The following is a 144,179-nucleotide window of genomic DNA, read 5'->3' as shown; positions in this document are numbered from 1 at the left end:
ACTCTCACCAATGGACAGGTTTGCCAGAGAGAAACAGAGGAACTAACAAATGTTATGACTTATATGGATTTAACAGATATCTACAGAACATTTTACCCCCCCCCCCACAAAACCCTTCTTCTCAGCACCTCATGAAACCTTCTTTAAATTTGATCACATATTCAGTCACAAAGCAAATCTTAACAGATCAAAAAACCCCTGTAATAACCTGTTATATATTATCAAATGATCATGGGCTAAAGTTAGAGTTCAACAAACACAAACTACATGTGAAAGCCTACAAACTCATGGAAACTGAACAGCTCTCAGCTGAACCACCTCTGGGTAAAGGAATAAATAAAGAAATTGATGACTTCCTAAAATTCAATGAAAATGAATCTACAACATACCGTAAATTATGGGACACAATGAAACCAGTGCTAAGAGAAAAGTTCACAGCACTAAGTGCCTACTTAAAAAATTTGAAGAAATCTCACAGAAGTGACTTAACAGCACACCTGAAAGCTGTACAACAGAAAGAAGCAAACTCACCAGGAGGAGTAGAAAGCAGGAAATAATCAAACTCAGGGATAAAATAAAAAATTGAAACAAAGAACAATACTAAGAATCAATGAAACAAAGAGTTGGTTCTTTGAGAAAATCTTCAAGATAGACAAAACATTAGCAAAAATAACAAAAGGCAGAAAGAATATATCAAAATTAATAAAATCAGAAATGAAAAGGGGACATAATAATAGACACAGAGGAAATACAGAGAATCATTAGGCTCTACTTCAAAAACTTGGACTCCACAGAATTGGAAATCTTAAAAGAAATGAATAATTTTCTGGATAGGTACCCCATATCAAAATTAAATCAAGATGAGACAAATAACTTAAATAAACCTATAACCCCTAGGGGAATAGAAGTCTTTAAAATTCTCCCAACCCAAAATGGCCATAGTTAGAAGGTTTCAGCACAGAATTCTACCAGAATTTCAAATAAGAGATAATACCAATACTTCTCAAATTCTTCCATGCAATAGAAACAGAAGGAATATTGCCAAATTCTTTTTATGAGGCTATAGTCACTCCGATGCTCAAACTACATAGAGAAGCAACAAAGAAAGAGAGTTACAGACTAATCTCCACCATGAACATTGATGCAAAAACACTCAATAAAATGTTGGCAAACTGAATCCAAGAACACATCAAAAAATCACCTGCCATGATCAAGTAGGCTTCATCCCAGAGATCCAAGTATGGTTCAACATTTGAAAATCTGTCAATGTAATACAACATATAAACTAACTGAAAGAAAAAAAAAACATAATCATTTCATTAGATGCTAAAAAATCCTTTGATGAAATCCAACACTCCTTCATGATAAAGGTCTTGGAGAGATCATGAATACAAGGCACATACCTAAACATAGTAAAGGCTATATGCAGCAAGCTGGCAGACTACATCAAACTAAATGGAGAGAAACTGAAAGTGATCAGGAACAAGACAATGTTGTTCACTCTCTCCATATCTATTCAATATAGTACTCAACATTCTATCTAGAGCAATATGACAACAAGAGGAGATCAAGGGGATATTAAATAGAAAAGAAGTCAAACTTTTGCTATTTGCCAATAATATGATAGTATATGTAGGTGACCCCCAAAATTCTAGCAGGGAACTCCTAGAGCTGATAAAGACCTTCAACAATGTGGCAGGATACAAGATTTACTCAAAAAATCAATAGTCCAGGCTGGCATCCATGGTCTCTTAGTGTTTGCATTATATCTGTCCAGGTCCTTCTGGCTTTCAAAGTCTCCATTTAGAAATCGGGTGTTATTCTGATGGGTTTGCCTTTATAAGTCACTTGGCTTTTTTCCTTTGCTGACCTTAATATTCTTTCTTTATTCTGTACATTTAGTTGTTTAATTATGTGGTGAGGGGACTTTTTTGGGAGGTCTAGTCTGTTTGGTGTTCTATAGGCTTCTTGTATCTTCACAGGCATTTCGTTCTTTAAGGTGGGAAAGTTTTCTTCTATGATTTTGTTAAATATATTTTCTGTGCCTTTGAGATGGTATTCTTCTCCTTCCTCTATCCCTATTATTCATAGGTTTGGTCTTTTCATGCTGTCCCAAATTTCTTGTACATTTTGGGTCATGACTTTGTTGGTTTTAGTGTTTTCTTTGACTGATGAATCTATTTCTTCTAATGTATCTTCAACACCAGAGATCCTCTCTTTCATCTCTTGCATTCTGTTGGTTATACTTGCATCTGAAGTTCCTGTTCGTTTACTCAGATGTTCTATTTCCAGCATTCCTTCTGCTAGTGTCTTCTTCATTTTTTCTATTCCCCCCTTCAGGTTTTGGACTGTTTCCCTTGCTTTTTCATGATTTTCTTTCAGGGACTTATTGTTTTCTTCTGCTTTAATTGTCCTTTCCTCTAGTTTTTTTATAGCATTCTTCCCATTTTTTGTTTGTCTGTTCTTCCACTTTATTTTTGATTTCTTCTATATAAGGCTCTAGCCTCTTCATGATATTACTTATAAGGTTGTTTTCTTCTTCTTCTTCTTCTTCTTCTTCTTCTTCTTCTTCTTCTTCTTCTTCTTCTTCTTCTTCTTCTTCTTCTCCTCCTCCTCTTCCTCCTCCTCCTTCTCCTCCTCCTCCTCCTCCTCCACTTCCTCCTCCTCCTCTTCCTCCTCCTCCTCTTCCTCCTCCTCCTCCTCTTCCTCCTCCTCCTCCTTCTTCTTCCATTCTGTGATGTTCAGGTCTAGCTGTTGGAGAAAGGCTAGGTTCTGGTGATGCTGTATTGCTCTTTATTTTGTTTTATGTACTTCTGCCTTGATGTCTGCCTGTCTCCTTGTGTGTTTGTTCTTGGTCTTATCAGTGTACTTGGTCCAGACAGAGCTGACAGATTTAGGGAGCCTCTCTCTGGTCCAGATGGAAGCTCTGGCCTTGATGGGAGCTCTGGTCCAGATGAGAGTGCTGGCCGGATAGGAGCTGGGGGGCTGGACTCTGAGTCTCAGGAAGTCCCTGAATCCACCAGGTTTAAATGAATCCTCAGGGGAGTCTTAGCCCTGGAGGAGATGGGAATGGGGGTGGGAGGGGGAAGGAGAGGGGAACCCATGGCTGATATGTAAAATTAAAACACAAATATAGTGTTGGGGATTTAGCTCAGTGGTAGAGTGCTCGCCTAGCAAGTGCAAGGCCCTGGGTCCCATCCCCAGCTCAAAAACCCCACAAATATAATAATAATAATAATAATAATAATAATAATAATAATAATAATAATAAAAGTCAATAGTCCTCCTATATACAAATGATAAACAGACTGAAAAAGAAATCAGGAAAATATCACCCTTTACAACAGCTACAAATAGCATAAAATACCTTGGGGTAAACTCAACAAAACAAGTGAAATACCTGTTGGACAAGAACTTTAAGTCTTTAAAGAAATTGAATTAGATGTCAGAAAATGGAAAGATCTCCCATGCTTTTGGATAGGTAGGCTCAACATAGTAAAAATGGCAATGTTACCAAAAGCAATCTACAGATACAATGCAATCCCTATCAAAATCCCAACACAACTCTTTTTTTTTTCACAAATAAGACTTTTATTTGTCACTATTAAAAATCTGGATCTCAAGCAGATTCTTGGATTGGTGGTTCATATACATCAGCTCTTTCAACTTTAGTACCTGTCTCATCACCAGTTGCATTTCCAGAACTACCACCTTCACCATGGAGCTCCATGAGTTTTCCCAATTCAAACTTGGGTTTCTTCAGCATTTTTACATTTCTAATGAAGATATCATGAAGAGGATAAATGGACTGGCAAACCTTTTTTATGTCTTTCCCAATGCTGTCTGGAATCAGTTTATTAACCACTTCCTTCAAGTAATTTGCCTTCACTTCTTGGGTCATGATTTCCATCATCTTCCTCTGGATTTGGTGGACCTGTTGGTGCTATGCATAAGAGGTCTTTGTATCTGGTTGTTGCACTTTTTTTTTTTAATTTAGTGAAACCAACGCAGAACAGACAGAGCAAATAACCATCAGTTGTCTTGACATCCACATGAGCTTCAATCATGGTCTACCACTTTTTGACCATGAAACACATTTTGTCCCTGGATCCATGCCATGGAAGTTAGTCAGATAGTTTTTGCCCTGAACATCCTCAGGAATTAGCTTGAATTTTCTAAATGCAACTTAGTCGTTCTGTAGATCAGCAAGGCTCACTTCAAACACATGACCCTTAAGGTCATCAGATGTAATTTTGGTTCCTTGAGTCCTTGTGACTAGTGTCTTTCCAATGTTTCTAATATTGAACATAGCCACAGCTTTCACATCATACCGATCTTTCTTTGAAAATGAATCAACCACTTTCTTCTTGGCTCCCTTCTTGCCCCCTTTTGTCAGGCACTTGTTCTTGATGACCACCATGGTGCTGTGGGGAGAGCCAAAAGGACCAACACAATTCTTTACAGACTTTGAAAGAACGGTAATCAACTTCATATGGAACAACACAAAACCCAAGATATCCAAAACTATCCCTTATAATAAGGAAACCATCCTTGACTTCAAGCTCTACTCTAGACCTATAGTAATAAAACAGCTTAATATTGGCATAAAAACTGAAGTATGAACACCTGATTTTAACAAAGAAGCCAAAATTGTACTATGGTAAAAAGGAGGTATCTTCAACAAATGGGGCAGGCATAACTAGATGGTGTCATGTAGAAGATTGCAAATAGATCCTTGTCTATTGCCCTGCACTAAACTCAAGTCCAAGTGAATCAAAGACCTCAACATAAATGCAGTTACATTGAACCTGATAGAAGAGAAAGTGGGAAGTAGCTTTGAATGGATTGGCAGAGGAAACCACTTTCTAAATATAACACCAGTAGCACAGACACTGAGAACAAAAATTAATAAATGGGACCTCCTGAAAATGAGAAGCTTCTGTAAGGCAAAGGACACTGTCAATAAGACAAAATGGCAGCCTACCAGATGGGAGAAGATTTTCACCACTCCCATATGTGACAGAGAGCTGGTCTCCAAAATATATAAAGAACTCAAGAAACTAGACATCAACATACCAAATAATTCAATTAAAAATGTGATATAGGGCTAAACAGAGTATTCTCAATAGAAGAATGGCAAAAAGTGGCAAAAAAGACACTTATAGGATTACTCAACATCCTTTCCATAAGGTAAATGCAGATCCAAACAACTCTGAGAAACCATCCTACAACTGTCAGAAGGGCTGTGATAAAAAACATTGATGAGAGCCTATGTTGTAGAGGATGTGGAGTAACGGGAACACTTCTCCACTGCTGGTGGGGATGCAAACTTATACAACCACTTTGGAAATCAGTATGGCAGTTTTTCAGAAAACTTGGTATCAATCTACTTCTTGACCCACCAATACCACTCTTGGGAAAATACTCAAAGGATGCACATTCATACCACAAGGACATTTGCTCAGCTATGTTCATAGCAGCATTATTTGTAATAGCCAGAACCTGGAAACAACTAGATGCTCCACAACCAAAGAATGAATAAATAAAATGTGGTACATATACACAATGGAATATTACTCAGCTGTAAAAAAAAGACATCATGAAATTTTGGGCAAATGGATGGAAATAGAAAATATCGTCCTGAGTGAGGTAACCCAGACCCTAAAAGACAAACATGGTAAGTACTCATTTAGAAGTAGATACTAGATATAAAGCAAAGGATAACCATACTACAATCCACAATCCCAGAGAATCTAGGTAACCAGGAAGACCCTAAGAGAGACATTCACATATCTCCCTAGGAAGGGGAAATAGATAAGTTCTCCTGAGTTAATTGGTATTGTGTGGGTAAGGGGAGTAGATATAGGGAGCTGGCAAGAGAATATGAGTGATGGTTGAGTGGGAGGAGGGACAGATAGGGAGAGCAGGTGAAAGAGATATCTTGATAGAGTGAGCCAGTATGGGCTTTGAGAGAAACCTGGTGCTAGGGAAATTCCTAGGAACCTATAAGGATGACCCCAGCTAAGACTCCAAGCAGTAGTAGAGAGGGTCCTTGAACTGGCCTTCCCCTATAATCAGATTGATGACTACCCTAATTGTCATTATAGAACCTTCATCCAGTAACTGATGGAAGCAGATGCAGCTAAGCATTGGGTGGAGCTCCTGGAATCCAGTGGAAGAGAGGGAGGAGGGATTATATGAGCAAAGGGGTCAAGATCATTATGAGGAAACTCACAGAGACAGCTGACTGACCTGAGTTAGGTGGAACTCTTTGACTCTGGACTGACTGCTGAGGAACCTGCATGGAACCAAACTAGGCCTTATGAATGTGGACGACAGTTGTGTGGCTTGGGCAGTATGTGGGCCCACTGGCAGTGGGACCAGCATTTATCTCTAGTGAATAACTGGTTTTTAGAGCCCATTCCCTATGGAGGGATACATTTATCAGCCTCAATACAAGGGGAAGGGGCTTGGTCCTGCCTCAACTTGGTATACCAGACTGTGATGATTCCCCATGGCAGGCCTTACCCTCTCTGAGGAGTAGATGGGGGTGTGGGATGGGCAAGATGGGGGTGAGTACACAGAGGGGAAGGAGGGGGAACTGTGGTTGGTATATAAAATGAAAAAACTTTTAAATAAAAATAAAATGATAGCCCATGTTGACAAACATAAAATTATAACCCATATATGACTGTTCAAATCTTGAAACAAGATTGAAGATTTCAATTTAATTTTAGATACAAATAAGCTACATTTTAAGAATGTCTTAGAGTTACTATTACTGTGAAGAGACATCATTATCACGGCAACTCTTATAAAGTAGACATTTAATTGTGGTGGCTCACTTACAGTTCAGATGTTCAGTCGATTATGGTGGTGAGCAAGGCAGCAAACAGGCAGAGGTAGTCCTGGAGCTGAGACTGCTACACCTTACAGGCATCAGGAAATCAACTGACTCATTGGGCAGTATCCTGAGTATATGAAACCCAGCTCTACAGTGATGTATTTCCTCCAGAAGGAGTGGCTCAGATTAAAGGTGTGCCCTCTATCCTCAATGTCTGATTTAAAGGCATGCGTCATCCATATTCCTCCAAGACCAGTCTTTCTCCAACACGGCCATACTTCCTAACAGTACCACTCCCTATGATGTTATAGGGGCCAAATACATTTAAACTACTACATTGCACTCCCTTGTTGGAGCCTGCCGACAATCAGCTGGGTATCTGGGTGAGGGTGTGCAGATTGAAGAGACAATGAAAAAGACAGAAAAGAATCCAGAGGACTGCCAATCAATGATGGACAGTCCTCAGGTTATTTCACAGCCAGCTTATATACAGTTTTGAAGAACAGAGGTAGAATAATGCCAGCACAGATATTCAACCACTGTCATTCCTGCCTTGTGTCAAGGAGCAGGCACTTTCTTTTTCTATCTCAGTGTACCTCCCGTTGGCATCAGCAGGCTGTGTCTAGCTAGATGGTGTGTTCCTTCCTGTGGGCTAATTAAGACTTTCTCACAGTTCTTCAAGGAGACTCTGTAGGCTAATGAGAACTTTCTCACAGCCTTGGAGCAAACAAGCCTGAACTCTAATGACTCAGAATAGACTACAGATTCAAACTGGGAAACTGAGTCAGTTGTGGGCTCCCACACTCCCTGACCCCCATAGACCTTTAACATTGACATAATGTAAAATGCATTTAGTCCAATTTCAAAAGTCCCCATAAAAGTCCCCCAAAGTCCCTATAACAGTTTCAACAATGTTTCAAAGTCCAAAGTCTCTTCTGAGATTCATGTAATCTCTTAATTATAATCCCTTGTAAAGTCAAATAAAAAAAGCACATAACATATTTCCAACATGTAATGTCATAGCATACATAACATTCCAAAACATAGGGAAGGGAACATAGCAGAGAAATACTGGACCACAGCAAGACCAAAAACCAACTGGGCAAACTCCAAACTCTGCATCTCTATGTCTGATGTCAAAATGCTTTCCACATCTCCAATTACATTCATCTTTGTTGACTGTAACACACTTCTTTCTCTTGGGCTGGTTCCACTCCCCATTATCACCCATCCTTGGTAGGTATTCCATGATTCTGGCATCTCTAACATCTTGGGTAGTTACAAAATTCCAATGGCTGTATATCTGGGATCCACTCACAATCTTCTGCACTTCACCAAAGGGCTTGCTTGGGTTACCCTGTTGACTCTGCCCTCTGTAGTATATAAGGTCCATCTACTAGGCTCTAGCTGACTCCACTCCACTACTATTGCTATTTTTGGGAGTCATCCCATGGTACTGGAATCTCCAAAACACTGGGGACTTCTGCTGCAACTGGGCTGTACTTTCACCAATAGCCTCTCATAGGCTCTCCCTATGGTGCCAATCCTCAGCTGCTCTCTGTGCCTTGAAGACCAATGCAACCTGGATGACACTTACACATTACCAAGTCCAGCTGCCAGCATGAGGTACAACCACGGCTCTCTTTGGAACAAAGCTTCTCTGTGCTCTCAGGAAACACCTCCCAAATTTTTCACCTCTGTGATGCTGGTCTCTTTTTTAATGCTAATTGCTTAGCTCCAGCCAAACAGCATCAACTATCACAGCAAAGCAAAATTTTGCTTTAGTAGTCTTGGTCTCTTGTTAATCACAGCCAATTATTCAGTCCCAGCTAGCTAACCAGAACCACAGAATCTTAACTGCTTAATTAATTCTATCCTTAAGTCTAAAGCCAGAACCATGTGGCCAAAGCTGCCAATTTCTGCTGCCTGCTGGGGCTGGAACATGGCTGCATTGTTTAATTACATCTTCATGGGCTTTCTGTCTTTCACTACTTAAGTTTGGCTGTCTTGAAACTTTCTCTGTAGACTAGGTTGGCCTTGAATTCACAGAAATCTGCCTGCTTCTGCCTCCAGAGTGATAGGATTCAAGGCATGAGCCATCATTGCCTGAAGTCATCACTCCATTTATTCCATTGATTAATCCATTTATCTCCTTGAACAGAGGATTTAGCTCCATTCACTTTCTGGTGCCCATTTTCTCCTCAAATATTTTTCTTTTCTCAGCTTGTGCCTTTCATTATATATCTTCATTATATATTTTTGGAGTTACTACTAATATCTAAATGACAGAGTCTATACTATGCTGTTTTGAGATCTCTTTGAACTGAAGTAATCCAAAACTCTTTACTTTAGCCTCAGGTAGACTCTATAGACAAGGGCAAAAGGCAGCTACTTCCTTCACCAAAATATCAAAAAGTGATGTTGAGGCAACAGGAAATCAACTGACACACTGCATGATATCCTGAATATATGACACATTTCCTCCAGAAGGTGTGGCCAGATTAAAGGTTTGCTATCCAGCCTCAGGGTCTGGATTAAAGGTGTGTGTCATCCATCCTCCTTCAACAGGACCACTTCCTCCAAAAAGGTCCCCTAATAGTGCAACTCCCTATGGTCTTATGGGGGCCAAATACATCCAAACTACTAGGATTTTTTAAAAAAGAGGATTTTTTAAAAGCATAGAACATGTTTGTTCCCTCATATGATGAAGTAAGATCCTCTTTGGCCTTATCAACATGATTTAGTCTTAAGGGTAAAGATGCAGCCCAGGCTTTCTGCATTGGAAAACAAGATAGAGACTTCCATAGACATACACCTTTTCCCTTGCTGCTGGGGCATACAAGGAGAAAGGTGACCTAGATGCTACAGGGCACCAGCATGTGAGAAGCCAAGAACTTGGCTTAATTGAATGTGTCAGGCAGATCCATGGGCCACAAAGCCATGAGGAAGCTTCCTAGGATCAGGGCTTAGCTGATTGGATTAAGTGGTATACATGTAATATGCGTTATATTGTAATAAGCAAAAACCTGTTTCATTTTACCAGAGACATATGCTGGAGCATTGTCAGTTTTAATTTGTACAGGTATACCCATGATGGCCATAATTTCTAGCAAATGTGTGATTATAGAATCAGGCTTTTTGGAACTCAGAGCAGTTGCCCATTGAAATCTTGAGTAGGTATCTATGGTGTGGTGTACATATTCCTATCTTCCAAATTCTACAAAATAGAACACATCCATCTGCCAGATTTCATTCCTCTGAGTGTCCATTGGGTTACATTCTGCTGGTAGTGGAGTTTTATTGTAAAAAGAACACATAGGACATTTCCTTATAATTCCCTTGGCTTGTTGCCAGATTATGGAAAAACTTTTAAAAAACCCTATAGACATGATTTTTTTAAAATGAAATTCTCAATCTCCAGTATATTTCCTATCAATATTTTATTGATCTTGTCATTTCCTGTGCAAGAGGGCCTGGCCGACCCATATGCAATTGGATGTGAGTTATATAAGAGTTGATGCCTATTCCTGATTATTTCCTGTAACTGAATAAATAACTAAATTAATTATTTATCAAGAATAAATTCTGCAGTATCAATACATAATACCACTCTTTCAGCATACTGAGAGTCAGTAACTATGTTGAGAGGTTCCATAAAATCCATTAATACCCTCAGAACAGCACATAATTCCAAATTTTGGACAGAATTATAAGGACTTTGAATCACTTTACTTAAATTTTCTGATTTTTAACCAGCCTTTCCTTGTTTGTATCTGTATAAAATGTAGAGGCTCCAGATATTGGTGTTTCCCATACAATGTGAGGCTGAATCCTATTAGCTCTCTTTATAAGATTAGTTCTACTAATATTTTGGGATATTTGTTGTTAATCTCTCCCATAAAATTACTGCAAGCTCTTTGCCAAAGTTCACTTTCTGCCCATAATTTGTCAATTTCCTCATTAGTTAAAGATACTACAATTTCTGCTGTGTCTATTCCTGCTAGTTGACAAAGTCACAATTTTCCTTTTACAATCAACTTAGAGAGCTTTTCCCCATAATTTTTTAAATTTTTTACTCTGTTTACTGGGTAGAAATATCCATTCCCACATAATATCTTCCCTCTGAATTAAAATTCCTGGAGAAGAATGCTTAGCATGTAAAATAACTAAACTGCAATCAAACTTTGGATCCACATGATCAACATGTGCATCCTGTATTTTCTTTTCCACCAAAGCCAATTGTTTCTCAGCTTCAACTGAAAATTCACTTGGACTATTTAAGTCCTTGTCATCTTCTAAGGCTTTGAACAAGTTATACAGATCATAATGTCTTACCCCAATAGCAGTCCATAGATAGGAAATGTTTTTGAATAATCTTTGAAAGCCATTAAGATTCTGTAACCAATCTCTCCTAATTTGCAGCTTTTGGAGTCTAATTTTTTGTAGACCTATTTTATATCCTAAATTAGTAATAGAATCTCCTCTTTGCATCTTTCCAGGAGCAAGTTGTAACCACCAACAAGGCAATTATTTTTTTACTTTTTTTAACATTCATTCTAAAGTATCCACATTTTAATCAGTTAGTAAATTATAGTCCATGTAATGATAAAGTATAGATTTAGGAAACTGTTTACGTATTACTTCCAATGGCTGTCATGCAAAATGTTGGCACAGGGTTAGGATATTTAACATTTCCTATGGGATAACATTCCCTTGATAGCTCTTGATGGCTGGGAATAATTATAAGTAGGTATTGTGAAGGCAAAATTTTCCCTGTCTTTTTCTTTTAAGGGTATTGAGAGGAAACAGTCTTTTAAATCAATGCCTATAAGAAGCCATCATTTAGGTAATAGAGTAGGCAAAGGAATTCCAGATTGTAGAGAGCCCGTTGGCTGAATTAACTTGTTAATTGATCTTAGATCTGAACTACTCTCCACTTACCAGATTATTTTTAATAACAAATACAGGAGAATTCAAATGGCCGGTTGATACTTCAATATGCTTAACATTTAACTGCTCTTATACCAGCTGTTATAAGGCCAGTAGTTTCTGTGTTGATAAAAGCCATTGCTGAACCCATACAGGCTTCTCTGTTAACCATTTTATAGTCAGAGCTGTTGGTGTTTTTGAAAGATCAGTAGTTATTGTACCCTGTTTCTGTACACTCTGGATGGTTGGTGACTGTTCTTTGTAACACCTTTTTAATAATTTTTTTCAGAAACATATGTTAGTTTATGGTATGTTTCTGAGATTGGAGGGATTTTAATCTTGGTATTCCATTTTAAAAAAATAAACCATGGCCTCATAAATTTATAGCTATAATTAGCCACATATGGCTTTAATTTACCTCTCTGTTCTTCTGGCCCTATACATTCAACGCATCTCACACTCTGGTTCACTTGAGATAATGTTACAATCCCTAAAAGCTGAACATTTAACTCTTGAATAAGCCAATTTGAATGTTAAGATTCAGGTGCAATTATTGTGACATCTGCACCTGTGTCTACAAGACCTTCCAAGAGAATGTTGTTTATTCATAATTTAAATTTTGGTCTTTGTTCATTTATTGAAGTTTGCCAAATTTTTGCTTTATGTTTTCTCCTGAATATTAGTTCTCTCTGATATAGCTGTTTTATCACCCCAACACCAAACAGTATTTTTTAACAGTAGGCATTTCTAAAAATTGCTCTGGGAAGAGTTTCTTCTATGATGGCAGGAAGGACTGAATTGAATTTACCAAGAGGGCCTGTGAGAGGCCAATGATATAGATGCAGGCAGATCTGTTAATTCCAAACCAGCTTTTTCTATGTCATGGGTTTCAGGATATCTCTGAATGTACAGTGACCCTATCTCAAAAGAAAATTAAAAAAAAAAGACAATATTGTGTAGACACAATACTCATAAATAAATAGCTGAGCTAGAGGCACTCCATTAAATGATTGTAAAATGCAGTAGAAAGAAAAGGCAGTCAAAATAGCCCATCTTGACTATGAAAGCAGACTCAGATCTCTGGTTCAGATTAAAGTATGAACACCTAGCCCCATCAATTAGACTCAAGGGATTCCTTATGTAGGTGTGAAGAACAAACCAGAGAGAGCATATTTTCAGGGAAAATCTGGGAAATACAGAAAGTCACATGTCTAAGACTGATACATTTGATGTATTTCTCACCCTATATAATACCATCTCAAATTGTATAAAATATCTAAAAGAAAAGCATCAAGCTATGCAACACATTCAAGCACTTTGTGTAGGTGTAGTTTATTATATCCATAATTATCAGGAGAAGCAAGAATGGACATATAGAAAGACAGAAAAAAAACCAATATGTAGAGTCACAGAAAGATGTCACAGAGAGAACAGATGCTGGATAAGAAAGGCCTTTGTAAACTGTTCACCTAACAAACAATGAATATACAAAATACACCATGCTGTTATAGGACCTGTTTATCAGACCAAAAGCACAGTCATGGACAACATCAATACATCCAATGGTCAAAATGTTTTTAGAATAATTGCCTGAATTTATTATTTTCCATGGAAAGGCATTTCATAACCAGCATGAGCAATCATCTCTCCTGAGTTATAAAATATTAATATTAAAGAGATTAGGTCACACATACTGATGATGGTGTAGAGGAGAAGGAATCTCTTATATATCTCCTTGTGCTATAGATATTAAAACCTTCACCCCACACTATGCATGTTCACAAGAGTGAGACTGAAGGAAGAAGCAGCTAGTCCACTTCTATGGATTCAAAGGAAGTTATGTGGACATAATAGACTCTGTTCCTGATCAGCAGAATATATACAACTGCCCTTTAAACACAACAGTCTGGATGGACTAGTGATTTCTACTGTGAAGACTGGAGATGGAAACTTATGTTGGAGAGTTGTGACTCAAGCCCAGTTTGAGTGAATAATACTATCTAGAGACCTGTGTTATACTTCATAAACTTTATTACATATAATGAATAACAAATAGAGATGAGGATCTGAAATCTCCAAACACAAAGCTAGGATGTGGATGTTGACAAATCAACCAAACAGACTTGAGCATTATATTTAAATTCTGCTCAGAAAATATAATATGCCATAAATATATACAACTATAAAATAAATGAAGATTTTTTTAAAAAAAGAAGATATTTATTAAGTGTCATTATTTGATCATTGAACATTCTATAATCTGATGGATTATCACCCAGCATCTCAAAAATAAAAATATCAGACTCAGAGGTTAAGAGCACTGACTGCCTTTCCAGAGGTCCTAAGTTCAGTTCCAAGCACCCACATGGTAGCTCAAAACCATCTGTAATGAGATCTGGCACTCTCTTCTATATACATAATAAATAAATAAATCTTAAAAAAATAAGACTCCTGAGTTCTTCAAATTTTGATAAATATTCTTTGAATATGCACAATTTTTTTGGGGATTTTGTCAACATGGAAACCTTAAAATTTAGTGCAAATAGATTAGAAAGTGGCAAATAGGCTTTAGAAAAATCAGTCTATAATCTAATTATTTATGGGATTTTACCTACAAAGGAAATATAGATCCATATAAGCACCAAATCTAGAGATCAACTAATAGGAAAAGACAGTCAACTGAAAATATCCTCTGTGTTTTTAAATGTTTCTTCCATGAGGGCATTTCATTGGCAATCTGAGAAGGTATTTTATAGTAACAGAGTAACAGTCTGCTTAAGCATGAAGCAAAATAATGTGCTCCTATGAATTAATTTACATTAATCAGAAAGTAAATGCATCTACTTTTTATTTCATGTTTATTGAATTGTAATTTGTCATTTCTGAAGAATGACAACAGGAAAAGAATGTCATTATTATGAGCTATAATGCCAGCCCCACTTCTCATGCTCTTTTGTTCATTGTAATTATGATGATTATACTTTTGCACATAGAACCAGAATGTGGGAAAAATGGACTGGTCACTTTCAGAACAGCCATATTTCCAAATGATTATGTTCTCCCTAACAGTAATATAAAGTATCTAATTTTAATCAGAAGCATGAATTAAGTTTCTATACTTTGATGTATACCCTATCTTTTACAAACACAGATATTTTGAAAATGTGTCTCATAAGGCAAATATATTTATGATACACAGAAAAATTTCTATCTCAGAATTCTATTTCCTTATATCATGACATGTTAAATCACGTGACAAGGAATTACCCTCTGTTCATATCTGACATGCAGGACACTTAAATCTATTTTACTGCAAGTGTGTTCTTTGTAGGAAGACTGCTACTGCTATACTGTCTGGATGGACACAGTGGTACCTGAGCTGATGAAGGTGGACAACAAAGGAAAAGAGGAATTAAGGGGAGCCTTATCTCTTATAGTGGTTCACATGAAATATTTCAACTAGTTGTGAAATTTTGGATTCCTCTGATTATGTTTTCTATTTCCATGCCAGACAAAATGTGAAAAGATACACTCACTGTCCAATGATGATTCACATCTGAATTATTTCCCTTCTTCACTGTCTTGACCTGATGTCTCACCACCATACCAAGGTGCTAGCAAAGTGTTGTAGTGTCACATTCACCAGAATCAACCCCACAATTTCCTCAATTTTCCATCAGTTGATCACAGGCTGGACCTTCATTACATAATTTTATTTCCTCATGTTCAGTTCTGAGTTGAATACATGCCTCATTTCTCCAACTTAGAACTTTCTTTCATAGATTCTCTACACTGATAGACCTACATAACAATACCAAATATTCCTTACTTCCTTTAAAAAGAAGTACACATGGTTATTTCTCTATAAATTCCCCAAGTTGACTGAAACATAGTAAACAGACTGTCTAGATCTATGCCTATAGAACTGAGAGTGTCTAAGGGAGAGCCCTCAGTGGACTCTCATAGAATATGTCCATATAAATACATACATGAAATTAAGCAAAGGTATAAAAGGAAAAACATGGAACTAATAGTAAATGGTAAAATATTTCTGTGAATCAAAACGTAGGGGAAATCTATTTTCAATACTCTGAGAAATATTAAAGATAGAAAATATCAGATAAGAGGATAAAACTTTTAATTCTGACATCCCTGCACCCAAATCTGAGGACAATGACACAGGCAAATCCTATGCTCATTAACCTGATGAGGGATTCCAAAGTAACTTCTTTCCAAGGCATTATCTCCTCTAACAGAAGCACATTTGAAATTCCACAATTCCCTAAAATGTTTTCCCAAGCTTCTGCCAGCCACCCTACTACTGCAGACCTAGAACTGCTAAGAGTCTGAGGATTTACCAGAAGCACAAGATACATCCACAAATTGCCATTGTCAAATGTGCAATATAAACTACTAAAACCAAATCTCTTCCTTCCCACTTGAGAGGACAAAAGGAATAAATGAGAAAACAAAATTAAAGAGATGGTCTAGGAAGAACAGATAAGGAGCCCCAGATGGGAATTATATGCAATAATGATGTTCAAGCAACACATATCCTAGGACACAGGAATCTTAAAAAATAATGAGTCAATGCAATACACTCACAATACCAGATGTTCTCCATCCAAAGGTACTGTTTTCCAATTTATTTTTCTTCTTTCTGGGATATAAAAACAAGCAGGGAAAATGCACCAATGACCATTGACACATTTCTGTGTAATCGATATTTTTTTCTGGAGGCAGGAAGAGGTTACAGTTGTACAGATGAGAGTTGGCATCTCCAGTAACCAGGAGAAAAAAAATCCAAGATACCAGCATATTAATAGATGAATCTACCAAGATGTAAGTCTTGGGGTTTGGACACAAAGTGTGTAGCCTGTATATACACAGCTCATGTGCTTGTGTGCATGTATGCTTGTAATATTGTTGACTGAATTTGTCACTTGGATCATCCTGAGATATTTCCAAGGATCATTTCCACTACCACTTTAGAGTTCTGTGGTTCTTTTTCCTTCACACCATGCACCAAAATGGAAGATGTCAATACAGGGAAATGCAAGAGTGGTGGGTCTCTTTACATGGGCAAATTGTCAATAGCAATAGTTTCTCTTAACAATTACTTTACTTCTGACAGGGCCATAAGAACCTCACTCCCACTGTCATCATAAATGCTCCAATCCCATGTTATTAGTGAATATCTACAATGAATCCTTTCTAAACAGAAAAGGTGATAAGTAGACATTATAGAAGATATTTTCCATATTTCTCACAAAAATAATGTTTTCTATATCAATTTTAAGTTTTATTTGTCCCATGATAAGAATTTATTTTAAGATTACTTTTGAGTGTCATTTTATTTTAATTGTATATGTATGTGTTCATGTACAAGTGTATATGCTAACATGAATGCAGGTACCTCTAAAGGCCAGAGGATCATGATCCTTAGAGCTGAAATCTGAGGTGGCTCTGTGCTGGTTAGATATGTGCAGCTCATCAGGTTGTCTGCAACAGCAGCGTGAACACTTATGCTCAAATATCTCCCTTTGAGCATTTAACAGACAAGAATTTATTTCTCTTTGTTCATATAACCCCTTAAATTTTAACAAAACAGCTGCCTAAACAAGATCCTGACAATGACAATACTGTCTGATAGCCCAAATGGTAAGTGGTAAATCTCTCAAGACTCAACCCGTAGCAGAATGCATACAGGAAAGTAAGGACTTCTGGGAAAAGGAGAACCATTATTTGTTGGGGACAAGTCCACAATTTATTATCTCTCACCTAGTAGTCAGGAATAAAACACATACATTCCTACAACATTATTAACTGGCACATGAAGGCCATGACCTTCAAAGAGCAAAATAAGTGGAATTCTTTGAATCATGTCTTCTCAATAGCTTATGAACTCTCACACTGATATCTGGGAATTTCTGTCTGGAAGTCTGTTGTTTGCTGATGAAATCAAATTGGATTAAGACTATTTTGACTGATACAGACATGAGTAGAATTCCATAATACAAACGGTAACTGAAAATGTGGCTGAGACACTTAGGAAAGTGCTGCAACTCCAGAGTTAGGATTGCAAAGATGGCTGTCATGGTAGTATGTGTGTATGTGTACTTATTAATTACTACCAAATGCAAACTACAGCAAATCCCTATTCTCCTTTATCTTTACAGTTTCTACATAATCCTCTGCAATATTGCCTGTAGTAGCACAGGCTTATAGGGTTGAGGAAATTGATAAAACCAGTTGCCAAGGCACTCACATAAAGTACTTCTTTATGAGTCAACCTGGAGTCTGCCTGAGGGATTAACAACAGGTGTCATCAGAGTTCCTGGTTGCTGTCAGAGTTCCTGATTGTGCCTAGTCACTGAGGGATGACAACACAAAGCCACCAGATTGGGACATAGCTTGGGTGGTGTGTGGACGGTATACAAGGCCTTTACCATTATTGAGTACATGAGTCTTCTGTTTGCCTTCAACTGACTCTCAGTGTTTGTGTTGTTGAAACCATATCTTCTCTCTCCCTCCCCTGAGGGAGCTGTTAGGATCAAGTAATAATTGCCCAAACCTGAGGTCTGCAATATATTTAGTGTACGTATCCTTTTAGCCTGGTTTCCAAAATTTTGCATTTTGTTTTTGTTTTTATGGTGTCTATCTATTTCTAAATAATGTTTCCTTTATGAGGACTACATTTGTCTATGGGCATAAGGGTAAATATTTAGAATATAGTTACTGAATATGCTCCTCTAATAAACTGGTGGTTATATATCCTTCTTGAAATCTAAGACTTCACTACCCCTGATAACTTGTTGGTTTCTAAGCAGCAGACACGGTGGTACTCTACTTTAGGAGGTCTTAAGTTAATTAGATAGATATTGTTTCCTGCCAAATTATGCTTGCCACTAAAGGGCCATTTGTGTTATCATGCCATCATGGTTGTTTTTATGGTTGGTAAGAATCACTTAGAATGGATTACATATCTACCATAAAGGCCATATGCTTATTGCTGGGTTTTCCCCTGCTTATACTGTCTGCCCACAAAAAGACTTATTGGAGAATGTCACATTATGATAGAGATTTTATGAACCAGTATAAATATAAAATTTAAATTTATATTTTTCTTCCAAATGTAACATGCATATATCTGAGGAATTATGGATTTAAACATAATTACTTCATTTTTATGCAATTAGAAAATTCCCTCTCTTCAATTCCTAGATCTCATCTGAAGTACTGTCTTCTTGTTGAATTTTCTGCTTTTATCAATGCATAAGAAAGAAAGTGGGGATTTTCATTGTACTTTTAAAATGTTTTCAATGTTAGCTTGCTGCAAGAGATGTATTATGTAATAAATTTTGGACTGAGTACTTTGATGAATTCTAGGCATATGCCTGTGCTCCCATGAAAGGGATGATGTTATGAAATTATTGACCAAGGATTTTATCTTGTGATGCTGGAATTAAAGGTGTTTTCTGTTCTTGCTGCTGGAGACTTTGTGGCAGGAATGTCAGAATTAGACATTGGATAGTCTCTCTGCTTTATGACTGCACTCATCTGATATTTTTTGTATGTTTGACACCTACCATTTATTGCTCAAACAAGTTTTCTATGTTCACATATTTGCTTCATGTTTCCAACATGTATTTGCTCATCATTATGTATATGTTTTTCTGCCAACATTGGTTGAGATGGTAACCTTAAGGAATGTTTCTGAGCTTTATCAAGGCTGAAAGATTCACACAAGTTTTCTTAACTTTCTTTAGACCTGCTAAGGAAACTAGTCATATATGCTAGGTTTTTTTTCCAGAGAAGAAGACTGAACTCAGGCCTTTGTGCTTGCTAGGCAAGCGCTCTACCACTGAGCTAAATCCCCAACCTCCGTATGCTAGTTTTTTAAAGCAGTCAAGTGTTTTGTATCTGAAGCACACATTCATATAGCTGAGGGACCCACAGAATAAGGACATGAAATTAAATATATATATTTATAATTTATGTCAAATATATGTATGTTAAGAATATGCTTAAGTTGTATATACATATGTATCTCCCTCTCAATTCTAAACTCAGGGGAGTAGAGACACATGTATTCAGGTATGGGGTTGGAGACAATGCATGGAAAATGCTTGTAATAAACATAGCAATGAGAATGGATTTCTATCAAAGCAACAGTACTATGTCTTTGCTGATAATTCATTGTGAAGTAAGTCATCAATTTAGATGCAGCAGATGAGGAAAAATGTTCAAATGTGAAAAATCATATCACATTAATGCTTTCTTAAGGTATTTAGCTTTAAATAATATGACAAATATAATAACAGAAATATGAAATTGCCATATGTATGAAATGGTTTTTTATTTCAAGACAGATTTCAAAGTTTTCTCTAATGTCTAGCTTACTATTGCACCTTGTAAGCTAGGAAAAATTATTCCATATATTATATTGCTTCATGTTCCTCTTTTCCTTGGCAATCTAGTCATAGTTGGTCAAGCACCAGAGTGTATCAGCTTGTGCCCCTCTCCACATTATAACAGTTTATTACCATTCTCCACTTTCCAGATTTCCTTTTCATAACAAATACAGGAGAATTACAAGGGCTGGTTGATTCTTCAATATGCTGAGCATGGTCTAAAGCTTGTACTTTCTCTGTTTTCTTAGGCCATTGATGAACGTATAAAGGCTTCCCTGTTAACCATTTTAAAGGTAGAGCTGTTGGTGACTTTGAAGGATCAGTAGTTGTTGTGCCCTGTTCTTATACAATCTGGATGCTTGGTGACTGTTCTTTATAATACCTTCTAATATTTTTCTCAGAAACATATGTTACTTTATGGTTTGTTTCTGAGGTTGGAGGAATGTTAATCTGGGTATTTAATTGTTTTAATAAATCACGGCCACACAACTTTACAGCTGTATTAGCTACATATGTAATATGGCTTTAATTTTCCTTTCTGTCCTTCTGGCCCTATCCATTCAACTCATTTTGCACACTGTTTCACTTGAGATAATGTTCCAGTCTCTAACAGCTGAACATTTACCTCCTGAAGAAGCTAAATTGGATGCCAAGATTCTGGTGCCGTTACTGGGATGTCTGCACCTATGTCTGTCTACAAGACCCTCAATGAGAACATCATTTATTTGTATTTTTAATTTTGGTTTTTGTTCTTGTATAGAAGTTTGCCAAAATATTCGCTTTATATTTTCTCCTGAATATTTTGTTCTCTCTGCTATAGCTGTTGTATTACACCGAGCAGAACGGTTTTTTCCCATAGGCATTTGGCTATTTAATTGCTCTGGGAAGGTTTTTTTCTATGATGGCAGGGAAAGACTGAACTGAATTTGCCATAGGGGCCTCAAGGAATTTCCCAATGGCAAAGGCTAAGGATTGTCTTGTTTGTCCCTTATTGATCTATATTCGCTAGTCCAATGTTTTCCTTTACCATACCTTCTGCATAATCTAGAAAGGAGGAGCATTCTGTTGCCATTGTTCCTTGAAGAAACATTGTTTCTAGGAACATTCTGTTTATAGGCCCTTTTTAGGTGACCTTTTTTTAAAATCACAATTAAAGCATCTGAGATTATTTTTCCTAAAACCTCTGGAAATCACCTCTCCTATCCAAGTATCATTGTGGTCATGAGATTCAATATTAATTGTATCTTAGATCTATTCCTCCAAGAGTGTTGATCTTGCCTTTAATGGCCTACTTACCCTTTTGCATGCTGCATTAGCATTTTCAAAAGCCAGAGATTCAATTATTAACTGTCTAGCCTCTGAATTTCTTATCATTCTATTTCCTGCTGAAGACAGCCTTTGTAAGAAACCAATGAGGTTCCTTTTGGGCACTGCATAACCTTTTAAATAACTCTATTTTCTTTCTTACTTCTTCAATTCTGTCCCAAGCATTCAAGGCTGCCATTTGGCATAAAATTAGGGTTGGCCATCATATAAAGATTGTCTTTGTATATCACCATATTTTCCTTCTTCAAGAAGTTGATATTGGGAAATTTCCATACCTCTAGTCCTACATTGTTGTTCTATCATCTTAGCCTCCTCTTTCTACCAGGTTCTCCATTGTAACTGTGTACCAACCTTTAGGACAGCTGTAACCAAATCTTTCCAGTCCTGAGGGATAATTCTATTATAAGTTGACCACAAGTTTAACATCTGCTTTACAAATGAAGAATGCATATCTTATGAGACTATAGCTTCTTTAAATCTTCTCAAATCTAAGATTTCCACTGGAGCCCAGTTAGCTCATACACAGGCTTGAGCATTTGGCAGTTTCTGTAAGGTTACCACATAGAGTAAAGTTCATTGTTTGAAAATATAGGCTGATTCCCAGTAACTGTACAATTCAGTGCTGAGATAGGTTCACCTTTAAATTAAATGGAGAGAAACTTAAAATGATTCTACTAAAATCAGGAACAAGAGAAGGCTGTCCAGTCTCCCCATACTTATTCAGTATAGTACTTGAAGTTCTAGCTAGAGCAATAAGACAAGAAAAGGATATTAAGGGGATAGAATTTGGAAAGGAATAAGTCAAACTTCCATTACTTGCAGATGATATGATAATATGCATAAATGACCCCAAAAATTCTACCGGGCAACTCCTACAGCTGATAAACTCATTCAGTAAGGTGGAAGGATACAAGATTAACTAAAAAAAAATCAGTAGCCCTCTTATATACAAGTGAAAAAGGGGCTGAGAAAGAAATCAGAGAACCATCACCCTTTAAAATAGCCAGAAATAATATAAAATACCTTGGAGTACCTCTAACTAAGCAAGTGAAAGACCTATACAATAAGAACTTTAAGGCTCTGAAGAAAGAAATTGAAGAAGATATGAGAAAATGGAAAGATCTCACATGGTCATGGATAAATAGAATCAACATATTAAAAATGGCAATCTTACCAAAAGCAATCTACAGATTCAGTATCAAAATCCCATCAAATCCTATCAAAATCCCATCACAATTCTTCACAGACTTGGAAAGAACAATACTTAACTTTATATGGAAAAACAAAAAACCTAGGATAGCTAAAAGAATCCTGTATAAGAAAGCAACATCTGGGAGCATCACAATCCCTGATCTCAAGCTCTACTATAGAGCTACAGTAATAAAAACAACTTGGTACTGGCATAAAAACTGACAATGGAATCAAATTGAAGACCCTGACATTAATCCGCACGCCTATGAACCTATGATTTTTGACAAAGAAGCCAAAACTGTACCATGAAAAAAAGAAAGCATCTTCAACAAATGGTGCTCGCATAACTGGGATGTCAACATGCAGAAGATTGCAAGTAGATCCATATCTGTCACCAAGCACAAAACTCAAGTCCAAGTGGATCAAAGACCTCAACATAAATCCCGTTAAACTGAACTTGATAGAAGAGAAAACAGGAAATAGTCTGGAACAAATTGGCACAGGAGACCACTTCCTTAATATAACATCAGCAGCATCAACACTGAGAGTGGCGATTAATAAATGGGACATCCTGAAGCTGAAAAGCTTCTGTAGAGCAAAGGACATGGTCAATAAGACCAAACGACAGCCTACAGATTGGGAAAAGATCTTCACCAACCCCACATCTGACAGAGGGCTGATCTCCAAAATATATAAAGAACTCAAAAAGCTACACATCAAAATACTGAACTATCCAATTAAAAAATGGGCTAGAGAGCTTAAGAGAATTCTCAACAGAAAAATCTCAAATGGCTGAAAGGCATTTAAGGAATTGCTCAACATTCTTAATTATCAGGGAAATGCAAATCAACACAACTCTGAGATACCATTTTATACCTGTCAGAATGGCTAAGATCAAAAACACTGAAGACAGTTTATGTTGGAGAGGATTTGGAGCAAGGAGAACACTTATCCACTGTTAGTGGGAATGCAAACATGTACAATCACTCTGGAAATCAGCATGGCAGTTTTTCAGAAAATTGGGAGTAAGTCTTCCTCAAGACCCAGTTATACCATTCTTGGGTATATACCCAAGAAATGCTCAATCTTACCACAAGGACACATGCTCAACTATGTTCATATCAGCAGTATTCATAATAGCAAGAACCTAGATGCCCTTCAACTGAAGAATGGATGAAGAAAATATGACACATATACACAATGGAGTACTACTCAGCAGTAAAAATACAATGATATCATGAAATTTGCAGGCAAATTCATGGAACTAGAAAATATCCTCTTGAGTGAGGGAACCCAGACTCAGAAGGACAAACATAGTATGTACTCACTCGTAAGAGTAGATGTAACAGTCTTATTAAATAAGAAACACAGAGACAAATGCAAGGTTAAAACCCCAAAAGGTCAGAGAAGTACCTAAGAGCTGAGACATTCTTTACCCTTCTTACCCTTCCTGGTGCTGCCAGCCTTCCCCTCAGAAAGAGGCCTACTTCCTGTGTGTCTGTCTTTTTATTGACTTTCTGTTCTGCCTTCTTATTGGTTGTAAACCCAACCACAAGACCTCCTTGTCACTGCCTGTCTATATAGACCTCTAGTTCTCTATGGTTGGTATTGAGATTTAGGTTGTGTGTCTCCATGCTGGCTATATCCTTGAAAACACAGAGATCAGAGATCTGCCTGACATGTGATCAGGATTAAAGTTGTGCACCACTATCATCCGGCTTCTGCTATGTCTTGCTATTAGCTCTGACCCCCTGGTAACTTTATTTATTAACATACAAATAAAATCACATTTTAGTACAAATAAAATATCACCATACATAAGTGGATACTAAATGTGAGGGAAAGGATGGACAGACTGCAACCCACAACTCCAGAGAGGCTAGCTAATAGGGAAAGACCCTAGGAGGATGACCCCTGAAGGAGAAGTGGATGAGGTCTACATGAGTGGACTGGGTGTTGGGGGGTGGCAGAGGGTGAGGAATGGGGCATGATAACGTACGGAAATGCATGGGTCAAGCTGGAACAGGGACAGAGTGGGAGGGGAGGGAGGAAGATACCATGATAGATGAGGACATCATGGGAAAAGGAAGAGGCAGGGTGCTGGGGAGGCTCTCAGAAATCCACAAGGTTTACCCTACCTTGGTCTGCTGGCAGTGGTCCAGAGGGTGCCTGGACCAGTCTACTCTGGTGACGAGCCTAGCAAATAATCTAATTGTCATCATAGAGCTTTTTTCCAGTGACTGATGGAGGCAGATGCATAGATCCATGGGCAGGCAAAAGGCTGAGCTCCAGGAATCCAATTGATGAGAGAGAGAGAGGAGAGATAGTGCAGGAGAGGGACATTGAGATCATGATGGGAGGACATGTGTGGAAGCCCATGAACTATGGACCGGTGGCTGTGGAGCCCCCATGGGACTGGACTAGGCCCTATGGATATGGAAGATGGTTGTTTGGCTTGAATTGTATCAGGGGCACCCAGGCGTGGGGATCAGGATCTCTTCCTGGTCTATGGGCAGGCTTCTGGAACCTGGTGCCTGTGGTGTTACACCCTGCACAGCCTTGGTGCAGTGGGAAAGGGCTTGGACCTGCCTAGGCTCAGTGTACTGGGCTCTGCTGACTCCCCATGGGAGACCTCGATTTGTGGGATGTGGGGATGTGGGGTAGCTTGGGAAATGAGGGCTGGGGGTGGGAGGAGGGGAGATCTGTGGATAGTATGTGGAGTGAGTAGAAAATTTCTTAATAAAGAAAAATGAAAAAAAATATTATAGTAATAAAAACAATGAAATCAGGGAAACATCACATTTTACACTATCCACAAATAGCATAAAATACCTTGGGGTAAACACTAACCAAACAAGTGAAGACCTGTTGGATAAGAACTTTAAGTCTTTAAAGAAAGAAATTGAATAAGGTATCAGAAAATGGAAAGATTCCCCCATGCTCTTGGATAGGTAGGCTCAAAATAGTAAATATGGAAATCTTACCAAAAGCAATCTACAGATACAATGCAATCCCTATCAAAATCCCAACACAATTCTTCACAGACTTTGAAAGAACAGTAATCAATTTCATATGGAACAACACAAAACCCAATATATCCAAAACTATACCTTAAAATAATGGAACCTCTGGAGATAACACCATCCTTTACTTCAAGCTCTACTCTAGAGCCATAGTCATAAAAACAGCTTAGCATTGGCATAAAAACTGACATGTAGATCAATGGAATTGAATTCAAGACTCTGACATTAATCCACACACCTACGGACACCTGATTTTTGACAAAGAATCCAAAATTGTACAATGGTAAAAAGGAGGCATCTTCAACAAATTGGGAATGCATAACCAGATGATGGCACGTAGAAGATTGCAAATAGATCCTTGTATATTGCCCTGCACAAAACTCAAGTCCAAGACCTCAACATAAATGCAATTACATTGAATCTGATAGAAGAGAAAGTTGAAAGTCACCTTGAATGCATTGGCAAAGGAGACCACTTCCTAAATATAACACCAATAGCCCAGACACCGAGAGCAACAATTAATAAATGGGACCTCCCGAAAATGAGAAGTTTCTGTAAGTCAAAGGACACTGTCAATAAGACGAAGTGGCAGCCAACAGGATGGGAGATTTTCACCACTCCCATATGTGACAGAGGTTTGATCTCCAAAATATATGAACTCAAGAAACTAGACATCAAAATACCAAATAGTCCAATTAAAAAATGGGGCACAAATCTAAACAGAGAATTCTTTTTTTCTTTTATTATTATCATTATATTTGTGTTTTAATTTTACACATCAGCCATGGGTTCCCCTGTCCTCCCCCATCCCACCCCCTCCATCTCCCCCCTCCCCTCCCCTCTATTCCCATCTCCTCCAGGGCCAAGACTCCCCTGGGGATTCATTTAAACCTGGTGGATTCAGTACAGGCAGGTCCAGTCCTCTCCTTCCAGGATGAGCAAAGTGTCCCTGTGTAAGCCCAAGGTTCCAAACAGCCAGGTCATGCACTAAGGACAGGTCCCAGTCCCACAGCCTGGATGCCTCCCAAACAGTTCAAGCTATTTAATTGTCTCACTTATCCACAGGGCCTGATCCAGCTGGGTGCTCCACAGCCTTTGGTTCATAATTCATCTGCTTCCATTTGTTTGGCCATTTGTCCCTGTGCTTTTTCCAATCTTGGGCTAAACAATTCATGCTCTTACAGTCCCTCCTCTTTCTCAACAATTGGACACCTGGAGCTCCACCTGAGGCCTGGCTGAGGATCTCTGCATCCACTTCCATCAGTTATTGGATGAGAGTTCCAAGACGACTGTTAGGGTGTTTAGTCATCTGATCGCCAGACTAGGTTGGATCAGGCTTTCTCTCGACCATTGCCAGCAGTCTACAGACGATATATCATTGTGGATTTCTGGGGCCCTCTCAAGCATTCTTTCAATTCCTGTTCTCATGTGGTCTTCATTTATCATGATCTGTTATTCCTTGTTCTTCCTTTCTGTTATTGATCCAGCTGGGATCTCCTGCTCCCCTAAGCTTTGTTTCCCTCAAACTTTGCCCTTCATTACTCCCACTGTCATCCAGGTTGTTCATGTAGATCTCATCCATTTCTCTGTCATTGGGTGATCCCTGTGTCTTTCTTAGGGTCCCTTTGAGCAAAGGACATGGTCAACAAGACAAAGCAACAGCCTACAGAATTGGAAAAGGTCTTCACCAACCCCACATCTGACAGAGGGCTGATATCCAGAATATATAAAGAACTCAAGAACTTAGACATCAAAATGCCCAACAGTCCAATTAAGAAATGGGCTATAGAACTAAACAGAGAATTCTCAACAGAGAAATTTCAAATGGCTGAAAGACATTTAAGGAATTGCTCAACATCCCTAATTATCCGGGAAATGCAAATCAAAATGACTCTGAGATACCACCTTTCACCTGTCATAGTGGCTAAGATCAAAAGCACAGAAGACAGCTTATGCTGGAGAGGATGTGGAGCAAGGGGAACTCTCCTCCACTGCTGGTGGGAATGCAAGTTTGTACAGCCACTTTGGAAATCAATATGGCGCTTCTTTAGAAAATTGGGAATCCATCTCCCCCAAGACCCAGCTGTAGCACTCTTGGGCATATACCCAAGGAATGCTCAAACATACCACAAGGGCATTTGCTCAGCTATGTTCATATCAGCATTGTTTGTAATAGCCTGAACCTGGAAACAACCTAGATGCCCTTCAACTGAAAAATGGATAAAGAAAATATGGTACATATACACAATGGAGTACTACTCAGCAGAGAAAAACGATGACATCCTGAGGTTTGCAGGCAAATGGATGGATCTAGAAAAAAATCATCCTGAGTGAGGTAACCCAGACTCAGAAGGACAAACATGGTATGTACTCACTCATAGGAGGATACTAGATGTAAAACAAAGATGACTAGACTGCTACACAACTCCAGGGAGGCTACCTAGAAAATGGGACCCTAGGAAAGAATTTTTAAATTACTGAAAAACACTTAAAGGATCGCTCAACACCCTTTTCCCCAGGGAAATGCAAATCAAAATAACTTTGAGATACCATCTTACACCTGTCTGGATGGTTACGATAAAAATCAATGATGATAGTCTATGTTGGAGAGGATGTGTAATAACAGTAACACTCCTCCACTGCTGGTGGGAGTGCAAACTTGTAAACCACTTTGGAAATCAGTATGGCAGTGTCTCAGAAAAATGGGAAACAATTTTCTTCATGATCCAGCATTATGACTCTTGGACATATACTCAAAGGATGCACATTACTACCACAAAGACATTTGCTCAACTATCTTCATAGCTACATTATTTGTAACAGCCAGAACCTGGATTATGGGTAAACTCACAGAGACAGCTGACCAGAGCTAGTTACAGCTCCATAACTCTGGATTGACACCTGGGGAGCCTACATGGGACTGAACCTGGCCTTCTGAATGTGGATGACAGTTGTTTGGCTTGAGCAGTGTGTTGGGCCACAGGTAATGGGACCAGGAGTTATCCCTAGTGCATAACTGGCATTTTGGAGCTCATTCTCTATGGAGGGATACCTTGCTCAGCCTAATTCAGGGGGGGAGCTTGGTCCTGCCTCAACTTTCTTTTCTTTTCTTTTTAAGATTTATTTATTATTATACATAGAGTGTTCTGTCTGCATGTGTCCTTGAAGCCTGGAAGAGGGCACCAGATCTTATTACAGGTGGTTGTGAGCCACCATGTGGTTGCTGGGATTTGAACTCAGGACCTCTGGAAGAGTAGCCTGTGCTCTTAGCAACTGAGCCCTCTCCCCAGCCCCTGCCTCAACTTGATATGCCAGACTTTGTTGACTCCCCATCAGAGGCCTTACTCTCTGAGGAGAGAATGAGGGTTGGTGTGAAGGAAAGTTAGGGGTGAACAGGAGGAGGGGAGGGAGAGGAACTGTGGTTGGTATGTAAAATGTAAAAAAATTTTAAAAAAGTAAAAAAATAGCCCATGTCAACAGAAGTCAGATTATAATCTACATGTGACTGTTCAAATCTTGAAACAGGATTCAAAATTTCACTTTAATTTCAGAAACAAATGACACACATTTTAAGAGTGTCTTAATGTTACTATTGCTGTGAAGAGACACCATTACCATGGCAACTCTTATAAAGGAATCAGTTAATTGTCATGGCTCACTTACAGTTCAGAGGTTAAGTCCATCATGGTGTCAGCAAACTGTCAGCGGTAGTGCTGGAGACATCTTACAGGAAACAGGAAACCAGCTGATTCCATGGGCAGTATTCTGAGTAAATGAAACCTTAAAGCCCAGTTGCACAGTGACATACTTCCTTCAATATGTGTGGCTCAGATTGAAGTTGTACCCTCTATCCTCAATGTCTTAATTAAAGGCATGCATCATCCAACCCATTCCAACAGGACCACACTTCTTCCAACTAGGCCATACCTCCTAATAGTTCCACTCCCTATAATCTTATGGGGACCAAATACATTCAAACTAACACATTCAACTCCCTGACCCCCATAAACCTTTAGCAATATCATAATGCAAAATGCAGTTAGTCTAATTTCAACAGTCCCAGTAGACTTTCACAGTCTCAACAATTTTTAAAAGCCCAAAGTCTCTTCAGTGATTCATGTAATCTCTTAACTATAGTCCACTGTAAAGTCAAATCAAAAAGTAGATTACATATTTCCCATGTATAGTGGCCTAGGATATACATTAGCATTCCAAAATATGAGGAAGGGAACATAGTAAGGGAATACCTGGCCACAGCAAGACCAAAAATCATCTGAGCAAACCCCAAACTCTGCATCTCTATGTCTGATGTCAAAACACTTTCCACATCTCCAGTTCCATTCAGCTTTGTTGACTGCAACATGCTTTTTTCTCTTGGGCTGGTTCCATTCCCTGTTAGCATCTATCTTTTGCAGCTATTCCATGATTCTGGCATCTATAACATCTTCAGTAATTACAAAATTCCACTAAAATTAGGAACAAGACAGGGCTGTCCGCTCTCCTCATATCTGTTCAATATAGTACTTGAAGTTCTAGCTAGAGTAATAAAACAATAAATGGAGATCAAGGGGATACAAATTGGAAAAATAAAAGTCAAAGTTTCATTATTTGCAGATAATGTGATAGTATACATAAGTGACCCCAAAAATTCTATGAGAAAACTCCTACAGCTGACAACCACCTTCAGTAATAAAAAATCAATAAAAAGAATTAATAAAAAATCCGTATCTCTCCTATATACAAATGATAAATGGGCCAAGAAAAAAATCTGGGAAACAACACCCTTTACAATAGCCACAAATAATATAAAATACCTTGGGGTAACTCTAACTAAGCAAGTTAAACACCTGTATGACAAGAACTTTAAGTCCTTGAAGAAAGAAATTGAAGGAGATACCAGAAAATGGAAAGATCTCCCATATTAATTGATAGGTAGAACCAACATAATAAAAATGGCAATCTTACCAAAAGCAACCTATAGATTCAATGCAATCCCCATCAAAATCCCCACACAGTTTTTAAAAGACCTGGAAAGAACAATATTCAACTTAATATTGAAAAATAAAAACCCATGATAGCACAAGAATCCTGTAAAATAAAGGAAATTCCAGAGGCATCAGCATTCCTGACCTCAAGTTATACTATAGAAATATAGTAAAACAGCTTGGTATTGGAATAAAAATCCACATGTGGACCAATGGAATAAAATTGAAGTCCCTGGTATTAATCAACACACTTATGGTTTTGGCATATCTGAATGTCAAAATGTAGAAGATTGCAAATAGATCCATATCTATCACCATGCACCAGACTTAATTCCAAGCAGATCAAAAACCTCAACATAAATCCATTTACACTGTACCTGATAGAAGAGAAAGTAGGAAATAGCCTTGGATGCATTGGTTCAGGAGACCATTTCCTAAATATTGCACCATTTGCACAGACATTAAGAGCAACATTTAATAAATGGGATCTCCTGAAACTGAGAAGCTTCTGTAATTCAAAGGACACAGTAAATAAGACAAAATGACAGCCTAATGATTGGAAATGATCTTCATTAACCCCATAGCTGACAGAGGGCTGACTTTCAAAATATAAAGAATTCAGTAAACTAGGCATCAAAATATCAAACAATGCAATTAAAAATGGGCTACAGAACTAAACAGAGAATTCTCAACAAAATAATCTCAAATGGCCAAAAGACATTTAAGGAATTTCTGAACATCCTTAGTCATCAGGGAATTGCATATCAAAATGACTCCAAGATACCATCTTACACCTGACAGAATGGCTAAGATTAAAAAACACTGATGACAGCTTATATTGGAAAGGATATGGAGCAAGGGGGACACTCTTCCACTCTTGTTGGGAGTGCAAACTTGTACAGCTACATTGGAAACCATTATGTTGTTTTCTTAGAGAATTGGGCATCAATCTCCCTCCAGACCCAGTGGTACCACTCTTGGACATCTACCCAAAGAATGCTCAATCAAACCATAAGAACACTTGCTCAGCTATGTTCAACAGCATTATTCACAAATAACCAGGACCTGGAAACAACCTAGATGTCACTGACCAAAGAATGGGTAAAGAAAATGTGCTACATATATATAACAAAGTACTCTTCAGCAGTAAAAAAATGACATAATGAAATTTGTAGGCAAATGGATGGAACTTGAAAATATCATCCTGAGTGAGGTAACCCAGACTCAGAAAGACAAACAGTACATACCCACTCATATGTGGATTCTAGATGTAAATCAAAGAAGAACCAGACTACAGCCCACAGTTCCAGAGAAGCTAGCTAATAAAGAGGACCCTGAGAGGGACACAAGAATTGCTCTTGAAAGGGAAAATAGATGAGATCTCATAAATGAGGGCTGGGGGGACAATAGAGGGAAGAGGATGCAGGATGAACACATAAGGGAAAGGGATAATTGAGCTGGAACAGGGACAAAGTGGGAGAGCAATGAAAGAGATATCTTGGTAAAGGGAGACATTATGGGGATAGGGAGAAACCTGGTGCTAGGGAAGTTCCCAGGAATCCATGAGGATGACCCCAGCTTTGACTACTAGCAATAGTGGAGAGGGTACCTGAGTTTGCATACCCTGGTAATCAGATTGGTGAATATCCCAACTACCATCATAAAGCCTTCATCCAGTAACTGATGGATGCAAATGCAGAGATCCACAGCCACGCACTAGGCTGAGCTCCAGGAGTCCAGGTGAAGAGAGAGAAGAGGGATTCTATGAGCAAGGGGCATCAAGATCATGATGGGAAATCTACAGAGACAACTGAACCAAGCTAGTGAGAACTCACAAACTTTAAACCAACATCTGTGGAGCTGCCATGGGACTGGACTAGGCCCTCTCCATAAATGAGATGGTTGTATAGCTTAAGCTGTTTAAGGGACCCCTGGCATTGGGATCAGGATCTACCCCTGATTTTGGAGCCCTTTACCTATGGTGGGACACCTTGCTAAGCTTGATATGGGGGGAGGAGCTTGAACCTGCCTCAACTGAATGTACCAAGGTTTGTTGACCTCCCATGGGAGGCCTTTTCTTTTTGGAGGTGGGGCTGGAGGATGGGATGGGGGGCTTTTAGGTGGAAGAAAGAGGAGGAATGAAAGGTGGATCTGTGATTGGTATGTAAAATGAATAAACACTTCCTTAATAAGAAAGTGAATAAAGAGAAAGAGTGAGAGAGTAGAAAGGAAGGAAGGAAGGAAACAATGAATGAACGCCTAATGAAATGAAAATGTTATAGGATAGCATAATACAAAAATCTAAGGTAATACTTGAGATTTGTTGTTTTGGAGGGATGTCATCATTATTACTCATGGTGCAAGATAAAGTAGTACCACATAAATTTGATTCAATTTATATTTTATGGCAAGGAACATTACTTTGATGGCTCACACAATGCACTAATAAAAGTATTATTACTCCCCCTATCAAAAATGAGAAAACTGCACTGAGCTGTGATCATGAAAGCATGATTCTAGCACAAGGATTTTCTATTATGAGCTCTGTGGCTCACAGAATTACAAACTCCATTTCAGTAACTACACCTATAATATAGAGACCATAATTAATCTAATGACCTTTTACATTTGTTTGTGGATGGCAGTTAGATAAAATGTAAAGTCTATATGAAATGAAAGGTGCCTCAGAGATAAAAAAATTTTGTTTTTATTCTGTTTATTTTGTTTTATTAAAAAGTGGAGTTAATAGACTCAAAATGAACAACATCAATGTGGTTCTGAGTTCAGCTCCTGGAGTTACATGAGAGTGTTTCTTGATTGTGTAATTTTCTACTTAGGCAACCTTTGGGGAGCTGATGCTGTTACACCTCAGTTTCCATATATGGGAAGATAAGGATAGTGCTTATTTCATAGAATCATTAGGTATTTGGTGGAGGCAAAAAAATGAGTCCTTAGTGCATGCTGGTCTCATTTCCTTCTTCTCTAGATAGAACCAAGTTACAGGCACTACTGACTGATGAGCCTCAAGTAGCAAAATAATGTCCAAATTTAATTATGTTGCTATCAACAAATCTTTATTGAAAAACATCACTTTGACAGCAGTGTGGTAGACATTTCTGGAGACAGAGAAAAATAACATGATGTATGCATTTTGGGCACTTACAGTGCTCTGAGAGAATAAAACAGTTAACTAACCATAATAACAGACAGGGTGTAACATATGGGAGTTCCAGAGAGAAAATTCCTACCATAAACCAGCCCCAAACCAATAATTTCTTCTCTTTATTTAAGCTAGTCTCAGCCAGCTTAGCCTGAAGACTTCCATAATTTACAGTTGCAGAAAATAATATGTATGTATATTTAGAATTGGTATGTATAATGAAAATTCATACTTATGTTCTGGGTCCTGAATTCCAATATAAAATTAAGAGACAACTTTATTTTGTTCTCAGTTGCATTAATATCATTGTTTGCTGGATGTACATGAATTTTACCAGAGTATAGAGAGATATTTTCTGTCTCTTTGAAGTCTCATTTTACAATCACTACCCACATTAAAGACAAGTGCCTTTGTTTGGGAGTCAATATTTAAGTATTATACCAACAAAGGAAAAAGCCTATTAAAGAAATTCAACTTGAAACTTTATTTCCCTAGGTGACTGTTCATCAAAAATCTGCTAAATTCATATTCCCAGGCACCATACTGAGAAGCTTTTCTGCATCTGCTCCCTGCATGAAATCAGCAAGTATTTACTGTGGTTCATTGAAGCTCAGTTTATACACTCAGCCATTCAGTTGTTCAATCAAATATGGTTTTGTTTATACCACAAAACTTCTTTTTTGTGTGCCTTTTGTAGACTATTAAGTAGAGAGCTGTTACTTTAAACAAAATTTAAGTGTGCACTACACACTTGCTGTTGCCTTTTAAGTAGTCTCACTCCTAGTTTCTCTCATGTTCAAATCCATCTTAGAAAAAGATTCAAAGTGCTTGCCAGTAAGCAAAGTGTTTCCATTATATGTTCACTCAGCTACAAACAGAATATGCAGCCTCAAATAAATGAAGAATATCATTATTCATAACTGAAAAATAGTAGAAATTTCTCTCTGGTTATACCATATATGACATTCTGCCTTTATCATTTTTCATGGCTTTATATCCCTTGGTGTGGGGCGTTTACCCACCAATCCCACAGCTCCCCAGAGTTTTCTCGACTGTGAGCAGCAGGAAATATTAGATAGAAGGATTTATAGTGCGGGGATAAACAGAAAATAAAGGATAGCCTGGAGAGGGCCTGGAACCTATTCCAATGGGCCCTAACTGTCTCTGCCCCAGGGTAATTATAGAAACGCCAAGGGGTGGAGCAAAACACCTCCTCCCCCTGCACAGCCAAGTGCAGGCCATTTCAGACACCTGCCCTCAAGCCTGTGGCCCTAATCATCCTCTGTGTGGACCTGCTGGGTAAATCCACAAGGAGCCTGAAAATGGGCTCCCACACCTTGGGTATCCATGAATCTTCATAGTGCAGGAATTCTGCCCTATATATCTTTATATCTTTTAATGTGAAAGTATACTGAAGCTTAGATCAGCAATGCTCATTGGTACTTTTTTGTATATTGAAACAAATATCAAACTTCACAATATGAATGCCAAACATCTAAATCCCAACTAACTCTTTGTATTCTCTTATATTTACTTTGCTTAAATAGGTGCCATACCTGAAAAAGGAACTAAGAGAGTATGGTTTGATATCCATTCTACACTCCAGTTCTGTAATGTGTGTGTGTGTGTAATGTGTGTGTGTGTGTGTGTGTGTGTGTGTGTGTGTGTGTGTGTGTATGGTAAGAGACAAAACAAAATATATAACATTACTAATTCAAGGTCTTAGAATTATTTCTCCCAGAGTACAGATGTATAAATGTTGATTCTTGATTCTTTCATACTATCTGTGGCTATTACAATACACATGAGAAGCAGATGAGTGTGTTTTGTAATCAGGTGGATGGAACAAGAAAAAACATCTTCAGTGAAGAAAGATAAATATGGTGTGTGTTCACTTATATGTGAATATTAGCAGTTACTAAATGGTAATCAAACTACATTTATTTGACCCACAGAGGATAGGTATAGACGAAGTGATTGGGGGGATACATGAATCTCCCTGGGAATGTGAAATAGAACAGATTTTATGTGTGGACTGGGGCTAGTTGGGTGAGAAAAAGGGATCAAGTGTGGAGGTGAGGATTGGGGGTTAAAAGAGGAAATGATTGTGGTTAGAAAGAACTAGAATTGAGGGGCATGTGAAGGTGGTATGGAAATCTAGTGCAGTGGAAGAGTCCTAAAATATATGAAGGTGATCCAATGAAGTCTCAAAATAATGATGGAGTCAGAGTCACAACTGGGCAATTATTGTCAACAAGTGAAGCTTTCAATACCAGAATGGGGTACATCCAATTCAGTTGTTGGCAAAAGGGGTCCCATGGGAATCCTCAAACAACCCAGACTGTTGCTAAGACAACTATTTTCTCTCCACAATTTGACAGCCAGGCCCCCTTGCTGAAGACAACACCCACCCAACTCATTAAACATGGAGATGTCAAGCTTGTACCTGTGGTTCTAGTGTCTTTGTTACTGGAAGCCACAGTGAAGAGAAATATAAACACCAATACAGCCACAAAACCTTTCAACTGTAATCTGTTCTGCTTGCAAAATATGCCAGGGCAATTGTGACTCAAAGCCTGTGGGAGCAGCCAAGCAAAGTCTAATTTGACTTAAGGCCTACTCTGCAGGTTGGAACTCATACCAACACTGCTTGCCTGACTAAGAATCAGAGAGTAGATATCACAGACACCTAGGGTAAACCAAACACTATGGCTCTTAAAATAATAATAAGTAACCTCAAAATGACTTCAAATGATCTTTAGCTATATTCATCGATTAGTGTCTTATTAAGGCATCATCAGAGAAGCTTCCTTCTGCAGAAGATGGGAAAAGATGCAGAGACTCACAGCCAAATATTATACAGAGAGAGACAGATAGAGACAGACAGAGACAGAGAGTCAGAGAGAACTTGGAACACACAACTCTAAATGGGTGTCTATTTCAAATCTCTTTCCTCAAATCTCATGGAGCCCCATGGAAGAAGAGGCACAATGAGTGTAAGAGCCAGAGGTCAGGTAGGACACCAGAACTACATGGCCCTCTTAGTCAACTAAGCAAAGTTCATATGAACTCACAAAGAATGGAGCAGCAAGCACAGGGCCTACACAGGATATGAACCAGGTCCTCTAAGTATATATTACAACTTTCACTTTAGTATTTTATGGGACTCTTGAGTGTGTGTTAATGAGTGAATCTCTGACTCATTTTCTACTTTTTAATAAAAGAGGGAAAATGGATCCAAGTATTTGACTTTGAAAGAGATTTAGCAATAAATCTTTAAACAGAATCAATGGACACCAAATAAATGAGTCCATGAAGATCATAACAACAGAAGCATCATTAAATATGAAGAGAATGAAATAATTCCTTGACAGATGTGAACTTTCAAAGCTAGTGATGATTACTTAGACAGCATCAATAGGTTGAGTCTAGGTAGAGAAAAAGCTGAGAGGAAGATCCTAGCAGAAGGACAAAGGGATATGGAAAAAAGAGGAGGAAGGAAGAAAGGAAGGAAGGAAGGAAAGAAGGAAGGAAGAAGGAAGACTAGAAGTAGGCAAGAAAGGAAGGAAGTAAGGAAGGAAAGAAGGAAGGAAAGAGTGTGACAGAGGGTAGATTTGTTTTGCTTTGGAACTGAGGATTACTTTGAAGTTCTGAATGTCCTGCCAATACATTTAGAATAGTGATTTTCGGCAGGTGGGTCATGAACCCTCTGGGGGGGTGTCACAGAACCTTTTTACAGGGTTCACCTAAGATCATCAGAAATATCAAGCAATTATATTATGATTCATAACAGTAGTAAAATTATAGTTAAGAGGCAGCAATGAAAATAATTTTATGACTGGGAGTCTATTAAAACATGAGCAACTGTATTAAATATCATAGCATTAGGGAGGTTGAGAACCACTAATTTAGAGTTACCATACAAAATTCATGTGATATTTGGGATCAAAGAAAGATTTTTTAAAAAATATTTTCATTTTATAATTAATTTAATTTTACATGTCAGTTAGGGATTCCCCTGTCCTCCCTCCTCCCACCCCATAGCCTTTCCTCCAATCCACTCCATTCCCACCTCCTCCAAGGCAAGTTCTCCCCTGGGGTGTCAGCCCAGCCTGGTAGATGCAGTTGAGGCAGGTGCAGTCCCTTCCTCCCTACACCAAGGCTGAGCAAAGTGTCTCAGCATAGGCCCTAGGTTCCAAAAAGCCAGCTCATGCACCAAGGACAGGTCCCAGTTCCATTGCCTTTGGGCCTCTTAAACAGTTCAAGCTAATCAACAGTCTCACTTATCCAGAGGGCCTGGTTCAGTTCCATGGGGGCTCCTCAGCTATTGGTTCACAGTTCATGTGTTTCCACTAGTTTGTCTATTTGTCCCCGTGCTTTTTCCAATCATGGTCTCAATATCTCTTGCTCATATAATCCCTCCTCTCTCTCGCTGATTGGACTCCTGGAGCTCCACCTGGGGCTTGGCCGTGGATGTCTGCATCTGCTTCCATAAGTCACTGGATGAGAGTTCTGTCACGACAGTTAGGGTGATTGGCCATCCAATCACCAGAGTTTGTCAGCTCAGGCACCCTCTTGACCATTGCCAGCCATCTATAGTGGAGGTATCCTTGTGGATTTCTTGGGACCTCTCTAGCACTCTGCTTCTTCCTGTTCCCATGCAGTCTTCATTTATCATGGTATCTCTTTCCTTATTCTCCCTCTCTGTCCCTGATCCAGCTGGGACCTCACGCTCCCCTAAGCTCTCTTTCCCCTGACCCTTGCCCTCCATTACTCACAGTTTGCTCATGTAGATCTCATCCATTTTTCTATCATTGGGCATATCTGTCTTTCTTAGGGTCCTCTTTACTAGGTAGCCTCTCTGGAGTTGTGAGTTGCAGTCTGGTTATCCTTATGCACCTAGTATCTACTTATGAGTGAGTACATACCATATTTGTCTTTCTGAGTCTGGGTTACCTCACTCAGGATGATATTTTATAGTTCCACCCATTTGCCTGCAAACCTCCTGATGTCATTGTCTTTCTCTGCTGAGTAGCACCACATTTTATTTATCCATTCTTCAGTTGAGTGACATTTAGGTTGTTTTCAGGTTCTGGCTATTACAAAAAAATGCTGCTATGAACACAGATTTTTATGAGTTTTAGGCATGTAGGCTGGCAAGTGAATTTAATGCTTAGACTCTGAATAGTTTTCAAAAGTAGAGAATCATGTGTGATACAAATTAAGCTTAATGTTAAAGTACAAAGTTTGTATACTAAGACCAACAACTTAATCCCAGGACTGTAATGCATAGACAGTGTCTAGAAACAGATCTCACTTTAATATACATGGCCCCTGCATGTAAAGAGATAGGTAAACATTTTTATACACCATCATAAAAACATCAAATGCTCCCTCAATTTATATCAAACCATCCCTTATCTAAATAATGTAAAAGGCACATAGAATGTCACTCTTGGCAGATGGAGTTGAAATTGGAAGGCGGGCAAAGCAAACACTAGATAACAGCAGCCAGGGCAGAAGGACAAATGGTGACCCTGCATTGTCAGTTTGATAATTCTGAGTGATACTGCAAACTCAACTCTCTCTGTGCATAAGGCATTTTACAGAAAGACTGAACTGATATAAAAATATATATTGAATGTGGAAAATACAATTCCATGCTTAAATGCCACTATGAAAAAAAGGGACAGCTGCCTGAATGTCAGAATATATCCTTGAGGAAAGACACAATGTGATCTGCATCACTTTATCACTACTGTGCCTTGCCTACCAGATGAATTTATTCTTTAAAACTAGAAATCTAAATAGCCCTTGCATGAATCTGTTACTAATTTTGTCACAGAAATATCAAAAGTTAAACTCATCCTGAAAGTCATATATGAGGAAATGGGCTGTGGCTGGGATGAATTTAACCAAATTGTTTTTGAATTTTGGTCTGCTTTACAGAAGGAATGTGGAAGAGAGATGTCTAGGAGGCCATGAAGCTTCAGAATGTGGCAAGTGGAGTTTACAGGGACCTTTTTGTGGGGTTCTGAAGGACCATAAAGTGGAGGGAATACTTTTGAGTGGAGTTACAATTCATGTATGGTCCTAGAGGTACAAGGATTCTATTGGTTAATAAAATGATACCACACATTTTATATAATTTGAACCACTGTCACTGGATTAGCCCATGTGAGGCCAACCTCAAAGTGAAAGGATTGTTTATTTAGCAGGAGAAATTAGAAGACAGATCACATTTAGCCAGGTTATACTTTTTACTGACTGCTCTGTTTCAGGACTACAGTGACAATGAGGAAAACTTGAACAGAAAGATTTGAAAATGTGAAACTTTGTGAAGAATATTGTGTTATAAAGCTTAAAGTTGCAGTTATACTGTGTGCAATGCTATATTAAGGATCATAAATTAACAGTATCAGATAGACACTGCATGGTCAGCACTGGCAGACCTTAGTCCTCTAAGGAAAGATATCACTGGTCAAAGTTAATGATATATAAATTCAGAAATTAAAATGAAGACAAAAAGCCTCAGAAGGTTAACCATATGGTCTGCTGCATAGACAGTTAAGGCTCCAAATTTAACAAATTTCAAAGCAAAATCTTAAAGTCTTATATTTGTGAAGACAATGATATCTCAAACTATTTAGTTCAAAAGATGTATTAAACCTGTCTTTTATTTTTGGAGAGTGGACATGCACTAGTTCAGTCTCAAAAATTGATTACTTACTTCCACGATGTGGTTCCTAGGAATCAAGCTCAGAATGGCAATTTGGTGGGAAGAAGCTGTACCTACAGAGCTATGTTTAGAACACCATAGCATAATCTTATATGTGACTGTTAGAATGGTAGAGAACTATCACAGTTCAGTTTAATTCAAGAATCATTAAACTCAATCATAAAACTTAGACTAAGTTTTAAGTAAATTTTTGTTTCTACTGTGGCTTTTGTCCCTGATGTGATGAAGTGAGTTCCTATCTGCCCCAAACAAAATAATGTAGCACTTAGGGGCAAATATTAGGCATAGAATGCCTGCACTGGAAGCCAAGATAGAGAAAACTTCCATAGACACCATGACATTCCCTGTGGTGCTGTGGTAGGCTGTGAGGAAAGTGACCCACACACTGCAGAAAATGAGCATTCTGGAAGACAGGAACTTGGCTTCATTAAATGTGTCAGGTAGGTTCCTGCACAAGAAAGCCATGAGGTAGCTACCAAAGGCCATGACTCCCAGGTATGCCAGACTGCAGTAAAAGGCAATAGCTGAGCCCTTGTTGCATAGAATAATGATGTATCTATATTCAGAATGAACATCCATGTCAATAAATGGATGATATGTTCCAAGCCATATTCCAGAGAGAAGGACTTTCAGCAGGGTGCAAACTGGAATGATGAAATTAGGGGCTTGAAATATCAGAAGCCATCTTGTCTTTCTCCATGGAGCAGTAATCTGGAAGGCCATAACTACAATGATGGTTTTGGCCAACACAGTGGAGAGAACCACAGTAAAGAGAAGTCCAAATAAGTTCTGCTGCAAGATACAGGTTTCTGTGTTGGGAAGGGCAACGAAGAGCAAGGGACAGAGGAAACAGAGCATGAGAGTGATAAGCAAAATATAACTGTGAGATCTATTATTGACCTTGACAATTGGAGTGTCTCTGTGGTTTACAAAGATCCCAATAACAATACCTGTGAGCACAGAGAATCCCAGTGACGTGACTGTGAGTCCCTTCCCCAAGGGATCATCATAAGACAGAAAGGTCACAGTTTTCTGGTTGTGGTATCTCTTCTCTTCATTTGCATAATGAATTTCTGGACACTTTATACACTGATCCATATCTGGTAGAAATGCAGGTGATTGTGAATGCATGGTCAAGTTTTCTCTTTATGAAAACATATTTCACAGTACCATCTCATTGCATTGTTGCCACAACCATATTTCTTGTTATTTTAGTCAAAAATAAATGAGTACTCTGAGGTGAATAATCCCACAAGTTAGAATTTCTTTCTGCTTCTGTAAAAATTTCAGGAGTAAAAGCAACTTGTAGAATAAAGGGAATTCTTCATATTCTGCTCAAAGTAGGATAAGTAGTCAAGAACTGGGGCTGAGACCATGGTGCTGTGATGTATCTTGACCAGTATATACTGTCTTCCTCAACTTGGTTTGATATATAGCTCAGAATCACCTTCTCAGATGTGGCACCACACACAGTGGGGTGCCCATGCACAGCATTCACTAATGGAGAACGTGTCCAAGCACCTTGGCTACAGGCCAGTCATTAGAGGCATTTCTTAGCTGTGCTTCTTCCCTCTTGTTCCAAGCTTTCCCCAAGCTGACAAAAAGAACGCCCAGGACACCACATTTCTCCAGCCTAATCCTTCTAGCTGCATATTAAACTATTTTAATGTCTTCCTCTGTTTTGACTTGTGTTTTCTTCATATTTTGTAATATTGTTAAAACTTACAAATTTAATCACGAGAATACAAAATTGCACTGCCAAAATGAATTCAGCCTTAAACTACTTCTAAAAAAATTTCTTAATTTCCATAAATCATGGAATTCAATTGTAAGAATAGTCTTGTCCAATGATGTTGGTCACAAACATAAGACACATACTATATCTATTCATACATTCCTCTAGAATATTTTTCACTTTCACATAGTACTTGATTGGATATCATTAAATACATGTTCAAAGCTTTTCTTAACTTTCTCCCCTCCCTGCTTTTGTATTTTGTAGCAAGAAGGTCTCACATATGCCAGTGTTAATTTGTAGATGTCAGCAAAAAATATTCAGGACTTGATTCTCTCCCCTACTTCTGAGTTCTGCCATCAAATGTGGGTTGGTGTTCTGGGCTTTAAGCCTCTTTACATATTGAGACAATGCCATTGCTATTAAATTACTAAAGTTTTGAAAAACCATTTTCAGTAAAATATCTATTTAGTAGTCCAATTTAGACTTTATATGTTTTTCCTAATCAGTGCTGTCATGTTTTCCTCCCATGATGGGCTTTACCCTGAAACTGTGATGTTAAAAACAAAAACAACATTCTTTTCTCATGTTGATTTTGTCAACTACATTTTACAAACAGACAGGTAAGTAAAAAATGGACACTTTGCTGTTCTATTTGTCTAGACTTAAAAGCAAAAACTACCAGAGGATTGACTGTGACACTCTAAGCTCGTGTCTTATTTATGGTTATTATTGTTGTGATGAAACAACATTCAAAGGGAAATTGTGGACAGAAAGTCTTATTTCATCTTTCACTTCTACCCTACCTTTTATCATCAGTGGAAGTAAGGTAAGGAGTTAAAAACAAATAGATAGGAATTAAAATGGGAACAATATAGGATTTCTGTTTACTGGTTTTCTAATCATGGCTTTCTTAGCTTTGTTTCTTGAACAACTAAGGACCACCTGCATCTACTCTCATTTTAATGGCTCCTCACACATCAATAATTTATCAGGATAATGCCTGAGATATTTTCCATTAGGCCAGTATTTTGGAAATATTTCTTCAACTGAGATTCCTCTTCCCAGGTAACTCTAATTTATGTCAAGTTGAGAATAATTAATTAAGACCCTGAAAGTCAAAATAAACATCCTGTCAGCTATTTTCTGACTATTATGTAGCAAAACTACTAATTGATATCTTGATTTTCAATGTCAAAATAAATTGGTAATTAGAAACATACTGGAAAATACATTCATCAGAATAAGCAATCATTACATTTTTTTACATTGAGATTTATGGGTATATTGATGTGTCCCAATTTAGGATGCAAGGGTCATCGGACTTAGAAATATTGTTTTGTTATTAACATACATTAGAAGTTTTTAAATAAGATCGACACCCACCTCTGAAAATACTGTCGGCCATTGAATCATATATTCAGATATGGATAATTGTTGCCCCTGTGGAGCTCTTGGAGAAAATGTACCCACTTTCACCTGTAGTGAAAGACCTGTTGGGAAATTCCAAACGTTGTTAATACCATACTCTGCATCTGCCTTCCTTTTCCCATCCAGAACCACAGGTCTCCTGCAGGACTTTTCATTTGAATGTTCTTCAGAAAAGGCTGAATCTAAAAGAGATGTGAAATCCTGTCATGAAATTGATGTCAGAGAGTTATAAGAGAACAACACATATGACGTTTCTTCCTGACTGTAATGAATAATATTAATGATGTTTTAGAGAAAGTATCTACAACATTTAACAAAGGTAAGCCCGGGAGGTATTAACTATCATTGAGTTACTAAATGTCATTTTTCTAGAGGATGTATTAACCCAAGCATTATCAAATGATGAAGGATTATATAGTAAACAATTCTCAACTTCTATACAAAGTAGCTACGTCATCCCATTTTCTGAATTTCTCTGATCTTCGTTGGGGAACGTGAAGTTGCTTGAGTTTGTTGGACAATCAGGAATGCTTAAGAGAACATAACAATTATTGATATACAGGAATAATTGACATTAGTTTTGTTCTTTGTTTTGTGAGAAATGCAAAAGAAAGTCTACATTTTCACATTCAGTTATTAATAGGAGGAGAAATTGATGTTGTTTCTACCAAAGGGGGTATTATTCTCTTAAATGAAACTTCAACTTGGAAAGTGTTACCTCCACTCATCATGTACACTGACATGGGCTTGCGTGGATATCTCATCACTGAAATATACAATACCAACTCTTGCTTAATTAAAGAAAAACAGGAATCTACAATTACAACTAGATTGAGAGCACTTGCAGCATCTGGTGTCATGTTCCTGCTGTTACATTTCAATGAAAGGCTCATTACTTGCCAGGGGAACAACACAGTCCTATCTTCATTTGAACTTGTACTTGATTGAGGGTCATCTCATGGAGACTGTGGGCCACTGCATGCACAGCATTGTATACATGTAACTTTCTTCACTCATGGCCATGTCAGTATTGTTCCCTGGCAACAATTCCAAAGAGGCATTGGGCAGGCAGTTTTGAAAGATTTGACAATTAGAGTGCAAAAGTGAGCAACTGAAATACAAGATATGAAGATAAACATGTTCTGGGTACTTTCTAGGGGTGACTTCCCGCATAAATTTTCTAAAACCTCAAATCTCTCCATGATGGTGTGAAAAAATGAGACTCCCATGGAATGAATCTAACATGGTATATGCATAAAACCTATCTCCACCCCATTTTGAGTACATGACCCAAACTTTCCTAGAGATGAACTTTCCCCATGTATTTACTATTACAGTTAATAAAGAAGTTCTGTAACTATAAATTACAATCATATTTGCTGATGATTCCAGAATATGCACCAGAGTATGCCCAGGAGTTGAATATAATGATTCCCCTAGAACTGGTACTGTTTTCACAAAAGCTAAGCAGACTCCATTCTTGTCCAGCTCCCTTCTAAAGTCTGATACAATCTGAGCATTTCTCTGGTCACTTGTGATGAGCAGTCCCACCCAGTTCCAGCTGAAATGAAGCATCAAAAAAGCAATACCGTGTGACAGAGATGAGTCCTTGGTAGCCATCTGATACAGAGATGGAAACTGGCTTCCTTCAGTCAGAATAGAATCAAAAGGTCCAATGGTAAGCTGAAAGGAATGTGGTATTTTAGCAGTAGAATGAGCATTGCCGTGAAGAACAATCTTAGTCTTGAATAACAGGTTGAAGTGACAGGGATGAAAATCTGCACAACAGACTTGACAGACAGATACCACTCCCTGTAAGTTTTCAGGAAATTACTGAAGTCTCAAGGTTTCAAGCACCCTCTCCACTGTTCATCCTCTTTCTTGCATTTCAAAGTAAAAAATAGGAGTGTGTCTTCATCTGTCTCTGTAGTTGTCTTTTTAGAGTGAGTAATTAAAATCTTTCACTTTTATTTTGCATGCAGTTATAATGTGTGAAAAGAGACCTGCCTGCCCATCACACATGTCACTCTCACTCACCTGAGGAAATTTGTAAAGATGCAGCAATGTCCCCATGAGTTCAGATGTTTTCCATGATGTTCCTGTAAGTAAAGCAGCTGATTTGCTCTATTTTCTACAGAAGTAATTAGGGCTGAGGATGCTCGAATCTGTGAGTCAATAAAACACACTCTCTAGAACCTTCCTTTCAGCATATCCAATGTTGTAAATCTCAATTCCCAGAGAGGTGTTTGGTAAAAGATGGGAATTACTGTTGATTTCCTCAACAGCAAATAACATGGCCAAAACAAGCTGGTAGTTTTGCTCTATCAGCCTGCAAAGAAGTGTTATAGCAATTAGGCCGAAACTCAAAACAATCCGATCTAAAAATTTAAATGCAATGTCTTCTACAATTCCAATGCTTGCATTTTGTTTGTACACACAATTCAACATCTACTAATGAGTGGTTTTGATTAAGATTGTATGATACGACATTCCCAAAACCTGTGAAATGCAATTGTTTCCCTATTAAGCCACCAGGTTCCTGAGACAATTTGGTATGTATGTACTCCCTCATTGAATTCAATCTATCTGTGGCAATAGTTGCCTCTTTTATAGTTATATATTTATCATTGATTGCATGTGTATACACTGTGCATTAGTATTTCTGTCTCTGTTGTGTTTGTATATACATCACTTGTGGGGAAATCTTTGTATGACAACACTTCTGACTGCATTTGTTGTTTAGCCCACTTGAGATTATGTGTCTTAATTTTCACCACTACATATGTCAGAGAAACTTTTGGGAATTTGCTTGTCTCATTTCCCCATATCCCTAAAAGAGCACTTTTAATGTAACTGTGCACTACCATGCCCATTATGATGTGGGTTCTATGGAACTTAACTCATGTTGCTCACTTCTTTTGTAAACCACTTTATGCTCTGGCACCCCCTTATTTTTTTTTTAACAATAATTACTTGTAGTGAAGAAGATGACATATTTTGAAAGGTTAAAAGTATACATACAATAGGAAAACAAACTTTCAACATGTAATGTTCATAAACCAAGGTTTATTATTGTTAATTTTTCAGATAGTTCTGTAGTTGGGGACCCAAAATGCTTATTCATATCAAGACACTTTCAGTTGCTCCATAATATACAATATTATGATTTTTCATATTGGAAATGTCCAATTGGCAGAGATTAATTAATTTAAGTTTATGTGAAACGGTTACAGACATTACATTTCTCAATACAGAATGGTGCATGAGGAACCTCCTATTTAGTTCCTAAGCCTTTTAGAAGTAGGGCAGAGCTTTTTAAGATGGAACAATTCCTAACTGCATCCATTAATATTTTTCCTTATTCCCACATGTAAGGGTAGCTCTCATCACTAACAAAAGAATGTACTCAGTGCAACAGAAGATAGCTGAAGAAAAACATGAGTTGTCAAAGCAGAATGAGCAATCCTCAGGGGTGCTCAGGAGAACTGATAAATCTACCACAAATATCTTGCAACTAAACTTAGGGAATATTGTGGAATATGGGCAGAAAGATTATGAGAGTCAGATGACCTGGAGATATTTGACATTATTTGTCCTAGAAATAATAGAGAAGGCATGCACATGATACCCCAACAATATGGCTGCCTATAAAAGCATTTAACTATGACAACTGTAGACATGCTATCTCAGGAGAAGTATTCTCATGGATAGCCACCCATAGAGATAGGACCACAGGCTACTAATTAGTGCTGAAACAAAGATGAAATAATAATTTTTATGGATGAGTACCTAATCAATTATCCAACCCCAAGTACTAATGCCCCAAATCATATACATGCAAGCAACATTAATGGACTCAACAGATAGTAGTTACAGAGTTGTACATATATATGTAACAGTAATAACTATATAAAAGGAGCCCATAAATTTGGGATTAATGTGGGTATATGAGAAAGTATAAAAGGATAGAACAATGGAAACTTTTGCTGAGGAATACAAAGAACCAAATGATTACTTACATGATGACTATAATATAATATTATAAAGACACAAATTATAACAAATTTTAGATTATGTAGAAAATTATTCCACAATCATATTATGTCTTGAATAACTTAATCACCATATCCCTGAAGTTATGGAATCACATGTACACTGAAGTATAAGCTCAGTAGATAAAACAATGGCATGCTGTTGGTCCATATCTAGACATCACTCTCTCCCCAATGCATGAAAATTTTTTCAATGACAAGTAAACTGAATTAGGAGAAACAACTCATCTTCAAATTAAAAATTCACACAAACATAGACTTACAGCTATGTTACTCCTGTCAAAAGAGGCAACACACTGGTTTGGAGTCCATCCTGACAATGACTTGCTTATCCTGTCATTTCCTTCCCTCTTCTCACTGTTTCTGACAGTGTTTGTATGCTGTAGGATATAGATGCCTAAAGAATCTGTCTCAGGAGTGGTCACATAAGAACAATGTGAGTATAACAATTTACTTTAACACCATGGTTGTTATATTCCTTGGCTTCCAATTCGGTGGCATATGTAGTTATTTCCAAGTATAGGAAAGATGAAAATGAAAAAAGAGCACAATTTTTTAACTCAAGAATTGTTCTAATTAAAAGTAGAAAGTTCTGGGAGTTATAAGAGAAAGCATAGTGTCCCAGAAGCAAACAAGGAAATAAATTCCTAGAGTCAGCTCTTTTCCTCCTTAGGGCAATGATTCATTTAAGTTATGGCATCCTCAAAATCATCATCTAGCTGAAGAGGACTTGAAGGGATCATCTCCATTTATTTACCACACATGAGTTATGAATATAGGCATGTGACTCAGAACCAACTGTACTCATTGCTTGTGGACAAAACTCATGCCTTGAGCATGCTTGGAAAGTATTCTGCTGTCTATAAGATATGTCCTTATCCATTCATTTTCATTACAGTACACACAACACAATCAGTTAAATGGAGACAGTTGCTATAGAGAAGGAATTAACCTAGAAATAGCTATAGTAGCTACATAGATAGATCACAGATTCTCATAAATACAAAAATAAAAATTATATCAGAATCTTTATCTTACTACTATTAAGTACAAGACAAAGGCAATTCAAAAGAAGCTTAAGAAACCTTAGCCCATCCATACTGTCCAATATGATTTACAAATTCATTGGTGACCAAATGAAAATGGTTTGTTTATGGTAGTTTAAATTATATTTATGGTAGTTTAAGGACACAGAAAACCATTAATCTTTGCATCATGATGAAATGCCAGCTTTTTGAGCAGGGCAGTATGTGTTTTCCCTTTTACATATGGTGGAATATACATAGTGTTCCAAATAAGCTGAAATTTGAAAAATGTAGGCAAGAAGTCAATAAACGTGCTAAGTGCTTTGCTTACAGAAATAGAAAACCAACAACTGAATTCTTATGACAAAACTGAGTAGGATCAGCAATGATGTTATGGATTCAGGCAGATCTGTGAATTCCAAACCAGCTTTCTATGTCATGGGTTTCAAGATATCTCTGAATGTACAGTGACCCTTTCTCAAAAGAAAATTGAAAAAAATGACAATATTGTGTAGACACAATATTCATAAATGAATAGCTGAGTTAGAGGCATTAGATGACTGTAAGATGCAGTAGAAAGAAAAGGCAGTCAAAATAGCCCATCTTGACTATGAAAGCAGACTCAGATCTCTGGTTCAGATTAAAGTATGAACACCTAGCCCCATCAATTAGATTCAAGGGATTCCTTATGTGGGTGTGAAGAACAAACCAGAGAGAGCATATTTTCAGGGAAAATCTGGGGAAAGTCACATGTCTAAGACTGATACATTTGATGTATTTCTCACCCTATATAATACCATCTCAAATTGTATAAAATATCTAAAAGAAAAGCATCAAGCTATGCAACACATTCAAGCACTTTGTGTAGGTGTAGTTTATTATATCCATAATTATCAGGAGAAGCAAGAATGGACATATAGAAAGACAGAAAAAAACAATATGTAGAGTCACAGAAAGATGTCACAGAGAGAACAGATGCTGGATAAGAAAGGCCTTTGTAAACTGTTCACCTAACAAACAATGAATACACAAAATACACCATGCTGTTATAGGACCTGGTTATCATAACCCCCCTGCCCCAAGTAAGGCAATTAAAGCAGAGATTGTCATCTGAAAGGATAATGCCACAGTTTCCTTGTGCAGGTGTGAGAAACATCATGATCAAATGTAACATGGTCAAGAAGTGATGAATTTCATTCAAGTTTACACTTAATGACTGAGGGAAACCAAATCAAGAACTCAAGGCAGTAACTGAAGTAGAGAGCATGGAGTAACGAGAGTTTCTCCTTTGGCTGGTCAACTTGTTTTCTTATTCAACCCAGGCCCTCCTGACACATCTTGGCAATGCCCACAGTGGGCAATCCTTCAGTTGTGGTTTCTTCTCCTCAGTTCACTACAGTTTGTGTGAAGTTTTTAGAAACCAAAAGCACAGTCATGGACTACATCAATACCTTCAATGGTCAAAATGTTTTTAAAATAATTGCCTGACTTTATTATTTTTCATGCTAAGACATTTTTTAACAAGTGTGCGCAATCATCTCTTATGAGTTACAATGTTACTGTTAAAGGGATTAGATCACGGGGTCCTCCCTAGGCCTATCCTCACAGTACAGCCAGACTCTGTGATCCACAAGCAGACTACAGTGACCTTCTTGTGTGAGGGGACCAGAGTTGCCAAGGAGTACATACTCTATAAAAGAGGAATACCAGTATCTATGGACCACAGAGATTCCATAGAATCCTAAGGACAAGGCTGAATTCTCAATCTCAAAAATAGACCCCAATCATGCAGAACGATATCAATGTCTCTATCAAACTCATGATGGATGGTCAGAGCTCAGTGACTCCCTGGAGCTGGTGGTGACAGGAGCCTACAGTAAACCCAGCCTGTCAGCCCAGCCCAGCCCTGTGGTGACTGAAGGAGGGAATGTCAACCTCCAGTGTGTCTCAAAGCAACAATACTATAGGTTCATTCTGACTGGGAAGGGAACACGGTGTATCTCTCAAATGCTGCATTCAAAGTATAACTACTCCATTCAGCAGTACCAGGTCCTGTACTGGTGGACATTCTGATGCTATAGCAATTACTGGAGAAGCCCATTGGTATGGTCAGAACCTAGTGACCCTCTGGAGCTCCTGTTCTCAGGTCTAAGAAGCTCTCCTTGCTGACTCACCAAGGCCATATCCTGGACCCTGGGAAGAGCCTCACCCTGCAGTGTTGCTGTGACATCAACTATGACAGATTTGCTCTCTACAAGGTAGGGGGAGCTGACCTCACCCAGCATGGTGTCCAGTGGACCCCTGCTGGTTTCTCTTTGCCCAACTTCACACTGGGCCCTGTGAGCAGAACTACTGGAGGTCAGCACAGATGCTATGGTTCAAGCAACCTCTCCTCCAAGTGGTCATCCTCCAGTGACCCTCTGGATATCCTCATCACAGGACAGCTTCCCTTCAGTCCTTCCCTCTCAGTGAAGCCTAACTCCACAGTACACTCTGGAGACAATGTGACCATGCTGTGTCAGTCAACATTCAAAGTGGACACCTTCATTCTGTCCAAGGAGGGAGCAGACCACAAACCCCAGAGACTAAAATCAACGTTCCAAGTTAGGGAGTTCCAGGCAGAATTCTCCATGAGTGCTGTGACCTCTGACCTCTCAGGCACCTACAGGTGCTATGGTTCTCAAGACTCATCTCCCTATCTGCTGGCACAAACCAGTGCCCCTGTGGAGCTCACTGCTCAGGACCCATTAAAGGCTCAAGTCCACCACCCTCAAGCCCTATGCCAACAGCTGCCTCAGAGAACCAGGATCACACAGTGGAGAATCTCATCAGGATGGGGATGGCTGTCATGATCATCATAGTCATTGGGATTCTGGTCTTTGAGGGTTGGGGCAGCCAGAGGCAGACTCACCCCACCATGTCGCTAGGTTGTAATCAGAAGAGAAAGAAGTAAATCTTTCAAGGTTTTGGAGTCTGAGAAATAAATCTGATGATTAAAAAAAAGAGATTAGATCACACATACTGGTGATGGTTTAGAGGAGAAGGAACACAGCAGTCTGGATGGACTAGTGATTTCTACATGGGAGGGACTGTGATGACTGGAGTGGAAAACTCATGTTAGAGAGTTGTGACTCAAACTCAATTTGAGTGAATAATAATATCTAAAGACCTGCATTATACATCATAAACTTTATTACATATAATGAATAACAAATAGAGGTGAGGACCTGAAATTTCCAAACACAAAGCTATGATGTGGATGATGTGGATGTTGACAAATCAACCAAACGACTTGAGCATTATATTTAAATTCTGCATAGAAAATATAATATGCCATTAATGTATACAACTATTAAATAAATGAAGTTTTTTTTTTAAAAAGGAGACATTTATTAAGTGTCATTATTTGATCATTGGACATTCTATAATATGATGGATTATCACCCAGCATCTGAAAAATAAAAATATCAAATTCCTGAGTTCTTTAAAATTTGATAAATATTTTTTGAATATGCACAATTTTTTGAGGACTTTGTCAACATGGAAACTTTAAAATTTAATGCAAATAGATTAGAAAGTGGCAAATAGGCTTTAGAAAAATCAGTCTATTATCTGATTATTTTTGGGATTTTATCTACAAATGAAATATAGATCCATATAAGCACCAAATCTAGAGATCGACTAATAGGAAAAGACAGTCAACTGAAAATGTCCTCTGTGTTTCTAACTTTTGACTTAATTTTTTTTTCAGAGTTGAGGACCGAACCCAGGGCCTTGCACTTGCTAGGCAAGCGCTCTACCACTGAGCTAACTCCTCAACCCCCTCTATGTTTCTAAATGTTTCCTCATGAGGGCATTTCATTGACAGTCTGAGAAGGTATAGTATAGTAACAGAGTAACAGTCTGCATAAGCATGAAGCAAAATAATGTGCTCCTATGAATTAATTTACATTAATCAGAAAGTAAATGCTTCTACTTTATATTTCATGTCTCTTGAATTGTAATTTGTCATTTCTGAAGAATGACATTAGGAAAATAAAATTCAATTGCAAGCTGCTAAATACAAATGTCATTATTGTGAGCTATAATGCCAGCCCCACTGCTTATGATCTTTTGTTCCTTATAATTATGATGATTATAATTTTGCACATAGAACCAGAATGTGGGTAAAACAGACTAATGACCGTCAGAACAGCCGTATTTCCCAATGATTATGTTCTCCCAAACAGTGATATAAAAGATTTAATCAGAAGCAGGAATGAAGTTTTGTATATGTTGATGTATATCCTATCTTGTACAAACACAGATATTTTGAAAATGTGTTACATAAGGCAAATACATTTGCCATACACAGAAAATAAAACATTTCTATCTCAGAATTCTATTTCCTTATATCATGACATGTTGAGACACCTGACAAGTCATTATCATCCTGTTCATATTTGACATGCTGGACACTTCAATCTATTTTGCTGCGTGTGTGTTCTTTGTTGGAAGACTGCTGCTGCTATACCATCTGGAGGGACACAGGGCATAGTGCACAGTGATACCTGAGCTGGTGAAGCTGGACAGCAAAAGAAAAGAGGAATTAAAGGGAGCCTTATCTCTTATTGAGGTCCACATGAAATATTTCAACTAGTTGTGAAATTATGTGTTCTTTTGATCATGTTTTCTATTTCAACACCAGACAAAATGTGAAAAGATACACTAAGTCCAATGATGATTCACATCTGAATTATTTCCCTTCTTCACTGTATTGACCTGATGTCTCACCACCATACCAAGGTACTAGCAAAGTATTGTAGTGTCACATTCACCAGAATCTACTCCACAATTTCCTCAATTTTTCATCAGTTGATCACAGGCTGGTCCTTGATTACATATTTTTATTTCCTCATGTTCAGTTCCAAGTTGAATATATGCCTCATTTCTCCAGTTTAGAACTTTCTTTCATAGATTCCCTACACTGATAGACCTACATACATAGTACCAAATATTCCTTACTTCCTTTAAAAAGAAATACACATGGTTATTTCTCTGTAAATTCACCAAGTTGACTAAAACATACTAAACAGATTGTCTAGTTCTATGCCTACAGAATTGAGAGTGTCTAAGGAAGAGCCCTCAGTGGACATGATCTCCTAGAATATGTCCATATGAATACACACATAAAATTAAGCAAAGGTATAATGGAAAAATAAGGAACTAATTAGTAAATGGTAGAAAATTTTCTGAGAACCAAAAACATGGGGGAAATCTATTTTCAATACTCTGATAAATATTAAAGATAGGAAATATTAGGTAAGAGGATAAAACTTTTAATTCTGACATCCCTGCACCCAAATCAGAGGACAATGACACAGCCAAATCCTATGCTCATTGAATTTGAGGAGGGATTCCAAAGTCCCTGCTTTCAAAGGCATTATCTCCTCTAATAGAAGCACATTTGAAATTCCACAATTCCCTAAAGTGTTGTCCAATCTGCTGCCAAACACCTTGTACTGCAGAGCTAGAACTGAATGTGCTGAGAGTCTGAGGATTTATCAGAAGCACAAGATACATCCACAAATTGCCATTGTCAAATGTGGAGCTTAAACCACTGAAAGCAAATCTCTGTCTTCCCACTTGAGAGGACAAAAGGAGTAAATGAGAAAACAAATTAAAGAGAGGATCTAGAAAAGATAGATAAGGAGTCTCAGATGGGAATTATATGCAATAATAATGTTCAAGCAACTCATATCATTGGACACATGATTCTTAAAAAATAATGAGTCAAAACAATACACTCACAATACCAGATATCCTTTGTAATATGACAGTATCAGGGAAATTCCACCACTTCTCCAAAGAACATAATAGCTGCTGAGAATCTCTATATTACTACCATGAAAGTCTGTTGTTTGTTGATGAAATCAAATTGGATTAAGACTATTTTGACTGATACAGACATGAACAGAATTCCATAATACAAACGGTAACTGAAAATGTGGCTGAGACACTTAGGAAAGTGCTGCAGCTCCAGAGTTAGGATTGCAAAGATGGCAGTCATGGTAGTATGTGTGTATGTGTACATATTAATTACTACCAAATGCAAACTACAGCAAATCCCTATTCTCCTTTATCTTTACAGTTTCTACATAATCCTCTGCAATATTGCCTGTAGTAGCACAGGCTTATAAGGTTGAAGAAATTGATAAAACCAGTTGCCAAGGCACTCACATAAAGAACTTCTTTATGAGTCAACCTGGAGTCTGCCTGAGGGATTAACAACAGGTGTCATCAGAGTTCCTGGTTGCTGTCAGAGTTCCTGATTGTGCCCAGTCACTGAGGGATGACAACACAAAGCCACCAGATTGGGACATAGCTTGGGTGGTGTGTGGACGGTATACAAGGCCTTTACCATTATTGAGTACATGAGTCTTCTGTTTGCCTTCAACTGACTCTCAGTGTTTGTGTTGTTGAAACCATATCTTCTCTCTCCCTCCCCTGAGGGAGCTGTTAGGATCAAGTAATAATTGCCCAAACCTGAGGTCTGCAATATATTTAGTGTATGTATCCTTTTAGCCTGGTTTCCAAAATTTTGCATTTTGATTTGTTTTGTTATTGTTTTATGGTCTTTATCTATTTCTAAATAATGTTTCCTTTCTGAGGACTACATTTGTCTATGGGCATAAGGGTAAATATTTAGAACACAGTTACTGAATATGCTGCTTTCATAAACTGGTGGCTGTATATCCATCTCCAAGATCTAAGACTTCACTTTCTCTAGTAATTTGTTCATTTCTAGTACCAGATATGGTGGTACACTTCTTTATGTGGTCTTAAGTTAATTAGATAGCTATTGTTTCCTGCCAAATTATGCTTGCCACTACTGCACCATTTGTGTTATCATGCCATCATGGTTGTTTTTATGGTTGGTAGGAACCACCTAGTTAGAATGGATTACATACATACCATAAAGGCCATTTGCTTATTGCTGGGTTTTCCCCTGCTTATACTGTCTACTCACTGAAAGACTTAATGGAGAATGCCACATTATGACAGACACTTTTTGGAAAAATAAAATTTATGTTTTTCTTTCAAATGTAATATGCATATATGCCGAGGAATTAAGGATTTAAACATAATTACTTCCTCTTCATGCACTTAGGAATTTCCCTCTCTTAGATTCCTAGATCTTATCTGATGTATTGTCTTCTTATTTAATTTTCTTCTTTTATCAAAGGGTAAGAAAGAAGTTGAGGATCATTTTACTTTCCAAATGTTTTCAATGTTAGCTTGTTGCAAGAGATGTATTATGTAATAAATTTTGGACTGAGTATTTTGATGAATTCTAGGCATATACTTATGCTCCCACAAAAGGGATAATGCTATTGAAATTATTGACCAAGGATTTTTCTCTTGTGATGCTGGAATTAAAAGTGTTTTCTGTTCTTGCTGCTGGAAACTTTGTGGCAGGAATGTCAGAATTAGACATTGGATAGGCTCTCTGCTTGATGACTGCACTCACCTGTCATTTTCTGTATGTTTGATTCCTGCCATTTATTGCTCAAAAAAGTTTTCTATGTTCACATACTTGCTTCATGTTTCCAACATGTATTTGCTCATCATTATGTATATGTTCATCTGACAACATTGGTTGAGATGGTGACCTTAAGGAATGTTTCTGAGCTTTATCAAGGTTGCAAGATTCACACAAGTTTGCTTGAGTTTCTTAGAACCTGCTAAAGAAACTAGTCATATACCCTTGCTTTTTAAAACAGTCAAGTGTATTGTATCTGAAGCAGGCATTCATATAGCTGAGGAATGCTGTGGGATATTCTGTATGCTATGAATGTGTTGCTCTGATTGATTGATAAATAAAATGCAGATTGGCCAGTAGCCAGGCAGGAAGTATAGTATAGGTGGGATAAGGAGAGAGGAGAATGCTCGCAAGTGGAAGGCTGAGTCAGGAGATGCTGCCTGCTGCTGCCATGAGAAGCAAGATGTGAAGGCAGAACTGGGAAATGGTATCAAGCCACATGGCTAAACATAAATAAGAATTATGGGTTAATTTAAGTGTAAGAGTTAGTCAATAATAAGCTTGAGCTAATGGTCATACAGTTTATAAATAATATAAGCCTCTGTGTGTTTACTTAGGTCCAAGTGGCTGTGGGACTGGTGGTTGAGAGAGATTTGTCCTGATAACCTGAAGGTTGGGAAACAGAAAAACTTCAGCTACAAATGGTGCCAGAATGATAGGCAATAATTTCCACCTAAAACCTGAGAAAGAAGATTCTCAAACAGAGCTAAAAACAGCTTCCTAGTTGTCTGTCTCACATTAGCTGCAGCCTGCATGCTTGAGATACTCTATGGTGGGTTCTTTGCATGAGTGCTTGACCTGCAGTATGGCATGAATGAGGCATCTGCAAGCCGCACATTACACTGCACATTACACTTCATGGATTTAGCCTTTTCTAGTACAGAAAAAAAGGTTTCCAGGCAATTTTGATAAAGGCATAGACCCACTGCCTCCCAGAGTCCGGCAGTGAGCATCATTCCTCGGAAGCTGGCAGTAATATAGTTCTGTCTTGTTGGAAAGCTGAGGTGGGCAGAGCCACATTTGCCATTCTTGACCTAGTAATGCTTCAGTTTAAAGCAATAATTACACAGTAAGACAGATTCAGATGGAATTCTTTTAAATGTGTATAAAAATGTAAGTATGCTTGAAAGAGAAAAATGTAATATATACAGTTATATAAAGAAAAGCTTTAAAAAATAAAGTCTTTTAAAAAAAGTAAAAGTAATATAAAAAAATAAGTCACATAAAGATGGATACCACACAGAGAATCTCGATTGCGTTGTCTTTGATATTTTTAACTGCAGAGAGACATTTGATTGTGAAGGCAGATGAGTTAAACCAATATTTATATTTTATATTTCAAAATTTGGATCTAAGGATATGTTGCTTTGGAAAGGTGGTTCTTCTTTTGTTTCCACAGACAGGAAGAGGCTATGGATTTGTTCCAGATTAAGATAAATCAGGTTTGACCAGCCAAGACCCTCTAAAAGGTCTCCAATGACACCATTGCCCAGATGATCCAACATCCAGAATGGTTTCAAGGCAACTGGCTCAGACAATATAGCCTCATGGACTATTCCATAATACATAATTTTGTGTCCCTATAAGAATACAGTACCCTCATCCAGCATGTAAGTGGTATGAGAGGCTATGCCCAAACTCCCAGATATACCAAGATGGTTTTGGAGAAGGAATTGGCTCACTCCTTTTCTAAACCCAAACATATTGCTAAAAGAAAAGGTTGAGAGATTTTTCTGTTCCATATCAGAACAGCCCTCTGGTGTGGGGCAGAGAAAACCAATATTTTTATTTAAAATGGGTTGATTAGAAATGCAACCACTTTCTAAAGAAGAAAAGGGAATAGTGTAGAGATAATAGGATGAAAGGGTAGATTAATGAACCTACTTTTAAAGAGTAACATCTTTTTTAGAAATGTTTTACATTGCTATGGATTTTAGTTTATTGATACAAGTTTACACTTAATTTTGTTATACTGTATATATATATATTTCTACTCTCATTTAAAGTATTATGTTCATGTAACTTATTTAGATTGTAATGGATAATTAAGAAATACAGATTAATAATTAGTCTTCTATGATAATCAAATTTACAGTTATGTTAGTTTAGTTTTCTAGGTATATATAGATATATTTCGGACAGATAGGTAATCTTCAAACTCTTCAAAGACCCACAGAATATGGCCTTTGAAATGTCTGAAAAATTTTGACTTTCTGGACAGTGAGACATATCTGCTCATGGCAGCACTGGTTTACTTCAGAGAGGAGGACGGGTATCAAAGACACTGTATATGGAGCTTATCTTCTTCTTGGCAAAAATAGCCATTTGGGCAAGAAATTGTTCTTGCCTGTACTGCTTGATCAACTGGACATGTAGGACTCATAGGAGGGTGACCACTGAAGTTTTCTTGGCAAAATAGTCCTTCAGGTTTCTGCTTCACAGAGGAAATTGCCAGACATTCTACAGGATACAGAGAAAAGTGACTGAGAGACTCTAGTACTAAGGGCTGAAGACAAATGCCCCAACTATACAGAGGAACTTTGGATGACTGTCCAGGCTGCCAGCTGTCTGTGTCTACTCTTGCAAGACTCCCAAAAGTTGCTTGTGTCCATCTCTCTTTTCTCAGGTAATATTGTATCATTCTGGGAGTCTTTGATTTAGTTGAAGACTAGATAGTTATAATTTTCCTTCATAATAAAAAAGACAAATTAGATATAAAACTTTGACTGACAAATATTGGATAGATAGAATATTTTCTTTAATTCTGCCAAAAACAAATAGACTAGATATTATAACAGTAATTCTTACCTGAATACTGTTTTGTTATATGTAATTTTGCTATGTTAAAATTAAAACCTTCTGATCCACCCTGGAACTCCCATCTGGAACTCCCATCTGGTCACACCCAAAAGGCCTGCACCTAGGACCAAGCCCTGGGCACCAGCCATTTGGAGGAAGACCTGCCCAACTTGGGCCCAGGTTCTGGCAATAGGGCAGGACCCCCCATTCCCACCAGGAAGGTTCCCCCTCTGCAACACCCTCCGGTGAACCCTACAACCTCCATGCCCTGCCCCCACATGTTCTGCTGGAGACCCCAGCCACTTCCAGAGACTTAGACCAAGCTACAGCTTCCATCCTGCCCCGGAACATCCATTTGGACCAGAGGTGAGTGCCTGGGGTTATAGTCAGAGAGCCCCTGCCTCTAGATCCTAGCCCTCGGGACCAGCCATCCTGAGAAGACCTGCCTAACTTAGCCCCAGTTTCCAGCCACTTGGCAGGTCCTGCGGAAAGGCTTCCTTTTACCAAGACTATAGGCAGACCCTACAGTCTCCACACCCTGTACCCACACCCATCTGCCCTAGACCCCAGCTGAGACTCAAAGACCAGTCCCCAGCTCCCATCCACATGGAACTCCCATATGGACCAGAGCTTCCAGCCTGCCCCAGAACTCCCATCTGGATGAGAGGAGCTCCCAACTGGACAAGATGTGGAGACCCAGGGACTTCCAGAGACTCAAAGACCAGCTCCCAGCTCCCACCCAGCCAGCACTCCCAACTGGACCAGAGCTCCTATCCAGGCCAGAGCTTCCATCTGGGCCAGAGAGAGGCTCCCTAAATCTGTCAGCTCTGTCTAAACCAAGTGCACTGATAAGACCAAGAACAAATCTAAGAGGAGATGGGCAGACGTCAAGGCAGAAGTACATACAACAAAATAAAGAGCAATACAGCATCACCAGAAACTAGCCCTCTTCTAACAGCTAGACCTGAAAATCTCAGAATGGAAGAAGCAGAAGAAAACAACCTTATAAGTAACATGATGAAGAGGCTAGAGCCTTATATAGAAGAAATCAAAAATAAAGTGAGGAACAGACAAACAAAAAATGGGAAGAATGCTATAAAAAAGTAGAGGAAAGGACAAATAAAGCAGAAGAAAACAATAAGTCACTAAAAGAAAATCAGGAAAAATCAATGAAACAGATGAGGGAAACAGTCCAAGACCTGAAGAGGGAAAGAGAAAAATAATGAAGAAGACACTAGCAGAAGGAATGCTGGAAATAGAAAATCTGAGTAAACAAACAGGAACTTCAGATGCAAGTATAACCAACAGAATGCAAGAGATGGAAGAGAGGATCTCTGGTGTTGAAGGTACATTAGAAGAAATAGATTCCTCAGTCAAAGAAAACACTAAAGCCAACAAAGACATGACCCAAAATATCCAAGAAACTTGGGACACCATGAAAAGACCAAACATATGAATAATAGGGATAGAGGAAGGAGAAGAATACCAACTCAAAGGCACAGGAAATATATTTAACAAGATCATAGAAGAAAACTTCTCCAACATAAAGAAGGAAATGCCTATGAAGATACAAGAAGCCTATAGAACACCAAACAGACTAGACCCCCCCAAAAAGTTCCCTCGCCACATAATAATTAAACAACTAAATGTACAGAATAAAGAAAGAATATTAAGGGCAACAAAGGAAAAAGGCCAAGTGACTTATAAAGGCAAACCCATCAGAATAACACCCGATTTCTCAATGGAGAATTTGAAAGCCAGAAGGACCTGAACATATATTATGCAGACACTAAGAGACCATGGATGCCAGCCTAGACTAATATACCCAGCAAAACTTACAATCATCACAGATGGAGTGAACAAGACCTTCGAAGACAAAGCCAGATTTACACAATATTTATCCACAAACCCAGCCCTACAGAAAGCACTAGAAGGTAATTTCCAACCTAAGGAAGGCAGATACACACATGAAAACACAGGCAATAGATAACACCACAGCAGTAAACCCAAAGAAGAGAAGTACACACACACTACCACCAAAAAATAAAAATAATAACAGGAATGAACAATCACTGGTCATTAATGTCCCTTAATATCAATGGACTTAATTCACCTATAAAAAGACACAGACTAACAGGATACAAAAACAGGACCCATCTTTCTGCTGCATACAAGAAACACACCTCAAATTAAAAGATGGACACCTCCTAAGAATAAAAGGCTGGGAAAAGACTTTCCAATCAAATGGCCTTAAGAAGAAAGTTGGTGTAGCCATCCTAATGTCCAGAAAAATAGACTTCAAACTAAAATCAATCAAAGAGATGATGGAAGACATTACATACTCATTGCAGGAAAGGTCCACCAAGATGAAGTTTGAATTTTGAACATTTATGCCCCAAACACAAGAGCACTCACATATGTAAAGAAACATTACTAAAGCTTAAATCACATATAAAACCCCACACATTAATAGTGGGAGACTTCAACACCCGACTTTCATCCCTGGACAGATCTGCCAAATTGAATCTTAATAGAGAAATAATGGACTTAACTGATGCTATGGCTCAAATGGTCTTAATCGATATCTACAAAACATTCCACCTGAACAAAAACGAATATACATTCTTCTCAGCACCCCATGGAACCTTCTCCAAAATCGACCACATACTTGGCCACACAGCAAATCTCAACAGATACAAAATAATTGGAATAACCTCCTGTGTTCTATCAGACCACCATGGCTTAAAGATAGATTTCCAAAACAAAAGTACAGAAAACCTACAATCTCATGGAAACTGAACAATGCTCAACTGAATCACAAAAGGGTTAAGGAAGAAATAAAGAAAGAAATTAAAGACTTCCTAGAGATCAATGAAAATGAATACACCACTTATCCAAACTTATGGGACACTGTGAAAGCAATGATAAGAGGGAAATTCATAGCACTAAATGCCCACATAAAGAAGTTGGAGAAATGTCACACTGGTGACTGAACAGCACACAAGAAAGCTCTAGAACAAGAAGGAGAAAAGTCTCCCAGGAGGAACAGATGCCAGGAAATTATCAAATTGAGAGCCAAATTCAATAAAATAGAAATAAAGAGAACAATACAAAAAATTAATGAAACAAAGAATTGGTTCCTTGAGAAAATCAACAAAATAGACAAACCCTTATCTAAACTAACCAAAAGACACAGAGAGAGAGCATCCAAATTAAAAAAAAACCAGAAATGAAAAGGGGGATATAACAACGGACAATGAGGAAATCCAGATAATCATCAGGTCATACTTCAAAACCCTCTAATTCACAAAACTGGAAGATCTAAAAGAAATGGATAATTTTCTGGATAGGTACCACATACCTAAGTTAAATCATGACCAGATAAATCATTTATATAGTCCCATAACCCCTAAGGAAATAGAATCAGTCATTAAAAGTCTCCCAACCAAAAAACCAAGACCAGATAGTTTCAGTGCAAATTCTTCTTCAAGGAAGACTTAATACCAATACTCTTTAAATTGTTCCACACAATAGAAGCAGAAGGCATATTACCAAACTCCTTCTATGAGGCTACAATTACCCTGGTTCCTAAACCAAACAAAGATGCAACAAAGAAAGAGAACTACTGACCGATCTCCCTCATGAACATTGATGTAAAAATACTCAATTAAATACTGGTAAGCAGACTCCAAGAACACACCAAAACAATTATTCACCATGATCAAGTAGGCTTCATCCCAAGAATGCAAGGGTGGTGCAACATTCGAAAATCCATCAATGTAATACACCATATAAACAAATTCAAAGAAGAAAACCACATGATCATCTAACTAGATGCAGAAAATGAATTTGACAAAATTCAACACCCCTTCATGATAAAGGTCTTGGAGTGATCAGGAATACAGGAAACATACCTAAACATAATAAAGGCAATTTACAGCAAGCCAACAGCCAACATCAAATTAAATGGAGAGAAACTCAGACAGTACCACTAAAATCTGGAACAAGGCAAGGCTGTCCCCTCTCCCTATACTTATTCAATATAGTACTTGAAGTTCTAGCCAGAGCTATAAGAGAACATAAGGAGATTAAGGGGATATAAATTGGAAAGGAAGAAGTCAAGCTCTCCCTATTTCCAGATGACATGATAGTATACATGAGTGACCCCAAAAATTCAACCAAGGAACTGATAGAAGTCATAAACATCTTCAGCAACATGGCAGGATACAAGATAAACTTAAAAAAAACAGTAGCCCTTCTATATACAATAGACAAACAGGCTGAGAAGGAAATCATTGATACATCACCCCCTACAATAACCACAAATGATATAAAATACCTTGGGATTACTCTAACTCAGCATTTGAAGAACCTAAATGACAAGAACTTCAAATCCCTGAAAAAAGAAATTGAAGATGTCAGAAAATGGAAAGATCTCCCATGCTCATGGATAGGGAGGATTAACATATTAAAAATATGATCTTATAAAAAAGCAATCTACAGATTCAACGCAATCCCCATCAAAATACCAACACAGTTCTTCACAGACCTGGAAAGAATAATACTCAACTTCATATCAAAAAACAAAAGACCGAGGATAGCCAAAACAATCCATTACAATAAAACAACCTCTGGAGGCATCACAATCCCCAACCTCAAGCTACAGTAATAAAACAGCTAGGTACTGGCATAAAAACCAACATGTGGACCATTGGAATCAAATTGAAGACCCTGACATTAACCCGCACACCTATGAACATATAATTTTTGACAAAGAAGCCAAAACTGTACAATGGAAAAAAGAAAGCATCTTCAACAAATGGTGCTGGTATAACTGGATGTCAATGTGTAGAAGGCTGCAAATAGATCCATATCTGTCACCATGCACAAAACTTAAGTCCAAGTGGATCAAAGACCTCAACATAAATTCAGTTATTCTGAACCTGATAGAAGAGAAAGTAGGAAGTAGTCTTGAATACATTGGCACCGGAGATCACTTTCTAAATATAACACCAGTAGCACAGACACTGAGAGAAACAATCAATCAATGGGGCCTGTTGAAACTGAGAAGCTTTTGCAGAACAAAGGACATGGTCAACAAGACAAAGTGACAGCCTACAGAATGGGAAAAGGTCTTCACCAACCCCACATCTGGCAGAGGGCTGATATCCAGAATATATAAAGAACTCTTGAAATTAGACATCAAAATGCCCAACAGTCCAATTAAGAAATGGGCTATAGAATTAAGCAGAGAATTCTCAATAGAGGAAGCTCCAATGGCTGAAAGACATTTAAGGAATTGCTCAACATCCCTAATTATCTGGGAAATGCAAATCAAAGCGACTCTGAGATACCACCGTATACCCTTCAGAATGGTGAAGATCAAAAACAATGAAGACAGCTTATGCAGCAAGGGGAACTCTCCTCCACTGCTGGTGGGAATGCAAGCTTGTACAGCCACTTTGGAAATCAATATGGCGCTTCCTTAAAAAATTGGGAATCCATCTACCCCAACACCCAGCTGTAGCATATACCCAAGGAATGCTCAATCATACCACAAGGACATTTGCTCAGCTATGTTCATATCAGCATTGTTTGTAATAGCCAGAAACTGGAAACAACCTAGATGCCCTTCAACTGAAGAATGGATAAAGAGAATATGGGACATATACACAATGGAGTACTACTCAGCAGAGAAAAACAATGACATCATGAGGCTTGTAGGCAAATGGATGGATCCAGAAAAAATCATCCCAAGTATGGTAACCCAGACTTAGAAAGATAAACATGGTATATACTCACTCATAATAGGATACTAGATGTAAAACAAAGATGACTAGACTGCTACACAACTCCAGGGAGGCTACCTAGAAAATGGGATCCTAGGAAAGATGCAGGGATCGCCCAATGACAGAGAAATGGATGAGATCTACATGAACTGGATGACAGTGGGAGTAATGAAAGGCAGGTTTTGAGGGAAAGATAGTTTAGGGGAGCAGGAGATCCCAGCTGGATCAAGAACAGAAAGGGTCAACAAGGAATAACAGACCATGATAAATGACCACATGAGAACAGGAAGAAGCAAAGTGCTAGAGAGGTCCCCAGAAATCCACAATGATTCATCCACTGTAGACTACTGGCAATGATTGAGAGAAAGCCTGGTGATCAGATGGCCAAACACCCTAACAGTGGTGCTGAAACTCTCATCCAATAACTGATGGAAGTGGATTCAGAGATCCTTGGCCAGGCCCCAGGTGGAGCTCCAGGAGTCCAATTGTCAACAAAGAGGAGGGACTGTAAGAGTGTGAATTGTTGAGCCCAAGATTGGAAAAGCACAGGCACAAATAGCCAAACTAATGGAAGCACATGAATTATGAACCTAAAGCTGTGGAGCCCCCAACTGGGTCAGGCCCTCTGGATAAGTGAGCCAATTGAATAGCTTGAACTGTTTGAGAGGCACCCAGCCAGTGGGACCTAGACCTGTCCTTAGTACATGAGCTGGATGTTTGGACCCTTGGGCTTACATATGGACACTTTGCTCAGCCTGGAAGGAGGGGACTGGACCTGCCTGTACTGAATCCACCAGGTTGATTTGAATCCCCAGGGGAGTCTTGGAACCTGGAGGAGATGGGAATGGAGGCACAGGGGTGGAAGGGGGGAGGACAGGTGAACCCATGGCTGATATGTAAAATTAAAACACAAATATAATAAATTCAAAAAAAAGAAAAAAATGAAAACATCTGGAAAAAAAGTTGTACTTATGCCCCAAAAGAAATTAAAACCTTCCTTTTAAAAAAAAAGTAAAGTGGAAGTGCTGTGAGATGTTCTGGATGCTACGAATGTGTTGCTTTAATTGACTGATAAATAAAACGCTGATTGGCCAGTAGCCAGGCAGGAAGTATAGTATAGGTTGCATAAGGAGAGAGGAGAATGCTGGCAAGTGAAAAGCTGATTCAGGAGATGCTGCCAGCCACCTCCATGAGAAGCAAGATGTGAAGGCAGAACTGGGAAAATGTACCAAGAAATATGGTTAAAGATAAGTAAGAATTATGGGTTAATTTAAGTGTAAGAGCTAGTCAGTAATAAGCTTGAGCTAATGGTCATACACTTTATAAATAATATAAGCCTCTGTGTGTTTACTTCGGTCCAAGCATCTGTGGGACTGGTGGTTGAGAGAGATTTGTCCTGATCACTGGCAGGCTGGGACACAGAAAATCTTCAGCTACAGAAGGACCCATAGAATAAGGACATGGAATTAAATATATATTTATGTCAAATATATATGTATGTTAAGTATATGCTTAAGTTGTTTATACATATATATCTCCCTCTCAATTCTAAGCACAAGGGAATAGAGACATATGTACTCAGGTATAAGGTTGGAGACAATGCATGGAAAATGCTATTAATAAACACAGCAATGAGAATGGATTGTTGTCAAATTGACAGTTCTATGTCTTTGCCGATAATTCATTGTGAAGTAAGTTACCAATTCAAACACAAATGAATGAGGAAAAAAATGTTCAAATGTGAAAAGTCATATCACATTAATGCTATCTTAAGGTATTTAGCTTTAAATAGAGATGACAAATACAATAATAGAAATACAAAATTGCCATTTGTACAAAATGATTATTGGGAGAGGTGATTGCACTTAGGCATCATTTTTTATTTCAAGACAGATTACAAAGTTTTCTCTTAGGGTCTATCTTACTATTATACCTTGTAAGCTAGAAAATCATATTCTACATTTTTTTTGTTTTGTTTTTTGAGATGAAGTTTCTGTGTGCAGTTTTGGCGCCTGTCCTGGTTCTTGTTCTCTAGACTAAGCTGGCCTTGAACTCACAGAGATCCACCTGCCTCTGCCTCCCAAGTGCTAGGATTAAAGGCGTTCGCCACAGCTGCCTGGCTGTACATATTATATATTGCTTCATGTTCCTCTTTTCCTTGGCAATCTAGTCATAGTTGATCAAGCACCAATGTGCATCAGCATGTGCCCCTCTTCAGATTATGACACTCTGTACCTAGAAAGAACACACTTGCATTACATGAAGTTTAAGTGTCTGGCTTGTCCATTGCCTTCAAGAGAAGGGAGGTATTCAAGGAACATTTAACATTTTATGAAGTAGAAAATGAAACCAATTAAGTTTATGGTTAGGAAAACATATTTTATCTATGCAACACATATTTCAAACTATACTTTAAAAGAGAATAGAGTCTATGAATTCATATTATTCAAGGTTAAAAGCTGCTTGTATGCTTTTTTTTGAGACAAGGTTTCTCTGTGTAGCTTTGTGCCTTTCCTGGAACTTGCTTTGGAGCCTAGGCTGGCCTCGAACTCACAAAGATTCACCTCAGTCTGCCTCCCGAGTGCTGAAATTAAAGGCATGCACCACCACCGCCCGGTGGTTTGTATGCTTTTGATGAACTCTTTTACATAGCTGTGATTGTCTATACTTGCATTTTTGTAGAAAATTTTTCTTTCTTTCTCCAGCTAAATTTCTTCAGATTGTAATTGTAGCTATAAAAGTATATTTATATTAACTACCCTAAATATCAAAGGTCTTTGCTGAGGTGCATGATTATATTTCATCACACTAATTCCTCTGTGAATCACTTTTCTAAGTGGATTTTAATTTCTGTAATAGTTAGGGAGATGGTACACCAATATTTGGTAAGTACAGAATATCATAAATATATCTCTGTTAAAAAGTTGTTGTGTAGTTAACTTTTTCAAAAATCAAATGAAATATCACTTTGCGAGGACAGCTAGACCCTCCATGATTTAAGTAAATTAAGTTACAGAAGTACAATGGCTTTGTTCATGATTTGGCACATGTTAATGTTTTTTATGTATGGTGGATTATATCCCACAATAACAATACTGAATGCCATTTCCTTGTTGTGTGTGGGGTATTTTTCTTTCCACTTTGTAGAAACAATGACTGAATGAATATGTCAGAATTGTTTTTCATCCATTGTATGTATATTTTCTGATAGCAATATGATAATAACTCATGTATTGGTTGTAAATAGTCTGTTGTAACTTTTATAAACAGTGCTTTTTTCTATTCAGTTGTGCATATCTTACTTTTAATTAGTTTTTTCACAATAAATGACATAAAAGTTTTCTCACAGTTTTTTGAAAACATGATATTATGTGATGTATATTTGTGTAACTTAAATGCTTTTGACATTTCTTGTTGAAGGTGCAATATAACATGAATTTTGGCTTGTTCAAATCTGTGAAGTTTTACTTATTCTTCCTTTTTACCATGTGTCATCAATCTAAAATTATAGAAAAAGCAGTGTTATTAGTACTTAAGCACCCTCCTTTAGCAATAATTAGGTCTTACACTAATTTGACTTTTTTCTGAAAACAGAACATTGCCATATGTGGTAAAACAGGCACAGCTACAATCCCAGCACTTGGGAGGCAGGAACTGTCAGAAATGTCTCAGTTCAAGGCCAGCCTGGTCTACAAAGACAGTTTCACTCTACAGAAATATATGTGTAGTCAGACTAAATTTAATTTTAGGAATATCTAGACTAGATATTCTTAAGTTACAACATTCTTACTAAGTAGAGCTAACAAATTAACATATTGTCCAGTTACCTTTTGCCAAAATACAAATGAAATATCACTTTTGGAGGATAGCTAGACTCTCCATGAGTTCACTATAGTTTTTTATGTCCTGGTTCTCAGGAGAGGGAAATGCAGATTGTAAGCCCATGTGCTCAGAGTGGTGAAGGGGACCAAAGTCCAGTGTTCCTGTTCCTTGTTGTGTGTGTTATGTATTTAGAGGACAAATGAGTCTTAATTTACACAACCTTTACTATAGATGTGGAAGATCTTGTCAGTGTCTGACAAGAGAATTACTAGAATTGTCCCTTTTGTGTATTTTGTATCAAAATTTCAAAGGGTGGTTGTCTTGTCAAAGTTTTGAGCACTATAAGTTACTAGTTGGTAGGAAACAAATAAATTATTTTTTACCTCCCCCAAATCAACCATCCCTTCCTCCTGTGTTCTCAATCCCCAGTGACACTGATTGAGCATCCCTTGGGTATGTGCCCCAAAGTGGTATATCTGGGTCTTGAGGTAGATTGATTCCTACATGTCTGAGAAATCACAACCAACAGTGAAGGAGTGTTCCTCTTGCTCCACATCCTCTCCTACATAAGCTATCATCAGTGTTTTGTTATCTTAGCCATTCTGACAGGTATTTCAGAGTCATTTTGATTTGCATTTCCCTGATGACTAAGGATGTTGAGTGATTTCTTAAATATCTTATGGCCATTTGAGAATTCTCTGTTTAGCTCTGTAGCACATTTTAAAATTGGATTATTTGCTGTTTTGGTGTCTAGTTTCTTTATATATTTTAGAGTTCAGTCTTCTGTCAGATGTGGGGTTGGTGAAGATCTTTTCCCATTCTGTAGGCTGTGGTTTTGACTTTTTATTTTTTAAAATCATACTTTTGTCTTACAAAAGCTTCTCAATTTCAGTAGGTACCATTTATTAATTGTTCTTAATGTCTCTGCTACTGGTGTTATATTTATTAAGTGGTTTCCTGTGCCAATGTGTTCAAGGCTAAATTCCTACTTTTTCTTCTATCAGGTTCAGTGTAACTGGATTTATATTGAGGTCTTTGATTCACTTGGTCTTGAGGTTTGTGCATGGATATAGATATGAATCTATTTACAATATTCTAGATGTTCATATCCAGTTATGCCAGCACCATTTGTTGAGGATGACTTCTTTTTTCCATTGTACAGTTTTGGCTTCTTTGTCAAAAATCAGGTTATCATAGTTGTGTGGATTAATTTCAGGGTCTTCAATTCAATTTTATTGGTTTACTTTTCAGTTTTGATGCTAATAAAAAGCTGTAGTTGTTACAGTAACTCTATAGTAGAGCTTGAAGTCAAGAATGGTGATGTTTCCACAAGTTGCTTTATAACAATATAAAGGATTATTTTAGCTACCTACATTTTTTGTATTTCCATTTGAAGTTGAGTATTGTTCTTTTGAGGTCTGTGAAGAATTGTGTTGGGATTTTGATGGAGATTGCATTGAATCTGTAGATTGCTTTAGTAAGATTGCCATTTTTATTATGTTAGTTTCACCCCTCCATGAGTATTAGAGATCTTTCTGTTTCTGATATCTTTTTAAGCTTCTTTCTCCAAGGACCTAAAGCTTTTTAATTCAAGTCTTTTACTTGTTTGTTAAGAATTACACCAAGATATTTTATGTTTTATGTGGCTATTGTAAAGAGTGATGTTTCTCTAATTTATTTCTCAGTTCCTTTATCATTGGTATATAGGAGGGCTACTTTTTCTTTTTTTAACTTGGTCTTGTATCCTGCTACATTACTGAAGGTGTCTAGTTATAGGAGTTCCCTGATAGAATTTTTGGGGTTACTTATGCATACAATCATATCTTTGCAAATAGTGAAATTTTGATTTCTTCCTTTCCAGTTTGTAGCCCTTTGGATCTCCTTTTGTTGAATTATTGCTCTAGTTAGAACTTTTAGTACTGTATTGAATTGAGTAGACAGCCTTGCTTATTCCTGATTTTAGTGGAATTGCTTTGAGTTTCTCTCTATTTAATTTGATGTTGGCTGTTGTCTTGCAGTAAAATTGCCTTTATTATGTTTGGTATGTTCTTTTTTTTTATTTTGGTTTTTGGAGACAGGGTTTCTCTGTATAGCTTTGCACCTTTCCTGGAACTCGCTTTGGAGACCATGCTGGCCTCGAATTCACAGAGATCCACCTGCCTCTGCCTCCCAAGTACTGGGATTAAAGGCATACTACACCACCACTAACAGCTAGGTATGTTCTTGATTTCTCCAAGACCTTTATCATGAAAGGTTGTTGAATTTTTTTCAAGGGCTTTTTCATCATCTAATGAGATGACCATGTAGATTTTCTTTTCAGTTTGTTTATATGGTGGATTACATTGACATTTTTATATGTTGAACCATCCTTACATTTCTGGGATGAAGCTTCTTCGTTATGATGAATGATTTTTTTGATGTGTTTTTTGGATTCAGTTTGCCAGTATTTTATTGAGTATTTTTACATCAATGTTCATGAGGAAGATTGGTTTGTAATTTTCTTTCTTTGTTGCATCTTGTATAATTTGGTTATCAGAGTAACTGTAAACTTATAGAAAGAGATTTGCAATTGTTCCTTCTGTTTCTATTGTGAGGAACAATTTTAGGTGTATTGATATTAGCTCTACTTTGAAATTCTAATAGATTTCTGTACTGAAACATCTTGCCATGGGCTTTTTTGGGGTGGGGTGGGTTGGAAGTCTTTTGATGACTGCTCCTATTTCTGTAGGGTTTATTGGTCTATTTAAATTGTTTTTCTGGTCTTGACTTAATTTGGGAGTATGGTACCTATCCAGAAAATTGTCCATTTCTTTTAGATTTTCCAATTTTGTGGAGTATATATTTTGAAATATGACCTGATGATTCTTTTGATTTCCTCATTGTTTGTTATTATGTCTCCCATTTTGATTCTGATTTTGTTAGTTGTGTAGTCCCTCTCTGCCTTTTGATTAGTTTGTATTAGGGTTTGTCTATCTTGTTGATTTTCTAAAAGAACCAATTCTTATTTCCATGGATTTTTTTGTACTGTTATCTTTGTTTCTTTTTTTATTGATTTCAGTTCCTAATTTGATTATTCCCTGGTGTCTACTCCTCCTGACTGAGTTTGCTTCTTTTTGTTCTAGAGATTTTAGGTGTGCTGTTGCTAGTGTGAGATTTCTCTAACTTCCATATCTAGGCATTTAGAGCTATAAAACTTTTCTCTTAGTACTGCTTTCATAGTGTCCCATAAGTTTGAGTATATTGTAAATTCATTTTCATTGAATTCTAGCAAGTCTATAATTTATTTCTTCATTTTTTTCTTGACTCATTGGTGATTCAGTTGAGCATTATTAAGTTTCCAGGAGTTTGTAGGCTTCCTGTAATTAGTGTTGTGTGATTCTAACTTTAAGCTGTGGTGCTCTGAGAAAATAGAGGAGGTTATTCCTATGTTTTGTATCTGTTGTGATTTGCTTTGTGACTGAGTATATGGTCAATTTTACAGAATGTTCCATGGGTTGCTGAGAAAAAGTATATTTTTTTGGTATTTGGTTGGAATGTTCTGTAAATGTCTATTAAGTTCATTTGACTCATAATATCTGTTAGATCCCATATTTCTCTGTTAAGTTTTTGTCTGGAAGACCTGTCCATTAGTGAGAGTGGGGTGTGAACGTCTCCCACTATTGTGGGGGTTGATGTGCAACCCAAGGTTTAGTAATGTTTAATTTACATACGTGAGTGCCCTTGTATTTGGGGCATAAATGTTTAGAATTGAGATTTCATCTTGATGGATTTTTCCTGTGATGAATATGTAATGTCCTTCCCAATCTATATTGATTGATTTTAGTTTGAAGTCTATTTTGTTGCATATTCGGATATCTATACCAGCTTGCTTCTTAAGTCCAATTGATTGGAAAGTCTTTTCCCAACCTTTTACTCTGAGGTAGTGTCTGTCTTTGAAGTTGAGATGTGTTTTCTGTATGCAGCAGAAGGATGGATCCCTTTTTCATATCCATTCTGTTAGCCTGTATCTTTTTATAGATAAATTGAGTCCATTGATAGTAAGGGATATTAATGACCAGTCATTGTTAGTTCCTGTTATTTTTTGTTGGTGTTTGTGTGTTTCCCTTTTTTTGACATTTGATGCTATGGGATTTTCTATTGCTTGTGTTTTCATGGGTGTATCTGACTTCCTTAGGTTGGCATTTTCTTTCTAAAGGGATGGATTTGTGGATAGGTTTTGTTTAAATCTGATTTTGTTTTGGAATATCTTGAGTACTCCATCGATGATGATTGAAAGTTTTTCTGGGCATAATAGTCTATGCTGGAATCTGTGGTCTCTTAGTATCTGTATAACTAACATCTGCCCAGAGCCTTCTGGCTTTCAGAATCTCCATTGAGAAGTTGGGTGTCATTTTGGTGGGTCTGACTTTATAATTCACTTGGGCTTTTTCCTTTGCAGCCTTTAATATCCTTTCTTTATTCTGTATTTTTAGTGATTTATTATGTGATAAGGGGATTTTTTTGGTGGTCTATTCTATTTGGTGTTCTGTATGTTTCCTCATATGTTCATAGACATTTCCTTCTTTATGTTGGGAAGATTTTCTTTCATGATTTTGTTGAATATATCTTCTGCACCTTTGAGCTGATATTCTTCTCCTTCTTCTATCCCTATTATTCTTAGGTTTGGCCTTTTCATGGTTTCCCAGTTTTCCTGGAAATTTTGTGTTATGACTTTTTTGGCTTTATTGTTTTCTGTGACTGACAAATCCATTTACTGTTTTTATATGGTCCATGTCAGAGATTTTTGTATTCCATCTCCTATATTCTATTGGTTATGTTTGTATCTGAAATTCCTGTTCATTTACTCAGTTGTTCCATTTTTAGCATTCCTCAGTTTGTGTCTTCTTCATTGCTTCAGTTTCAATTTTCAGGTCTTGAACTGTTTCCTTTACTTGTTTGATTGCTCTTTTGGGATTTCTTTAAGGGATTTATTGATTTCTTCAAATTCTCTTTTGTTTTTTTCCTCAATTTCTTTAAGGGAATTTTTCATTTCCTCTTTTAAGGCCTTAATGTTCTTAAAGTTATTTTTATGGTCATTTTCTTCTGTTTCTCCTAAATTGTGATGTTCAAGTCTTGCTGTTGTAGAGTTGCTATGTTCTGGTACTGCCATATTACCTTTTATGTTGTTGTATGTATTCTTGCACTGGCGTCTTTCTCCAATCATTGCAAGAGGTGTCTGTGTCTGAGGGAACTGCTCTTGGTCAAATCTGTGCTGGCTGTGTCTGTGTCTCAGGGTGGCACTCTTGGTCCAGTTAGCACTCTTGTTCCAATTAGAGCTCTTGGTCCATTCATACCTGGAAGATTCTGTGTCTCAGGAAGATACTGTGGTCGCAAGGGCTTGGTTGGTTTTGGGGGATGTAGTGAATTTTATAGATTGCCGAGTCTTTTGAGGGGTGTTTGTGGGAAGGTCTACCTGCAGGAGTCTTCCCTACTGGCCTGCATCTGGGGCAGCAATGTTTGTGGGTGGGAGGGCCAGTGTTATAGCCCAGGGGCCTATGTCCTAGAGAGTAGTCTCTCTGGCTGGGAGAATGGTCACTCACCTCTTTATCCAATCAGAGCTGGCTTATTCTGTCCCTAAATAGCTTTCAAGGATTAAAACTTCACATTGCATAGTTAAAAGAGCTGCATAGATATGAGCTGCATAGTCACAATACCTTAAACAAAAATGAAATATATGTATGGTAAAACAAAATAACATTAAATTTGTATCGATACATACAAAATATTTAAACAAAAGTAGAAACATAAATCCAATGTAACAAAATAGCTTTAAACTTGTATCACTATGCAAAAATCCATACCAATGTAAAATTTTTTTACATCAATAGTTGCTTTTGGGACTAAAGTAAATTCAATAATCAACCCTTATTTCCTATTAGTCCTATATCCACCATTTTTCTTTTCAGAAAGAGACTCTGAAATCTATACTGCTTTGAATAGTATTTTCTGGACCATGACCAGTAAGAAATTGCAACCAGACCCCTGAACAACAACAAACATCTATAATCCACTGAATAACAACAAAAAACATCCACCACACTGATTGGGAATATAGTAAACATGCTTTTTAGACTGTTTCCTATTGACATGGGGCACTTGCATCCTTAGGAGACCCTGAGAAAACAGAGATAATAATCATGACCTGGGGAATTGAGCTCTTGTCTATTCTTGGTGTGACAGGAGAATGCAAGACTATCTGAAGTCCTGTTTGAAGTAGACTAATAGGCTCAATCATTTTACTAACTGTCTCAAAATTGTCCTGAGCAGGTTGTAGCACAAATGTGATCTTTAGATGGAGTTTGTTAGCTCATTTTTTATCCCAACAGTAGTCCATAGATAGGAAATGTCTCCAAATAATCCTTGAAAGTCATTAAGAGTCTAATACATCTCTCTTAATTTGCACCTCTGGGGTTCTAATTTTTCATAGACCTATTTTTACATCCTATGTAATTAATAGAATCTCCTTTATGTATCTGTTTGGGATCCATTTGAGGTCCCCAACATGGCAAATTTTTCTTTACTTCTTGAAACATTCTTTTTAAAGTATCTCCATTTGAATCTGCAAGTAAAACAACATCTATGTAGTGATAAATTATAGATTTAGGAAATTGTTTATGTATTACTTCCAATAGCTGTCATGTAAAATATTGGCACAGGGTTGTGCTATTTAACCTTCCCTGTGTGAGAACCCTCCATTGATATCTCTTAATCAGCTGAAAGTTATTATAAGTAGGAACCATGAAGGCAAATAATTCTGTCTTTTTCTTTTAAGGGTATTGAGAAAAAACAGTCTTTTAAATAAGTAACTATAAGAGGCCATCCTTTAGGTGACAAGAGTAGGCAAAGGAAATCTAGATTGTAGAAATCCCAATTGGCTGAATTACCCTGCTAATTACTCTTAGGTCTGTTACCATTCTTCACTTTCCAGATTTCCTTTTCATAACAAATACAGGAGAATTCCAAGGACTGGTTGATTCTTCAATATAGTTAGCATTTCACTGCTCTTATACTAGATGTTCTAAAGTTTGTACTTTCTCTGTTTTTAAAGGCCATTGCTGAATCGATAAAGGCTTCCCTGTTAACCATTTTAAAGATAGAACTGTTGGTGTCTTTAAAAGATCAGCAGTTGTTGTGCCCTGTTCTTTTACAATCTGGATGGTTGGTGACTGTTCTTTATAAATACCTTCTAATATTTTTCCAGAAACATATATTACTTTATGGGTTGTTTCTGAGGTTGTAGGAATGTTAATATGGGTATTCCATTACTTTAATAAACATGGCCCCATAAATTTGTAGCTGTATTAGCCACATATCTAATGTGGCTTTAATTTTCCTTTCTGTCCTTCTGTCCCTATCCATTCAACCATTTTGCACACTGTTTCACTTGAGATAATGTTCCAATCCCTAACAGCTGAACATTTACCTCCTGAAGAAGCCAATTTGGATGCCAAGATTCTGGTGCCATTATTGTGATGTCTGCATCTGTGTCTACAAGACCCTCAATGAGAACACCATTTATTCATTTTTTAAAATTTTGGTCTTTATTCATGTATAGATGTTTGCCAAAAAATTTGCTTTATGGTTTCTCCTGATTTTTTTGTTCTCTCTGCTATAGCTGTTCTATAATCCTGAGCACTTTGTTTTTTCCCATAGGCATTTGACTATTTAATTGCTTTTGGAAGGGTTTTTTCTATGATGGCAGGGAATGACTGAATTGAATTTGCCATGGGGGCCTGCAAGTAGCCCCTTAAGGAGTTTCCCCATGGCAAGTGCTAAGAATTAACTTGTTTATCCCTTATTGATTTATATTTGTTAGTCCAGTGTTTGCCTTTACCATACCTTCTGCATAATCCAGAAGGGAGGGGCATTCTGTTGCCATTGTTTGTTGAAGAAACATTGGTTCTTGGAACACCCTGCTTATAGTCCCTTTTAAGTCACCTTGTTTATTGCAATTAAAGCATCTGACATTACTTTTGTTCAAGCCTCCGAAAATCACCTATTCTATCCAAGTATCATTGTGGTCATGAGATTCAATCTTAATTGTATTTTGGATCCATTCCTCCAAGAGTGTTGATCTTGCCTTTAATGACCCAATTACTCTTTTTCATGCTGCATTAGCATTTTCAAAAGCCAGATATTTAATTATTAACCATCTAGCCTATGATTTTGGTATCATTCTATTTCTCACTGAAGACAGCCTCTGTACGAAACCCTTGAATGTTTCTTTTGGGCACTGTATAACCTTTTAAATAACTTTATTTTCTTTCTTACTTCTTCAATCCTGTTCCAAGAATTCAGGACTGTCCTTTGGCATAAAATTGGGGTTGGTCATTATATAAAGATTGTCTTTGTATATCACCATAATTGCATTCTTCAAGAAGTTGATATTGGGAAATTTCCATAGCTCTAGTCTTACATTCTTGTTCTATCATCTTAGCCTCCTTTTCTACCAGGTTCTCCATTGTAACTGTGTACTAACCTTTAGGACAGCTGTAACCAAATCTTCCCATTCCTGAGGGATAATTCTATTACAAGTTGACCACAAGTTTAACATCTGCTTTACAAATGAAGAATGCATATCATATGAGCCTATAGCTTTTTAAAATCTTCTCAAATCTAAGATTTCCACTGGATTCCAGTTAGCTCATACACAGGCTTGAGCAGTTTCTGTAAGGTTACAACATAGAGTAAGGTTCATTGTTTTGAAAATATAGGCTGATATTCTGTAACTGTATAAACAATGCTGATATAGGTTCACCTTTAAATTCTTCTGTCTGGGTCTGAATATCTCTATGATCTGTTTTAACAAGTTTTTCTAAAACTTTTATCTTGGCACTCAAATGACCCAACCTTTTTAATGATAAAACATAAATGACCAAACAAATAATATTTGTAATTGACAGTATGTAAATACCATCAATATCAATTATTCTCTCATTTAATTGTCCCATTTGCAGACTGACTAATGTGTTATCAAACAGACACCAAATTCCTTCCATTATAAATGTCTCCCATTTTTTTAATGTGGGAAAAGTTTCTCTTTTAACTAATTTCTCCCTTTAAGAAAACTTAGTGGGACTGCAATTGCTCCCAGAGACAGAGCCTACTAGTGCCGATTGGACTAAGAGGCAAGTCTTTGTCCTCATAGCTGAACACCTTAGCCTCTAGGCTTTGGGGACAGGGGTACACCCGTGTACTCCCACACCATCACCCATCACAATACCAGTTTCAGAACAGTAGGTGGATCTCCTGCAGACAGGTCAGACTACTATTGTCCCCCACTAGATGCTGTAACCTGAAGACCTCACCTCCTCCAAATCCCACCCATCCTGTGAGACTGCAACTGCTCCCTGAGACAGAGCCCAACAGCACCAATTGGACTAATGTGAGACTTTTTCCTCATAGCCAAAGAACCACAGCCTGTAGGCTTTGGACCAAGGGGCATAATCCTACACCCCTACAGCACCACTCATTGCAGTCCCAGTTTCAGGCCAGTAGGCAGGTCTCCTGCAGTCAGGTTGGACTACCAGAATTCCCCTCCAGACCCTGTAACCTTCAGGCCCACCTCCTCCAAACCCCACCCACACTCAGAGACAGCAACTGCTTCCTGAGACAGAGCCCACCAGTGCCTTTTAGATTAAGAGCTACTCCCTGAGACAAAGAGTCCATCAGGACCGACTGGACCAAGAGCCCTGACTGGAACAAGAGCTCTCCCATTGGACCAAGAGCATTAATTGAACCAAGAGATGCTCTCTCAGACACAGACACCACTTGCACCAAGTGAAGAAAGAGGTGAGTAGACATCAGTGTAAAAACACAGTCAACAATATAAAGACCAATATGGCTCCATCAGAACCTAGTGGTTCTACATCAGCAAGACCTGATCTTCCCAACACAGAAGAATAAAAAGAAATCAACCTTGTAAGTGACTTTAAGAAGATGATAGAGGCCTTTAAAGAGGAAATGAAAATTTCTCTTAAAGACATTGAGGAAAAGAAAAAATGGGAAGAAACCAATAAATCCATTAAAGAAAGCCAAGAAAACCAAGAAAAAGTGATCAAACAGGTGAAGAAAACAGTTCAAGACTTGAAAACTGAAATAGAGGCAATAAAGAAGAAAACTTCCCCAAACTAAAGAAGGAAATGCCTATAAAGATACAAGAAGCTTACAGAAAACCAAGTAGACTTCATCCAAAAAAGTCTCCTTGTCTCATAATAATCAAACTACTAAACATACAGAATAAGGAAAAAATATTAAGAGCTGCAAAAGAAAAAGGCCAAGAAACATATAAAGGCAGACCCATAAAAATAACACCTGACTTCTTAGTTGAGACGCTAAAAGCCAGACATTATGCAGACACTAAGAGACTATGGATACCAATCCAGACTATTACACCCAGCAAAATCCTCAATCACCATAGATGGAGTAAACAAAATATTCCATGATAAAACCAGTTTAAAATACTATCTATCCTTATTTGCAGTCCTACAGAAAGCACTAGAAGGACAAATTCAACTTAAGAAGTTGGATACACCTGTAAAAACACAGGCAATAGATAATCCCACAATACAAATACCAAAGAAGGGAAACGCACAACACTACCACCAAAAAATAACAGGAATTAAAAATCACTGGTCGTTAATATCCATTAATGTCATGGTCTCATTTCACCTATAAAAAGACACAGGCTAACAGAATAGATACCAAAAACAGGATCCATCCTTCTGCTGCTTACAGGAAACACACCTCAACTTCAAAGACAGATACTACCTCAGAGTAAAAGCCTAGGAAAAGACTTTCCAATAAAATGGGCTTAAGAAGCAAGATGGTGTAGCTATTCTAATATCTAATAACATAGACTTCAAACTAAAATCAATTGAAAGAGATCAGGAAGAACATTACATATTTGTCATAGGGAAAATCCACCAAGATGAAGTGTCAATTCTGAAAATTTATGCCCTAAATACAAGGGCATCCACATATGCAAAAGAAACATTACTAAAACTTAAATCACACATCAAACTCCCTACACCAGTTGTTAGAGACTTCAACAACCCATTCTCATAAATGGACAGGACTGCCAGACAGAAACTTAACAGAGAAGTAAGGGAACTAACAGGCAATATGACTCAAATGGACTAAATAGATATCTAAAAAACATTCCACCCTAACAAAAGAGAAAATAACTTTTTCTCAGCAACCCATAGAACATTCTCTAAAATCAACCACATGCTTGGTCACAAAGCAAATCTCAAATGATATTAAAAAAATTTGGAATAACCCTCTGTATCTTATCAGTCCACCATGGCTTACAGATAGGTTTCAACAACAAATGTTACAGAAAGCCTATAATCTCATAGAAATTGATTAATGTTCAGGGGCCATGCTAATCTTCTCTGTATTGTTCCAATTTTAGTATATGTGCTGCCAAAGCAAGCTGAATCACCAATGGGTCAAGGAAGAAATAAAGAAAGATATTAAAGATTTCCTAAAATTCAATGAAAACAAATGTGCAACATACCCAAACTTATGGTGCACTATGAAAGCAGTGCTAAGAGAAAAATTCATATCACTAAATGCCCACATAAAGAAGATGGAGAAATCTCACACTAGCAACTTAACAGCACACCTGAAAACTCTAGAACAAAAAGAAGCAAATCTTCTGGAGAAGATGCCAGAAAATAATAAGATTGAGGGCTGAAATCAATAAAATAGAAACAAAGAGAACAATACAAAGAATCAACGAAACAAATAGTTGGTTCTTTGAGAAAATCAACAAGATAGATGAGCCCTTATCCAAATTAACCAAAAGACAGAGGGGGTGGAGAGAGAGAGAGAGAGAGAGAGAGAGAATGGTTCTGGAGGCTGGCAGCATCTCTCTGCCCCAGCCTTCCTGTTTCCACAATTATCTTCTCTCCTTATCCTGCCTGTACTTCCTGCCTGGCTACTGGCCAATCAGTGTTTTATTTATTAACCATTCAGAGCAACACATTTGAACATACAGAGCATCCCATGGCACTTTCCCTTTTCTTTTTTGCAAAAAGGAAGGTTTTAACTTTCACATAGTAAAATTACAGATAACAAAACAATTTCAAGCAAGAATTACAGTTACAATATTTTGTCTATTTATAATATCTAGTTTATTTGTATTTGGCAAAATTAAAGAGGGTATCCTATCTATCTTATACTTGTGAGCCTAAGATTTCATGTCTAAGTTATCTCTTATCATAACTAAGGAAATTATAACTATCTAGTCTTCAACTACATTAAAGACCTCAGAAGGATATACTATTACCTGAGAAATGGGAGGGCAACTTTCAGGAGTCTTGCAAGACTAGACAGAGACAGCCTGCAGCCTGGACAGTTTCCTAATGTCCCTTTGTAAAGTTGTGGCATCTGTCTTCAGCCCACAGGATTGTAGTCTCTCAGTCACTTTTCTCTGTGTCCTGTAGAATGTCTGGCAGTTTCCTGTGTGAAGCAGGAACCTGAAGGACCATTTTGCCAAGCAAAGTTCAGTGGTCACCTTCCTATGGGTCCTGTATGTCCAGTCGATCAAGCAGTCCAGACAAGGACAATTTACTGCCCAAATGGTAAATGAAGTAAATTGGTGCTGCCAGGAGCAGACATGTCTCACTGTCCAGAAAGTCTAAATTTTTAAAAACATTTTAAATGGCATGTTCTGTAGATCTTTGAAGTGTTTGAAGATTATCTACCTAATTGAACTATATCTATGTATATCTAGAAAACCACATGACTATAAGTTTGACTATCATAGAAGACTAATTGTTCCACTATAATTTAAATGAATTGTATAAACATAGTAATTTAGACAAGAGTAAAAATGTACATACAGTATAACAAAATTAACTTTAAATTTGTATCAATAAACTAAAATCCATAGCAATGTAAAACATTTTTAAACAAGTTGCTCTGTAAAGTAGGTTCAATAATCTACACTTTCATCCTATCGTATCCATATCATATCCCCTTTTCTTCTTTAGAAGGAGATTGCATTTTTAATAAACCTGTTTTAAATAAAAATATTGGTTTTTCTCTGTCCTACATCGGGGGTCTTCTGATATGGGACAAAAGAATTCTTAACCTTTTTTTTTAGCAATATGTTTGGGTTTAGAGAAGGAGTGAGCCAATTCCATCTCCAAAGCCAGTTTGGTATATTTGAGAATTAGGGCACAGCTTCTCTTACTACTTCCTGCTGGAGGGGGACACTGTATCTTATGGGGACACAAAGAAAATTTTAGGATTATGGAGTAGTCCATGAGAGTGTATGTCTGAGACAGTTGCCTTGAAACCATTCAGGGGGTCTTGGGTGGTCAAAACTGATGTATGTATCTTAACCTGGAACAACTCCATAGCCTCTGGATTTCTTTGGAAACAAAAGGAGAGCCTCCTTTCCAAAGCAATATATCCTTAGATCCAAATTTTGAAGTCAAGGTACCTTTAAAATATACATATTGGCTTAACTCAACAGCTTTTACAATCAAATGACTTTCTGCAGTTAACAATATCAAAGACAACATAATCCAGATTCTCTGTGTGATATCCATCTTTACATAGCTCAGTTTTAAAAATTTTTTTAAATAATTTAATTTAATTTTACATATCAGCCATGGGCTCCCCTGTCCTCCTGACTCCCACCCCCCCCACCACTGCCTTTCCCAGCCCACCCTCCATTCTCATCTCCTCCAGGGCAAAAGCTCTCCTGGGGATCCAGCTCAACTTGGTAGATTCAGTCCAGGCAGGTCCAGTCCCCTTCTCCCATGCTGAGCAAAGTGTCCCTGCATAAGCACTCTTTATTCCCCCCAACTCACCCTCTTCCACTCCTCAGAAAGGGTAAGTCCTTCCATTGGGGACTGCAAAGCCTGGAACATTCAGTTGAGGCAAGACCAAACCCATCCCTGCTGCATCAATGGTAAACAAGGTGTCCACTTACAGGTAATGGGATCCAGAGAGCCAGCTATGTACCAGAGAGAGATCCTGATGCCACTACCAGGGAACCCTCAAGCAGACCAAGTTACAAAACTGTCCCCCATATGCAGATGGTCTAATCTGGTGCCATGCAGGCTCCATAGCTGTCAGTCTAAAGTTTGTGAGTTCCTATGGGCTTGGTTCAGCTGTCTCTGTAGATTTACCCATCATGATTTTGACCCCCTTTCTTATATAAGCCCTCTTCCCTCTCTTCAACTGGAGTCCTGGAGCTCAGCCTGGTGTTTAGCTGTGGATCTCTGTATCTGCTTCCATCAGTTACTGGATGAAGGCTCTATGATGACAGCTAGGGTAGTCATCAATATGATAACCCAGGCCAGTTCAGGCATCCTAACCACTATTGCTAGTGGTCTAATCTATGGTTATCTTTGTAGATTCCTGGGAACTTCCCTAGCACCAGATTTCTCCTTTATCCCATAATGTCTTCCTCTATCAGGATATCTCTTTCATTGCTCTTCCACCCCATCCCTCCCCAAACTCTACCTTCCAATTTTTATTTTATTACATGACTGTGCTTATATCAACCTTGCACAAACTGAAGTGTACTGAGGAGTAGAAACTACAACTGAATAATTGCCGAAACTGTTCAGGGGATCCTGGCTTAAAGAAGCAAGGAAGATACCAAGCCATGGAGAGCAAGACAGTAATGTGCATTCCTCTTTGCTTTCTACTTCAGTTCCTACCTCCATATACCTGCCTTGAGTTTTTGGTTTGTCTTTGCTCAGTAAGTAAATGTAAACTGTAAGATAAAATAAACTTAAAGGTCCTGGGATTAAAGAAAACATATTTAACAAAATCATAGAAGAAAACTTTCCCAACCTAAAGAAGGACAGGCCATGAGGGTTGGGAATTTAACCCAGTGGTAGAGCACTTGCTTAGCAAGAGCAAGGCCCTGGGTTCAGTCCTCAGCTTAAAAAAAAAAAAGAATGACAGGCCTATAAATGTACAAAAACCTTACGAAACACCAAATAGGCTTGCCAATAAAAAAATTCCCTTGCTACATAGGAATCAAAACACTAAACATATGGAACAAAGAAAGAATATTAAGAGCTGCAAAGGAAAAAGGCCAAGTGACTTATAAAGGCAGGCCTATCAGAATTAGGCCCAACTTCTCATTGGAGACTCCAAAAGCCAGAATATCCTGGGCAGATGTTTTCCAGACACTAAGGGACCACAGATGCCAACCCATACTACTATTCCAAATAAAATTTTCAACCACAATAAATGGAGAAAACAAGATATTTCATGAAAAAAATCAGAATTTAACAATACCTATCCAAAAATTCAGACTGACAGAAAATGCTAGAATGAAAACTCCAACTTAAGGAAGTTTTCGGCACCGACAAAAACACAGGCAATAGAAAAATCTCACACCAGAAAAACCAAAAGAAGGGAAAGACACATCACCACCAACACCACCACCACTACCAAAACTAAAAAAATAAAATAGAAATTACTAATCACTGGTCATTAACTTCTCTTAATGTCAGAATACTCAATTAACCAATCAAATGACACAAGCAAGCAGAATGGATACAAAAGGAGGATCCATCCTTTTTCTGCATACAAGAAACACACCTCAACTTCAAAATTAGGCATCACCTCCTTGCAAAGAGTTGGGAAAAGATTTTCCAATGAAATGATGTAAGAAGCAAGCTGGTGTGCCTATACTAATATCTAATGAAATAGATTTCAAACTAAAATTAATCAAAAGAGATATAGAAGGAAATTCCATATTCAATGAAGGGAAAATCCATCAAGAAGAAGTCTCAATTCTGAACATCTATGCCCTAAATACAAGGGCTCCCACATTTATAAAAGGAACATTACTAAAGTTTAAATTACACATCAAACCGCAGTCATTAAGAGTGGGAGATTTCAACACCACACTCTCACCAATGGACAGGTCTCCCATACAGAAACTTAACAGAGAAACAAGGGAACTAGCCACTGTTGTGGCTCAAATTGACTTAATAGATATATACAGAATGTTTACTTTCTTAGCACCTTGTAGATCTATCTCTAAAGCTGACCACATAGTAGTTCATTAAGCAAATCTCAACAGATACAAAAAATGTGTAATAACCCACTGTATCTTATCAAGTACTATTGGTTAAAGTTAGAGCTCAGGAACAACAGAAACTACAGAAAGCCTACAAACTCATGGAAACTGAACAAGTCTCAAATGAATGATCACTGAGTCAAACAAAAAAATTTTAAAAATTAAAAGCTTCCTAGATATAAATTGAAAAGAAAGTAGTCAAACTTTTGCTATTTGCAGATGATATGATTGTATACATAGGTGACCCAAAAATTCTACCAGGGAACTCCTACACCTCATAAATACCTTCAGTAATGTGTCTGGATACAAGATTAACTCAAAATATTAGTAGCCCTCTTACTAACAAATGATAAACAGGCTAAGAAAGAAATCAGAGAAACATCACCCTTTACAATAGCCACAAATATTATAAAATATCTTGGGGTAACTCAAATTAAAGACCTGTTTGACAAGAACTTTAAGTCTCTGAAGAAAGAAATCAAAGAAGATATCAGAAAATGGAAAAAAATCTCCCATGCTCATGGATAGGTAGAATTAACATAGTAAAAATGGCCATCTTAACAGAAGCAATATACAGATTCAATGCAATCCCCATCAAAATCCTTCACAAAATTTGAGAAAACAATACTCACTTCATAGGAAAAAATCAAAACCCAGGATAGCCAAAACAATCCTGTGCAATAAGAGATCTTCAGGAGGCATCACTATCCCTGACTTCAAGCTCTACTCTAGAGGTATACTAATAAAAACATCTTGGTATTGGCATAAAAACAGATACATGGATCAATGGCTAGGGGGAGGTGGGGAGCAGGAGAAGTGGAAGGAACGGGACCTGGGGTTAGTATGTAAAATGAAAAAATTCTTAAAAAAATTTAAATGTGTTTGAACATGCATAAATAATTTTGAGAACTGTGTAAATGTTAAAATTTTTAAAAGATGAATAATTTAGATGGAAAATGTAAATATGACTTTTTAGAAAAATGAATTTAATATCTGATTAATTCCTTGAGTTTAACTAGAAATGAAATACATATCAATACAGGAAGTGGAATGTAAAGCTTAATCAATATAGAAGGTGCAGTATAGTATTTATTCCAAATAAGCATGGGAAAAGCCATTGTGCTCCTCTGTATTAATTTCTGTTAGTCAGAAAGTAAATATTTCTATTTTATAATTCTTGTCTATCAAATTGTAATTTGTTTCTCCTAGTAACAACAATAAGAAAATAAAATTCAATTACAAACTTGTAAATACAAACTTCAGTGTTATGGTAGGTACTGTCAGCCTCACAGCTCATGATACTTTGTGTTTACAGTAATTATGATCTTTGTGCTTCTGCACATAGAACCAGGATATGAGGGGAAAAGAATGATGACAGTAAAACAATCCTATTTCAAAATGACTGAGCACCCCTCAGAGTAACATAACAGATACAGTCAAAGGCATCAGTGAAAACTTGTACACATTGATGCTTGTTTGTTCGTGTACCCCATCCATTACAAAAACAGACATTTTGAACATATTACATAAAGCAAATGTATTTATACTAAATGAAAAAAATCTCTAACTCAGTATACTATTTCCTCATGTACTGACAAATTCACCATTCTGATAAGGCACTATCCTCATGTTCATAGTTCATAGCAGTCATGAAAATGTGATTTATTGCAAGTGAGTTCTTTGCAGATATGTTGCTACCACCACACTGTCTGGGGAGACACAGTGTATGGTGCACAATGGTGTGTGAGATGGGGAGATTAAACGTCAGAGGAAAAGAGGAGTTCTGGGGAGCCTTAACTCTTGTGAAATTAGAAAATATGTCCACAATGATACCTCCACTGTAGACTACTGGCAATGGTTGAGAGAAAGCTGGAACTGACCTAGTCTGGTGATCAGATGGCCAAACACCCTAACTGTCGTGCTAGAACTCTCATCCAATAACTGACGGAAGTGGATGCAGAGATCCTCAGCCAGGCCCCAGGTGGAGCTCCAGGAGTCCAATTGGCGATAAAGAGAAGGGATTGTATGAGCGAGAACTGTTGAGACCAAGATTGGAAAAAGCACAGGGACAAATAGCCAAACTAATGGAAACACATGAATTATGAACCAAAAGCTGTGGAGCCCCCAACTAGATCAGGCCTTCTGGATAAGTGAGACAATTGAATAGCTTGAACTGTTTGGGAGACACCCAGGCAGTGGGACTGGGACCTGACCTTAGTGTATGAGCTGGCGGTTTGGTACCTGGGGCTTATGTGGGGACACTTTGCTCAGCCTGGAAGGAGGGGTCTGGGCTTGCCTGTACTGAATCTACCAGGTTGAGCTGAATCCTCAGGGGAGTCTTTGCCCTGGAGGAGATGGGAATGGGGGGCAGGAGCTGTGGGGGGAGGCAGGGGTGGGGATGGGAGGGGGAGGCCAGGGGAACCCATGGCTGATATGTAAAACTGAAACACAAATATCCATATTAAAAAATAAAAAGTGAAATAAAACAAGAAAATATGTACTGGGACATGTAAAGGAAGTCTTCATGAAACATTTCACACAACTTTGAAATATTGCACTAATCTGATGCTGTTTTCTATTTCAATTTGAGATAATTTGTGACAAGGTATCCTATCTAATGATGTTTACATCTGAACTATCTCTCTCCTCCACTGTCCCTGACCTCATTATTCAGCATGACACCAAAGTGTGAGCAAAGTGTAGCAGAGTCCACCTCACTCAGTATTTTTCCATCTGCTGACCCCAAGCTGGACTTTATTATGTATTTTTATTTCCCAATGTTGTGTTCAGAGATGAGTACAAGCTTTATTTCTCCATCACACATCTTTATTTTCTATTTTCTCTACAGTGATAGAAATATCTCTATTGTGTAAATAAAACACACTTTATTTCATTTGAAAAGACATAAGGTTATTCTCTGTAAATTTATGGAGGAAAGTGAAACAGACTGTCTTTGTAGATCAATTCATGCAGATTTGAGAGTGTCTGAGGAAGAGCCCTCAGTGGACATGATCTCATAGAATGTTTTTGTGTGAATGCATACATGAAATCAAGCAAATATACAATGGAGACACAGAGCTAGTAAGTAAAAATGGTACAAAAAAATCCTAAGAATCAAAAATAAATTTTGGCAAACATTTATCTGCAATTCTGTGAGAAGTGCTAAGGCTGTGAATTAGCTGTGCAGTGGATTAAATATCTAATTCTAATACATGTGCACCCAAATCAGAGGTATCTGACACAGGCACTAACTATCACAACAGAACCTGAGGAGAGACCCTGGAGTCATAGCTTTCAAAGGCATTATTTCTTCTTTCAGGCACACACTGAGAATACAGAGTTTTCTGAAGTGCTTTGTCAAGCACCCCTCCACTGCAGAGCAAGTATTGAATGTGCTCAGAGGCTGAACAGTTACAGGCAGCACAGAAAAATGTGGACAAATTACAACTGTTAAATGTGGGAACAAGTTATTCTATAAAGTAAAATATTTACTTGGTTTCTCCAAATAGTTACTCTAATTCTGACAATACCATAAAATATCTCTATTCTACTTCAAAATCACCTATGTTGCCATTACAAAATCTCTAATCTCATGTTTAGCACCTAAAATATTTCTATTTTAAAGAGGAAAATAGGCCAAGTAGAAATTATAGAAGGTATTTTCAAGATTTCCAATAAAAATGAATGCTTACCACATCAATCATATATTTTTGTTCCATGTTAGAAATCTAAGGCTTATATTTAAGATTTACTTTATTTTTATGTGTGTGTGTGTGTGTGTGTGTGTGTGTGTGTGTGTGTGTGTGTGTGTGTGTTTTAACATGAATGCAAGTACCTGCAAAAGTCAGAGGCATTTCATTCATGGAGCTGGTGTTAGAGGTGGCTTTGAGGCCCTGATACATGTTCTGTGAAATGAGCTAATCAGGTCCTTTGCAGGAATAGCACTCACTCTTAACTGGTGAAATGTCTCTCCAACTCCAGCCCAAACAGTTTATTTTTCTTTGTTTAAGTAACAAAGTAAATTTCAACAATATGGCTACTTAAATGAGGTTCTTACAATAGTAACACTGGGTGATAGTCCCAAATCTCACAGGATCCAACCCATGTATGTATAAATACAGAAAACTAAGCACTGCTGTGAATAGAGAAATCAGTCCTACCCTAGATGAGCTCCTGATTATCCATCACTTAGTGGTCAGCACTAAAAACATGAAAACTAGCAAAATAGACTTGGTATATTGTGTTAAACATTTGATAATTTAGGCTTGCATATATATAAGTGTGTGTGTGTAGCCATATATATCTATATATAAATGTAAGAATAATTAAAATAGGCTATAAATTTAGAAGGGAGCATGTATAGGGAGTATGGTAGATGTTGAAGTGAGGAGAAGAAAGGCAAATGATAGAAATTGTACACAGAAATAAATAAAATAAAACAGCTTAATGAAATTTAAACCCAAATAACAAGGTGAACATACTTTTCCAATAGACTGTGACTCAAATATAAGTTTCTCTAGCACAGAAGCAGAGTATACTGCCATCTGAAAAAAACAAATTTATTATTGTCACCTGAAGTCAACTACCTTTTTTGAACAAAAATACAAGAAAACTTTGAATTATGTATTCTCAGTAACTCTATTAGTTATCCAAGTGCTGATAATTGGTAATTTCTGTTTGGAAACATGTTAATTGATGTAACCAAATTAAGATAAGTTCCTGCTAGTGGCTCCAAATATAACTATAATTCATAATGCAAAACATGGCTGAGACAATGAGTTACATTCTGCAGATGCAGTGTGAGGAGTGCTACCATGTTTCCTAGTGGATTATTTTTATTTTTAATTTGGATTAAAGTTAATCCCTTTTTGGCTTTTTAAATGCTTATTTTTAATTTTTATGGTGTTGAGACTGTAGTAAAATTATAACTTTTCCTCCTTCCCATTTTTTTCCCTTGAAATTCTCCCACATAACCATCTGTGCTCTCTTTCAAATTTATGGCCTCACTCTACTTCCCCACCCCCCATGTCACCTCCTTTTCCTCTGCCAATCTACTGTACCCATCTACAGTGAACTTCCACTGCTCAGGTTTGTACTATACCAGTCCAAACCAGAAATACAGGACACAAAGATCAGAAAGCCAAAGAGGAAACAGAAACTGAGGACAAAACACTGACCTCACAAAGAAAAACTCAGAAATTAGCACAGAGACCTATAATCATCTAAAACCTAGATGATTAAAAGCCAGGATGAGAACACAATCAACAACAGCCAGGGTAATATGGCACCAACATAGGCCATCTATCCAATAACATCAAGACCTGAATATTCCAACACATTCAAAGTATAAGGTAATGATTTTAAAACCAACCGTATGAAGATGATAAAGATTCTTAAATAGGAAATAAAAAAATCCCTTAACAACATCAAAGAAAAGACAAAGAAAAAATTGGAAGAAATCAATAAACTCCTTAAAGAATGACATGAAATCAAAGAAATAACAAAAAATAGGTGAAGGAAACTCTTCAAGACCTGAAAATGCAAATAGAAATAATGAAAAAAACCTGAGGAATTCTGGAAATGTAATATCTAGGTAAGTGAACAAGAACTACAGATGCAATCATCACTAACAAAATAAAAGAGACAGAAGAGAATATCTCAGTCATTGAAGATATCATAGAAGAAATAGATTTATTGGTCAAAGAAAACGTTAAATCTAAAAAATTCCTGAAACAAAACATTCAGGAATTCTGGGACACTATGAAAAGACCAGAACTAAAAATAATACGAATAGAAGAGGAAGAAATCCCCAGAAAATATATGTAACAAAATGATGGAAGAATATTTTTCCTATTTTAAATAAGGGCATGCCTAGAAAGGTATAAGAAGCTTACAGAACACCAAATAGACTGGACCAGAAAGAAGGTCCTCTCATTACATAATAATCAAAACATGGGACCAGAGGTGAGTGCCTGGGGTTATAGTCAGAGAGGCAACTGCACTTGAGTCCCACCACTGGACAGAGGCCATCCCGGGAGGACCTGCCCAACTTGGCCACAGTTTCTGGCCAATCGGCGGGCCCTGCAGGAAGGCTCCCCTTTTCCAAGACTGCAGGCACATCCTGCAGTCTCCACACCCTGCCCCCACACACATTTGCCCTAGACCCCAGTCACTTCCTGAGACTCAGAGACCAACCCCCAGCTCCTGTCCACCCCAGAACTCCCATCTGGACCAGAGGTGAGTGTCTGGGGTTATAGCAAGAGAGGCAACTGTGCCTGGGTCCCACCTTTGGACATAGGCCATCGTGGGAGGACTTTTCCAACTAGGCCCCAGTTTCCTGCCAATCAGCGGGCCCTGTCAGTAGGCTCCCCTTTTCCAAGACTGCAGGCAGACCGTGCAATCTCCACACCCTGCCCCCACACCAATCTGCCAGAGACACCAGTCACTTCCTGAGAATCAGAGACCAGCCCCCAGCTTCCATCCTGCCCTGGAACTCCCATCTGGACCAGAGACCAGAGAAACTCCCATCTGGACAAGAGGAGCTCCCATCTGGACAAGATAAGGAGACTCCAGGGACTTCCTGAGACTCAGAGTCCAGTCCCCAGCTCCTATCTGGCCAACATTCTCATCTGGACCAGCACTCCCATCTGGCCCAGAGCTTCCATCTGGACCAGAGAGAGGCTCCCTAAATCTGTCAACTCAGTCTGGATCAAGTACACTGATAAGACCAAGAAGGAACCCACGAGGAGATGGGCAGACATCAAGGCAGAAGTACATACAACAAAATAAAGAGCAATACAGCATCACCAGAACCTAGCCATTCTCCAACAGACCTGAACATCACAGAATGGAAGAAGAAGAAGAAGAAGAAGAAGAAGAAGAAGAAGAAGAAGAAGAAGAAGAAGAAGAAGAAGAAAACAACCTTATAAGTAACATCATGAAGAGGCTAGAGCCTTATATAGAAGAAATCAAAAATAAGTGTAGGAACAGACAAATAAAAAATGGAAAGAACGCTATAAAAAACTAGAGGAAAGGACAATTAAAGTAGAAGAAAACAATAAGTCCTTGAAAGAAAATCAGGAAAAAGCAAGGGAGACAGTCCAAGACCTGAAGGGGGGAATAGAAAAAAATGAAGAAGACACTAGCAGAAGGAATGCTGGAAATAGAAAATCTCAGTAAACAAACAGGAACTTCAGAGGCAAGTATAACCAACAGAATGCAAGAGATGGAAGAGAGGATCTCTGGTGTTGAAGACAGGTAGAAGAAATAGATTCATCAGTCAAAGAAAACACTAAAGCCAACAAAGTCATGACCCAAAATGTCCAAGAAATGTGGGACACCATGAAAAGACCAAACCTACAAATAATGATAGAGGAAGGAGAAGAATACCTACTCAAAGGCACAGAAAATATATTTAACAAGATCATAGAAGAAAACTTCCCCAACGTAAAGAAGGAAATGCCTATGAAGATACAAGAAGCCTACAGAACACCAATCAGACTAGACCCCCCAAAAAAGTCCCTTCGCCACATAATAATTAAACAACTAAACGTACAGAATAAAGAAAGAATATTAAGGGCAGCAAAGGAAAAAGGCCAAGTGACTTATAAAGGCAAACCCATCAGAATAACACCCAATTTCTCAACGGAGACTTTGAAAGCCAGAAGGACCTGGACAGATATAATGCAGACACTAAGAGACCATGGATGCCAGCCTAGACGAATATACCCAGCAAAACTTTCAATCATCATAGATGGAGTGAACAAGACCTTCCAAGACAAAACCAGATTCAAACAATACTTATCCAAAAACGTAGCCCTACAGAAAGGACTAGAAGGAAAATTAGACCTAAGGAAGGCAGATACACACATGAAAACACAGGCAATACATAACACCACAGCAGTAAACCACAAAGAAGAGAAGTACACGCACACTACCACCAAAAAATAAAAATAACAACAGGAATGAACAATCACTGGTCATTAATATCCCTTCATATCAATGGACTTAATTCACCTATAAAAAGACACAGAATAACAGAATGGATACGAAAACAGGTTCCATCTTTCTGCTGCATACAAGAAACACACCACAAATTCAAAGATAGACACCTCGTAAGAATAAAAGGCTGGGAAAAAACTTTCCAATAAAATGGTCTTAAGAAGCAAGCTGGTGTAGCCATCCTAATATCCAGCAAAATAGGCTTCAAAATAAAATCAATCAAAAGAGATGATGAAGGACATTACATACTCATCGCAGGAAAGAGCCACCAAGATGAAGTCTCAATTCTGAACATTTATGCCCCAAACACAAGGGCACCCACATATGTAAAAGAAACATTACAAAAGCTTAAATCATATATAAAACCCCACACATTAATAGTGGGAGACTTCAACACCCCACTTTCACCTCTAGACAGATCCGCCAAATTGAAACTTAACAGAGACATAATGGACTTAACTGATGTTATGGCTCAAAAGGACTTAATCGATATCTACAGAACATTCCAACCAAACAAAAAAGAATATACCTTCTTCTCAGCACCCCATGGAACCTTCTCTAAAATCGACCACATACTTGGCCACAAAGCAAATCTCAACAGATACAAAACAATTGGAATAACCTCCTGTGTTAATCAGACCACCATGGTTTAAAGATAGATTCCAACAACAGAAAAAACTACAGAAATCCTAGAATCTCATGGAAACTGAATAATGCTCAACAGAATCACCAATGTGTTAAGGAGGAAATAAAGAAAGAAATTAAAGACTTCCTAGAGATCAATTAAAATGAATACACCACATACCCAAACTTATGGGATACTATGAAAGCAGTGCTAAGAGGGAGATTCATAGCACTGAATGCCCACATAAAGAAGCTGGAGAAATCTCATGCTAGTGACTTGACAGCCCAACTGAAAGCACTTGAACAGGAAGAAGCAAAGTCTCCCAGGAGGAACAGATGCCAGGAAATTATCAAATTGAGAGCTGAAATCCATAAAATAGAAATAAAGAGAACAATTCAAAGGAGTAGTGAAACAAAGATAGACAAGCTCTTTGAGAAGATCAACAAGATAGACAAGCTCTTATCCAAACTAACCAAAAGACAGAGAGAGAGCATCCAAATTAACAAAATCAGAAATGAAAAGGAGGGACAGAACAGACAATGAGGAAATCCATAGAATCATAAGGTCATACTTCAAAAACCTCTACTCCACAAAAATGGAAAATCTAAAATAAATGGATAATTTTCTGGACAGGTACCACATACCTATGTTAAATCAAGACCAGATAAACAGTTTAAATAATCCAATAACCCCTAAGGAAATAGAATCAGTCATTAAAATCTCCCAACCATAAAAAGCCCTGGACTTGATGGTTTCACTGCAGAATTCTACCAGATCTTCAAAGAAGAGTTAATACCAATACTCTTTAAATTGTTCCACACAATAGAAGCAGAAGGTATATTACCAAACTCCTTCCATGAGGCTACATTTACCCTGATTCCTAACCAAAGAAAGATGCAACAAAGAAAGAGAAGTACAGACCAATCTCCCTCATGAACATTGATGCAAAAATGCTCAATAAAATTCTGGCAAACAGACTCCAAGAACACATCAAAACAATTATCCACCATGATCAACTAGGCTTCATCCCAGGGATGCAGGTGTGGTTCAACATATAAAAGTCCATCAATGTAATACACCATATAAAAAAACCCAAAGAAAAAAACCACATATCATCTCACTAGATACAGAAAAGGCATTTGGCAAAATCCAGCACCCCTTCATGATAAAGGTCTTGGAGCGATCAGGAATACAGGGAACATACCTAAACATAATAAAGGCAATCTACAGCCAGCCAACAGCCAACGTCAAATTAAATGGAGAGAAAAGCAAAGCAATACCACTAAAATCAGGAACAAGGCAAAGCTGTCCCCTCTCCCCATACTTATTCAATATAGTACTTGAAGTTCTAGCTAGAGCTATAAGACAACAGAAGGAAATTAAGGGGATACAAATTGGAAAGGAAGAAGTCAAGCTTTCCCTTTTTGCAGATGACATGGTAGTATACATGAGTGACCCCAAAAATTCAACCAAGGAACTAATACAGCTAATAAACACCTTCAGCAACATAGCAGGATACAAGATCAACTAAAAAAATCAGTAGCCCTCCTATATACAATAGACAAACAGACTGAGAAGGAAATCAGAGATACATCACCCTTTACAATAGCCACAAATGATATAAAATACCTCAGGGTTACTCTAACTAAGCATGTGAAGGACCTATATGACAAGAACTTTAAGTCCCTGAAAAAAGAAATTGAAGAAGATGTCAGAAAATGGAAAGATCTCCCATGCTCATGGATAGGCAGGATTAACATAGTAAAAATGGCGATCTTACAAAAAGCAATCTACAGATTCAACACAATCCCTATCAAATTACCAACACTATTCTCCACAGATCTGGAAAGAATAATACTCAACTTCATTTGGAAAAACAAAAATCCCAGGATAGCAATCCTGTACAATAAAACCTCTGGAGGCATCACAATTCCGGACCTGAAGCTCTACTATAGAGCCACTGTAATAAAAACAGCATGGTACTGGCATAAAAACCGACATGTGGACCTATGGAATCAAATTGAAGACCCTGACATTTCCTCGCACACCTATAAACATATAATTTTTGACAAAGAAGCCAAAAATGCACAATGGAAAATAGAAAGCATCCTCAACAAATGGTGCTGGCATAACTGGATGCCAATGTGTGGAAGGCTGCAATTAGATCCATATCTGTCACCATGCACAAAACTTAAGTCCAAGTGGATCAAAGACCTCAACATAAATTCAGTTATTCTGAACCTGATAGAAGAGAAAGTAGTCTTCAATGCATTGGCATAGGAGATCACTTTCTAAATATAACTCCAGTAGCACAGACACTGAGAGAAACAATCAATCAATGGGACCTGTTGAAACTGAGAAGCTTTTGTAGAGCAAAGGACAGGGTCAACAAGAGTAAGCGACAGCCTACAGAATGGGAAAAGGTCTTCACCAACACCACATCTGACAGAGGGCTGATATCCAGAATATATAAAGAACTCCAGAAATTATACATCAAAATGTCCAACAGTCCAATTAAGAAATGGGCTATAGAACTAAACAGAGAATTCTCAACAGTGGAAGCTCAAATGGCTGAAAGACATTTAAGGAATTGCTCAACATCCCTAATTATCTGGGAAATGCAAATCAAAATGACTCTGGGATACCATCTTACACATGTCAGAGTGGCTAAGATCAAAAACACAGAAGACAGCTTATGCTGGAGAGGATGTGGAGCAAGGGGAACTCTCCTCCACTGCTGGTGGGAATGCAAGCTTGTACAGCCAATTTGGAAATCAATATGGTGCTTCCTTAGAAAATTGGGAATCTATCTCCCCCAACACCCAGCTGTAGCACTCTTGGGCATATACCCAAGGAATGCTCAATCATACCACAAGGGCATTTACTCAGTTATTTTCATATCAGCATTGTTTGCAATAGCCAGAACCTGGAAACAACCTAGATGCCCTTCAACTGAAGTATGGATAAAGAAAATATGGTACCTATTCACAATGGAGTACTACTCAGCAGTGAAAAACAATGACATTATGAGGTTTGCAGGCAAATGGATGGATCTAGAAGAAAATCTTCCTGAGTGATGTAACCCAGACTCAAAAGGACAAACATGGTATGTACTCACTCATAGTAGGATACTAGATGTAAAACAAAGATCACTAGACTGCTACACATCTCCAGGGAGGCTACCTAGAATTTGGGACCCTAGGAAAGACCCAGAGATCACCCAATAACAGAGAAATGGATGAGAGTTACATTAACAACCTTGATGACAGTGGGAGTAATGAAGGGCAAAATTTGAGTGAAGGAAAGCTTAGGGGAGCAGGAGATCCCACCTGGATCAAGAACAGAAAGGGAGAATGAGGAATAACAGACCATGATAAATGAAGACCACATGAGAACAGGAAGAGGCAGAGTGCTCAAGAAGTCCCCAGAAATCCACAATGATATATCCTCTGTAGACTGCTGGCAATGGTCGAGAGAAAGCCTGATCCAACCTAGTCTGGTGATCAGATGACTAAACACCCCAACAGTCGTCTTGGAACTCTCATCCAATAAGTGATGGAAGTGGATGCAGAGATCCTCAGCCAGGCCCCAGGTGGAACTCCACGTGTCCAAGTGTCAAGAAAGAGGAGGGACTGTAAGAGCGTGAATTGTTGAATCCAAGATTGGAAAAAAGCTCAGGGACAAATAGCCAATCGAATGGAAGCACATGAATTATGAACCAATGGCTGTGGAGCCCCCAGCTAGATCAGGCCCTGTGGATAAGTGATACAATTGAATAGCTTGATCTGTTTGGGAGGCACCCAGGCTGTGTGAATGGGATCTGACCTTAGTGCATGAGCTGGCTGTTTGGAACCTTGGGCTTACACAGGGACACATGCTCAACCTGGAAGGAGAGGAGAGGACCTGCCTGTACTGAATCCACCAGGTTTAAATGAATCGCCAGGGGTGTCTTTGTCCTGGGGGATATAGGAGTGGAGGGGAGGTGCTGGGGGAAAGGTGGGTGTGGGGTCAGGAGGGAGGAGGACAGGGGAACCCATGGCTGATGTATAAAATTAAAACTATTAATAATAATAATAATAATAATAATAATAATAATAACACTAAACATAAGGGACAAAGGAAGAATATGAAAAGTTGCAAGGGAAAAGGCCAAATAACATAGAAATGCAGACATACTAGAATTACAATGACTTCTCAAAGGAGATCTAAAGGGTAGAATGGCCAGGGAAGCTGTCCTGCAGACTTAAAGAGACCACAGATGACAGCCCAGACTATTATACACAGTAAAACTATCAATCACCATAGATGGAGAAACAAGATATTTCATGATAAACTCAAATTAAAAATATATATATTCAAAAATCCAGCCCTACAGAAGGTACTAAAAACTACAACCTAAGGAGGTTAACTGTAACCACAAAAACAGAGGTAATAAATAATCTAAAAGCAGCAAAACCAAAGGAAGGAAAATACATAACACACACACACACACACACACACACACACACACACACACATGCATACACACATGTGCACACACCTCCACCACCACCACCTCCATCACCACCCCCCACCCCCCTAACCCCCATCCCCCACCACCAAAATAACAGGAATTAACAAGCATTGGTCATTTATATCTCAATAGCAATGGACTCAACTGTAGTTAGAGTTTTCCTGCCTGGCCCACAGTCAGGAGAAATCTCTCTCACCCACCAGGCCCATAGACGCTCAGACCCAACCAAGTAAGCACACAGAGACTTATATTTTACAAACTGTATGGCCATGGCAGGCTTCTTGTTATCTACTTCTTCTATCTTATATTAACCCATTTCTATTAATTTATACTTTGCCACATGGCTTGTGGCTTACCAGTGTCTTTACATGTTTCTTCTCATGGTGGCAGCTGGTGGTGTCTCCCCGCCCCAGCCTTCCACCTCCCAGAATTCTCTTCTCTTCTTGTCCCGCCTATATTTCCTAGCTGGCTACTGTCCAATCAGCATTTTATTTATACAGAGTGATATCCCCAGCACTCAACTCCCCCTAAAAAGACAAAAGCTAACTGAATACAGAAAACAAGATCATCCTTCTGCTGTATTCAAGAAACACACCTCAACTCAAAAATAGGCATTACTTCAGAGTGAAAGTTTGGAATAAGCTTTTACAAGCAAATAGACCTAAGAAGCAAGATGGCTTAGCTATTCTAATATCTACCAAAATAGAATTCATACCAAAACTCATCAAAAGAGTTGGAGAAGCAGATTGCACACTCATCCAAAGAAAAATCCACCAAGATGATGTTTCAATTTTTAATGTCTATGCCCCAAATGGAAGAGCACCCACAACTGTTAAAGAAACATTACTAAAGCTTAATTCACACACAGAAACTCAAATTGATAGTGGGAGCCTTCAATACCACACTTCAATACCTCTCATCAATGGACAGGTCATCTAGACAAAAACTAAGCAGAGAAATAATGTAGCTAATAGAGCTTATTAATGAAATCTACATAACAGATATCTACAGAATACTTCACCAAAACACAAGAGAATATACCTTCTTAGCACATCATGGCAAGTTCTCCCAAGTTGATCTCATGCTTGGTCACAAAGCAAGGCTCAACAGATACAAGAAAACTGAAATAACTGCCTACATCCTATAAGACCACAACAGGTTAAAGCTATATTTGAACAACAAGAGATACAATATAAAGCCTACTAATGGAAAATCAAGAACTACATGCTGAAAGATTACTGAGTCAAGGAAGAAATAAGAAAGAATCTAAAGACTTCTCAGAATTAAATGAAAATAAATGCACAACACATTCAATCGTATGGGACACACTGAAAGCAGTAGGATGAGGAAAGTTCATATCACTAAGTGCTTTCATAAAGAATTTGTAGAGACCTCATACAAGCATCAGCACACCTGAAGCTCTAGACCAATAGCAAGTTCACCCAAGAGAAGTAGACAGCAGGAAGTAATCAAACTGAGGGCTGAAATCAGTAAAATAGAAACAAGGAGAACAATATAAAGAATCAATGAAACAAAGAGTTGGTTCTATCAGAAAATCAGCAAGATAGGCAAACTCTTCCCCAAACTAACTAAAAGACAGACAAAGAATATCAAAATCAGCAGAAATTAAAGGGGACATAACAAAAGACACTGAGGAAGTCCAGAAAATCATTAGATCATACCTCAGAAATATGTATTTCAAAAAATTAAAAAATCTAAAAGAAGCAAACACTTTTCTAGATAGATACTACTTATCACAGTTAAATCCAAATTGTGTAAAGAATTTAAATAGACCCATAACCCCTAAGGAAATAGTAGCCTTCATTAAACGTATCACAACTAACTAACTAAGTAACTAAGTAACTAAGTAACTAACTAACTAACTAACTAACTAACCCAGGGCTAGCAGAAATCTACCATACTTTCAAAGAAGAGCTAATACCAATACTCCTCAAATTATTAAAAAAAAGTGGAAAAAGACAGAAAATTATCAAGTTGATTTTGAAGCTACAGTCACCCTGATACCCAAACCACAGAAAGATTCAATAAATAAGAATTACAGACCAATGTCCCTCATGAACATTGATGTGGAAATATTCAAGAAAATACTCATAAACCTTATCAAAAACATATCAAAAAGAAAATCTGTCATGACCAAGTAGGCTTTATCTCAGACATGCAGAAATGATTCAACATCCAAAAATCAGTCACTTTAATCCAACATATAACAAAACCAAAAGAAAAAAAAGCATATGGTCATTTCATGAGAAGTTGGCAAATCCTTTGTCAAAATCCAATATCCCTTCAAGATGAAAGTCTTGGAGAGACCGGGTATACAGAGGATATACCTAAACATAATAAAAGCAATTTGCAGCAAGCCTATAGCCAACATCAAATGAAATGGTGAGACACACAAATCAATTTCAATACAACTTGGGACATATCAAGGCTCCCATTCTTTCCATAGCTATTCAGTTTAGTAAATGAAGTTCCATCAGTAGCAGTAAGACAACTCAAGGAGATTAAGGAAATAGAACTTGTAAAGGAAGATGTCAAAATACCGCTATTCATAGATGATATGATAGTATACATAAGAAATTCCAAAAATTTTACTAGGGAAATCCTAAAGGTGCTAAATGCATTTAGTTAAATGACTGGATATAATATTTACTAAGAAAACTATAATCTTCCTATACACAAATGAAAAACGGACTGAGAAATTAAAGAAATCAACATCTTTCACAATAGCCAAAAACAATATGAAATATCTTGGGGATAGCTAACCAAGCAAGTGAAAGACTTGTATGACAAAATATTGAACTCTATGAAGAAAGGAATTGAAGAAAGTATCAGAAGATGGGAAGATCTCCCATGCTCATTGATTGCTTTGATTTATGCATTAAAAATGCCCTACCAAAAGCAATGTGCAGATTCAATAAAATACCCATTAAAACTTCAACCCAATTATTTACAGACACCAGAAGAACAATAAATACTTAATATCACATGGCTAAACTAGAAACCTAGGAAAGCTAAAACAATTCTGTACAATAAAGGCACTTTCAGAGGTGTCACCATCTCTGATTTCAAGCTGTACTACAGAGCAATAGTAACAAAAACTTCATAGAATTGCCATAAAAACAGGCATATTGATCAATGGAACTTAATCAAAGGCCCAGAAATAAATCCACAAATCTATGGACACCTGATTTTTATAAAGAAGACAGAAATATACATTGGAAAAAAAGAAGGAATCTTCTAAAAATGGTGCTAATCTAACTGGATGTTAGTATGTATAAGAATGCAAATAGATTTATATCTATTACCCTGTAAATAACTCAAGTCCAAGACCTAAACATAAATACAATTACTATGAACCTGGTGGAATAGAAAGTAGGGAATAGCCTTGAATGCAATGGCACATGAGACAATTTCCTGAACAGAGCTCTAATAGCATGAGCCATAAATATCAATCATTAATAAATTGGACCTCATGAAACTGAAAAGCTTATGTAAGGCAATGGACATCATCAATAGGACAACATGAAAGCCTAAAGAATTTGAAAAAATTTTCACCAACTCTACAGCCTAATATCCAGAACAGATAAGGAACTCAAGAAACTAGATATCAACAAACAAAATAATCCAATTAAAAATGGTGTACAAACTAAACAGAGAATTCTCAGCAGAGGAAATTTAAGTGGCTGAGAAACACTTAAAGAAATGTTGAACATTCATAGCCATCAGGAAAATGCAAATCACAATGACTCTTGGATTTCCATCTTACACTGGTCAGAATGGCTAAGATCATAGATGACAGCTCATACTGGGAAGGATGTGGAGCAAGGTAAACATTCCTCTGTTGCTGGTCAAAGTGCAAATTGTAAAGCAACCTTGGAAATCAATATGTTGGTATGGTGATATTTTATTTGTGCTGAAATGTGATTTTATTTGTATGTTAATAAAATTACCTAGAGGTCAGAGCTAATAGCAAGCCATTTAGCAGAAGTCTGGCAGTGGTAGCACACACCCTTAATCCTGATCACATGACAGGCAGAATCTCTATGTGTTCAAGGACACAGCCAACACGGAGACACACACCTTTCATCTCAATAGCAACCATAGAGACCTGGAAGTCTGTATAGGCAGGCAGTAATGAGGAGGTCATGTGGTTGGGTTTACAACCAATGAGAAGGCAGAACAGAAAGTCAATAAAAAGACAGACACATAGGATGTAGGTCTCTTAGGGGAAGGGTGGCAGCAGCTGGTAAGCTAAAGGCTATTTGATAGTGCTCTGACCTCTTGGGCTTTTAACTCTGCTTTTGGCTCTGTGTTTCTTATTTAAAAAGACCATTCAGAATTATATCTACATTTGGCGCCCATGTGGCAAGCATTCCCAGCTTTCTGGCATTCTGGTTTGGCCTGGCTTTCTGGTTTGGCCCAGCTCAGCCCCAACTCAGCCAGAGTTTACAGGCCCTAGGCCCAGCAGACGCTATCAGTCCGGCTGCACTCAACTGTAGCTGCTTACAGCCAAATCACCAACTCACATGGTCAGAGCTTAAGGAAGCTGGAGCCCAGGCTCCACTCTGCTCAAGCGAAACACATGGCTGGATTTCAGTTTTTGCCAGGATATGTGGCTACTCTCTCTCTCTCCCTTTCTCTCTCTTTCTTTGGATTCCCATCTTAGATGCTAGGTAGCTATTTTGAAATTCCCTTGGATTTCTACTGTTCTATGCAGACTTGGTATGTCAATTAAGATATCAGATATTTTAAAGGAAAAAAAACTACTTAAAAGAGAAAAATTTTTCCACATTAAAAATGGTGTTATGTGTATAATAGAAGAGAATTGGACTTGGATAAAATTTTTGGCAGTCTGAAAATGGAACAACTATATGAGAAGATTAATGTTGATGGGATGTACATTAAACCAATTGTGCACATTATTACTTTCCTTATCCTTATTTTACTATTTAAAAAGATAGTCAATTTAAGTGCCAGGGTAAAAGCTTTAGAAAACCCTACTAAAATGAATTATAGAGAAATTCAGATTCAGACAGAAAAAATTAACAGTGAAATTATTTCAAGATTGGAATCTAAGGTTACAGAAAGAAAGCCTGTTTTCACACCATCACCCTTAATTTATCTGGTAACCATACAGCAGCTACCTGGTAAAGTGGATCCACAAAATAATTGGACCTCAGTTGAAATGTTAGATTTAAGAAGGTTTAAGGAGGAAATAGTATCTTATGGCTTGGATTCCCAATTTGTAAAGCAAATGTTAAACTCCTGTTCAACTTATAGTAACATTATACAACAGGACTGGAAAGAGCTGGTAAATGCTGTGCTAGAACCTGGAGCCCAGTTGCAGTGGCATATGTGGTTCAGATATGAAGCTAAAACAGAAAATCAATGGCGTGTTAGAGGTGTGCAAATCTCCCATGATCAGGTTGTTGGAGGAAAATTTGATGAAATTCAAAGACAATGTTTATATGATAACCAAACCCTAATTCTATGTTGAATGGCAGCCTTGAATGCATGGGACAGAATTGAGGAAGCAGGAAAGAAAACTGAGTCATTCACAAAAGTTATACAGGGCTCAAAAGAATCCTTCATGGATTTCTTACAAAGACTGACTTCAGCAGTAAATAGAATGGTACTGAATTCAGAAGCTAGCAAGGTAATAATTGAATCTTTGGCTTTTGAGAATGCAAATACAGCATGCAAGAGAATAATCAAGCCATTAAAGGCAAGATCTGCACCCTTGGATGATTGGATTAGAGACATGTTTAATGTTGAGTTTATGGCCATGATGATATGTGGATAGGAGAAGCAAATTCAAGAGGTTGAAAGAATGTCAGATGTTTTGGATGTGGAAAGCAAGGACATTTGAAAAGGGACTGTAAACAGGGCATTCCTACAAACAATGTTTCTTCAAGGAACAATGGCAACAGAATGCCCCTTCCTTCTGGAGTATGCAGAAGGTATGGTAAAGGTAAACATTGGACCAATGAATGTAAATCAACAAGGGAAAGTCAAGGTAATACTTTGCCTCAATTTTCAGTAAACTCCCAGAGGGGCCTCAGGCAGGCCCACTCAGCAAATCCAGTTCAGACCTTTCCTGCAGTTGTAGAAGAAATCCCTACTCAGAGCAATTAAATAACCAAATGCTTATTGGAATAAACCAGGCTGCTCAGGGATGGAACGGCTGAGACAGAAAGAACAGAAAATTTAGGAGAAACCATAAAGAAAAATCCATGGCAAACTTCTATAAATGAACAAAGACCAAAATTAACAATAAGAATAAATGATGTTTTGCTGTCTGGTCTGTTTGACAAGGTGCTGATGTGACCATAATTGCACCAGAATTTTGGCATCCAACTTGGCCTCTTCAGAGGTAAATGTTCACCTGTTAGGAATTGGAACATTATCTCAAGTGACACAGAGTGCAAGATGGCTTGAATGTATAGGTCCAGAAGGACAGAGAGGAAAATTATAACCATATGTGGTTAACATAGCTATGAACCTGTGGGGTCGAGACCTGTTGCAACAATGGAATACTCAGATTAACATCCATCCAACCTCAGAAATAAATCATACACTAGCACATGTTTCTGAGAGAAATATTAGAAGGTATTGTTCTAATGAGTGGTCACCAGGCATCCAGATTGTACAAGAACAGGGCACAACAACTGATGATCTTCTAATGACACTAACAGCTCTACCTTTAAAATGGTTAACAGACAAGCCTGTATGGGTTCATCAATTGCCTTTACGATCAGAGAAACTCCAGGCTTTAGAAGACCTGTTAGAAGAGCAGTTCAATGCTCAGCATATTGAAGAATCAACCAGCCACTGGAATTCTCCTGTATTTGTTATTAAGAAGAAAACTGGTAAATGGGGAATGTTAACAGACCTTGGAGCAATGAACAAAGTAATTCAGCCAATGGGCTCTCTACAGTCTGGAAGTGTTTTGCCTACTCTGTTACCAAAAGGATGGCCTCTTATAGTCATTAATTTAAAAGACTGTCTCTTTTCAATAACTTTACAAGAAAAAGACAGAGAAAGGTTTGTCTTCACAGTGCCTACTTATAATAATTCTCAACCGGTTAAGAGATATCAATGGAGGGTCATCCTACAGGGAATGTAAAATAGCCCAACCCTATGCCAATATTTTGTACAACAGCCATTGCAAGTGATCTGTAAAAAGTTTTCTAAATCTATAATTTATCATTATATGGATGATATTTTACTAGCTAACTAAAATGCAGATTCTTTAGAAAGAGTGTTTGAAGAAATAAAGAAGATATTGCCTTGTTGGGAATTACAAATTGCTCCTGAAAAGATACAAAGAGGAGATTCTATTAAGTATTTAGGACACAAAATAGGTCTACAAAAAATTAGACCCCCAAAGGTGCAAATTAGAAGAGATTGATTACGGGCTCTTAATGACTTTCAAAGATTATTTGGAGATATTTTTCATCTACAAAATTTTGTTGTGGTAAAAAATGATGAACTGAATAACTTGTTCAAAACCTTAGAAGGTGACAAGGGCTTAAATAGTCCAAGAGAATTGTCACCTGAAGCTGAGAAAGAATTGGCCTTGGTAGAAAAGAAAGTACTTTTATATCAAAATTTACTATATATATAATGTATTAAACTTTGTTAAGATGTTAATGGTCATATAGACTATTAATTCTAGAAAAAGGCTTCAATTAGCTGTCTATGCATGTCTTTGTTTTCGAGTCTCTTATCAGTTTTCTGCAGGAAATCATGGCTAGGCCTAACATCCAATTTGAAGTCTCCAGGGAGAAGATGGAGGCCCACAACAACAATTCCACATGGTTAATAATAATACCACTAAGCTGACAAACATCATCTATAGATCAGCTTTGGACTATAAACTGTTCAGCACAATTTTGAGAAGGCTAGCTGAGATGATCTAGTTTCAAAGACTACTTGAATAAGGACTTGAGATAGGCCCTGAACTTTGGCATTATGCACAGACGGGACAACAAAGGATATAGTTACCTTTCCTAGAATTTGACAATTAACCCAAAATTTTCCTTTCAGAACAAAGATACCTTCACCCATATCCAGCAGGAAGCAACTTTAAGACTACAGTGCCCACATTCCCAAAGAGGTGGTGTGGGGTGGGTGGTTTTTGGTCTTTTAATGTGTTTGGGGGCTGGGATAATTTTCATTGTTTAGGAGAGTTGGCTACAAGTTGTTGTTAAGGGTTAGGAAAAGGGCTAAGCAAAGTAGATTAGATTTAAGGTTCTTGTTTTTAAAAAAAGTTAAAAAAAGACACATAGAAATAATAGAATAGAGGGTAGATTATTTAATATACTCAGAAAAATAAAGAGAAGATATAGATATGAAATAGATAAAAAGAGGTTATTTAATCTACTTTTAAAAAATTACTAGTTTTAAATACTTTACATTGGATTGGATTTTGTATATTGTATACAAATTATATATATTGAGATTAATATTGTTAGAAAATGCTATATGTATATTTTTAATTTTGTTCAAGATGTTGTACTTAAACAGTTCATTTAACAATGTAATACAATTTGCTAATCATTGAATGTTAGTATTACCAACTATTAGGATATAAAGGAATGAAAGTTAGTAGTTAGATATTACAATCGAACTTGTAGTCATATTAGGTGTGTTTTCAAGATTGAGCAGATATATTTTTGATAGACTTCTCATCTTCAAACCCTTCAGATATCTACAGAATATAGCATTCAAAATGTTTTAATGACTTAGATAATTTTTCTTTTTTTATGACTATGAGACATGTCAGCTCCTGGCAGTACCAATCTACTTCAGAGAAAATATGGGCATTGAAGAAACTGCATATGGAGTTAACTTTCATTGTGGCAAAAGTTAGCCACTGAACAACAAAGTATCCTCGAATCAACTGCTGACAAACAGGACAAAATGGACAGACAGGACATAAAACAAAAGACTACTGCTTCTTGTCAAGACAAGTGTGGTTGTGGCTTTAACAAAAGGCATCTTCTGAGGCCAGGACAATATGGCACCATCCCTGAAGAGGCCTTTGCAATCTAGAAAAGGTACAGTGCCCCTTTTCTTTGAAGACAACTGAACAGGCAATGGACTGATGGCTTCTGATATGCAGTGGAATAACAGCTGAAACAGTTATTCTTGAAAGAGTAACCAAGCTGATAGAGTCTAACCTCTCAACGGTATACTGGCATTTAAGAGAGGGATGCAGAGAAGAACAGGATGCCAAGATGAAGTCACACACACAAGCCAAGAAGAATGGACAGCTGAATTCCAAAACCATCAGCAATTTCAAGAATTTAATGTCCTGAATCATGACAGGACACTAGTGGAATTCAGGTGTTTCTGGTGCATGGATTACTCTCAACAAATGTGAGGTCAAACTGTTGGCCTTGTGTACATCCTACTTCACAAATGAGTCTGCCAGATATGCTAAGCCTATAGCCTAAAGATGATGCCCCAATGCTGCAGAAAAACCTTGTCCAGGCAGCTGTCTGTTTCTGTCAACTCATATTTTTTTGGAAGCCACTTGCATGCACTTCCTGTTTTTATTTTTTGAGGTAATATAATTTCCTTCTTGGATCTCTGAGGGAGTTGAAGATTAGATAGTTATAGTTAAAGATTAGATAGTTATAGTTTTCCTTGTTAAGAATTTTAGAAAAGAAATTCACTAAAGAGGTGTAAGTGTATAAATCTGAAAGACATTAGAAGATAATTCTGTTAGTAATATAAGTTAGGATAGAAAGTGAATCAGGTACATTTTGGACTTACCAAAATAGGATAAATAATGGAATATTTTCTCTGAGTTTGTCAAATGCAAATGCAATAGACATTGTTTAGGTATTTATTGCTTGTGTATATTGTATAGAGGCATTGTACTTTTTTATATAATTTTTCTTATATTAGTTATAACTTTTCCCCTTTTTTCTTTTTATTAGAATAGAAAGGGGGAATATTTTATTTGTGCTGAAATATGATTTTATTTGTATGTTAATAAAGTTACCTGGAGGTCAGAACTAATAGCAAGCCATTTAGCAGAAGTGTGGCAGTGGCAGCACACACCCTTAATCCTGATCACATGACAGGCAGAATCTCTCTGTGTTCAAGGACACAGCCAACATGGAGACAGACACCTTTCATCTCAATAGCAACCATAGAGACCTGGAGGTCTATATAGGCAGGCAGTAATGAGGAGGTTTATTGGTGAAATTATTAGGACAACTCCACATAGTTAAAAGGGAGGTTTATTTTTTGTGGGGTAACTTACAAATGAAGGGATAGGTTGTAGGGTCTGGCAAAGTTATGGCACAGTCTGGCAGTGTATTCTGGAGAACTCTTCTGGGTCTACCTTCAGTGTCCAGGGTCCCAGAACCAAGAGAGACCTCTCCTCTTGATCCTGTGTCTTCAGCTTCCTCCCTCAGCCTTGCCTTGTGGGTGTGACCATTACTGAAGCCTCACTGGGGGTTGGAACTTCCAGGCCAAGGCTGGGATGGCTACCCACTACAGAGTTCATGTGGCTGGGTTTACAACCAATGAGAAGACAGAACAGAAAGTCAGTAAAAAGACTGACACACAGGAAGTAGGTCTCTTTCTCAGGGGAAGGATGGCAGTGGCTGGTCAGCTAAAGGCTATTTGCTAGTGCTCTGACCTCTTGGGTTTTTTTAACTCTGTGTTTCTTATTTAATAAGACCATTCAGAATTACATTGACATGTTGGTTTCTCAGAAAATTGGAAATTTCTCTACTTCAAGATCCAGTTCTACCATTCCTGGACACATACCCAAAGGATGTTCCATCCTACCACAAGGACTATTGCTCATCTCTGTTCATAGCAGCTTTATTCATAATAGCCAGACTGGAGACAGGCTAGATGCCCCTCAACTAAAAAATAGATAAAGAAATATGGTACAGTCACACAAAGGATTTTTACTCAGCTCTTCAAAACATTGTAAAAATTTCAAGCAAAATAAGTGGGGTGTTAAAAAAGGCATTCTCAGTGAGGTAACCCAAACCCAGAAAGACAAACATTGTTTATACACACTTAGTATATATTAGCTATAAAGTAAAATAGTGAATATTAGCTGTAAAAAGTAAAAGATAATCATGCTATGGTCAACCCAGAGAGGCAAAATAACAAGAAGGCCTTAAAGTGAGGCACAAGGATCTCACTGGGAAGAAGAAATAGCATAGTTTTTGAGTGTTGACTGGGGGTGGGAACAGGAGGGACCAGGTGTGGTGGAGAGAGTCAAAAGTACTTAGGAGAAGCAATGGTATTTGGTAGGCTTTTCAGGAGCAAGGTGGAAATCTAGTGCAATGGAAACTCCATGGAATCTACAAGAATAACACTAGTGAAGACCCCTATTAATGGGGTATATGCATCCTGAACTGGTCATCTTCTGTAACCAGGCAAGGCCTCAAGTGAAGGGATTGGTACACCAATCCAGTCACAAAATTTTGACCTATTGTCCTACCTGCAGAGTGTTATGGTATTTTAGCCTTGCAATATTGTCATCAAAGAGACCAGAGGGATTTGATCCAGCTACTGATAGGAGCAGATGCAGAGTCCCACTGCCAAACATTAGGCAGAGCTTAGGAAGTCCTGCAAGGAAAGAGGAGGAAGGATTGGGGAGACCAGAGAGGTCAGGCACATTGGAACACTACCCACAGAATCAACTGACAGGTTCTCTTGGGGGGCTCACAGGTAAGGGGAGCCTGTTGGTATCTGACATAGGTCATCTGTGTATATGTGATGGCTGAGACACTTGGTGTTCCTGTGGGATTCCTAACAGTGAGAGCAAGTGCTGGTTCTGGCTCTGCCTTTGCCCACTTATGGGACCACTTTCCTCCTGCTAGGTTGCCTTGTCTGGCCTCATTGCAAATGCATGTTTCTAGTCTAATTGTAGCTTGCTGTGCTGTGCTTGATTAATGTCCCTGGAAGGCCTGAGCTTTCTGAGGAGAGGCAGAGAGGATGTGGATTTAGAGGAGAGGGGAAGTTGTGTAGAAACACTAGGGAGAGTGGAGGGAAGGGAAATTATGGCTTAGATGTAAGATATGAGAGAATAAAAATATTAGCATCACAAAACCATAGCCTAAAACCACAAAAATAAAAACACAGCCTCTTTTTTATTAATTGTTTTTACATGCATATAAATATAATTGTATACATATATGAGCTAAAAATAAATCTAATTATATATATAAAATTTTTGTTATATTCCTAAATATAGCCTGTTCAGTGTATGTAATGTTCCTAGTAAGTATGTTTTCAGTGTTGACCATTTGGGATTAGACAAACAATTGTGCTCTTCTTGGGAAGGCTGTTCTTCATTTCCTTAGCATTCCTTAGTTGCCTCTTGTTCTTGTGTAATGTTGACGCCTCATTGCCTTTCCTACTCTATTTTTTTTAAATTTCAAATTTTATTTTTATATGGATATTTGTGTTTCAATTTTACATATCAGCCATGGGTTCCCCTGTCCTCCCCACTCCAATCCCCGCCCCTGCCTCCCCCCACAACCCCTCGCCACATTCCCATTTCCTCCAGCCCAAAGACTCCCCTGGGGATTCAGCTCAACCTGGTGGATTCAGTACAGGCAGGTCCAGTCCCCTCCTTCCAGGCTGAGCAAAGCATAAACCCAAGGTTCCAAACAGCCAGCTCATGCACTAAGGACAGGTCCAGGTCCCACTGCCTCGGTGCCTCCCAAACAGTTCAAGCTAATCAACTGTCTGCCTTATCCAGAAGGCCTGATCTAGTTCGGGGCTCCACAGCTTTTGGTTCATAATCCATGTGTTTCCATAAGTTTGGCTATTTGTCCCTGTGCTTTTTCCAATCTTGATCTCAACAATTCTCGCTCATAAAATCCCTCCTCTTTCTCACCAATTGGACTCCTGGAGTTCCACCTGAGGCCTGGCTGAGGATCTCTGCATCCTCTTACATCAGTTATTGGATGAGATTCTAGCATGACAGTTAGGGTGTTTGGTCATCTGATCACCAGACTAGGTCAGTTAGGGCTTTCTCTCGACTATTAGTCTACAGTGGAGGTATTATTGTGGATTTCTGGGGGCCTCTCTAGCACTTTGCTTCTTCCTATTCTCATGTGGTCTTCATTTATCATGGTCTGATATTCCTTCTTCTGCCTCTCTGTTCTTGACCCAGCTGGGATCTCCTGCTCCCCTAAGCTCTCTTTCCCTCGATCCTTGCCCTTCATTACCCACACTCATGATCAGGTTGTTCATGTAGATCTCATCCATTTCTCTGTCATTGGGCAATCCCTGTGTCCTTCTTAGTGTCCTGTTTTTTAGGTAGCCTCCCTGGAGTTGTGAGTAGCAATCTAGTCATCTTTGTTTTACAACTAGTATCCTCTTGTGAGTGAGTACATACCATGTTTGTCTTTTTGAGTCTGGGTTACCTCAATCAGAATGATTTTTTTCCAGATCCACCCATTTGCCTGCAAACCTCATGATGTCATTGTTTTTCTCTGCTAAGTAGTACTCCATTGTGTATATGTACCACATTTTCTTTATCCATTCTTCAGGTGAAGGGCATTAGATTGTTTCCAGGTTGTGGCTATTACAAACATTGCTGATATGAACATAGCTGAGCAAATGCCCCTGTGGTATGATTGAGCATTCCTTGGGTATATGCCAAAGAGTGCTACAGCTGGGTCTTGGGGGAGATGGATTCCTAATTTTCTAAGGAAGTGCCATATTGAATTCCAAAGTGGCTGTACAAGCTTGCATTCCCACCAGCAGTGGAGGAGAGTTTCCCTTGCTCCACATCCTCACCAGCTGTCTTCATTGTTTTTGATGTTAGCCATTCTGAAGGGTATAAGGTGTTATCTCAGAATCACTTTGATTTGCATTTCCCAGATAATTGGGGATGTTGAGCAATTCCTTAAATGTCTTTCAGCAATTTGAGCTTCCTCTGTTTACAATTCTCTATTTAGTTCTATAGCCCATTTCTTAATTGGACTGTTGGACATTTTGATGTCTAATTTCTGGTGTTCTTTATATATTTTGGATATTAGCCCTCTATTAGATGTGGTGTTGGTGAAGATATTTTCCCCATTCTGTAGGCTGTCATTTTGTCTTGTTGACCATGTCCTTTGCTCTACAAAAGCTTCTCAGTTTCAACAGGTCCCATTGATTGATTGTTTCTCTCAGTGTTATATTTAGGAAGTGATCTCCTATGCCAAGGCATTCAAGACTACTCTTCTATCAGGTTCAGAGTAACTGGATTTATGTTGAGGTCTTTGATCCACTTGGACTTAAGTTTTGTGCATGGTGACAGATATGAATCTATTTGCTGCCTTGTACATGTTGACATACAGTTATGCCAGCACCATTTGTTGAAGATGCTTTCTTTTTTCCATTGTACAGTTTTGGCTTCTTTGAAAAAAATTATATGTTCATAAGTGTGTGGGTTAATGTCAGGGTCTTCAATTTGATTCCATTGTTCCACATGTTGGTTTTTATGCCAGTACCAAGCTGTTTTTATTACTGTAGCTCTATAGTAGAGCTTGAGGTTAGGAATGGTGATGCCTCCAGAGGTTGTTTTATTTTACTGGATTCTTTGGCTATCCTGGGTTTTTTGTTTTTCCATATGAAGTTGAGTATTATTCTTTCCAGGTCTGTGAAGAATTGTGTTGGTATTTTGATGGGGATTGCACTGAATCTGTAGATTGCTTTTGGCAAGATCACCATTTTTACTATGTTAATCCTGCCTATCCATGAGCATGGGAGATCTTTCCATTTTCTGACATCTTCTTCAATTTCTTTTTTCAGGGATTTAAAGTTCTTGCCATATAGGTCCTTCACATGCTTAGTTAGAGTAACCGCAAGGTATTTTATATCATTTGTGGCTATTGTAAAGGGTGATGTATCTCTGATTTCCTTCTCAGCCTGTTTGGCTATTGTATATATGAGGACTACTGATTTTTTTTGAGTTGATGTTGTATCCTGCTATGTTGCTGAAGGTGTTTATTAGCTGTATCAGTTCCTTGGTTGAATTTTTGGGGTCAATCATGTATACTATCATGTCATCTACAAATAGGGAAAGCTTGAGTTTTTCCTTTCCAATTTGTATCCTCTTAATCTCCTTTTGTTGTCTTATTGCTCTGGGTAGAACTTCAAGTACTATATTGAATAAGTATGGGGAGAGGGGACAGCCTTGCCTTATTCCTGATTTTAGTGGAATCGCTTTCAGTTTCTCTCTGTTTAACTTCATGGTCGCTGTTGGCTTGCTGTAAATTGCCTTTATTATGTTTAGGTATGTTCCCTGTATTTGTGATCTCTCCAAGACCTTTATCATGAAGGGGTGTTGGATTTTGTCAAATGCCTTTTCTGCATCTAGTGAGATGATCATGTGGTTTTTTTCCTTTGAGTTTGTTTATATGGTGTATTACATTGATGGACTTTCGTATGTTGAGCCACCCTTTCATCCCTTGGATGAAGCCTGTAGTGATTAGCCATCCCAGCATTGGCCTGGAAGTTCCTACCCCCATTGAGGCTTGGGTAATGGTCACGCCCACAAGGCAGGGCAGAGGAGGAAGTGGAAGACCCAGGATCAGGAGGAGGTCTCTCTTGGTTCTGGGACCCTGGACTCTGGAGGTAGACTGAGCAGAGTTCTCCAGAGAACACCGCTGGACTGCACCATACCTTTGTCAGACCCTAAAACCTATCCCTTCATTTGTAAATTACCCCACAAAATAAACCTCCCTTTTAATTACATGGAGTGTCCTTAATAGTTTCACCAATAGAAGCCTACTTGATTATGGTGGATAATTGTTTTGATGTGTTCTTGGAGTATGTTTGCCAGTATTTTATTGAGTATTTTTGCTTCAATGTTCGTGAGGGAGATCAGTCTCTAGTTCTCTTTCTTTGTTGCATCTTTGTTTGGTTTAGGAATCAGGGCAATTGTAGCCTCATAGAAGGAGTTTGGTAATATTCCTTCTGCTTCTTTTGTGTGGAACAATTTAAAGAGTATTGGTATTAACTCTTCTTTGAAGATCTGGTAGAATTCTGCACTGGAACCATCGGGTCCTGGGCTTTTTTTGGTTGGGAGACTTTAAAGACTCATTCTATTTTCCTTAGCGGTTATTGGACTATTTAAATGTTTTATTTGGTCTTGATTTAACTTAGGTATGTAGTACCTATCCAGAAAATTATCCATTTCTTTTAGATTTTCCATTTTTGTGGAGTAGAGGTTTTTGAAGCATGGCCTGATGATTCTCTGGATTTCCTCATTTAGGTCCCCCTTTTAATTTCTGATTTTGTTAATTTGGGTGCTCTCTCTCTCTCTGTCTTTTGGTTAGTTTGGATAAGGGCTTGTCCATCTTGTTGATTTTCTCAAAGAACCAACTCTTTGTTTCATTAATTTTTTGTATTGTTCTCTTTGTTTGTATTTTATTGGTTTCAGCTCTCAATTTGATAATTTCCTGGCATCTATTCTTCCTGGAAGACTTTGCTTCTTCTTGTTCTAGAGCTTTCACGTGTGCTGTTAAGTCACTAGTGTGACTTTTCTCCAACTTCTTTATGTGGGCATTCAGTGCTATGAATTTTCTCTTAGCACTGCTTTCATAGTGTTCCATAAGTTTGGGTATGTTGTGTATTCATTTTCATTGATCTCTAGGAAGTCTTTAATTTCTTTATTTCTTCCTTAACTCACTGGTGATTCAGTTGAGCATTATTCAGTTTCCATGAGATTGTAGGTTTTCTGTAGTTTTTGAAATCTAACTTTAAGCCATGGTGGTCCGATAGAATGCAGGAGGTTATTCCAATTATTTTGTATCTGTTGAGATTTGCTTTGTGGCCAAGTACATGGTTGATTTTAGAGAAGGATCCATGGGGTTCTGAGAAGGTATATTCCTTTTTGTTTGGATGGAATGTTCTGTAGATATTAAGTCCATTTGAGTCATAACATCAGGTAAGTCCTTTATTTCTCTGTTAAGTTTCAATTTGGCAGATCTGTCCAGAGGTGAAAGTGGGGTGTTGAAGTCTCTCACTATTAATGTGAGGGGTTTTATATGTGATTTAAGTTTTATTAATGCTTCTTCTACATATGTGGGTGCCTTTTTGTTTGGGGCATAAATGTTCCAAATTGAAAGTTCATCTTGGTGGATTTTTCCTGTGATGAGTATATAATATCCTTCATGATCTCTTCTGTTTGATTTTAATATGAAGTCTATTTTGCTGGATAGTAGGATGACTACACCAGCTTGTTTCTTAAGACCATTTGATTGGAAGGTCGTTTCCCAGCCTTTTATTCTTAGGAGGTGTCTATCTTTGAATTTGTTGTGTGTTTCTTGTATGCAGCAGAATGATGGGTCCTGCTTTCATATCCATTCTGTTAGTCTGTGGTTTTTTAGGTGAATTAATCCCGTTGATACTAAGGAATATTAATGACCAGTGATTGTTCATTCCTGTTATTAAGTTTTCTTTATTTTGGTGGTAGTGTGTGTATTCTTCTCTTCTTTGGGGTTTACTGCTGTGGTATTATCTATTGCCTGTGTTTTCAAGGCTGTATCTGACTTCCTTAGGTTGGAATTTTCCTTCTAGTGTCTTTGAGTTGGTATTCTTCTCCTTCCTCTATCCCTATTATTTGTAGGTTTGGTCTTTTCATGATGTCCCAAATTTCTTGGACATCTTGGATCATGACTGGGAATGGCTGGTGCCCAGGGCTGGGATCTTGGTACAGGGCCTCTCTGGGTGTGGCCCCAGGCACTCACCTCTGGTCCAGATGGGAGTTCCAGGGCAGGATCTCTATTTTATTGTCTTTCATGTTGTTTTTGTTTATCTCATGATTTGACAGTCATGTTGTTGAGTGTTTAAGGGTTCATTTTGTTGAATTAGTAGGAGACACAGTCTCACAGCAAGGTCCCTGATCCTTTGGCATTCACATTTTTCTGCACCCTTCTTTTTCAATGATCACTGAGCCTTAGGTGTGGGAGTTGTTGGATTGATACACAGGGACATTTTTTTGGTTTCTTTACTTTAATTAGTTTTGGTCTGTTTAATGGTCTCTCTATTGCAAAGAGAATTTGTCTTCTTCAGGACTACACTTCTTTGTATGTATAAGTAAAAATGTATAGAGTATAGTTAGGAATTAGGCTGGTTTAATAAAGTGGTGATTGTATGTTCTCAAAATTCTATTACTTTGTTATCTCTAGGTATTTGTGTTGGTCTTCAGTACAAGATACAGTTTCTGTCTTGTTGATAGGATCTTAAGTACAATTAAAGAACAATTAATTACAGCCAAGATATGTGTGCCATTATTGCACAGTTAAGGTTATCCTGCAATGATGGTTGTTCTTCTGGTTCACAGTCATCATAGCTGGGTAGATCTCTTGATTATTTTCTGCCCTTGAAGCTTGAATTGCTTCCTCTTGTAACACAAATCTTGTTCACAAAAAGGAAACATTCATGTCTGTTCAAGCTCTAGGCCCAGTGTCACTGAGTCTGGGGTAGTTTGTCTTTTTTAAATAATTTTTTAAAAATTCATTTTACATATCATCCACAGATCCCCCTCCCATCCTTCCTCCCACTCTCCCCATCCCTAAACCCATCCTTCATCCCCTTCTCCAACAGTGTAAATTTCCCCATGGGGGTACAGCTAAGCCTGGTACATTCAGTTGAAGCAGGACTGAGCACCTTCCTGCTGCATCAAGGTTGAGCAATGTGTTCAATCATAGGTAAAGGGATCCAGAAAGCCAGCTCATGCACCAGGGACAGATCTGAATCACACTGCCAGGGGCGCCTCAAACCGACCCAGCTATACAACTGTGTCATGCAGGTTCCACAGCTGTCAGTCTAAAGTTTGTGAGTTCCTATGAGCTTGGTTTAGTTGTCTCTGTAGATTTCCCCATCATGATCTTGACCCCCTCGCTCATATAATCCCTCTTACCTCTCTTCAACTGGACTCTCAGAGCCCAGTCCTTTGCTTTGTTGTGGATCTCTGCATATGCTTCCATCAGTTAATGGATGAAGGTTCTTTGATGACAGTTAAGGTATTCACCAATCTGATTACTAGGGTAGACCAGTTCAGTTACCCTCTCCATTGTTGCTCGTAGTCTAACCAGGGGTCATCCTTGTGGGTTCCTGGGAATTTCCCTAGCACCACGTTTCTCCTTTATCCCTAAATGTCTCCCTATATCAAGTTACCTCTTTCATTGTTCTCCCACTCCATCCCTCCCCTCCTCAACCATGCCATTCCCTCATGTTCTCACCCCATTCCCTTCCCTCTATTGCCCCCAACCCAGTTTACTCATGGAGATCTCCTCTCTTTCCCCTTCTCAAGGTGATCCACACACCCCTCTTAGAGTCCTCCTTATTTCTTAGCTTCCTTAAATGTGTTTTGGCCATTTGGGATTCTTCTGTTGAGAATATCCTGTTTAGATCTATAGCCCACATTTAATTGGATTGTTTGGTTTTTTTTTGCTGTCTAGTTTCTTGAGTTCTTTATATATTTTGGAGTTCATCCCTTTGTCAGATGTGAGGTTAGTGAAGATCTTTTTCCATTCTGTAGGACGTTGTTTTGTTTATTTATTGTATCCTTTGCCGTACAGAAGCTCTCACTTATAGGAGGTTCCATTTATTAATTGTTGCTCTCAGTTCATGCTATATTTAGGAAGTGAACTCCCATGCCAATGCATTTAGGATACTTCATACTTTCTCCTCGATCAGTTTCAGTGTGACTGGTATTATGTTGAGGTCTTTGATACATTTGGATTTGAATTTTGTTCACAGTGATTGATATAGATCTATTTGCAATCTTCTACATGTTGACATCCAGTTATGCCAGCATCATTTATTAAAATCACTTTTTATTTAAACTTTTTTCTTTCCTTTTACATACCAACCCCTGTTGTCCCACCCTCCTCTTCTCCTCCTTCCCCCACCTATTGCCATCCCACCCCCCCATTACCTCCTCATAGAGGGTAAGGCCTCCCTTGGGTAGTCAACACAGGTTGGCATACCAAGTTGGGGCTGGACCTAGCCTCTTCCCCCCATCATCAAGGCTGAATAAGATATTACATCATAGGATATGGGCTCCAAAATGTCAGTTTGCATACCTGGGATAAGTCCTAGTCCCATTGCCAGGGAACCCACAAACCCATCATGCCACACAACTTTCACCCACACTCAGAGGGCCTAGTCTGGTCGAATACAGCTCTCCAGCTGTCAGTCCAGAGTCTATGACCTCCTACTAGCTTGGTTTAGCTATTTCTGTGGTTTATCCCATCATGATTCTGACCCCTCTTACTCTTACAATCCTTCCTCCCTCTCTTCAACTGAACTCCAGGACCTTGGCCAAGTTCTTGGCTATGGTTCTCTGCATCTGCTTCCATTAGTCAATAGGTGTAGGTTCTATAGCAACAATTAGTGTAGACACCAATCTGAGTGCAGGGGAAGACTAGTTCAAGCACCCCCTCCACTATTGCCAGCCACATTTGTTGAAGATGCTTTCTTTTTCCATGTACAGTTTTGGCTTCTTTGAAAAAAAATCAGGTGTTCATAGGTGTGTGGATTAATATTAGGATCTTCAATTTGATTCCATTGGTCCACATGTCAGTTTTGATGCCAATACCAAACTTTTTTTTATTACTATAGCTATATAGTATAATAGAGCTTGAAGTCAGGGATGGCGATGCTTCTAGAAGAATGCTTTATTGTAAAGAATTGTTTTAATTAGCCTAGGTTTTCTTTTTTCCATATGAAGTTGTATATTGTTCTTTTGAGGTCTGTGAAAAATTGTTTTTGCATTTTGATGGGGATTGCATTGAATCTGTAGATTGCTTTTGGCAAGATTGCCAATTTTATTATGTTGGCTCTACCTATCCATGATCATGAGAGATCTATACATCTTCTGATATCTTCTTCAAGTTCTTTCTTCAATGACTTAAAGGTTTTGTCATATAGATCTTTCCATTGTTTGGTTAGAGTTACCCCAATGTGTTTTATATTATTTGTGGCTATTGTAAAGGGTGATGTTTCTCTGATTTCTTTTTCAACCAATTTATCATTTGTATGTATAGGAGGGCTATTTTTTTAGTTAATCTTGTGTCCTGCTACATTACTGAAAGTGTTTATCAGTTGCAGGAATTTCCTGATAGAATTTTTGGGGTCACTTATGTATACTATCATATCATAGTTTGACTACTTCCTTTCCAAGTCCCCTTTGTCTACTTTTCTTGTCTTATTTCTCTAGATAGAACTTTGAGTACTATATTAAATAGATATGAGGAGAGTGGAGAGACTTGTCTTGCTCCTGATTTTAGTGGAATCACTTTGAGTTTCTCTCCATTTAGTTTGATGGTGGCTGTTGGCTTGCCATAAATTGCCTTTATTATATTTAGATTTGTTCCTTGTATTCCTGATCTCTCTCTCTAGGACCTTTATCATGAAGGGGTGTTGGATTTTGTCAAAGGCTTTTCATCATCTAATGAAATGATCACGCGATTTTTTAATTTCAGTTTGTTTATATGGTGTATTACATTGATGGATTTTCGTAAGTTAAAGGGATGAAGCCTACTTGATCATGGATAATTTTTTTTACCTGTTCTTGGATTCAGTTTGCCAATATGTTTTTTTTCATTTTTCTTTATTAAGAATTTTTCTACTCACTCCACATGCTATCCACAGACCTCCCTTCTTCCTCCTCCCATCTGCCATCCCTCTTTCCTAAGTCACCCTGCATCCCCACATCCCCCAAATTGAGGTCTCCCATGAGGAGTCAGCAGAGCCCAGTACACTGAGCCTAGGCAGGTCCAAGCCCCTTCCCACTGCACCAAGGCTGGGCAAGGTGTCACACCACAGGCACTAAATTCCAGAAGCCTGCCCATAGACCAGGGACAGATCCCAATACCCTTGCCTGGGTGTTCCCCAAACAGTTTGAGCCAAACAACCATCTTCCATATTCAGAGGGCCTAGTCCTGTCCCATGGGGGCTCCACAGCCACCAGTCCACAGTTCATGGGCTTCCACTAGTGTGGCCAGTCATCTCTGCATGTCCTCCCATCATGATCTTGATTTCTCTCTAATACAGTATCTCTCCTCTCTCTCATCAATTGGATTCCTGGTTCCTGGCCATGGATTTCGGTATCTGGCTCCATCTGTCACTGGACAAAGGCTCTATGATGACAGATAGGATATTTGCTAGGCTGGGCACCAGAATAGACCAACAAGGCATGCTCTGGACCACTGCCAGCAGACCAAGGTGGGGTCAACTTTGTGGATTCCTGAGAGCCTCCCCAGAACCCTTCCTCTTCCTACTCCCATGATGTCCTCATCTATCATGGTATCTTCCTCCCTGCCCTCCCACTCTGTCCCTGTTCCAGCTCTACCCTCCCATTTCCCTATGTTGTTTGTCATCCCCCACTCTGTGCCCTCTGCCACCCCCACCCAGTTCACTAATGTAGATCTCATCCACTTCTCTTTCACAGGATCATCCATATGTCTCTCCTAGGGTCTATCTCTGTTAGCTAGCCTCTCTGGAGTTGTGGGTTGCAGTCTGGCCATCCCTTCCTTCCCATTTAGTATCCACTTATGAGTGAGTACATACTAGGTTTATCCTTCTGCATCTGGGTTACCTCACTCAAGATGATATTTTCTAGATCCATCCATTTGCTTGCAAATTTCATGATGTCATAGGTTTTTATTGCTGAGTAGTACTCCATTGTGTATATGAGCCATATTTCCTTTATCTATTCTTCAGTTGAGGGGCATCTAGGTTGTTTCCAGGTTCTTGCTATTATGAATAATGCTGATATGAACATAGTTGAGCATGTGCCCTTGTGTTAAGATTGAGCATTCCTTGGGTATATGCCCAAGAGTCGTATAACTGGGTCTTGAGGAAGACTTATTTCCAATTTTCTGAAAAACTGCCATACTGATTTCCAGAATGGCTGTACAAGTTTGCATTCCCACTAACAGTGGAGGAGTGTTCCCCTTTCTCCACATCCTCTCCAACATAACCTATCTTCTGTGGTTTTGATCTTAGTCATTCTGACAGGTGTAAGAATGTATCTCAGAGTTGTTTTGACGTGCATTTCCTTGATGACTAAGGGTGTTGAGCATTCCTTAAATACCTTTCAGCTGTTTGAGATTCTTCTATTAAGAATTCTCTGTTAATCTCTGTAGCTCATTTTTTAATTGGATTGTTTAGTATTTTGATGTCTAGCTTTTTGAGTTCTTTATATATTTTGGAGATTAGCCCTCCGTCAGATGTGGGGTTGGTGAATAACTGTTCCCATTCTGTAGGCTGTCTTTTGGTCTTATGGACTGTGTCCTTTGCTCTACAAAAGCTTCTCAGAATCAAGAGGTCTCATTTATTAATTGATGCTCTCTCTCAGTGTCTGTGCTACTGGTGTTATATTTAGGAAGTGATCTCCTGTGCCAATTTGTTCCAGACTACTTCCTACTTTCTCTTCTATCAAGTTCAGTGTAGCTGGATTTATGTTGAGGTCTTTGATCCACTTGGATTTGAGTTTTGTGCGTGGCAACAGATATGGATCTATTTGCAATCTTCTGCATGTTGACATCCAGTTATGCCAGCACCATTTGATGAAGATGCATTCTTTTTCCATGGTACAGTTTTGGCTTCTTTGTCAAAAACCATAGGTTCATAAGTGTGTGGATTAGTGTCAGCGTCATCAATTCAATTCCATTGGTCCACATGTCAGTTTTTATGCCAGTACCAAGCTTTTTTTTTATTACTATAGCTCTATAGTAGAGTTTGAGGTCAGAGATCATGATGCCTCCAGACATTGCTTTATTATACAGGATTCTTTTAGCTATCCTAGGTTTTTGTTTTTCCATATAAAGTTAAATATTGTTCTTTCCAAGTCTGTGAAGAATTATGTTGGGGATTGCAATGAATCTGTATATTGCTTTTGGTAAGATTGCCATTTTTACTATGTCGATTATACCTATCCATGAGCATGGGAGATCTTTCCATTTTCTGACATCTTCTTCAATTTCTTTCTTCAGAGACTTAAAGTTCTTATCATACAGGTCTTTCACTTGCTTAGTTAGAGTTACCCCAAGGTATTTTATATTATTTGTGGCTATTGTAAAGGGTGATGTCTCTCTTATTTTCTCTCAGACCCTTTTTCATTTGTATATAAGAGGGCTACTGGTTTTTTGAGTTAATCTTGTATCCTGCCACCTTACTGAAGGCATTTATCAGTTGTAGGAGTTCCCTGGTAGAATTTTTGGGGTCACTTATGTATACTCTCATATTGTCTGCAAATAGTGAAAGTTTGACTTCTTCCTTTCCAATTTGTATCCCCTTGATCTCCTTTTGTTGTCTTATTGCTCTAGCTAGAACGTCAAGTACTGTATTGAATAAGTGTGGGGAGACTGAACAGCCTTGTCTTGTTCCTGATTTTAGTGGAATTGCTTTGAGTTTCTCTCCATTTAATTTGATGTTAGCTGTTGGCATGCTGTATATTGCTTTATTATGTTTAAGTATGTTCCCTGTATTCCTGATCTCTCTAGGACCTTTATCATGAAGGGGTGTTGGATTTTGTCAAAGGCTTTTTCAGCATCTGATGAGATGATCATGTATTTATTTTCTTTCCATTTGTTTATATGGTGTATTACTTTGACAGATTTTCATATGTTGAACCATCCTTGCATCCCTGGGATGAAGCCTACTTGGTCATGGTGAATAATTTTTTGATGTGTTCCTGGATTCAGTTAACCAGTATTTTGTTGAGTAGTTTTGCATCAATGTTCATGAGGGAGATTGGTCTGTAATTCTTTCTTTGTTGCATCTTTGTGTGGTTTGGGTATCAGGGTAACCACAGTCTCATAAAAATAATTTGGTAATGTTCCTTCTGTTTCTATGGTGTGGAATAATTTGAAGAGTATTGGTGTTAGCTCTTCTTTGAAAATCTGGTATAATTCTGCGCTGTAACCATCTGGTCCTGGGCTTTTTTTGGTTGGGATACTTTTAATGACCATTTCTATTTCCTTAGGGGTTATTGGTCTATTTAATTAGTTTATTTGTTCTTGATGTAACTTAGGTATGGTGTACCTATCCAGAAATCGTCTATTTCTATCAAATTTTCCAATTTTGTGGAATACAGGTTTTTGAAGCATGACCTGATGATTCTTTGGATTTCATCATTGTCTGTTGTTATGTCCCCCTTTTTCATTTCTGATGTTGTTAATTTGAATGCACTCTCTGCTTTTTGATTACTTTGGATAAAGGATTATCTATCTTGTTGATTTTCTCAAAGAACAAACTCTTTGTTTCATTGATTCTTTCTATTGTTCTCTTTGTTTCTATTTTATTGATTTCAGCTCTCAATTTGATAATTTCCTGGCATCTGTTTCTCCTGGGTGAGTTTGCTTCTTCTTGTGCTAGAGCTTTCACTTGTGCTGTTAAGTCACGAGTGTGAGATTTCTCCAACTTCTTTATGTGGGCATTTAGTGCTATGGATTTCCCTCTTAACACTGCTTTCATGGTATCCCATAAATTTGGGTATGTTGTACATTTGTTTTCATTGAATTATAGGAAATCTTTAATTTGTTTCTTTATTTCTTCCTTGACCCATTGGTGATTCAATTGGGACTTATTCAGTTTCCAGAGATTGTAGGCTTTCTGTAATTTTTGTTGTTGTTGAAGTCTAACTTTAAGCCATGGTGGTCTGCTAGGACACAAGAGGTTATTTCAATTTTTTTGTATCTGTTGAGATTTGCTTTGTGACCAAGCCTGTGTTTGATTTTGGAGAAGGTTCCGTGGGGTGCTGAAAAGAAGGTATATTCTTTTGTGTTAGGGTGAAATAGTCTGTAGATATCTATTAAGTCTTTGAGTCATAATGTCTGTTAGTTCCCTTATTTCTCTGTTAAGTTTCTGTCTGGCAGACCTGTCCATTGGTGAGAATGGGTGTTGAAGTCTCCCACTATTAGTGTATGGGGTTTGATGTGCGATTTAAGCTTTAGTAATGTTTCTTTTACGAATGTTGGTGCCCTTGTATTTGGAGCATATAGATTCAGAATTGAGACTTCGGCTTGTCAGATTTCCCCTCTGATAAGTATGTAGTGGCCTTCCTGATCTCTTTCTACAGATTTAGATTGAAGTCTATTTTATTAGATATTAGGATAACTACATCAGCTTTCTTCTTCTTCTTCTTCTTCTTCTTCTTCTTCTTCTTCTTCTTCTTCTTTTTAAATATTTATTTATTTATTATGCATACAGAAGAGGGAGCCAGATCTCATTACAGATGGTTGTGAGCTACCAAGTGAGCTCTGGATCAGGGAGTATCTGCAGTCTTACCATGTGGTAGATGGTGGTAGTCTGACCTGTCTGCAGGATGTCTGCCTGCCAACTGGCCTCTTAGTCCAGTTTTGTGCTGGTAGGCTCTGTCTCAGGGAACAGTTGCAGTCTCAGAGGGTGGGTGGGATTTAGGGGAAGTGAGGCTCAGGTTACACTGTCTGATCCAGAATGGAGGAGGTATGCCCTGTTTGCAGGAGTTCTGCCTGTCAACTGGCCTGAAACTGAACTGCAATGGGTTGTGATGTAGGGGCGCAGGATTGTGCCCCTGGGCCCAAAGCCTAGGGGCTGGGGTGTTTGGGTATGGGGATAAAGACTAACCCTTTAGTCCATGCAGGTGCAGGCAGGCTCTGTCTCAGGGAACACTTGCAGTCTCAGAATGTCCCTTTATCAATTTTGATTGTATTCATAGCTTTTTTTTTTCTTGTAGAAACAAAAGCAAAACATCCTCTCCAACATAATACATATCCTGGTTTCCATTCGGAGGTCAGCACATATTTAAAGTGTATAGACTGATTATATTTTGCTCTTGTACCAGCTTTTATAAGGCCTGCAGTTTCTCTGTTGTTAAAGGCCATTGCTGAACCCATACAGGCTTCTCTGTTCACCATTTTATTTATTTATTTAATAATTTAATTTAATTATACATATCAGCCATGGGTACCCCTGTCCTTCCCACTCCCACCCCAACCCCTGCCATCCACCAAAGCTATCGCCATTCCCATCTCCTCCAGGCCAAAGATCCCCTGGGAATTCAGCTCAACCTGGTAGATTCAGTACAGGCAGTTCCATTCCCCTCCTCCCAGGCTAAGCAAAGTGTCCCTGCATCAGCCCCAGGTTCCAAACAGCCAGCTCATGCACTAAGGACAGGTCCGGGTCTCACTGCCTGGGTTCCTCCCAAACAGTTCAAGCTATTCAATTGGCTCACTTATCCAGAGGGCCTGATCCAGTTGCAGGCTCCACAGCTTTTGGTTCATAGTTCATGTGTTTCCATTAGTTTGGCTATTTGTGCCTGTGCTTTTCCAATCTTGGGCTCAACAATTCACACTCTTACAGTCCCTCCTCTTTCTCGACAATTGGACTTCTGGAGCTCCACCTGGGGCCTGGCCGAGGATCTCTGCATCCACTTCCATCAGTTATTGGGTGAGAGTTCCAGCACCACTGTTAGGGTGTTTGGCCATCTGATCACCAGACTAGGTCAGTTCAGGCTTTCTATCGACCATTTCCAGTAGCCTACAGTGGATGTATCATTGTGGATTTCTGGGGACCTCTGTTAGATGTGGAGTTCATGAAGAACTTTTCCCATTCTGTAGGCTGTCACTTTGTCTTGCTGACCGTGTCCTTTGCTCTACAAAGGCTTCTCAGTTTCAACAGGTCCCATTGACTGATTGTTTCTTTCAGTGTCTGTGCTACTGGTGTTATATTTAGGAGGTGATCTCCTGTGCCAATGCATTCAAGACTACTTCCTACTTTCTCTTCTATAAGGTCCAGAGTAACTGGATTTATGTTGAGGTCTTTGATCCACTTGGACTTAAGTTTTGTGCATTGTGACAGATATGGATCTATTTGCAGCCTTTTACATGTTGACGTCCAGTTATGCCAGCACCATTTGTTGAAGAAGCTTTCTTTTTTCCATTGTACAGTTTTGGCTTCTTTGTCAAAAATTATATGTTCATTAGTGTGCAGGTTAATGTCAGTGTCTTCAATTCGATTCCACTGTTCCACATGTTGGTTTTATGCCAGTTCCAAGCTGGTTTTATTACGGTAGCTCTATAGTAGAGCTTGAGGTCGGGGATAGTCATGCCTCCAGAGGTTGTTTTATTGTACAGTATTCTTTTGGCTATCCTGGGTTTTTGTTTTCCCATTTGAAGTTGAGTATTATTCTTTCCAGATCTGTGAAGAATTGTATCCGTAATTTCATGGGGATTGCATTGGATCTGTAGATTGCTTTTGGTAAGATCGCCATTTTTACTGTGTTAATCATGCCTATCCATGAGCATGGGAGATCTTTCCACTTTCTGACATCTTATTCAATTTCTTTTTTCAGGGACTTAACTGCTTCTATTGTGTGGAACAATTTAAAGAGTATTGGTATTAAGACTTCTTTGAAGATCTGGTAGAATTCTGCACTGAAACCATCTTGTTTTCAGCTCTTTTTGGTTGGGAGAATTTTAATGACTGATTCTATTTCCTTAGGGGTTATTGGACTATTTAAATGGTTTATCTGGTCTTGATTTAACTTAGGTATGTGGTACCTGTCCAGAAAATTATCCATTTCTTTTAGATTTCCCAGTTTTGTGGAGTAGAGGTTTTTGAAGCATGACCTGATGATTCTCTGGATTTCTTCATTGTCTGTTGTTATGTCCCCCTTTTCATTTCTGATTTTGTTAATTTGGATGCTCTCTCTCTGTCTTTTGGTTAGTTTGGATAAGGGCTTGTATATTTTGTTGATCTTCTCAAAGAACCAACACTTTGTTTCATTAATTTTTTGTATTGTTCTCTTTATTTCTATTTTATTGATTTCAGCTCTCAATTTGATAATTTCTTGGCCTCTGTTCTTCCTGGGAGACTTTGCTTCTTCTGGTTCTAGAGCTTTCACGTGTGCTGTTAAGTCACTAGTGTGAGATTTCTCCAGCTTCTTTATGTGGGCATTTAGTACTATGAATTTCCCTCCTAGCACTGTTTTCATAGTTTTCCATAAGTTTGGGTATGTGGTGTATTCATTTTCATCAATCTCTAGGAAGTCTTTAACTTCTTTCTTTCTTTCTTCCTTAACCCATTGGTGATTCAGTTGAGCATTATTCAGTTTCCATGAGATTGTAGGTTTTCTGTAGTTTTTGTTGCTGTGGAAATCTAACTTTAAACCATGGTGGTCTGACAGAACACATGAGGATATTCTAATTGTTTTGTATATGTTGAGATTTGCTTTGTGGCCAAGTATGTGGTTGATTTTAGAGAAGGTTCCATGGATTGCTGAGAAGAAGGTATATTCTTTTTTGTTCAGGTGGAGTGTTGCGTAGATATCAATTAAGTCCATTTGAGTCATAACATCAATTAAGTCCATTATTTCTCTATTAAGGTTCAATTTGGTAGATCTGTCCAGAGGTGAGAGTGGGGTGTTGAAGTCTCCCACTATTAATGTGTGGGGTTTTATATGTGATTTAAGCTTTAGTAATATTTCTTTTACATATGTGGGTGCCCTTGTGTTTGGGGCATAAATGTTCAGAATTGAGACTTCATCTGGGTGGATCTTTCATGCAATGAGTATGTAATGTCCTTCATCATCTCTTTTGATTGATTTTAGTTTGAAGTCTATTTGCTGGATATTAGGATGGCTACACCAGCTTGCTTCTTAAGACAATTTGATTGGAAAGTCTTTTCCCAGCCTTTTATTCTTAGGAGGTGTCTGTCTTTGAATTTGAGGTGTGTTTCTTGTATGCAGCAGAAAGATGGGTCCTGTTTTCGTATCCATTCTGTTATTCTGTGTCTTTTTATAGGTGAATTTAGTCCATTGATATTAAGGGATATTAATGGCCAGTGATTGTTTATTCCTGTTGTTATTTTTATTTTTTGGTGGTAGTGTGTGTGTACTTCTCTTCTTTGGGGTTTACTGCTGTGGTGTTATGTATTGCCTGTGTTTTCATGTGTGTATCTGCCTTCCTTAGGTTGGAATTTTCCTTCTAGTGCTTTCTGTAGGGCTGCGTTTGTGGGTAAGTATTGATTAAACCTGGTTTTGTCTTGGAAGGTCTTGTTCACTCCATCTATGATGATTGAAAGTTTTGCTGGGTATATTCGTCTAGGCTGGCATCCATGGTCTCTTAGTGTCTGCATTATATCTGTCCAGGTCCTTCTGGCTTTCAAAGTCTCCGTTGAGAAATTGGGTGTTACTCTGATGGGTTTGCCTTTATAGGTCACTTGGCCTTTTTCCTTTGCTGCCCTTAATATTCTTTCTTTATTCTGTACATTTAGTTGTTTAATTTTTATTTAGGAAGGGGACTTTTTTTTTGGGGGGGGGTCTAGTCTGATTGGTGTTCTATAGGCCTCTTGTTTCTTCATAGGCATTGGTTCTTTAAGTTGGGAAAGTTTTGTTCTATGATCTTGTTAAATATATTTTCTGTGCCTTTGAGTTGGTATTTTTCTCCTTCCTCCATCCCTATTATTTGTAGGTTTGGTCTTTTCATGGTGTCCCAAATTTCTTGGACATTTTGGGTCATGACTTTGTTGGTTTTAGTGTTTTCTTTGACTGATGAATCTATTTCTTCTAACGTACCTTCAACACCAGAGATCCTCTCTTCCTTCTCTTGCATTCCGTTGGTTATACTTGCCTCTGAAGTTCCTGTTTGTTTACTCAGATTTTCTATTTCCAGCATTCCCTCTGCTAGTGTCTTCTTCATTTTTTCTATTTCCCTCTTCAGGTCTTATACTGTTTCTCTCATCTGTTTCATTGCTTTTTCCTGATTATCTCAGGGACTTTTTGTTTTCTTCTGCTTTATTTGTCCTTTCCTCTAGATTTTTATAGTGTTGTTCCCATTTTGTGTTTGTCTGTCCCTCCACTTTATTTTTTATTTCTTCTATATAAGGCTCTAGCCTCTTCTTGATATTATTTATAAGGTTGTTTTCTTCTGTTTTTCCATTCTGTGATGTTCAGGTCTAGTTGTTGGAGGAGGGCTAGGTTCTGGTGGTGCTGTATTGCTCTTTATTTTGTTGTATGTACTTCTGTGTTGATGTCTGCCCATCTCCTTGTGGATTCATTCTTTGTCTTATCAGTGCACTTGGTCCAGACAGAGCTGATAGATTTAGGGAGCCACTCTCTGGTCCAGATGGAAGCTCTGGCCTGGATGGGAGCTCTGGTCCAGATGGGATTGCTGGCTGGGTGGGAGCTGGGAGCTGGTCTCTGATTTTCAGGAAGTGGCTTGGGTCTCCATATCTTATCCAGATGGGAGTTCCAGGGTGGGATGGGAGCTGGAGCCTTAAGTCCAGATGGGAGTTCCAGGGCAGGATGGAACCTGGGGGCTGTTTTCTAAGTCTCTGGAAGTGGCTGTGGTCTCTGGCAGATGGGTGTGGAGGCAGGGCATTGAGGTTTTAGGGTCCACCAGAGGGTCTTAGAGAGGGGGAACTTTCCCAGTGGTGTTGGGAGGTCCTGCCCTATGGCCAGAACCTGGAGCCAAGTTGGACAGGTCTTCTCCAGAATAGCTGGTGGCCAGGGCTGGGACCTAGGTGTGGGCCTCTCTGGGTGTTGGTCCAGGCACTCCCCTCTGTCCAGATGGGAGTCCAAGGTTGATGGGTTCTGGGGGCTGTTCTTTGAGTCTCAGGAAGTGCCTGGGATCTCCATGTCTTGTCCAGATGGGAGCTCAGGACAGGATGGGTGCTGGGGGCTGGTCTCTGAGTCTCAGGATGTGGCTGTGGTCTCGGGCAAATGGGTGTGGGAGCAGAGTGTGGAGATTGCAGGGTCTGCCTGCAGTCTTGGAAAAGGGGAACCTGCCAAATGGCCAGAAACTGGGGCCAAGTTGGGCAGGTCCTCCCGGGATGGCTAGTGCCCAGGGGTGGGACCTAGAGATGGGGGCCTCTCTGAATATAACCCCAGGTAGTCACCTCTGATCCAGATGGCATCTTTAACTTCTTACTTGGTTTATATGATAGAAATATTCATTCCAGTACAATATCTATCCTCTGCATCATAACACCTATAGGGGAGTGTCTGGAGAGGAGTATGACCAGAATGCATTTAAGTTCTAGATTCATACCAATCACATGTGCCTCTCATATTTTATTTTCTAATAGAGCCAATTACTTCTGAGCTTCAGCTGATAACTCACTTGGACTATTTAAACCCTTGTCCCATTTTTGGTACTGGCCAAATTTACTAGTCTATCTTTAGGTATTCCAATGATGGTCTGTAAGTTGGAAATGCTTTCTAAAAATTATTGAAAATCATTAAGAGTCAGTAATTGGAGAATTTTCCAGCTCTTATTGGACTGTGAGATGAGTGACTCTTCTCCCACACAGAGTCCCACCACTAGGCCCTAGGCCCTAGGACACAACCAGTCCCTGGGACCTCATCCATCACTGCCACAGTTGCCAGCTCTCAGGGAAGACTCTTGAGGGCAGGCTCTCTCACCAAAACCCCCCACCAAACCCTGCAATCTACAAGACCCATGTGCTACCCCAAACATACCCATCCCCCTGTCATTCCATTGGCTTCCTGAGAGACAGAATCCACCAGCTTTCATTAGACCAAGAACTGTCATTGGACCAAGAGAGGCTTCCTAAGACATAAAATCCACCAGCTCTGTTTGGACCAAGAGCTAAGATTGGACCCAGAGTGGTTCCCTGAGACACAGACACAGCAAACATAGGTTGGACCAAGAGCAGCTTGCTCAGAAACTAACACCTCTTGTACTTATTGGAGGATGAGATGGGTAGAGGTCAGTGCAAAAATACATACAGCATAAAGGGCCACATGGTACCACCAGAAGGTAGTGGTTCTACAACAGCAAGACCTGAACTTCGAAATGTAGAAGAAGCAGAAGAAAGAAACCTAAAAATAACTTTATGAAGATGATAGAGGCATTTAAAGAAGAAATGAAAAATTCCCTTAAATAAATAGAGGAAAAGACAAAGAAAAATAGGAAGAAATCAATAAATACCTTAAAGAAGGCCAAGAAAACCATGAAAAAGCAATTAAACATGTGAAGGAAATAGTTCAAAACTTGAAAACTGATATGAAGAAGACACAAACCCAGGGAATACTTGAAATAGAAAATCTAAGTAAATGAAGAGGAACTACAGATGTGATCATAACCAACAGAATACAAGAGATGGATGAGAGAAGCTCTGGTATAGAGGATACAATAGAGGAAATAGATTTGTCAGTCAAAAACAAAAAACAAAAATCAAACAAAACAAAGCAAAAAAACCAAACAAACACCAAAGCCAAAAATGTCATAACACAAAATGTACAGGAAATCTGGGACACCATGAAAAGATGAAGCCTAAGAATAATAGGGATAGAAGAAGGAGAAGAATACCAACTCAAAGGCACAGAAAATGTATTCAACAAAATCATGGAAGATAACTTTCCCAACTTAAAGAAGGAAATACCTGTGAAGATACAAGAAACTTAGAGAACACCAAATAGACTGGATCAAAAAACAAAGCTCCCGCCCTTTTTCAAGACTACAGGCAGACCCTGCAGTCTCCATACCCTGCCCCCACACCCATTTGCCCGAGACACCAGTCACTTCCTGAGAATCAGAGACCAGCCTCCAGCTTCCATCCTGCCCTGGAACACCCACATGGACCAGAGGTGAGTGCCTAGGGTCACACCCAGAGAGCCCCACACCTGGGTCACAGCCCGGGGCATCAGCCACTCAGGGGAAGACCTGCCCAACTGGGCCCCAGGTTTCTGGCCATAGGGCAGGACCCACCATCCCCACTGGGAAGGTTCCTCCTCTCCAAGACCCTCTGGTCAACCTGACAACCTACAGACCCTGCCCCCCCACCTATCTGCCAGAGACCCAAGCCACTTCCTGAGACTTAGAAACCAGCCCCCAGCTTCCATCCTGCCCCAGAACGCACATCAGGATGAGAGGTAAGTGCCTGGGGTGGTAGTCAGAGAGGTAACCACTTCTCGGTCCCACCCCTGGGCACCAGCCATTTTGGGAGGACCTGTCCAACTTGGCCCCAGTTTCTGGCCATTCAACAGGCCCTGTGGGAAGGCTCCCCTTTTCTAAGACTGCAGGCAGACCATGCAGTCTCCACACCCTGCCCCCACCTATTTGCCCGAGACCGGAAAACTTCCAGAAGACTCAGAGTCCAACCCCCCAGCTCCTATGCAGCCAACACTCTCAAGTGGACCATAGCTCCCATCTGGCCCAGAGCTTCCATCTGGACAAGAGAGAGGCTCCCTAAATCTGTCATCTCCGTCTCGACCAAGTACACTGATAAGACCAAGAACAAACACAAGAGGAGATGGGCAGACGTCAAGGCAAAAGTACATACGACAAAATAAAGAGCAATACAGCATACCAGAACTTAGCCTTACTCCAACAGCTAGACCTGAACATCACAGAATGGAAGAAGAAGAAGAAAACAACCTTATAAGTAACATCATGAAGAGTCTAGAGTCTTATATAGAAAAAATCAAAAGTAAAGTGGATGAACAGACAAACACAAAATGGGAAGAACACTATAAAAAACTAGAGGAAAGGGTGATTAAAGCAGAAGAAAACAATAAGTCCCTGAAAGAAAATCATGAAAAAGCAATGAAAACATTCCTAGACCTGAAGAGGGAAATAGAAAAAATGAAGAAGACACTAGCAGAAGGAATGCTGGAAATAGAAAATCTGAGTAAACAAACAGGAACTTCAGAGGCAAGTATAACCAACAGAATGCAAGAGATGGAAGAGAGGATCTCTGGTGTTGAAGACAGGTAGAAGAAATATACTCATCAGTCAAAGAAAACACTAAAACCAACAAAGTCATGACCCAAAATGTCCAAGAAATGTGGGACACCATGAAAAGACCAAACCTACAAATAATGATAGAGGAAGGAGAAGAATACCAACTCAAAGGCACAGAAAATATATTTAACAAGATCATAGAACAAAACTTTCCCAATTTAAAGAACAAAATGCCTATGAAGAAACAAGAGGCCTATAGAAAACCAAACAGACTAGAACCCCCAAAAAAGTCCCCTCCCTAAATAACAATTAAACAACTAAATGTACAGAGTAAAGAAAGAATATTAAGGGCAGCAAAGGAAAAAGGCCAAGTGACCTATAAAGGCAAACCCATCAGAGTAACACCTGATTTCTCAACGGAGACTTTGAAAGCCAGAAGGACCTGGACAGATATAATGCAGACACTAAGAGACCATGGATGCCAGCCTAGACGAATATACCCAGCAAAACTTTCAATCATCATAGATGGAGTGAACAAGACCTTCCAAGACAAAACCAGGTTTAATCAATACTTACCCACAAACGCAGCCCTACAGAAAGCACTAGAAGGAAAATTCCAACCTAAGAAAGGCAGATACACACATGAAAACACAGGCAATACATAACACCACAGCAGTAAACCCCAAAGAAGAGAAGTACACACACACTACCACCAAAAAATAAAGATAGTAACAGGAACAAACAATCACTTGTCATTAATATCCCTTCATATCAATGGAGTTAATTCTCCCATAAAAACACACAGACTAACAGAATGGATACGAAAACAGGACCCATCTTTCTGCTGCATACAAGAAACACACCTCAAATTCAAAGACAGACACCTCCTAAGAATAAAAGGCTGGGAAAAGACTTTCCAATCAAATGGTCTTAAGAAGCAAGCTGGTGTAGCCATCCTAATATCCAGCAAAATAGACTTCAAAATAAAATCAATCAAAAGAGATGATGAAGGACATTATATACTCATTGCAGGAAAGATCCACCAAGATGAAGTCTCAATTTATGAACATTTATGCCCCAAACACAAGGGCACCCACATATGTAAAGGAAATATTACTAAAGCTTAAATCACATATAAAACCCCACACATTAATAGTGGGAGACTTCAGCACCCCACTTTCACCTCTGGACAGATCGGCCTAATTGAAACTTAACAGAGACATAAAGGTCTTTACTGATGTTATGGCTCAAATGGACATAATCGATATCTACCGAACATTCCACCAAAACAGAAAAGAATGTACCTTCTTCTCAGCACCCCATGGAACCTTCTCTAAAATCGACCACATACTTGGCCACAAAGCAAATCTCAACAGATACAAAATAATTGGAATAATGTCCTGTGTTCTATGGGACCACCATGGTTTAAAGTTGGATTTCAGCAACAGAAAAAACTCCAGAAATCCTACAATCTCATGGAAACTGAATAATGCTCAACTGAATCACCAATAGGTTAAGGAAGAAGTGAACAAAACAATTAAAGACTTCCTAGAGATCAATGAAAATGAATATACCACATACCCAAACTTATGGGACACTATGAAAGCAGTGCTAAGATGGAAATTCATAGCACTGAAAGCACACATAAAGAACCTGGAGAAATCTCATGCTAGTGACTTGACAGTCCAACTGAAAGCACTTGAACAGGAAGAAACATGGTCACCCAGGAGGAACAGATGCCAGGAAATTATCAAACTGAGAGCTGAAATCAATAAAATAGAAATAAAGAGAACAATACAAAGGATTAATGAAACAGAGAGTTGGTTCTTTGAGAAAATCAACAAGTTAGACAAGCCCTTATCCATACTAACCAAAAGACAGAGAGAGAGCATCCAAATTAACAAAATCAGAAATGAAAAGGGGGACATAACAACAGACAATGAGGAAATCCAGAGAATCATCAGGTCATACTTCAAAAACCTCTACTCCACAAAACTGGGAAATCTAAAAGAAATGGATAATTTTCTGGATAGGTACCACATACCTAAGTGAAATCAAGACCAGGTAAATCATTTATATAGTCTCATAACCCCTAAGGAAATAGAATCAGTCATTAAAAGTCCCCCAGCCAAAAAAAGCACAGGACCAGATGGTTTCACTGCAGAATTCTACCAGATCTTCAAAGAAGAGTTAATACCAATACTCTTTAAATCGTTCCACACAATAGAAGCAGAAGGTATATTACCAAACTCCTTCCATGTGGCTACAATTACCTTGATTCCTAAACCAAACAAAGATGCAACAAAGACCGAGAACTACAGACCAATCTCCCTCATGAACATTGATGCAAAAATACTCAATAAAATACTGGCAAACAGACTCCAAGAACACATCTAAACAACTATCCACCATTATCCAGTAGGCTTCATCCCAGGGATGACAGGGTGGCTCAACATAGGAAACTCCATCAATGTACTACACCATATAAACAAACTAAAAGAAAAAAAATGCATGATCATCTCACTAGATACAGAAAAGGCATTTGACAAAACCCAACACCCCTTCATGATAAAGGTCTTGGAGCGATCAAGAATACAGGGAACATACCTAAACATAATAAAGACAATCTACAGCCAGCCAACAGCCAACATCAAATTAAATGGAGAGAAACTCAAAGAAATACCACTAAAATCAGGAACAAGGCAAGGCTGTCCCCTCTCCCCATACTTATTCAATATAGTACTTGAAGTTCTAGCCAGAGCTATAAGAGAACAAAAGGAGATTCAGTGGAATCAAATTGGAAAGGAAGAAGTCAAGCTTTCCCTATTTGTAGATGACATGATAGTATACATGATTGACCCCAAAAATTCAACCAAGGAACTGATACAGCTAATAAACACCTTCAGCAACACAGCAGGATACAAGATCAACTCAAAAAAAAAACAGTATCCCTCCTATATACAATAGACAAACAGGCTGAGAAGGAAATCAGTGATACATCACCCTTTTCAATAGCCACAAATGATATAAAATACCTTGGGGTTACTCTAACTAAGCATGTGAAGGACCTATATGACAAGAACTTTAAGTCCCTGAAAAAAGAATTTGAAGAAGATGTCAGAAAATGGAAAGATCTCCCATGCTCATGGATAAGCAGGATTAACATAGTAAAAATGGTGCTCTTACCAAAAGCAATCTACAGATCCCCCATCAAAATACCAACACAATTCTTCACAGATCTGGAACGAATAATACTCAATTTCATATGGAAAAACACAAAACCCAGGATAGCCAAAAGAATCCTGTACTATAATAAAACCTCTGGAGGCATCATGAGCTACCATAATAAAAACAGCTTGGTACTAGCATAAAAACGAACATGTTGACCAATGGAATCGAATTGAAGAACCTGACATTAACCCCCAGACCTGTGAACATATAATTTTTGATAAAGAAGCCAAAATTGTACAATGGAAAAAAGAAAGAATCTTCAACAGATGGTGCTGGCATAACTGGGTGTCAATGTGTAGAAGGCTGCAAATAGATCCATATCTTTCATCATGCACAAAACTTAAATCCAAGTGGATCAAAGACCTCAAAATAAATCCAGCTACTCTGAACCTGATAGTAGAGAAAGTAGGAAGGACTCTTGAACGCATTGGCACCAGAGATCAGTTTCTAAATATAACACCAGTAGCACAGACACTGAAACAATCAATCAATGGGACCTGTTGAAATTGAGAAGCTGTTGTAGAACAAAGGACAGGGTCAACAAGAGTAAGCGACAGCCTACAGAATAGGAAAAGGTCTTCACCAACCCCATATCTGACAGAGGGCTGATATCCAGAATATATAAAGAACTCAAGAAATTAGACATCAAAATGCCCAACGGTCCAATTAAGAAATGGGCTATAGAACTAAACAGAGAATTCTCAACAGTTCAAATGGCTGAAAGACATTTAAGGAATTGCTCAACATCCCTAATTATCCAGGAAATGCAAATCAAAACGACTCTGAGATACCACCTTACACCTGTCAGAATGGCTAAGATCAAAACACAGAAGACAGCTTATGCTGGAGAGGATGTGGAGCAAGGGGAATTCTCCTCCACTGCTGGTGGGAATGCAAGCTTGTACAGCCACTTTGGAAATCAATATGGTGCTTGTTTAGAAAATTGTGAATCCATCTCCCCCAAGACCCAGCTATAGCACTCTTGGGCATATCCCCAAGGAATGCTCAATTATACCACAAGGGCATTTGCTAAGCTATGTTTCGTATCAGCTTTGTTTTTAATAGCCAGAACCTGGAAACAACCTAGATGCCCTTCAACTGAAAAATGGATAAAGAAAATATGGGACATATACACAATGGAGTACTACTCAGCAGAGAAAAACAATGACATCATGAGGTTTGCAGACAAATGGGTGGATCTAGAAAAAATCATCCTGAGTGAGGTATCCCAGACTCAGAAGGACAAACATGGTATGTACTCACTCATAGGAGAATACTAGATGTAAAACAAAGATTTCTAGACTGCTACACAACTCCAGGGAGGCTACCTAGAAAACAGGACCCTAGGAAAGACCCAAGGACAGAGAAATGGATGAGATCTACATGAACAACCTGGGCGACAGTGGGAGTAATGAAGGGCAAGTTTTGAGGGAAAGAAAGCTTAGGGAAGCAGGAGACCCCAACTGGATCAAGAACAGAAAGGGAGAATGAGGAATAACAGATCATGATAAATGAAGACTACATGAGAACAGGAATAGGCAGAGTGCTTGAGAGGTCCCCAGAAATCCACAATGATATATCCTCTGTAGTCTCCTGGCAATGGTCAAGAGAAAGCCTGATCTGAACTAGTCTGGTGATCAGATGGCCAAATACCCTAACATTTGTCTTGGAACTCTCACCCAATAACTGATGGAAGTGGATGCAGAGATCCTCAGCCAGGCCCCAGGTAGAGCTCCCGGTGTCCAACTGTTGAGAAAGAGGAGGATCTGCAAGAGCGTGAATTGTTGAATCCAAGATAGCAAAAAGCACAGGGACAAATAGCCAATCAAATGGAAGCACATGAATTATGAACCAAAGGCTGTGGAGCCCCCAGCTGGATCAGGCCCTCTGTATAAGTGAGACCATTGAATAGCTTGATCTGCTTGGGAGGCACCCAGTCTGTGGGACCAGGATCTGTCCTTACTGCATGACCTGGCTATTTGAAACCTTGGGCTTACAGAGGGACACTTTGCTCAGTCTGGAAGGAGGTGACAGGACCTGCCTGTTCTGAATCCACCAGGTTTAAATGAATCCCCAGGGGTGCCTTGATCCTGGAGGACATGGGAATGGAGGTGGAGGGGCTGGGGGTAGGTGGGGGTGGGGGCGGGAGGGGGAGGACAGGTGAACCCATGGCTGATGTATAAAATTAAAACACATAATAATAAAGAAAAAAATTTAAAAAAAAAGAAAAAAAGGAAAAAAAAGAAACTCAACACCATTTGTATGTTGAATCCATTCCTCCATAGGTACAGACCTGACCTTTGAAGGTATGAGTATTCTTTTGCATTCTATATTAGCATTATCAAAAGCCCATATTGATCTAATACTTATGTCAATTGTGGGTCTTATATTGCCTTGTTTACAATCCTGATCAGCCTTGGTGAAAAATCAGTGTGGTCCTTTGGACCCTTAGAGTGAAAAATGTTATATATAATTTTTATAAAATATAAAAACTCCAATTCAATGTAAAGTAAGTAGTTAAAACTAGTAATATCTCTCTCTCTCTCTCTCTGTCTCTCTCTCAAACAAGTACTTTAAATCTAATCTACTTTGCTTAGCCCTTTTCCTAACCCTTAACAACAACTTGTAACCAACCCTCCTAAACAATGAAAATTATCCCAGACCCAAAACCCATTAAAAGACCCCCCCCCCAAAAAATAGAAAGAAACCACCCTACCCACACCACCTCTTTGGGAATGTGGGCATTGTATTCTTAAAATTGCTTCCTGTGGGGTATGGGCGAAGGAATATCTTTATTCTGAAAAGAAAAATTTTGGGTTAATTGTCAAATTCTAGGAAAGGAAACTATATTCTTTGTTATCCATAATGCCAAAGTTCAGGTTTATCTCAAGTCCTTATTCAAGTAGTCTTTGAAACTGGATCATCTCAGCTAGCCCTCTCAAAATTGCTCTGAGCACTTTGTAGTCCAAAGCTGATCTGTAAATGATGTTTGTCAGCTTAGTTATATTATTATTGTCCACATGGAATTGTCATTGTGGGGCCCCATCTTCTTCCTGGAGATTTCAGATGATGTTAGGCCTGGCCATGATTTCCTGCAGAAAACTGATAAGAGACTCAAACACAAAGACATGTATAGGCAGCTCATTGAAGCCTTTTGTCTAGAGTTAGTACTCCATATAAGTACCTTATATATTAGTACTCTATAGTAATACCTTAACAAAGTTTAAAATGTATATATATATATATATATATATATATATATATATATATATATATATATATATCTTGTAAATTTTGATATAAAATTCATACTTTACAAAAAGTTTAAAGAATCATAATATAATCAAAGAATTGAGATTAGTAATAGAATAGTCCCTTAATTAATTTGGTGTTTCTCCTGTCCCATATCAGAAGATGGCTCTTTCTCTGGCATGATACAGGGAGTTTGCATTTTCCTTTTAACAACATGCTTGAGTTTAAAGGAGAGAGCCATTCTCCAACTTCAAAGTCAGATTTAAATTTTAATTGAACTGGGACTACAAGAAGACAAATAGTGTTAAGTATTTTTTTTTTAGAGAAGAGCAGAAACAAACATTTAGGAAGATTTATGAAATTTTGTAGATGATATACTAATAGGCCATTTTAATCTGTTTCCTGGGATAGATGATTTGTCCCTTTTCTTTGGTTGTCTCATTTGTCAGATTTCTCAACCTTCATTCTTCTAAAAGACAAAAACAAAAACCTTTCCCCAAGACTAATTTTGGGGAGGTTCCCTTTTGGCAAGTTACATCTGATTAAATGAAAAGGCATATGTTAATGGTATAAATTAATTTAAATTGGATGGTCATGCTGGTTGATGAACTATCACCTCTTCTAATTAAGAGGTCTCTCTTGTTCAAATCAAATCTTTATCAATTTTGATGGTATCCACACCTTATCTCCTGTAAAATCAAAAGCAAAATCTCATCCCCAACATAACACATATCGTGGTTTTCATTCTGAGGTCAGCACATCCTTAAAGTATGTAGGCTAATTTAATTCTGTAGTTTTATCTATTATCCAATGTCTCTCTGTAGCTGTTGTTCCTTTCTTATTAGCACTGAGAAAATTCAAAGATAATAGAGAATTATGCAGTGTATTTCTGGGGGGGTTGTTATTCCTTTCTGTTCATTTAGCATATCCTTTAGAGTTCTGTTTGATCTTTCTATAACTGCTTGGCCTGTACGATTATGTGGTATAGCTGTAATATGCTTTATATTATAATAAGCAAAAAACTGTTTCATTTTAATAGAGACAAATGCTGGAGCATTGTCAGTTTTAATTTGTGCAGATATACCCATGATGGCCATAACTTCTAGCAAATGAGTGGTTGCAGAATCAGCTTTTTCAGAACTCAAAGCAGTTGCCCATTGACATCCTGAATAAGTATCAACAGTATGGTGTACATATTTCAATTTTCCAAATTCCACAAAGTGCAACACATCCATCTGCTAGATTTCATTCCTCCGAGTACCCTTTCGGTTACATCCTGCTGGTAATGGCATCTGATTGCAGAAGGAACAAGTAGGACATTTCTTTACAATTTCCTTGGCTTGTTGCCAGGTTATGGAAAAATCTTTGTTTTGTTTTTGTTTTTTTGTTTTGTTTTGTTTTTGTTTTTCGAGACAGGGTTTTTCTGTGTAGCTTTGTGTCTTTCCAGGATCTCACTTTGTAGACCAGGCTGGCCTCGAACTCACAAAGATCCACCTGGCTTTGCCTCTCGAGTGCTGGGATTAAAGGCCTGCACCACCACCACCTGGTGGAAAAATCCTTTTTTAAACCTTTACTATTGACATGATGTTTTTTTATGAAATTCTGAGGCCTCCAACTAATTTCCTATCAATAAGTTGTCAATATCATCATTACTTTGTGCTAGAGGGCCTGGCAGACTTGTATGGGATTGGATGTGAGTGATATATAAAGGATGACTCCTTTTCCTGATTATATCTTGTAACTGAATGAATAGGGAAGTTAATTCTGACCCATCAGGGATAAATTCTGCAGTCTCAATATGTATTACCACACTTTCAGCATACTGAGAATCAGTATCTATGTTGAGAGGTTCTGAAAAAATCCATTAATACCAACAGAATAGCATATAATTCCAATTTTTGAAGAGATTTTAAGGACTTTGAACCAGTTTACTTAAATTTTCTGATTTGAAACCTGCCTTTCCTTGTTTGTTTGCATGTGTATAAAGTGTATGAACTCTAAATATGAGTTTTTCACGTACAATTCGAGGCAAGATCCAATCAGCCCTCTTTATAAGATCAATTCTATCGCTTTTGGGGTATTTGCTGTTAATTTCTCCCAAAAAAATTACTGCAAGCTGTTTGCCAAGGTTCACTTTCTGTCCATAATTTTTAAATGTCCTCTTTAGTTAAAGGCATGACAATATCTGTTGGGTCTATTCCTGCTAATTGACAAAGTCTCAATTATCCTTTCAAAATTAAGTCAGATATTTTTTCCAAAAACGTTTTTAATTTTTTATTTGGTTTACTTGGTGAAAATATCCATTCCAATATAATATCTTCTCCCTGCATTAAAATTACTGTAGGAGAATGCCTAGAAGGTAAAATAACCAAAATGCAATCCAGCTTTGGATTGATATGATCCACGTGTCCTTCCTGAACTTTCTTTTCTACCAAGGCCAATTCTTTCTCAGCTTCAGGTGACAATTCTCTTGGACTATTTAAGTCCTTGTCACCTGCTAAGGTTTTGAACAAATTATTCAGTTCATCATTTTTTTACCCCAACAATAGTTTGTAGATGAGAAATGTCTCCAAATAATCTTTGAAAGTCATTAAGAGTCTGTAGTCGATCTCTGCTAATTTGCACCTTTTGGGCTCTAATTTTTTGTAGCTCTATTTTATATCATAAATAATTAATAGAATCTCCTCTTTGTATCTTTTCAGGAGCAATTTGTAATCCCCAGCAAGGGAAAATTATCTTTACTTCTTCAAACATTTTTTCTAAAGTATCTGCATTTGAGTCAGCTAGTAAAAATATCATCCATATAATGATAAATTACAGATTTAGGAAATTTTTTACATATCACTTCCAATGGCTGTTGTACAAAATATTGGCACAGAGTTGGGCTATTTAAATTCCCTGTGGGAGGACTCTCCATTGAAATCTTTTAACCAGTTGAGAATTATTGTAAGTAGGAACCATGAAAGCAAATCTTTCTCTCTCTTTTTCTTGTAAGGTTATTGAAAAAAAGTCTTTTTAAATTGATAACGATGAGAGGTCATCCTTTAGGTAACAAAGTAGGCAAAGGAATTCCAGATTGTAGAGATCCCATTGCCTGAATTCCTTTGTTAATTGCTCTAAGGTCTGTTACCATTCTCCATTTACCAGATTTCTTTTTAATAACAAATGCAGGAGCATTCCAAGGGCTGGTAGATTCTTCAATATGCTGAGCATTTAACTTTTCTTCTACCAGCTCTTCTAAAGCCTGGAGTTTCTTTGTTCTTAAAGGCCATTGATGAATCCATATAGGCTTCCCTGTTAACCATTTTAAAGTAGAGCTGTTGGTGTCTTTGGAAGATCATCAGTTTTTGTGCCCTGTTCTTGTATAATATGGATGGCTGGTGACCACTCATTAGAATAATACCTTCTAATATTTCTCTCAGAAACATGTGCTAGTTTATGATTTGTTCCTGAGGTTGTAGGGATGTTAATCTGAGTATTCCATTGTTGCAACAGGTCTCGACCCCACAGGTTCATAGCTATGTTAGCCACATATGGTTTTAATTTTCCTCTCTGTCCTTCTGGACCTATACATTCAATCCATCTTGCACTCTGTTTCACTTGAGATAATGTTCCAATTCCTAACAGGTGAACATTTACCTCATGAAGAGGCCAAGTTGGATGCCAAAATTCTGGTGCAATTATGGTCACATCAGCACCGGTGTCTACCAGACCAGACAACAAAACACCATTTATTTTTATTGTTAATTTTGGTCTTTGTTCATTTATAGAAGTTTGCCAAAATTTTTTTCTTTATGGTTTCTCCTGAATTTTCTGTTCTCTCTGTCTCAGTTGTTTCATTATTCTGAGTATTGTGGTTCATTCCCATAGGCATTTGGTTATTTAATTGCTCTGAGTAGGGGTATCCTCTACAACTGCAGGAAAAGTCTGAACTGGATTCACTGTGGGGGCCTGCCTGAGGCCCCTCTGGGAGTTTCCTGAAGCCTGTGGCAAAGTATTACCTTGTCTGTCCCTTGTTGATCTATATTTGTTGGTCTAGTGTATTCCCATACCACACCTTCTACATACTCCAGAAGGAAGAGGCATTCTGTTGCCATTGTCCCTTGAATAAACATTGTTGCTAGAAGTGCCCTGTTTAAAGTCTGTTTTCAAATGTCCTTGCTTTCCACATCCAAAACATCTGATATTCCTCAAACCTCTTAAAATTGCTTCTCCTATTCACATATTATCATGGTCTTGAGCCTCAACATTAAAGGTGTGTCTAATCTAGGTTTCCAAGCATGCACATCTTGCCTTTAATGGCCTGATTGTTCTATTGCATGCTGCATTTGCATTCTCAAAAGCCAAAGATTCAATTATTATCTGGCTAGCTTCTGAATTTGGGACTATTCTATTTACTGCTGAAGTCAGTCTTTGTAAAAAATCTGTAAAAGATTCTTTTGGGCCCTGTTTAACCTTTGTAAAGGAGTCAGTTTTCTTTCCTGTTTCCTCAACTCTGTCCCATGCATTCAAGGCTGCCATTTGACAGAATTAGAATTTGGATATCATATAAACATTGTGTTTGTACTGCAGCATATTGGCCTTCTCCAACAAGCTGATCCTGGAAGACTTGTATACCTTTATCCCTACTTTGTTTTGCTATGTTTTTTGCTTCCTCTTTGAACCACATTTGCCACTGGAGCTGTTGTCCGGGTTCCAGAACAGCCTGTACCAGCTCCTGCCTGTCCTGTGGTATAATCCTATTATAAGTTTACCAGGAGTTTAATACTTTCTTTACATATGGGGAATGCATGCCATAAGATACTATTGCCTCCTTAAGCCTTTGTAAATCTTACATTTCAACTGGAGTTCAAATATTTTGTGCATTCACTTTACCAGGTAGCTGTTGTATGGTTAA

At 38.3% G+C, this 144,179-nt stretch overlaps 4 pseudogenes; 1 reads left to right on the top strand and 3 right to left on the bottom strand.

Annotated features, from left to right (window-relative positions):
• Positions 1-3,619: 3,619 nt before the first annotated feature.
• Positions 3,620-4,420, bottom strand: LOC118571869 (annotated as a pseudogene).
• Positions 4,421-40,782: 36,362 nt separating this feature from the next.
• Positions 40,783-46,072, bottom strand: LOC118571868 (annotated as a pseudogene).
• Positions 46,073-50,198: 4,126 nt separating this feature from the next.
• On the top strand, positions 50,199-51,807 carry LOC118571864 (annotated as a pseudogene).
• A 28,416-nt stretch (positions 51,808-80,223) lies between these two features.
• LOC118572077 lies at positions 80,224-80,321 on the bottom strand (annotated as a pseudogene).
• Positions 80,322-144,179: the final 63,858 nt, after the last annotated feature.

This window comes from Onychomys torridus, chromosome 21, assembly GCF_903995425.1.
Source record: "Onychomys torridus chromosome 21, mOncTor1.1, whole genome shotgun sequence".
Taxonomy (NCBI): domain Eukaryota; kingdom Metazoa; phylum Chordata; class Mammalia; order Rodentia; family Cricetidae; genus Onychomys; species Onychomys torridus.
This window is presented reverse-complemented; position numbering and strand designations above follow the sequence as displayed.